The 144,179-nt window shown below is 42.0% G+C and overlaps 1 protein-coding gene across 1 annotated transcript; it reads right to left on the bottom strand.

Annotated features, from left to right (window-relative positions):
- Nucleotides 1-25,100: 25,100 nt before the first annotated feature.
- Nucleotides 25,101-107,406, bottom strand: LOC126456621 (transmembrane protease serine 9-like). Its single transcript, XM_050092365.1, has 4 exons — nt 107,122-107,406; nt 83,373-83,596; nt 53,575-53,740; nt 25,101-25,277 (listed from the first exon to the last, which is right to left on the bottom strand). The coding sequence occupies exons 1-4, from the start codon at nt 107,404-107,406 to the stop codon at nt 25,101-25,103; spliced, it is 852 nt and encodes a 283-aa protein (XP_049948322.1).
- Between the last annotated feature and the right edge of the window lie 36,773 nt (nt 107,407-144,179).

Consider the following 144,179-nt stretch of genomic DNA (forward strand, 5'->3'; position numbering starts at 1 on the left):
TTCACTGATAAAAAACACAAGTATCCCTACAACCTAACTAACAGAGCAGTTCAGAGTCTAATGCGCTGATGCAATTATAAATGTCCGAATTAAACGTTAAAAAGAATGCTCGCCATAATTTGATGAAAATATTTCATCAAACGCCACGCTAAATATTTGGTAGAATGTCTGTCCCGCGACGGCACGTGAAAATACGACAATACGCAAACTGAAGCTAGATAATGAAAATCATTCCAGAATTAACACTTCACATAAAATGTTTTCATGGTTCCGCGTATCTCTAGTAACTTAATACGGCACCCGAGGCTGTTTGTAGCAGATACACTGATGCGACGCGACTACCGACACAAATGGCGTGTCATTCAGCGTCTGGAGAGAACTGGGGCCTTGCTTCCTCGCGTAGCGTCCTTATATATAAAGCCGCGGTGCGGACGGCGAAAGGAACGCCTGATCTTTTCGGCTCTCTCGACTAGCCGCTGGGCTAGTAACGCACCACTTCAAGTTACATAATAATTTATAGCTTCTTTTGCTTATGGCCGATGAAGCTTTTAATTTAAACGTGCATTCAGCACGCAGGTAAGTATCGATAATAAAATTTTGACGTGGCTAAGTTAAATACTTTGGGCGAGAGAATTAATTAAATTACACTGCACGCAGTAGATGAGCTCTGAACTGCCCCTTTTGAGATCCGCTATCGCTATAATTTTATAGGTATTAAAAAGAAACTTTACACATCTTCATAATCATAGCGGACCTCCAACCTATTTAAATTTAAACATCCTAGCCTTATTTACTAGCCTACTTAATCTATCTTGCTTCCTTCAGTTTTGAGATGAAAACCACAAAATCATGAATTTCCACTAAAGTCTTAATTTGTGAAATCCAAAGTACTGTTATTATTAAATCATTATGAAAGATGAATCTAAATATAAATTTTGAAGTCTCTAGCTCTTTTCTGTTGCGCCAATGATTTTTTCAGAAAAACGCCCAAATTTCGAAAATGACTGAAGTTATCGAACTGATATTTAATACACATTAATTTAGTATTATTCCTGACATGCTAGAAAAGTTTTAGGTCATTTGCTTGATTTTTAAGGCATTGCGCAACATTTATGACGTCAGAGCTAGTTACAGCAGACTGGCTGGCACACAATGGAAACTGATGTGAATTTACTACAGCGTGAGTGGGCTGCTTCCCTACAACATGTGTACACGCAAGTGCAGGTAGTGACAGCGATCACAGCAAAGCATTTTGCAAACTATATGTAAAACGTTGGCTTCACTTACCTGTGTGTAAGCAGCATGGCAGGTCGCAGGGACTTATAACGATATGTTTACGTAATGCGTATACATAAACACACAGTTATAAATGTCCCCGTTCGTAGCCGCTAATTATAACAATATGTTTACTTTTGTGCTGTAACATATAACTATAATCAGCGGTGGAAACATATTTGCGAACGCCGACCGTGTGCGGCTGTTTCTTGTTGGATCGTCTGATCAGTCGGAAGTTGCATTGCGGAAGAGAGTAAATGCCTATTCAAAATATAATTATTTTTGGATAGCTCAACATGAATTTCCTAAGGGACCGTAGTTTATCATGTATTTACCAGTAGAATATGGCGCGGAGAAAATATTTCGCCGCATGCAACTTCTGTCCGATTTCGACGAAAGAATTCGTGACTGTGAACTCTCTATTTGGAAGAAACATAAAGAAAATTAAATAACTTCATGAAGGAGTGAGACATAGATTCTATATTAAATAAATAGTCCATACACCAGTTCCATTTAAGTCTGAATTTATGGCAATTAATAGACGAACTTACACTGCAATGAAGGATTTAACATGGATGCCGTTTTGACTGGCACTTCTCGTAATGAAAACAATTCCTTCGACGTTTTCACATACACGTCGCACAATAAATCTACTGCTAGGCACTTTTAGTATTACACATTTACTTTACACTAGAACAATATTATTTTTAACAATAATAATACGGCGGCAAGACATGCGCGTCCGACACACGTTACAGGAGACGAGAGAAGAAGAATGAGTAGCTGTTCATCGAGAATATCTCGTACATCAACAAAAAAAAAAGTGTAAAAAAGGTGTTGTTCTTCTGTACGTTTTTCGCGCCGCGGTTTTCAAAGTCAATAACTCACAGCATCTCTGACGGCGCTTCGACAATAAACAAGTTACGTCACAGGTCGTTCACCTTTTACATTCTCGCAACATTATCTGCTAACTGTAGCTGTTGCCGAGCGACTGCTCGATTAGTGAATGATTTAAAATGATAAGGCAATCACATAATGTTACAGACTGTCGTGTGAAATCCTCGAAACAGACGGTGGTATTTTCTACCTAAGTTTTCGATACGCCGATCGACGACGGAGAAAGGACACTAGACGTGTGTTTTCCGCGTGTTCTCATTCTAGCAGAGCACGAGTGACACACGTTAAACTTCATACGAGCATACACGAGCGCGTGTTGCACTGGACTAGTAACCGGCAACAGCGCGGAGCTGCTTGCAGTTGGACTCAACAATTAACATTTGAAACACAACCGACGCGCGCGCTGTGGAGGCGTGTCATTGACCTTAGAATGTTTTCCGTCTCACAACCACGCAAGAGACATTGCTAAAGCTATCACAGTGAAACTTGATTATGAACTTTATTTATTCTGTAAAAAGAGAAGTCTTAGCTTCAAAATTAATTTCCATTTAATCAGTCACGTCGGATATTTTGCGATGGATAGTTAAATAAAGACAAGGCATTACTGAGCACTGAAACGAACTGGAAGGGAAGGTTATCAATCCTGTCCAGAATCCTATAAAACCTTTACCTGTAAGTCTACATTATAGCACGAACCTAACACAGGTTTCTTTCTGTTTATTTGCATGGAAACGACATGACGCTTGATGCGAGACACTAGAGAGGCAACACGAGCGAACACAAAAAAGACGCTACCCAGGGTCGTGACCTCTCGGACGACGCTGCTCACCCAACGAGAGTAGACGTTGCAGACTCCGGTTAAGTGAGCGCGTGACAAATAAAAGTGTACAGTGTAGTTAGTGTCAAGTGAAACGTCCTGATTAACAACGACATTCTAAAAGAATCTAATGAAACGGATAAAAAACATTACGAGACCAAACAGGTCACAGACAATTTTAGAGGACTGTTTAAGTAATTATTTCAATGTATCTGTGTATGTTTGTCTACTGACATGTTTTGTTTTCTATATAGAGTATTATTCATTTATCTTTGTGTGTGTTAGACTTAAGATTGTTTTTTGTCGTATTTTGTTTCACAGTAACAGCAATTAAGATAACAGTGCAAGGACACCTTACAATGAACTGAGAGAAGTGCCAAAGTGCACAAAAGACACTGAAAGACTTTATTTGTTTTCATAACTGTACTGGAAGCATAAAATAACTAGATGACAAACTCATTCCAATTTTATGTTAGAACGAAAGTAAACAGATGATAAAACACAGTAATGTCTTGAAATTACATGTGAGTCCTGATGATCCTTCCGGAATCATCATGCCTCACATAGGAGGCATTGTGACATTACAGCCTTTATCACTGCGATTTTTAACATGTAAAAGTTTTTTTTCTGTATTCGCGTCAGTATGTGCGAACTTTTAACATATACCAATGAATGTTGTAACCAGATATCTTTGCCGCGCTCCTGAAAAGCGCAGAATATCACGATAGCTATAAACTGTTATACGCTGCTATCGATCAGTAAGAAAACGATGCACCTATGTTTCAAAATAACAATTGCCAATTTTTACTTCTGCAGGGAGCCGCGTCGCTGTCTAGCTGTTCTGTGAATGTGTTGCGAGTCGGACGCAGAAGTATTGTGCTCCATACTGATGTAATATCTCTTTATATTCTATGAATTATTCTGATACAATTCTACTCTTGAATGACGTTTACAAATTTTCTATCTTCATACTCGCAGAATCCATGCGCAAAATAGTTTCATACAACAGCTATGCCATGAGCGCATAAGTATTCTTTGTAGTACTCTCTCTGGTGGTTGTTAGAAAAAAAAAAAAAAAAAAAGGAAAGGGAGCTTCCGAGATTGTCTTCGTGCCGATTAGCCTGTGCTTGGTTGGGAAGAACTGTAATCTGATTATTGAGATTTATTACAGAAGATAACTGATATGAACTGTAAGATTAAATGGAAATATATATAGATGGCTCCTTCAAGTAAATGGTGTGTATTTTAAATTTGAGAATTAATGATATTTATCGATATATTGCGTAGTTGTTAATCAGAAGGGACTTCCGAAAGACTGGATACGAACCTGCACTTAATAATCCAAGAGCTCCATTGCTTCTTCGGAAGGTTAAACTTCATCAAAGCCAAATATCCGCTTGATCTGAGGTTTACCGACTGATTATACAACGCTCCCAAAATTACGAGGCATTTTATTTGTGCAGATTAGCAGACTGCCGCAAAGCACGAGCCCGCAGAGAAGAAGAATCATCGCCTGATTTCATTCTAACAAGTAAAATTTCAGAATCATTTTGAGTGACTGAGCTATGACTGTATTTCCTATCATGAATGATTGATTGCTCGAACGAATTGAGAGCTACATAATCACGTAGAAACGAAAAGATAGGAGGAGGAAAAATTACAGTGGCGCCAGTGTGACAGGACTTGTGACAGGACTCTCTTGGATTGTTATATAATATATGTATTTTTTGTTTCATGAAAACCAACGAAAACGAGAGGTAACTAATCTGAAGAGAGATTCGGTGCCCATAGTAAAAGATTGCTGATACCAAGAAACGATTTCAACTATTGGACAACACCGAGACTACAGAACAAGGTCAGAGAAATCTAATTTTTTTATCCTGTAGTTAAAATAGTTTGAAATCAATTTAGAAAGAATTTTTTTCCAGATAGTAGTTAGATTGTAGAACTGTATATTGTGTGATTTTCGTATCTGGACATCGAACTTTATACCATCTGTGAAGTAATTTGAAAGTTAAGTGTGTCTACGACAGTAAATTTGAAACTGTATTTAGTGACTGGAACCTGATATTGACAGTTATTTAATGGTATTGACTAGAGCGGCATTTAAAATGTCATTGAATCAGCAACAAGACGTGCAACAGCCTTCAGCTGTTTGCACAGAAGCAGAGGCCACGGATAGTAATTCTGAGACTGTTGTGGCTAGCGGTAGCAACATAAATAATCCCGCTGGTTCAGAAAACATTCATACAACAGCTGATCAGACTGTTGTTGACACATTAGTTGTTATTATGCAACAGTTGTCTCTATTAGCTGAAGGCCAAGCAGAGGTAATACGAGACTTATCCGTTATACAAAATGAATTCAAAAATCAACTAGCCGAAAATCAAACAGAATTACAAAATCAGTTAAGAGCAACCTTTACCGAATTAGATCAGAGATTAAATACCCAGACACAGGAAATAAAAGAACAGGCAGAAAAGACCGAACAGAATCTTATTGCTCGAATTGAGCAGGTCCGCCGACAATGCCAAGAAAACAATAGTAAATTAAAAGCGGAACTAACCGAATATGTATCCATCAAAATTGACACGATACAAAAACAAGTAGAACTGTTTCCTCAAGTAATACAAGCTCAAGAGGACATACAGTGTTCCGTATCTATGATACCAGAAATAACAGAATCCCAAGATAATTTAAAGAAGCAATTTGACGAAGTGAAGGAAAAACAGGAGACAGTGGAACATAGAATGAATGTACTTGCGGGAAAGTTTTCAGAAATGACATTAGAGCGGCAAAATTCTCCTTCGGAAACGATAGAAGAAACTGTGAAAGTAGCTTTACAGTCAATTTCAGAGAGTTCCGAGGATAATTTTTTTAACAAAGGGTTAAAGGAAGTTCGAGAACAACTTGGCGAAGAATTCTCGCGTTGGAAAGAAAATATCGAAAGATCGCTAAATCTCTCGCAGGAGGATTTAGAAACACCGAGAAGTAGGAAACAAAACTCTCAATCTGTGCGTGACATTCCGTCCACGTCAAGATCCGATGTAGACAGAACTGGAACGTCACAAGTAAGATTCGATATAACGGATAGCCACAGGGAAAAGTACGAACAGGATGATTTTTGGAATCGTAGTAGCGTTGAGGAGAAGATGATTAAACAGAGACAATTTCAAATCTTTAACCCCGACAAAAAGAATGTTCATCCTGTAGTCTTTATTCGAAGTTTCAATGGTCTATTTCCACGATCTTGGACAGAATGGCAAAAGATTAGTTTTGCATCTGGATATATACAAGGAACAGGAGCATTGTGGGCATCCGAACAAACATCTTCTTGTAACTGTTACAAAGAATTTGAGCAGGCTTTTCTAGCAAAATATTGGTCTGCTGGAATACAAGAAAGACTTAGGCAGGAAGTATTATATCCTGAGCCTTTCTCGTTTTCTAGAGGATCTCTAAAGAGATATTTTGAGAAATACATTAATAAATCTTTGTATTGGGATGTACCGATTCCTTTGCCGGATATACTTAGACTACTCAAGTCCAGACTACCCACCAGTATAAGGAATCAGCTGTTATATACAAATGATAAGGATATAGACTCATTTATGACAACGCTTGATCGTATTGATATAATTGAGGAGGACAATAAAAGGGCAAGAGAAATGTCATATCAAAGAAGAGCAATAGAAGCGAATCCGAGCTGCAACTCGAGTGGGAATGGCAGTAATGGTAGCAGTAACAATAATCATAACCAACTACACTCTCCGAGGAGACTTAGAAATGGACAAAATGCAAACAATAATTATTACCATAATGAAAACTTTAGTAATGGTGCAGCGAGGGGCTATTTTAGGAACAGTAGGAATTTTAATCGATATGATCCAATGTATGGCAACACAGGACAGTTGTACCAACACCAGCAAAACAACAACAATAATTACACGAATCAAGCAAGACAATATAGACCGAATTCACCACAACAACCAATAATCACTGAAGTAGCTGAAGAGATAAATACCAATCGGACCAATAATCAGTCAAACTAAACATGACCGCATCGTGCCCCGGAGGAGCGGTCAGGGGATCTGTTAGGGGCGAAACAGTAAAATTACAAATGTTAAGATATAATGATGGTGAGCTGTTGACTGAAGAGTTAACAAAGGATTTAATAACGTGTCATAATGACAGATCGAGTGTTCCGGTATCGGAAGTATGTGTTGAAATAGAGGAAGTTCCAACGAATGTGATATTGGACACCGCCGCTTCCGCCAATGTCATCTCAGGCGCTCTTTTTCGGAGAATTATTAGGAAGAAGAAGGTACCAATTTTGCCAGTACAGAACTGCAAAATCATCGGAGCTGTTGGAGCACGCTCTCCCAATGTCAAAATACAAACACAATTAGAGATGAAAATGGGAAATGTAGCAATAAAATGCACGTTCCTTGTAATGGAGAAGTTATTAGTGGACTGTATTCTTGGTATTGGGAGTATGCAGGAGTACGATTGTCAGATAGATTTTTTGGAAGGAATAGTTAAATTTAGATTAAATGGAGAAGAGATAGCACTGGATTTAAATAGAAAGGAAACGGTGCATGAGAAATATTGTCGCGGTGCCATAATTCAATTAATTGACGCTACAAACGGTCGTTGGAAGGAGCTTTCAAAGGATTTGATACAACAGGAGGACTTTAACCAAACAACAATGATAAAAGCTAGTGAATCAAATCAGCTTACCGGAGAACAAAGGCAGCAGCTTCATTATTTGTTAGAGGCATATGAAGAGATTTTTGATGAGAAACCAGGAATTATTAAAGGGTATATTTGTCACCTACAAGTGAAGCCACATCAGACTTACTGTTACACGCACTACCCGATCCCCTGGCGTTTAAAAGAATCTGTTCAAAGGGAGATAAATAGAATGTTAGAATGGAACTTGATTGAGCCATCAACTAATCCATATTGTTCTCCACTCTTAGTCGTCCCAAAACCTGGAGGTAACGTTAGATTAGTTCTGGATGCGAGAGAGATTAATAAAATAATAGTACCTGTAAGAACTCATCCGGAAAATATAGATGAATTAATTCAAAATTTCCAGGATGTTTCGTACTTAACTAGTGTTGATTTGAGAAGTTCGTACTGGCAGGTCCAAATGGATGAAGAATCTAGGAAATATACCGCATTTATCTATGCTGGGAGAAGTTACCAATTTAGAGTTGTCCCGTTCGGACTTAATGTTAGTGCCGGGATATTTATTTCAGCGTTGGATTATGTTCTTGGACCAGAATTGCGTAGTCGTATAACTGTGTTTGTTGACGACTTATTAATAGCCACGAAAACATGGGAAGAGCATTTGCATATTTTGGAAAGGATTTTTGCTGTTTTCAAGAAAACCGGAATTACAGTAAACTTACAAAAGTCTCAATTTGCTTTACCACAAATCAAGTTCTTAGGACATATGATAGATGCGAAAGGTATCCTGCCTACCGAGAAGAAGATAAGTGCAATTCGCAATTTTCCATCACCACGGAATAAAAGACAGCTGAAGGGATTTATAGGTATGGCATCGTTCTTCCGTCGTTTCATAAAGACTCAAGCCATGAATTCTGAGGCATTAAACCGGCTTCTACGGAAGGATGTGCCATGGCAATGGACTGAAGAATGTGAACTAGCTTTTCGAGACATTAAAGACCAACTCGTTAACGCATCCTTATTATATCACCCTGATATGAATTGTGAGTTCTGTCTGTCCACGGATTCATCGGATGTTGGATTAGGTGCTTGTCTCTTCCAAATAAGGAAAATAAAAGGGGTACCAACATTCTGTCCGATAGCATTTGCTAGTCGAGTGTTATCGCCCTGTGAAAGAGCTTATACGACCACAGAACTTGAAGCACTTGCGGTTATCTGGGCATTCAAGAAGTTTAACTATTATTTATATGGTTCGAAAACGATTGTGTATTGTGACCATCAATCACTAACCTTTTTGCAAACATGTAAATTATTACATCCTAGATTGTCACGTTGGACAATGACACTACAACAGTACCAATTTAAAATTATTCATGTTTCTGGCAAAGAAAATATTATTGCGGATGCGCTGTCAAGATCCCCAGAAGGTTTAACGCCGGAAATGGAATCAGTAAATACTTCGGATTTTCCAGTATTACTGTTGCAGGACAATATCTACAAGACTTATTATGTACATCTTTGTAGAGATATGGGAAATTTACAACGAAAAGACCGTCGATGGAAGAAGATAATTCAGCTAAAGGAACAACAAAATTCAAGGGCTAATTTAGATCATTATAAATTAGTAAATGGAGTATTATTCTTCAGACGTGGGAAGGACAACAATCCACGGTGGTGTGTATGTATCCCGAAGGAATATGAGGAAAAATTAATTTGGTTTACCCACTTATCATGGGGACATTTTGGTGTAATTAAATGTGCCAATAAAATAGGAGCATACTGTTATTTTCCGAATATTCGGAGAAAAGTGCACCAAACAATACAAAACTGTTTACTCTGTCAAAAGGCAAAACCGGATAATAGAGGTAGTAAGCATGTTCTGCATTCAATTATTCCACGAGAGCCAAGGGCGTTAATTTCGTGTGATATCTGCGGCCCTCTCCCACGATCAAGAGGAGGAGTAAAATTCATTGTTGGATTCTTTGACGTCTTTACAAAATATGTAAAACTATATCCATTAAAGTGTGCTACTGCCAGAGCTGTTGTAGTGAGATTGGTGCGTGACTATCTTCCGCATGTAGGTTTACCGAAATCCATAATTACAGATAATGCCAGAATTTTTACTGGATTTAAATGGAAGCAAACACTAACACAACTTGGTATTCAACAAATTTTGACATCATGTTACCATCCACAAGGTAGTCCAATAGAACGAGTTTTTCGAGAATTAAACCGATTTATGCGTACATACTGTCACAGTAAACAAACATCATGGGCTGATTATTTGTCAGAATTTGAACAAATATTTAATAATCTGACACATACCTCAACTAACTTTACTCCAACAGAGCTTATGTTTAGTCAGACTGAAAAGAACTTCTGGATAAACCATCTGCCAAAGTATGAAGACCAGAATTTAAAATGGGAGGAAAAGATTCGACTCGCACTTGTCAATTTAACTAAAAAGGCAATACAACGGAAATTGACATATGATAAACGGATTCACCGGATTCAGACGTTTCATCTTGGAGAAAAGGTTTTATTGAGGCGACACATCCATTCCTCGAAACTGATGAAGAACATAAAGAAATGGAATCTTATTTATACCGGACCATATGTTATTGTAAATATACCAAATCCTGCATCATACTTGTTGGCATATCCCGAATCGAAAAGGATAAAGGGATTATTCCCGCATAATGATATTAAGAAATTTAGTGAAGGATCGTAGATCTGTGATACCAAATATGGAGAAGAATTTAGTGTGGAATTTGACTATGAGTCGAATGTGTATATAAATATCAAGAAGTTAAGAGACAGTGAGACTACTCCTGTGCTAGGTTAAGAGACAGTGAGATTACTCCTGTGATAGGTTAAGAGACAGTGAGATTACTCCTGTGATAGGTTAAGGGACAGTGAGATTACTCCTGTGATAGTTTAGCAAAAAATTTTAAGATAGGTGGAAGAAATCGTTAATTACTAGTGTTTGTAAGTGTGGACTATGAGCAGAAGCCACAGTGATATACAATGAAAGTGCATCTACATTTCCTCAAGACACGGCACTTATGTGAGAATTGCGTGTGAAACTTGAACAGTGTGGGATATGTAGGTAAATACGCTGTGAGTATGATGTGCGCTGTTCGCGCAAGAAAACAAATGAACTGTGAAATGAAGCAACAGTCGATAATGTCACTGTTGCAAACAATTGAAGAAACTCTCTGGTTGCGCGAGAGAAAATTAGTATAACTTTTAGATTTTTCATTATGCCTTCTTTACCAGGAGAATTAATTTAAGAATTTTAATGAACATATTAAGAATAGCAGTTTGTGTGTTTCATATTATGGACATAATTGTTGAACTATGTTTCCATAAATGTTCATGAGAGGATGAAGAAGATTCTGCGAGTGGATGATTTGTTAAATGAACATACGTCATCATTAATGGTATTTATTTTCAAGTGGATCTATAAATCAATTAATTATAAGAACAATGAAATTCCTTTTGTGGAGTCAGTGTCATATGCCTATTTTTAAAATTTTTCATCAGGTGTAAACTTAAATTTTATCCATAATTTCGTGATTGAAAGCAAACCTCGGACAGATTCAATGCTCTACTTCCACCTGCACTATAACAAAACGAAGATTAGATTAAATTTTTTTTTTTGAGAGGAATACATTCGATATGAGCTACAACAAAATTTAAATGCCCACAGTCTATATGGCAATGTTTTGGACAATCAGCAGTTGTAATGCAAAACAACTTTGGTATTGAGGACTATAAAAAAAAAAAAAAAATCGCGATTGTCAGGACTGATGGATGTTCCAGTCTAGTACAGATGGAAGAATGTAGGGATCCACTCCGATTTTGAGTTCAACGATGAAATATGGACTTCGTTGCCTTAATCCACTCTCTTCCAGGGATTTATTCAGTCAGAACCTTTTCTTATTCCACTTTAAACCTGTTTCATGTTCACGTCCATGACCATCTGTTCCTGAGATCATCTTCCTGTTTCTACGGCACGTTACCAGCTTCTGTCCTGTACCATAAGCCATCGCCTGTCCTCCGTGCCGCGTCCACCAAACGCTGTACGTCGCCTACCTGGTGTCCGTACCCAGTGTTCCTGTTCCATCGACTTCACAACGAGATCGCCGGCTACATCGTCGAAAGAAGAATTTTGAAAATTTTTTTTTGAGCAATATTGTAAAATTTTTTTTGGCTATGAGGCACTTTTCCTTCGATCTAATCTATAGAGCTTCTATATATTTCAAAATTACTGGATTTAGGCTTTCCTATCTTCTTTAATACCTGAGCTGGGGTCTATTCTTCCGGGTTTTCCAGGGTTTCCCTGTGAAGGCCAGTTCCCAAATGGGTAGACCTTTTTCGTAATTACACCAATCTACATCTTCCCTGGTTATGTACTCGGGATGCGGGTATACCCCGGTACATTTAAAAGCTACAGCTTAGGTATTCTCGTAACTTATTGTCTTAACATGTTACCCATACTCTCTATAGTAAAATTCTACTAATTCAAAATATTCCTCTTTTGAATAAACAACCCAACAAATTTTTTCTGTTAGCTCGCAAAGTGTATTGTCATTAACTTTGCTCGCTGCGAGGGGCAATTGTAATATCTCTTTATATTCTATGAATTATTCTGATACAATTCTACTCTTGAATGACGTTTACAAATTTTCTATCTTCATACTCGCAGAATCCATGCGCAAAATAGTTTCATACAACAGCTATGCCATGAGCGCATAAGTATTCTTTGTAGTACTCTCTCTGGTGGTTGTTAGAAAAAAAAAAAAAAAAAAAAAAGGAAAGGGAGCTTCCGAGATTGTCTTCGTGCCGATTAGCCTGTGCTTGGTTGGGAAGAACTGTAATCTGATTATTGAGATTTATTACAGAAGATAACTGATATGAACTGTAAGATTAAATGGAAATATATATAGATGGCTCCTTCAAGTAAATGGTGTGTATTTTAAATTTGAGAATTAATGATATTTATCGATATATTGCGTAGTTGTTAATCAGAAGGGACTTCCGAAAGACTGGATACGAACCTGCACTTAATAATCCAAGAGCTCCATTGCTTCTTCGGAAGGTTAAACTTCATCAAAGCCAAATATCCGCTTGATCTGAGGTTTACCGACTGATTATACAACGCTCCCAAAATTACGAGGCATTTTATTTGTGCAGATTAGCAGACTGCCGCAAAGCACGAGCCCGCAGAGAAGAAGAATCATCGCCTGATTTCATTCTAACAAGTAAAATTTCAGAATCATTTTGAGTGACTGAGCTATGACTGTATTTCCTATCATGAATGATTGATTGCTCGAACGAATTGAGAGCTACAGAATTACGTAGAAACGAAAAGATAGGAGGAGGAAAAATTACACTGATATAATCATTTTATTGTAACTTTAAGAGTTTAAGTGATTAAAAAATATATGTAGCCACAAACAAGCGAGAGTGTATATCATGAAAATTCGCTCCACCGCCACAATGGGTGGCCATGTTAATGAAGTTTCCGTTTCATAATATAATACTTGAAGCCTTGAAGTTTATTTAATTTCAAAGAAAATCTCTCAACCTTATTTTCATTAATTATACTTGTGATAATCTTTCCTGTTTAAAAGATTTATGCAGCTTATGATCCAGCGTGTGTTCTGTCGGAACAGGAGGCTGTCGTGACGACATCGTTATAGTATTTATTCCAAGTTCTTTCAGTTCCGTTTATATGTTCGTACAAATCCAATTAGTTGGTCCCTTAGGTTTCTTTCATGTAACGTCCGTCTGTTTTCTCCGCGCGATCTTCCTCCGAAAAAAATTTCTGTTCATTTTTTTTTAGTAATTTTCGATATCGCGAATGAGAAAAGACAGCCGCCTCCTGCTCCGAACGGAACACCACGACTATTCTAACGTCGGAGAGTACCGCACGAATTTTCCGCTGAAAGGTAATAGAATTTCTTAAAGCTGGATCAATTACACATGTTGCTGCTGTTCTCCGACAAATCTGGTGTGATTAATAGTAATTTATTCTGTCACGACAAAAAGAACCAATTTTATTTTTACCAAAGCAACAAAGCTTTCAATTAAATTACTAAAAAAAAAAAAAAAAATCATACCAGAAGCTCAAGACACGTTTTGTGAAAAATCAGTTTAATTAACCTTGAATGATCCATTTTGAAACTGCATTGAGGAAAGATAACTGTTAAACCGCTTCGTAGTGCAGCGCATAGGGTAGGACAGTGCCAAATATAACATTCTTCTTGGCTTTCCTGGAAGTGCCCTACGTAGAATCGCTGAACAATATCATCGGTTGTCACATGCTAAACTCCTTATATCATTAACGCCTGTACGTCCTACTTCAAAGTTCCCGCAGCATTGCCACAATTTGCTGTCACTCTTGGCAGTTCGTTATGTGGTCTGCCCCCCTCCCCCCTTATCCCCCCTCGCCCCTCAACAACAAGAAATCGAATGACAGAGTGCACTTCGCACTTTGTGGGAGACACTACTGTTGTAGTCTTATGTTAAGTGCTCACTGTGCACCCACAAGTGAAAAGTACGACACAACACTATCTACAGGCTTACTAGATTCGCTGCTCAACACAGCTGCGCAAAGCTTCATAAGATTTTCATTGTGGTCTTTAATTTGGGTCCGATCTGCCCTTGAAAAAATAACAGCCCTTGTATAATGTAGAATGCCTACTTTGAGACCTTATCATCTCACTCAGATCTATCAATACTTTGGCATGTACTAGAAGCAAATTACATAGACAAAATAATTTTCTCATAATATCATCTGCTAACAGTGAAGTCCAGTTCTGTGCGATAAAAGCTGTGAAATTTTTAGATAGTTTGTATTTTTTTTTTTTGAGTTGTTCATAACATTACAGAAATAAATTCCTAATAATTTACTTATCCGTATAGTTAGTTGGATATTTACTGTGAACTTAGTCCTTCTTTTCCTTTAGGACAGATATTTTGATCCAGCTACGTCCAACGTCATATTCATCCTGTTATAATCTTGATGATGTTGAGCACATATTATGTAAGAAAGAGAAAGCATTATGCATCATGTTTTGTTCTTGTATAGAATTATGTACTGTTTTTTTTATTTAGATAATATCTGTGTCGGTGAGTGCTGAAACCGCCACAGACGATACTTATTAAATATCAAACAAAGATGAGAATATGTGACTACTATAAATAGTACAGAACGAACATTAATTTCTCTATCGTCTTCTTGGTGTTACGTGAGTAGGAAGAGCCTGTGACGTTATATTGTACGCTTGCGAAGCATTCTTTTGTCAAGATTGTGAGAGGGACGCCATTAGACATAGCTTGGGAAAGGTGTGTAATAACTTGATTTGTTTAAATGTTTTGAACAGAGTTACTTTGTGAAACCTTGCTTTATGATTTGTAATAAGCTTGCCTGGTATTTTATCACATACATTTAAGAAATTTTCAGTTATTTAAGTGTTATTCGTGGTGCAGAGCTGCGCTACGAACGAACGAGCCGCTGACGCGGCGCATTCAAACTACATTAAATGAAATCAATCATACCGCAAGGAAGCGGGCAGGTAATAGTGAAGTAAAATTATTTCTTTCAGCTTTCGGGATTGCAGAGCAGAGCAGCAGATTTTATGATGTGTTTTACAGGTTGACGCGGGCTGCTGATAATATATTATTAACAGTGCAAAAAGATAATTTACCTTCATAACATAAAAGAAATCTTGCTGTGCGTAGTTCTGGTCTGGCCAACCTTATAGTAAAAACATCTTTTTCTATGACGATAGTCTCATGTTCTCGTGTTAGTCGTGGTACTTATTGGTGTTCTACTGTTAACAAAAATCCACTGCAAAATTTTGATGTTGAACAATCATTGCGTACTGTAACATCAGTATTGATAACGAAGTAGTTTTCATTAACCTTTTCAATAACTATAAAGTAAGGAAGATATGTTGAACTTTATGGTGAGTTACAGTAACGAAAAAATATTCGTTTAATAGAAAGCCAGATCCAGATTAATAAGAACATAATATATTTTGTTTTGTTGAAAATTAATGATCCAAAGAAAGTCACAGCACAGCATCACTAAAAGGTATTTAGGGGCTCTTTTCGTAGCAACATATTTTATCTCATATATTAGTTGTTATGCGAGTAATAGTAAAACAAAGCAAATAATAATAGAGCCAGCGAAACACCGCAGCGGATACTATCTTTAATATGTTAAGAAAGGAGAAATTCCAATCTATACCGCATTCGGGCAATGAAGCAATTCACTGACGACAAACGATAGTTTATACTAAGGCCTGGATTCAAACCCAGGTCTCCTGCGTAATGGGCGGATGCGTTAACCATCTACGCCATTTGGCATAGTGTGAAACACAACTGCTCTGATTACCCACGCGTGCCTACTCCAATCCAAATTCCCCTTTGGCGCACACTGCTGAAGTTGTGACTGCTAGCCCCTTTTTCGTCTGTTTGCTTGTCGCATTATGCGAAGCCCCGCACGAGATAGAGCGAAGAGTGCTCTGTGGCTGGATTGAAGAGTTTTTAGCAAACAGAACACAGCATGTTGTTGTCAATGGAGAGACGTCTACAGACGTTAAAGTAACCTCTGGCGTGCCACAGGGGAGTGTTATGGGACCATTGCTTTTCACAATATATATAAATGACCTAGTAGATAGTGTCGGAAGTCCCATGCGGCTTTTCGCGGATGATGCTGTAGTATACAGAGAAGTTGCAGCATTAGAAAATTGTAGCGAAATGCAGGAAGATCTGCAGCGGATAGGCACTTGGTGCAGGGAGTGGCAACTGACCCTTAACATAGACAAATGTAATGTATTGCCAATACATAGAAAGAAGGATCCTTTATTGTATGATTATATGATAGTGGAACAAACACTGGTAGCAGTAACTTCTGTAAAATATCTGGGAGTATGCGTGCGGAACGATTTGAAGTGGAATGATCATATAAAATTAATTGTTGGTAAGGCGGGTACCAGGTTGAGATTCATTGGGAGAGTCCTTAGAAAATGTAGTCCATCAACAAAGGAGGTGGTTTACAAAACACTCGTTCGACCTACATCAGTGTGGGATCCGTACCAGATGGGTTTGACGGAGGAGATAGAGAAGATCCAAAGAAGAGCGGCGCGTTTCGTCAAGTGGCAGACTCTGCAAGAGAGGCGCTCTGCATCGCGGTGTAGCTTGCTCGCCAGGTTTCGAGAGGGTGCGTTTCTGGATGAGGTATCGAATATATTGCTTCCCCCTACTTATACCTCCCGAGGAGATCACGAATGTAAAATTAGAGAGATTAGAGCGCGCACGGAGGCGTTCTTCCCGCGAACCATACGCGACTGGAACAGGAAAGGGAGGTAATGACAATGGCACGTAAAGTGCCCTCCGCCACACACCGTTGGGTGGCTTGCGGAGAATAAATGTAGATGTAGATGTACTGAATGATCATATTAGACTGCCCGTGGCACATCTATCTACATAAGTGATGCCTGTTCTTTTAGATACTAAGTTTACTGAATACCACCTCAACTGTATTGTAGCAAAAATATTGTGTTACGACCGGTTTCGCTCTTTTAACATCTACAGGTTGCCTGTTGTTAAATAAAACAAGAAATAATCCTAAAGCAGTGGCATTGTGCCTGCAGCAAACTGCCCAAATATGGCCGTTTCATGTGAGAGGTAAACATGTAAACACAGTACTTGGCTCTGTAGAGTACGATAATCGTTTATGTAATCTCAGTCCTACAAGAAATGACAAAACCTTAAGTACAGAAGCCACACTAAAGAATAAATACGACTACACAATGAACCAAAACAGTTTAAAAGTAGATAGGATTAAAGATTAACAAAACAGTTACGCACAATAGCAAGGCAACAGGTGACAATGTACGACATGTCAAAAAATTTGGAAGTATTTGGCGTCCAGGTAATTTTGGCTCCTTAACTTGTTGATTCAGAGTTTCCTCGCACTATCTGTCACCTTTTTCGTCAGGGATGTCACATTTTCTTCATCATCAGAAAGACGTTAAGAGCGAGCCCACACGGCTGCTGGCGAAAGCACCTTACGCTGTCGCCTCCCATGCCTACAGGGCAAACAGCAACGAGTGTTCCTCTGCACTGGAACGCAGCTGGACCTCTAGGTATGCTAGGGTGTACATTTTTGCTGCCACCTCGCTGCTCGCTGCCTGCCGGCATATCATGACGATCATAAATCACATCAACTCGGTCCAGCCGGTCCATTTACCCTTCTTCACCGTTGTTTGCAACGCTGCTCACTACAATCTTCGCCAGAGGAGATGATTTCAAACTGGTTTCTGTTCTGCAATACGACCATCGTCATATATCCTGAAACCTGATTGCGATTGGCTGCATCAAGGTCACCCCAGCAGTGCCGTGTTTTACTGCTGTTCGTTGCGTTTGGTTTCTCGGGGCCTCCACGCAGACAGTTTTATTTGTTGCGAGTTGTGGAGCTAATTCGGTAAGGATAACTATGATTGACGATATTAAACAGACTCTTGTTTCAACCAATTTTACTGTCAGGACAAAAAACGCAGCTCCAGTTAGAACTGGTTCGTCACTTTAATCTTCTAAAGAAATACTGTCCATAAGAGCTATGCACGGTTCTTCACAAGTCGATGCAGGGTCGATTTAGAGCATATAATTATTTACATCATTTGATTGTACATTTCCGAGAACTACAAAAGCGTCTTAGCCAAACTTAGACATTGAAATATCTATAAAAGTAATTTTATTTTTTAGTACCTTTCGTTTTTCATCTAGAACTGGAAAGGGATTAAGAACAATGTTGCAAGCTTTCCGTCCATAGAATAGTCTCATTTTAGAATAATTTATTCTTCTAGTCCAAAATACGAAATGCACTTTCTACCAGTTGCAGGATGTGGCCATCAAATAATTTTTTGCCTTTTCAATGCAAAGTGTGACCCATTGTAAAAACATAGCACATGGCTGTCCAGTCTAACTGAACGTTGCCGAGGTATAAATCAGTATTTATTTGGATTTCCTAGATGTGGGTCTTTAAAATAAGACGAGGGACCGACAATAGACTGGAATTTACCACTAGTAATCCGTTTTTTTCTATCCTTCAGTGCTTGACACTGCGCTAAATCGAGCTAAATCCAGCAGCGTGGCTGCAGCATAGACGTATTCTTAAGCCCGTCTCACACCGAGTTAAGTTCTCCGCAGGTTTGCAAGATGGCACGCATGGCTCCAGGCAAGCAGGTAGGGGTAATGGCCACCTCGCACGGTGAACCTCTCACACGGTATATGATTCGAGGGGGAAGGTAGCTGACTGGCTACACCCCGTGAATAGCAAGGCACGTGAACCGGCCGAACTGCAGTTTTTCTCAAACGATTGTAAAGACACTATTCAGTAAAGAAATCGATTCTCGCACATCTTATAGCTTCATGGTGAACTGTCTATCATTTCGTTAATCGTCATATTTATTGTGATATTTTAGGATTAAGTAAACTACTGCAAGAATTTCGGGAAGTTTGCAGTGAAAAATAGAGGTTGCTATGAATTTACATTTGGTGCATGTTAACTCATATGTTGCTGTGTATCAAATATAGTGAACGAGAATTAATGTGGGCTTGGAACATTATATGTAACAAGACACACTTCATTTTGATACTGATAATGGGCATTTTCATAAACTATTGACATGTCTTTCCATCAGTTTCTGCTTTAAGATTCAGTCACAATTTCAACTGCATTAGAATATCAGTGACACGAATGTTTACAATATCTGCTATGTTTTAGCGAGAGAAGCAGATTTAAAAATGGTAACAAGGGAACTCAACGTATTACAGATCGCCACTCATAAAGCCCCTCTGGAGAAAATTAAAGGTAATAAGAAATCTGGCGAAAATAAATCTAGACATCCGCAGAAATTGTGATGGAATCCTGTACCCCAAAATGTGTTTAATAACGACTGACACTGCCCAAAAAATTTCATTTCTGTATCTCAATGATCTGAGAAGTATGAAAACATTTAAATTTGCAAGATCCACTCAACTGCCTATCAAGGTCTAAATAGATTACCAATGTCTCTGACAAACTGAAAGGTGTCTGAGGTGAAAAGTACAATCTCTCATTCCATGTAGGGATAAAAAAGAAAAAAAAATGGCATGCTGCGTACTGTTGTTTTCATATTTCTTAAATTATTGAGATACGGAAATAAAATCCGTTTCCCAGTTTCAAACCATATTATTCGCTGTTAAAAATACACTGGGAAATAGGATTTCGCTGAAATTTCAAGAGAAGTTACGATCACCTTTATTCTTCTTAGAGAAACGTTATAAGTGGCATGTTGTGAGTAATACGTCACATTCCCTTGTTACCGTGTCAAATCTGCTTCTTTCACCAAAACACAGCATATGTTGTAAATATCCTTGCCACTAATATCCTAATGCAGTTGAGATTGCGACAGAATCATAAAACAGCTACTGATGGGTAAACGTATCAACAGTTTATGAAAATATCCATTATCGGTATGAAAATAAAGTGAAATTTCCTCACATATATTGTTCCAAACCCACAGAAATTCTCGTTTCAAAAATTATTGATGGCGCTAAAATATTAAATCATTTAATTGAAAAAGCTGTAGTCACTTGAATATCGCTATAAATATGGAAGTCTCGCATATCAATTATATGACGAAATACTCTTTTCTTCGAGTACTAACAAATCCTGTATTCTTCGTCATTATATTATACATATGCAAACCACCACCTCACATGATCAGTCGGTCCTAGGGTGTTACAATATCGTTATTGTTAGCTGCTAATTACAGTAATTACGAGTGAGCTACAGTACAGTACTAACATTTGCCAAAATTTTGTTTCTGTGTCTGAAACCTTTTACGAGACACAAGGAATGTCGTAAACATTTTATTCTGGCTGTTTCGCTGGTGCGCGAGTTCGAGACGAAGCGCTTTGTATACGATCCATTTTCTGTAGGCTGTTAATAGATAGCAATAACTTTCAAAGTTGAAAAAAAAATTCAATATGTTATCTACGAGGGCTATTCTGAAAGTAAGGAACGATCGGTCGCGAAATGAAAACCACAGCGAAAATCCGATAAAGTTTTGCACAGGTGTGTTTGGCAGGGTCTCTAGTATTCCCGTCGATCGCGTTACGTGATTCCTTTTAGTTCTGAGCACACAGGGAGCACATAAAGTTATCTAGAACAGTAGTGTCTCCCATCAAGTAGGAGGGCCTCGTGAGAAATTTCGCCTGAAGCTATTCAGCCAACATTACATAACTGTCATGCGTTTTCTTCTTCAAGACAATTCTCAGCCGCATTCTGCAGAGGCAATGATGATGCTCCTGCATTGTTTTCAATTGGAAATGTTTGATAACCCACTGTACAGCCCATAAATGTTTTCTTCTGAGTTTCATCTCTGCTCACATGAACCGCTGTCTATGAGGACAACATTTTGGCACAGACAACGAGCTGTAGGCTAGCACAGAGCATTGGCGGAAAACACGGGCGGCTACCTCCTACAACGAAGGTATTGGAAAGTTGATGCAAGGCTACTACAAACGTCTAAGTCGGATCGGTGACTGTGGAGAAAAGTAGCTGGAAGTGGTAGCTAACTGTTGCAAATAAAACAGTTTTGATTTTCATTGTTGTTTCCATTTCGCGACCTATCGTTCCTTACTTTCCGAATAGCCCTCGGACATTTGATACGCTGCAACATATGAGCTAACATGAACCACACAAATTCGTAGCAATATCTATTTTTCACTGCGAAGTTTCTGATATCCGTGCAGTGGTTTACTTAATACTAAAAGATGACAATAAATATGACGATTAACAAAATGATAGGCAGTTCATCATGAAGCTAATGATTGAAGCTATAAGATGGACGAGTATCAAATATTTTTACGTAATAGTTTCTCTCCAGTCGTTTGAGAAAGTTCGCAGGTCGGACGGCGTGAGCGTGACAGTCTGCTGGGTCTCGAGGGTCAACTGGCGTTTTGTCAAAGTTTCCACCCTGTAGTACGTTTCCAAACCTGTTAACTCGCAGATGGGCGTGTAAGTACTAACGCAAATTGCATCTTCCACTGGAATCTGCTATTACGACGTCTTACTGATTAACAGTAGTACAGCAAAATTTAATTTAAGATCAGTACTCGATATAAATGGTATAACGGCTTGTTTATAGCATTTAGTATCTTCTGCTTAACAGTACTCATTACATGCTGTAAGTGGTGCCTTATGAAACTGATAATCATTTTAGCACGATTTTATTTTATTGTACGCCACTACAGCCGTAACAAATTATAAGTAGGCCCATGGACTTCCCATCATCTACATCTACATCTACATCCATACTTCGCAAGCCACCTGACGGTGTGTGGCGGAGGGTACCTTGAGTACCTCTATCGGTTCTCCTTACTATTCCAGTCTCGTATTGTTCGTGGAAAGTAGGATTGTCGGTATGCCTTTGTGTGGGCTCTAATCTCTCTGATTTTATCCTCATGGTCTCTTCGCGAGATATACGTGGGAGGGAGCAACATACTACTTGACTCTTCGGTGGAGGTATGTTCTCGAAACTTCAACAAAAGCCCGTACCGAGCTACTGAGCGTCTCTCCTGCAGAGTCTTCCACTGGAGTTTATCTATCATCTCGGTAACGCTTTCTCGATTACTAAATGATTCTGTAACGAAGCGCGCTGCTCTCCGTTGGATCTTTCTATCTCTTCTATCAACCCTATCTGGTACGGATCCCACACTGCTGAGCAATATTCAAGCAGTGGGTGAACAAGCGTACTGTAACTTACTTCCTTTGCTTTCGGATTGCATTTCCTTAGGATTCTTGCAATGAATCTCAGTCTGGCATCTTCTTTACCGACGATCAACTTTATATGAGCATTCCATTTTAAATCACTCCTAATGCGTACTCCCAGATAATTTATGGAAATAACTGCTTCCAGTTGCTGACCTGCTATATTGTAGCTAAGTGATAAGGGATCTTTCTTTCTATGTATTCGCAGCACATTACACTTGTCTACACTGAGATTCAATTGCCATTCCCTGCACCATGTGTTAATTCGCTGCAGATCCTCCTGCATTTCAGTACAATTTTCCATTGTTACAACCTCTCGATATACCACAGCATCATCCGCAAAAAGCCTGAGTGAACTTCTGATGTCATCATTGTAGGACTAATAACAGTAAGATTGCATAATAGCGGATTCCAGTAGATGATCCAGTTTTCGTTTGTGCGGACACGCCTAGTTACGAGTTAACAGGTGTAGAAACGTAGTTTGTCTGCTCATTTGAGCGAGCGCAGGAGTACCTTCGTGACTTACGCGCCGCGGCCTGTCTTTCTCGTGGGCCTCGCCCTGTAGGCTGTGAATTCAGTCGCCCAATAGGACTCCTGATTGGCCAGCACAGGTAGCATGCAGATAATCCGACTAAGTCTCTCAAGAAAAACAGCACCGGACCTAACAAAAGAAACATGCACAGGCTTCCTGCAGCAGCCGGTCAGCAGACAACAGAACCAGCAAGGGAGCCGTCACATTAGCCTAGAAGTAAGATGGCAGCAGATCTTACTCCGTGTCAGATAGACTGAAGTGTGCCATTGTTAAACCACTGCAGAAAAAAGGGGATACGTCTGATGTCCACAACTACCGCCCAATCTCCCCCTTCTGACTGCCTTATCCAAAATTCTTGAAAAAGTAATGTATTGTGGAGTAGCTTGACACCTTTGTAAAAATAAAGTTTTAACAAAATGTCAGTTTGGTTTCCAGAAGGGTTTTTCAGCGGAAAATGCTATATATACTTTCACTAATGAAATATTAAATGCTCTGAGTAACCCATTGGGATTTTTTGTGATCTATCAAAGGCTTTTGATTGTGTAAATCATGGAATACTTCTAGATAAACTCAAGTACTGTGGTATGAATGGGGCAGTGCTTAAATGGTTTAAATCGTACCTAACTGGGAGAGTGCAGAATGTTGAAATAAACAGTTCACATAATACCCAAAATACTGGTGATTTCTCAAACTGGGGAACAATCAAGAATGGGGGGCAGCAAGGTTCAGTCTTGGGTCCTCTGCTGTTCCTAATATACATTAATGACTTGCCATTCTATATTGACGAAGATGCAAGGCTGGTACTTTTTGCCGATGATACATGTATAGCTATCACACCAAACAGACAAGAATTAACTGGTGAAATTGTAAACGATGTTTTTCAGAAAATCATTAAATGGTTCTCTGCAAATGGGCTCACATTAAACTTTGACAAAACACAGTATATACAGTCCCACACAGTAAATGGAATGACACCATTAATAAATATAGACTTCGATCAAAAATCGGAAGCTAAGGTAGAATATTCAAAATTTCTAGGTGATGAGGGGTTGAACTGGAAAAAACACACTGAGGAACTGCTGAAACGATTGAGTTCAGCTACTTATGCTATTAGGGTCATTGCAAATTTTGGAGATATACATCTGAGTAAATTAGCTTACCACGCCTATTTTCTTTCTCTGCTTTCGTATGGCATCATATTCTGGGGTAACTCATCATTGAGTAAAAGAGTATTCATTGCACAAAAGCGTGTAATCAGAATAATTGCTGGAGTTCATCCAAGATCATCCTGCACACACTTATTTAAAGAGCTAGAGATCTTCACTGTAGCCTCACAATATATACATATTCACTTATGAAATTTGTTACCAACAATCCGAACGAATTCAAAAGTAATAGCAATGTACATGGCTACAAAACTATGAGAAAGGATGATCTTCACAACTCAAGGTTAAATCTAACTTTGGCTCAGAAGGGAGTAAATTATGCTGCCACAAAAGTCTTTGGTCACTTACCTAATAGCATCAAAAATCTGACAGATAGCCATACAGCACTTAAAAGGAAATTAAAAGAATTTCTGAATGGCAACTCCTTCTACTCATTAGATGAATTTTTGGATATAGTAAGTGGGTAATTTTCCCAAACCCACAAAGAAAATTAAAAATATTAAATGTCATGTAATATTTTGTGTAATGTAATATCTTGTAGAGACACCTTTTATTAACCTGACACGTTCCACATCATTAAGAAGTGTCGTATCCATGATCTATGGAACAAGTACTGATCTAATCTAATATAATCTCTGTGTGACGGCCTCTAGTCAGGTTAGTATCTAGTCACGTTATTTCTCGCAATGGGCAGCTCTACTGTCGAGTAATAAAGAGGCAGCAGCTATATATTTTTTGTCGAAACGCGCAGCGCAGAATCAGTTTAATAGATGTGAAAGTAGAGACTGTACACGTTTCCAAAATCACGATCGTTCAGGCACCAGCGTGACCCTAAAGGACGATGCGCGGCGGTGGTCGTCGGCGTGGTGCCGGCAAGCGCCGTCACCGCCAGGAGAGGGCGGCCGCCGCGAGCGTCCAGGCGCCGCAGAGCGCGGCCGCCGGCAGCACCGGAGGCGCCCCGGAGATGACCTGCAGCAGCCACGCCAGCTGCGTGTCGACGCGCGCGTACACGCCCGGCCTGCGGTCGGCGCACATCATGCACCACGACGCCACGCCCACCTGTCGCAGCGGACGGGCACAACCGTAACGTCTCAAAAAATGGTTCAAATGGCTCTGAGCACTGTGGGACTTAACATCTATGGTCATCGGTCCCCTAGAACTTAGGACTACTTAAACCTAACTAGCCTAAGGACATTACACAACACCCAGTCATCACGAGGCAGGGAAAATCCCTGACCCCGCCGGGAATCGAACCCGGGAACCCGGGCGCGGGAAGCGAGAACGCTACCGCACGACCACGAGCTGCGGACCATAACGTCTCACTACGACTGCAGCAGCTGAGGCGCAGTTTACACTTCACTTTGTAGGGCATCCACCATTGAATCTTCTAGATGTGAATTGGAAGCCACGTTTTACAACACACGAGACGGCAACCAGAAGTTACCGAAATTGGAGTATTACTAATGGTTTATACGGAGGTGACAAAAGTAATGAGATACTAATATGCACTTTAAAATAATTGAAAAGCTACGTTCGCTTCAATCGTCTATTAGATGACCGGTTTCAGCGCTCTGAAGGTGCCATCATCCGATCTGAAACGTGGATTAACATTTATAAAACCATATGGACATCATGGCATATGAGGCAGACCATCTGATAAAATCATTGTCACAACCAATAAAAATAATAAAAAACTGCTCTCGTGGTCGTTCTTTCCATAAAATATAAAACTGAAGTCACCAGATAAAACTACCACTGCTCGCCTAACACCGGTCGGAATCAAGCATGATTCATTTATGAACGCCTGTAAGCAGCTAATGCTATAGATTTCATTGTAATTTCATGATTGTGTGTTGTCTCAAGTAAGAGATGTCAAAGAGCACCTGGTGGCCTATACATCAAGGCAAATTAACTCAGCAGAGAATAATTACTCCACGATAGAAAAAGAAATGTTAAGCCTAATCTATGGGATCACCTACTTCTAGTGTTGTCTTCATAGAAAAAAGTCTCGAGTGATACGGATCACGCAGGATTGCATTGGTTTCTATGGTTTGCCGGTACCATCTAGTAGGTTGACATGATGTGCGGTAGAAGTGAACGAGTTTGAATTTAAGGTCGTACACAAATCAGGTAAAAAACGTTGAATGCAGACAGATGAAGTAGAAAAATAACACTGTTACAAATCAAAGGTGACGAATAGCAGACGGCACAGTAGGCAGATAGTGAATGTAAGCAGTTTAGTAAACAGTAACAGTTTTGTATACAGGATGGGTTTCTGTGAAGAGAAACTAAGTTGGTACTAAAGGTGGTGGTGCTTGCAAAGTCGAGAAACAGAGTGTTTGCAGTAAAAGGATGATCATGTGTTATCAGGTGATGGGGATGTAGTTCCATTAACAGGAGAATAGCAGAGAGATAATGGTGAAGATTAGGAAGTCGAACGTGGAGCAATATGTATGGAGTAACAAAGAGTGGGCACAAAGAGGTGATATGTGTCGGACAAGAGCACCACTGCAAAGGTTCTCTGAACCATTACCACCGTTTCAGTCGCTCAGTATTAATGTTTTAGGTCCTTTCAACAAAACAACTGCAGCGTATAAAAATGTACTCACGATTAAGTGTTGCAAGTGCTAGCAAACAGTTTGACACAGAAGTTCATGCCGCCTGAGACGATATTGACAGAACTGGGAACCAACTTTATGACGAATTTGTTCAAGCATTTGCGTAAGCACTTGCTGTGAAAAAACTGAGGCCAAGTCCTTTACACCCTCAAGATAATGGAAGAACAAAGTAGTGCACAGAAATAGAGGGCAGATGCTATGATGCTATGGGGACTCACAACGTTCCGATTAGAATGTTTATTTAAGGTATATCGTCTCAGTGTACAACGCAAAGCAGCACAGGAGTGCAGTATTGTCACCTTCTGAGGTTTTATGTGGTCATAAGATACCATCGCCATTCTACATGCTAAAAAACAAGTAGAGTAAAACAGGAGAACCTGTTAAACAGTTCATGAGAGTAATAAGGGAAATATGGAACAGGGTGATCAACACTAATACCAGGGTGCTAGAAATGCAAGAAGAAACACTGAGTCATACAGCAAGAATGCCGCAGTACAAGGATGGTCAATGGGTAATGTGATCGACTTCTTATTCGCCAAAGGGGAAGACGAAAAAAAGTTCCCCAAAGTATCAAGGGCATTATCTAATTGTGGAAACTATGTCATCTCTGAACATCAAGATTTAGCTGCTGATGTGGACGACAGTTCAAATGGTTCAAATGGCTCTGAGCACTATGGGACTTAACATCTATGGTCATCAGTCCCCTAGAACTTAGAACTACTTAAACCTAACTAACCTAAGGACAGCACACAACACCCAGTCATCACGAGGCAGAGAAAATCCCTGACCCCGCCGGGAATCGAACCCGGGAACCCGAGCGTGGGAAGTGAGAACGCTACCGCACGACCACGAGCTGCGGACTGGACGACAGTTGCACATATGGGACGTATGAAAGCATTTTGAGAGAGTCCGCAAGAAATTGCTCGATTTATGGATTTGTATTATAAGGGAAAAGTGAAGATGGGGTATAGGAGAGCGAGCGAGAAGTATTGGACGAACCAATAACGATTCATGGATTTGTAATATAAGGTAAAAGTGAAGATGGAGTATAGGAGAGCGATCGATAATTATTGGACGAACCAATGAGAATCAGCCCATACGTGTTGAGGCGTAGGAGATAACAGTAGCTTTACGTTTTGTGTTTGTTACGTACAAGGATAGCATGAGGTATAGGGTATGCGTTATGAACTGCTGCGGGGCAACATCGGCCTTTGAGGGGGGGGGGGGGGGGAGGGTAGTGGGTCTGCCTGTCCTCAGGTTAAGTACCTCAGAAGATAAAATGACGCAGGAAGCAGCCGAGCTGCTGATCGTCATTGGAGTAGAATTAAGGACCGATGGAGCAAAGGATTACATTTCATTGGATGAGGAATTCCGCCTCATGAGAGACAGCTTTGAAATTTGTTTTACCCAGAGAGGTTTTGGCACTTTTCTTTTTTGCTATCTTCCGTGGGTTACTTCATATCCTTTCTGAAAAACTGTTATTATATATTAACGTTTAGAGAAGACATTTGGTACAAAATATTTACCTTTGTGAATGAAGTGATTGCTGCCAAATAGTATACATATTTTGTTTATAGTTCACTGATGAGATATGTACCACTGGGCTTATGCACTGATACTGTTTATTACAGTATGTCTAAATTTCTTGTTTTATAGCTTACTGGGAAAAAGTGGTGGGTCTATGCTTTAATTCACATATCTTACATGAAGCTACTGAATGTTTATGTTGATGACTGTGGGTCTGCAGATAGCAATATATATATAATTACAATCGTATTGACCAACTAGGATCACGTTAACAACTTCAGTTCCTCTTCTTCCTTTGTTGTTGTTTCCTATTTTTCCAGTATTCCCTAATTTTCTTCCCATGAAGTCTTCCTTTCTTCTGTCCATGTTGTTCCCGAATTTTTATTTCTTCTGCTTTGAAAGCCTTCCAAATTTAGTATTTTGTTTTTAAAACGGTTTCTTTCTGCTATTTCTGCTTCTTTGATGTTGTTTCTTTCAAGATCTTTTCTTACTTCTGTGATCCATGCTATTGTCGATTTCTTCTTCCAGAAATATAGGAGTATTTGTTTTGTTAGGCTATTTCCATCCATTTGGTAGAGATGTCCAAAAAAGGTTAATTTTCGTTTGGCCATTACTTTAGATATCTTCTCAATATTTTTGTAGATCTCCTCATTACTTCTTATTTTCCAACCATCTGCAGTTTTCATTGCACCCATTATTTTTCTAGTAATCCTCCTTTCCAGTACGTCTAGTTTGTCCATCTTATAGTTCATCGTTAGGCATTCAGATCCATATAAACATTCTGGTCGTACCATTGTCGTGTAGTGTTTTAGTTTTGTTTTTCTAGCTATACATTTCTTGTTGTAAATATTTTTGGTCAAACCATATGGTCTTTCCATTTTGTTAATTCTTACATCTATTGCCGATTTATCTAGTCCATTCTGTTGGATAGTTTCTCCAAGATATTTAAATTTATTTACTCGCTCTATTTTACCTATTTGCGTTTCTATGTATTTTGGTGCATTTTTTATATCTCTCATGAATTTTGTTTTTTCGGCTGAAATTTTGAGACCAGTTCAGTTTGCTAATTTTTCCAGAATGTTTATTTGAGTAACTGCTTCTGTCAGGTTTTCTGAAAGTATTGCGAAATCATCCGCAAAAGCCTAGCAGTTTGCCTTAATTCCATTTCTTTTCCTTCCCAGAGTTACTGGTTTAATTTTGTGATTTTTTTAGCTCCAAATTCCAGATCCTTGCCATTATTTCTAGAACACAGTTAAACGGTAAAGGTGATAAACAATCACCTTGTCTAACACCAGTTTTTATTTTTATTTATTATACATGTCGGAACGAAAATGAGTATGTATCGCCTTATTTTGCACGTTACTTAAAGGTTTTGATGTTGTGGCGTTTGTCTCCTTTGTTTGTGGTGTGGTAACACCCTGATTTCTACCACTTTTGTCATTTCCTAGGCATTTTCTTCCATTTTTCAAACTCGCACAGTGTTTTCGTCGCTATTGCTTGTTGTTGTGGCTGTGTAGTAGTCATTTGTTTCGTGGCATGTTTGTCTGGGTGAGGCGCGCGGATATGAAGCGTTGTTGGCATTTATGGTGTTTGGTTTTGTGTGTGTGTGGGGGGGGGGGGGGAGGGAGGGATGGAGGGATGGGGAGAGAGAGAGGGAGAGAGAGAGAGAGAGAGACAGAGAGAGTGTGTGTGTGTGTGAGAGAGAGAGAGAGGGAGAGAGAGAGAGAGAGAGAGAGAGAGAGAGAGATAGAGATGTTTCTGTGGAAAGGCATCTAGAGTGAATGAGTTGTGCAGTGTGGAGAAGAGGGAAATTTATTTCTGAGGGCTGATCGTATGAAGTTTTGGTTTGAGTGTTATCTATATATTTCATCAGTTGTGGCAAAGAGGGTTTTATTGCACAGTGAAGTGTATTCGTTAAGTTCCTTCTTTCTATGGGCCACTGATTTTAGGATGTGACAATTTTCTTCTGTTGATAACTGTTGGTATACCCTGTTGCTAGCTTTAAGAATCTTTAAGACAGTTTCAGTGTTTCTTGGGTTGTAATAGCACACAATGACAGCCCAACAAACATTGAAACTGACTTAAAGTTTCTTAAAACAGCCCAACAAACATTGAAACTGACTTAAAGTTTCTTAAAACTAGTAACAGTCTGTACCAAAAATTATCTGCATTAACACAAGATGATTATAGGAGTATAATTCATTTTTCTTTCCAGTAGTAGGGAAACAGTCATGGTACCAATGTTGTTGCGTCCACAATATCCCATTAAGTAGGAGACGTTGAGGGGTCGCCAGGGTAAATGTGTAACGGTTCAAAGGACAAGAGCAGGTATGCTGAAATTGAAGAAGCAGAAGGAGCAACAGAAGTGTTACAGAGATGAGGTTACTGTTAATTCAAACAGTGAGAGAAAGTCAGAACTTCTGCGCAGTGAAGCTGTTGGGTCAGAAAAGAGAGAAGACAGTGATAAGGTTTGAGCCAGATGGAAGTGGATTATTGATAACCGGGACATTGTTTGTGTTAGTAGGGCCAACCTTCTGTCCACCTGCAACAACTTTGGGAGCAACCTATCTGAACATTTGATAGCCTCTGTTATGTTGGCCAGAGGAACATATGGAGGCATTACCAGGAGCGAATCTAGCTATGTTGAATCAGACTTTAGCAAATGGTTCAAATGGCTCTGAGCACTATGGGACTTAACATCAGAGGTCATCAGCCCCCTAGAACTTAGAACTACTTAAACCTAACTAACCTAAGGACATCACACACATCCATGCCCGAGGCACGATTCGAACCTGCGACCGTAGCGGTCGTGCGGTTCCAGACTGAAGTGCCTAGAACCGCTCGGCCACTGAGGCCGGCTAGACTTCAGCACCTAGTTAATTCAGTCTGTAGACTAACTCATTAACGAGCAAGATGGACGATTCTCCATGGAGACATTGATGCAGCATACGGATAAACACAGGGAGAAGCAGTACCAAAGAGAAACCACATTGAGCAAAATTACACCAGGTACTGTGGTGACATTTATTACGTAAAACTTAGCCCTTATTTACACTAAAAAGCAGCAAACCACGAGACAAAGTTCGGACCAAGCATTGTTCAAATCTCAGTGGTCTGGATTCCCAGAGCCTAGGAGGCAGTAGAGGAAACTGCAACAGCAAGATAAGCTAGAAGAAAGTGACGGGGCTTAGACGACGTACTGTTTAAGAGAAGGTAATGATGAAAATAATTTTGGGTAAAAGTGGACCAGAGCTAACTGGGGCAGTCGCCAGAGAATTTATCATTGTCGTTTGCGTAAAGGTAATCTAGTTTAAGGTGACCGACGGTACTGGGTCTTGTCACAGATGAGGGCAATATAGCACACCTACCACATCTGTTCATAAACACACAGAGTAAGAAGTAGATTGTAGCAGCACCAGCCACAGGCACGCGCAAATGTTACGCCTTACAAAATACAATAAAGTCCATTGCAACGTTGCAAGGCGAGCTTACTTGGTGATGTGGGGAAAAACAGCAGTAACTGAACAGAAGATGGCGGCAGCTTTTCCACAGTGGCTGCCTTGGATATGATTAGCGTACTTGCCAGAAGGCACCCAAGTAAGCACTGCCTGAAAAGTATGAATACCTTGCCATTTTGTGTTAAACTCTCTTGTGTTAGTATCGCAGCTGTACAATCACAGAACCCTCTCTTGCCTGGATGCATGCACTCATACTGTTGTGATGGTGTCATAAAGCCATTATATCCTCTCCCGAGGAAAGCCGAACCATAAGTGTTCTGACAGGTCCTTGAAATCCTGTACACGGGGGGGGGGGACCCAAAAGAACCCGGACTCCGATGGCGCTGCCACTCGTAGACGTAGTGCAGGGTTCTCACGCTAGATGGTGTTAGTAGAGATCTTCATGAAACAGCTGTGCTGACGGCGTCAGTGTAGAGCTGAACGTGCAAGTGTGGTATTGTGTTTCTCTGACTGTTGGCGGGTTACCTCTGCGAAGTCGTTATGGGAACTTTTAAGGAACAAAGAGTGTGTGTGGAATTTTGTTTCCTGCTTAAAAAAACTGCAACGGAGACACGCCAAATGCTTCAGGAAGCTCTCCAGGAGGACGCTATCAGCCGCACACAGGTTTTCGTGCGGTTTGGGCGCTTTAAACGTGGTGAAATGTGTGTTGAAGACCAAGCTCGTTCTGGATGCCCTTCACCATCGCGAAATGAGGAGGACATTGAAAAGGTCCACCAAAAGATCAAGGAGGATCGTCGCCAAACGATCGACCAAATTTCAGCAGAGACAGGAATCAGTTGGAGCTCGTGCCAGCGGATTTTGAGTGAGGATTTGCACATGAGACGTGTTGCTGCTAAATTTGTTCCGCGCCTTCTCATACAGGAGCAAAAAACCATCCGCTTGAATGTGTGTCATGACTTGAAAACAGAGATTGCACGTGATCCAAACTTCTTGAACAAAGTCATTACAGGGGATGGGAGTTGGTGTTACAGGTATGACCCAGAAACCCAGGAAGCGTCAAACCAGTGGAGGACTCCCAACTCTCCCAGACCAAAAAAAGCAAGGCAAGTGAGGTCAAATGTGAAGACGATGATCATTGTCTTTCTTTATGTTCGTGGGAATGTGCATCGGGAATTCGTACCCCCTGGCAAGACTGTTAACCAGCACTTTTACTTTGATGTTTTAAGGCGTCTGCGAGAGGATGTGAGGAGGAAACGCCCGGAACTTTGGCGATCAGGTGACTGGTTTCTGCATCACGACAACGCTCCAGCACACACGGCCTTACGAGTGACCCACTATTTGGCATCTCAGAGGTGGTCTGTCGTTCCTCAGGCTCCGTATTCGCCGGACCTAGCTCCGTGCAACTTTTTCCTATTTCCACGAATGAAAAAAACGCTAAAAGGGGAGCGTTATGACGATGTGGAGGCGGTAGAAACAGCTTCGTAAAGGGCACTGGACAATATCAAACTTGAAGAGTTCCAAACATGCTTCCAACAGTGTGAAAAGAGACTTGACAAGTGCATCGCATGTAATGGAGAGTATTTTGAAGGTGACTGAAGTAATTTTGTAAAAAGGTTCATCATTAAGTTTTTTATGACAACAGTCCGGTTCCTTTTGGGACCCCCCTCGTATTCATAATTGGACAGAGTTGACGTCCAAGGTGGCTCCATACTTGTTCAACTTTGTCAGAACTGGAGATTCTGTTGTCCACGGAAGTACCTGTACGCAACATCACTTTGTCGTAGAGACACGTGCCACGAACAGACGAGCACTGTCCCGCACCACGATACTGTCAGCTGAGAGGTAATATATGATGATGCAGGATTACTGTCTCACACCAGTGTGCCGTCAATTACCTCAATCACTACCAGTCATAACCTGAAGTCTTACCCTATCGCTCCCCACACCATGACATCAGGACTAACACCACTGCTCCTCTTCAAAACAGTAGAAGAATGGTATTTCTCCAGAGGTCGCCGCTATACTCTCTGATAATGGTCATCCGGGGTAGTGCAGAACCACGATTCATCATCACTGAACACAATGCGACGCCATACATCGTCAGTTTACTATTCTCAATCATGGCACCACTCCAAAAGCAGCCGTCGTGTTAAGGTGTCAACGGCGGACTCTTGCAGGGAATTGTATTACACTAGTCTGTCTGTGGCTGGCCTCCGACCAATGTTGGAGAATGATGCACAATGTTGCAGGGAGAGTATTACTTGCTCTCAGTTAGGCAGGCACAACTATGAAGGGGTTTTGGTGTAGTTGGTGCGCAATATCTATCCTTCTTTTTGGTAATCAGACGTGACCGACCGGAACCTTGAGAACAAGTAGGCCTACATTCACGTTTCAATTATCAGACCACTGTCACATCGGAATGCAGCACAGATGTGGATCTTCCACGATTTGACTTGCGGTGTGAATGAACACCCACAATGAAGTCCCTTTTTAACTCGCTCAAGTGACGCTAATGCCGTCTCACACGAGTATCCGGTATCCTTGTATCGCTCACAGTGATCGCTCAACATCTTACGCTCTTCACGTCCATTATACGTTGAGATGCCAAATTTCATGTGACGACTGTGCAGCGGAGACGGATGCTAGTGATTTTTGAGCGGACAAAGCCCTGTATACTTGGCCTACCACGGAGAGAAGTCGTCGAATAGACAGCGGAGGCTCGCCAGCCTCTTTATATTTATTTATTTATTTAACCTGATCAGATTAAGCCCATCAGGCCCTCTCTCACATCCGACCAGTGTTTCACACATGCAGCATTTCACACATCAGAGTTACATCATAAGAATATTTTAAATAAGAAAATTAGATTACTCTAGTGACAATATGAATAAAGAGTAATGACTAAGACCTAATAAAGTAAATGCGGCAGTATTTTTACAACAGGTGCTATACATACAAATTATGATAAAAGCAATAATAACAGTAAAAAAATCAAATAATAATGATAAACATGAGAAAAATTGCCAATAGTAACGAAGATTTGTGCAGATGTACATTAATATCTTGGTGTGTAAAGTAGGTGTTTACTAGTATAGCGAGTTTTGGGGAAGGGAGATTTAAGGAGGGGGAAAGAGGCAAGTAATAAAGTGAAGTGCATTCATGTACAGAGGAAGGCATTAGTGTTGCTTAAGTAGATACGTCATTACCTGTTTTTTGAAGCCGGACCCGTTTTTAAGTTCTCTAACATAACGAGAAGGTGACAGTGATGCAGTGGAACAGAGAGGATTTTATTATGATGAGAAAGTGTGTTTCTGTCATGTTGTTCCGACATAAGCGGTAAGGACGGGAGAGATATGAGGGACAGTGTACATTTATAAGGCAGTAGATAAGACAGTGTGTATGGAAATCTCTGCGTTTGTCTGCACGCAGCCAGGACAATTTTGCATATGCTGGTGAAATGTGATCAAAAAGTCGAACGTCACAGATATATCGGACGCAGGCATTCATGACCAGTTCCAGACGTCGCGAATTTTCCTGAGAGAGCCCTTGTAGGATAATATCGCTGTAGTCAATGATTGGGAGTATAAGCGTTTGTACTAATTTCTTTTTCAGATTGAAAGGGAAGAGTCTTTTTATATTTTTGTAGTACACGAAGAGATGCTGATGCTTTTTTGCACACTGCAGTTACGTGCTCTGTCCAATTTAGATTTTCATCTATTATTACTCCCAAACTCTTTGCTGAGGGAGAGAAGTTAATATTTGTTCCATTTAGGATAAGAGATGGTACCGATTCCCGATGTTTTGGGCTAATGGGCTTAGAGTGACCAACAAGTACCGCTTGGGTTTTAAATGGGTTTAGTTTTAGTCCTATGTCTTGTGCCCATTTTGATAGTCCATCGAGGTCACTATTGAAATTTTCAACAGCTTTCTTAAGATTGCTTGGTTTCGCTCTTAGATACAACTGAAGGTCATCAACATACATATGATATTTGCAATAGGTCAGAACCGATGACACATCATTGACATACAGAGAGAAGGCTAGCAACTGGACTCGTGCGATAATCCCCAGTTGACAGCCTCAAACCTGCATCCAGCATTATGAGGAACGAAGGCCTCGCTGATCCATAAACCTGACACCTCTATGAAAGCCCGAGTAGCACAAACGCCTTGTAAAGTTGAAGCAGGCGTGCTCTGCGGCTCCCCAAGACCTATGACTGACTCATTTAAGGACGTTAAAAACTTTGACACGTCTCAGTTTTAGTTTCTTAAGGTGTGACAGTCACATTAGCTTCTCATCAAAAGTGAAGCCCAGATAATCCATATTTTCCTTACGAATGAGAACAGTACACCTCCGTTAAAAACAGAGCAGGAGCTATTTAAATCGAGGCAAACAGTTTTTTTTGGAAAGATCATTTAAAATCTATGTTGTTAGATCATTGCTCCACCCGCTTGATCGTCAAATGTAATTGCCGAGTAATCGTTGCAGGGTTGGAGGACGCACAGAAAAAGAAGAAGTCGTCCACAGAGAATAAAAAATGACAATATACACGGACGGAGGAAAAATTTCAACACCGAAAAGTAATGAATGTAGAGTAACGAAATTTCGGGAATACATTAGTCTATGTAACATATTTAAGTGACTAACGTTTCCAAAATCACAGGTTAATGTAAGTACGAGATAAGCCACTTGCAAATGTGAAATGTTGGCACATAAATAACGGGTGTAACCACCAGAATGTTTGAGTACAAGCATGCAAAGTGCGTGCACTGTGTTGTACAAGTACTGGATGCCAGTTCCACGCCTGTTGCACTTTCTCGGTCAATACAGGGACGGCTAATGTTGTTTGTGATTACGCTGGAGTTCTCGTCCGATGATGCCCCATTTGTATTGGATTGGTGACAGATCTGGACATCGAGCAGCCTAAGGCAACATGTCGACATTCTGCAGAGCATGTTGGGCTACACCAGCGGTATGTGGGAGAGCTTTATCCTGTTGGAAACACCTCCTGATACGCTTCTCAAGAATGGTAGCAGAACAGGTCGCTTCACCAGACTGACGTATAAATTTGCAGTCAGGTTGTGTGATAGACAAGAGAGTGCTTCTGTTGTGATACAAAGTCATATCCCAGACCACACAGCTCCAGGTGTAGGTCAAATGTGTGTATCACGCAAACAGGTTGGTTGCAGGACCCTAACTGGCCTCCTTCTAACCAACATACGGCCACCAATGCCGCCGAGACAGAACCCGCTGAAACACGTATGTAACGCAGCAGCGATGGCGAGGCATTGTAGCATCTGTGACCAGAGAGTATGCGCTTGACCGCGCGAGTGTTGCGAGCGGTTCTCAGTGTGTTAGTCAGTCGTTGTCAGTAGCAGTCAGTCAGTCGTTGCGAGTCTGTAGCTCTGTCTAGTTGAGAGCAGTACTCAGTCTGTAGTCGTCATGCAGAGCGGTCGGTCAGTAGTAGCAGCCCAGTGCGGTTGTGTGATGTAGGCGGTCGGCAACACTGGTCAAGATGAGGAATAAGGTATACTGTTAATTAATATAATCATTAGATAATGAAAAATTTTATTTATTGTAATTATTCTCCAACAAGTCTCCCAATAATAACTTTTTATTTCAAAAGCATTTTCTCAAAAATTTAATTTTTTATTGAACTCAAGATTTCGTTGCACTTCCCATTTCATTCCACTTCTTTTGAAGAAAAATTTCACTAGAATCAAAAAAAAAAAAAAGGAGAATATTATTATTTGCAATGCAGTTCCTCCAAGCGGTGCGCAACAACAAGAGCAGATATGTGACATCGATTTATTCTGAGGTAAGACTTTAATTCTGATTGTTTTACACAGGGCCAAAGACCGATATTTCGGTTTAATTGAATTTTCTTGTCACTGAATGAACTTTAATTTTTTGAAGGAGTTATATTTGAGTCAGATTGCGAATTTCACGTTTTTGGTTGCCATTGTCAGCACATTTTTGTGGGCGAGGTTACACTTGGTTCCCATTTCTATTGAGTAATGTCTTTTCTTTCAAAATTGCGGTGGGGAGGTTACACTTGGCGACACCCAGTCCAGGATCGTATTTCGTTGAGAGTCTTTTGAGCGACAGTCAGATATCTGCTCTTATTTGCTTAGATATAATTAGGATTTGGCGCTACGCTTTTATTAACTTGTGACTTTCTTTCTACAGGTCAACGGCAATTCTTTGCTCTGTTGTATTTGTGTGTTACTTTTGCATTGTGCTTATTTGTTTTGTGAATAATTGTGACTATTGCAAAAATGCCGCGAAAGACTGTGAATAGTGTATCGCGAGGTATTATGAATGAAATTACCGACGCAAACAACTTTACCGATAGGACATGTGACACGCAGTGTAATGATGACAATCCTGCGTTCACTAACAATCAGTGTATTCCAACCACTAATGATGACTTTTATCTTAATGATGAACAAACGAACTCGGTTATGTCCTATGTTGATTTGACGACGATTGATGACGCGGGACGCTCTATTATTATAGCATTTTTGCAACAAATGTCTAAACAACTTAATGAAAAACTTGATGAACGGAACAAACAATTTCGCGAAATAATTAATGAAAGTTTCAAACTGACGAAAGAAAAACAAGACAACCTTAACGAACGGAACAGACAAGTTAGTGAACAGAATACAGCTGTTACCGTGCAATGCCAGGGCATTAAAGAACAATTACGTGTGAATACTAAGACTTGTGCTAATAACAGTAATGAAAAAGTTGGCACTGTTGCACAAGAATTAAGTAGTACACGTGTAGGCACAACAGAATCACATAAAGACGAGATTATTGCAGTCACCGAACAATGTTCAGTAAACGAAACACAGATACACGAAATTAATGCAATCACTGAACAATGCCCTAAAAACGCAGTACAGATTCGCGACGAAGTTAATTTAGAGTCAGTGGAAGTTTCACTCACTCCGAATACGGAAGTCAATAATAAAAGTGAACGACAGATCAACCAAATTGACGAAAGTGTTACAGTAACAGAGTTGAAAACTATTCCTGTCACCAATACGTCACAGAATCCGCCAGTTTGCGAACATTTGTCTGACTCACGCAGCGTGTATAATGTGAACAATTTACAGAGACTACGCGAATTAAAATCCGAAAAGCTACGCGATTTGAAATCCGAAAAGCTACGCAACTTGAAATCCGAAATGACACAGACGAACAGATTCACACACAAACCCGAACGTGTTTTTAAATTCAATGACGAGTACGTAGATTACGAGCAATTTGCATTTGTAAGAAAATCTAAGGAATTTAATAATGACAGCGTACAGGTACACGCTTTGCACTGTATACGACAATTTGTTTTTATGCTTTCACCGCTATTACCTGTAATGCAGAAGCTAGCTTTGAACCTGATGCGACAATTTGCTATTGCATTTTCATCAGCATTGCCTGTAATGAAGAAACAACAATTAGCATGCAGACAGCGATTTGCTTCTGGAATTTTACCGCTATTGCTTGCAACGCAAAAGCTAAAATTTATTTGCAGTGCGTAAAAGACCTCAGGGGATTCATTACGCTTTAATGAATATGTGCTGTAGCGAGCATAGGGCCCCGAGCTGTAGTAGTGCTGTTTCATCTTTAGTTTTCTGCACTGCTGCCTTCTCTTCTACTATCCTTTATATCTATCAAAACAGCTCTTTAACTATTGCTCTTTGTAGAATTAAGAAACTAGTAATGAAAACCCGATGTGACAAACTTTTACCGAATGTGACAATTTTCAGTAGGCACTCCAGAACCAGCGTAACTTTAATAACAGATAAAATCGTAATCATCAGTATGTGTAAAATTTTGAGCAATCGGAACCATATCTTTGTAACAATAGATGTTTTTCACCACAATAGCATGAAAGTTAACCGGTTAGCATACCTAACCAACAATGCAGTCTACAAGGTCAACCAAACTTTAATGTTCCGCCGCGTGCACGTATAGTACCAGATCCAACAAATAGTAACGCACGGCAGCAAAGAAATAACTACGTACAGACAACACACTATTTCAACTCGTATCGCAATGCGCCGTATAGAAATTACTATCATGACAGACGTAAAAAAAAAAAAATGATGAGCACAATTTTCAGCGTACATTTAATAACAGTCGATCTTATGAGCAGCAACAACATCAGCAACAACAAATAATCATGAATGAAACAGACAATAGGTGTCATCGATAGCGTAATACGTCAGTAAGAAATAACAGAACAGTTCATATAGTGGATATGCCACAACATTCTCCCGTAAACAATAGCACGTACGACAGATTTTAACCAGATACAGCACAGATTGCATATTACAGTAACGCAAACATTACTTTTGACACGCAGAATTTTGCTCACGAGAATGTTATTTGAAACATGCTTTGTTGAATGCACCACTATTATCGCACTCAGATCTTACTAGAAATTTTTCCATTGCCACTGACAGTTCCAACACCGCTTTAGGCGTACATATTTTCCAGGAAATTGAAGAAGATGGCTCTACAGTAATTAAAAACATCGCATTTGCAAGCCGCATTTTGTCATCTGCTGAGCGAAATTATTCCGTTACAGAATTGGAAACATTATGTGTTGTATGGGCTTTCACGAGATTTAGGCACTTTCTTTATGGCAGATATACCACTGTTTACACTGACCACAGAGCGATACAATTTTTACTTTCGGCCAAATTCACTCACGATAGATTAAGTAGATGGAAACTATATTTACAAGAATTTAATTTTACAATAGTTCACATTCCCGGCACGCAAAATGTTATAGCAGACGCGCTATCGCGTTCTCTGGGCAACAATCAGCAAGACGTAGCAACCAACTTCTGCAAAACAAATTTCAGTGTCATGTACATTCAGCAAGTTGCATTTGAAAACTTTATTTCATCGTCATTACAGGACATAGCGCAAGAACAAAATAAAGACAATGTCTGGAAAGAAATTAAACACCTTTGGCAAGATAGGAAAAATGTTACGATTAGGAACCACTACACTGTACGCAATGACATTCTGTTTCGCCGCTCTCATCCTGACAGCAACAATTGGTTATTATGCATTCCTGACGAACTGGTTAACAAACTAATTTGGTACACTCATTTAAGTTACGCACATTACGGAGCAAGAAAATGTTTTCTTATACTGAGACAGAACTGTTACTTTACCAACATGGAGAAACGTATACGACGAGTTTTAGCGTCTTGTAAAATTTGCCAGAAAGCTAAATCAGACACCACTTCACATATTCCTCCGTTATATCCCATTATACCTGTTAAATTAAGACACATGGCCGCAGTAGATATTTTGGTCCGATTCCGAGAACTAACAGAGGTTTTTGCTACATTTTTGTCGCCGTTGAGCTCACTTCAAAATTTGTTACTTTCACTCCGTTACGCAAAGCTACTGCTAAAACTGTTTCGAAAGCATTTGTAAAACATTTTCTATCTCATGTAGGGCATGTAATGAAAGTAATTTCTGATAATGGATCTCAATTTCGTAGTAGTGTATGGACACGCATGTTACGAGCCAGAAACATTTCTCCGATTTATATATCCAAGTACCACGCTTCTTCGAACCCTTGTGAAAGATTAATGAAGGAAATTGGTAAGCTGTGCCGAATATACTGCCACAAAAGACATATTGATTGGGATACACACATACTCTCATTCCAAGATGTAATTAATTCCATTCCAAATGAATCCACTATGCTATCTCCGACTGTTATACTGAAAAACGTTGAACCACCGAACAAAATTAAAGAATTAATAGAATTTCCCAAAAGTCGTCGCCTACGACACCATGAAATAATTGACATTGCGCTGAAGAACATCAAACGTGCCGCAGAGCGCCGGAGAAGACAGCAAAAACAGGTTTGTACACGCCGCGACTTTCACGTTGGACAGAAGATACTAGTACGTACACACTATTTATCCAGCAAATTAAAAGGTAAGTGCAGTAAATTTGAACTTCTATACGCAGGTCCATATCGGATTCGCAGTATCCCTCACCCCAATGTTGTACACGTCGAAACTTTGAGAACCAGAAAATCGAAAGGCAATCACCATATCTCAAACATTAAACCGTTTATTGAGTGAAACCACTGTATGATTCAACACACTATGATGCCATTTACTAATGCAATTAATTCACCTGACTAATTACTGATGATTATCGTATTTTTTCTTGGCAAGTGCCCGGCAAGGTAAGGTTAGCAGGTCGCTTTTCTTGTCGTCACACATCAGACCATGCATATTTTTCCAGATGAATTTACACATTTATGACTATTTCTGCAATTATATTTATGTGACTACTTATTGATGATTATCGTATTTTTTCTTGGCAAGTGCCCGGCAAGGTAAGGTTACCAGGTCGCTTTTCTTGTCGTTACACATCAGACCGTGCACATTTTCCATTTTTTTTGTGTGTATGATTGTACTCCAGTTTTGTTTGTATGGACTATGAAATAGTTAAGATATAACACACACCAGCCGACTTTGACATTTTTTTTTGCCTTATGACATCTCAACATCGTGACTGTTTCACATTTTTTTTGCTGCTGCATTGTATTATTCTGTGTACATTTTTGCATCTGAACACTGTCAACGTCTTTAACATATTACGTTTTCTGTCATGTTATGCTGTATGGTTAATTGTGTCACCATAAACCAGTCATTATTTAGTGGGTATATGATTTAAATGCAAGACATTAATCTCTGCTCATCAATTTCAGAAAGAAATGATGCATGTAAGAAATAAATTCAACAGAAATGGGAATTTCACCTACGGGATAAACGAAAGGAGATGCAATAACTTTATGAGGAAGAGTAAATGGATCAGGATTAACAAGCATTAACAAGACTATACTATACTCATCACAGAATAGCAGTCTTAACTAATTTTTTCTTTCAGAATACAAGGTGATTGATGCAGGCTGTCAGAGAGAACTACACATCTTAGTTTTAGTGATGAAATATGCTAGAGATAAGGAATAGTTATGTAATGAGTAATGAAGTGATTTTTTGCAGATGATAGTGAATACTGATGAATAATGATGAAGGAAATGGTATTATGAATAATGAAGTTTTTCTTTACAGGTGATGATAATGGTGAAGTTATGATGATATGGATAATGAAGTTTTTTTTTTTTTTTCTTTACAGATGAGGATAATGTTGAAGTAATGTATTTATGCTACGTAGTTATTTAAGTATTTGTTGCAGTTTGCTTTGACAGCAGGTGTTACATTGCATAGTAGGATGACTGAAAGTTTTGGAAAGGACAGCTATGGAATACATTTTTATACACACTTCACTGCCTGTTATTTCGAAGTTCACTACTTTTCAGCATAGTGTGCGTTTCCTCTTTCCGGTCAATAATCCATTTTGTATTTTTTTCAGGAGAAGCTTTTCATGATACTTGCTAAACCTGTTACTTATTATACCTGTTCTAGAACTTGCATTTTTTTTTGTATTTTACCCATTTGTGTTTATCATTTATAAATGTGATCACATGTACTGCCTTGTTACATAATCTTGCTACAGCTGACTCATGACGAATGACGTTACCTATCCTCATTTGCAGCAATAGGTCAAAAGCAAAAAGTATTATGCCTCAGCCATTAATTATCGATCCCAACGCAATGCATTGCTAACAAAAAAAAATGTATTACCAGTCCCACATAATGTCACTAGTTTATGATAATTCTGAATAATACTGATCAACTCTGGATAGCATGTCACTTGATTAATGACCTCTTAATGAGACTATATTAAAAATGATGCTTTGTCACTAGCTAACAACTGCCACTGTTTATTGTAATGTTACCACTTATAATGCCTGTGATTACTAATGATTTGCCTGTAATTAACTGATTTTAATAATGACTTTGTAATGGTCTGAATACTACTGAAGGAGGAACACTGTTTATTGTAATGTTACCACTTATAATGCTTGTGATTACTAATGATTTGACTGTAATTAACTGATTTTAATAATGCCTTTGTAATGATCTGAATACTACTGAATGAGGAACACTGTTTATTGTAATGAGTACTTGTAATGCCCATGATTATTAATGCTATGACTGTAATTAACTGATTTTTAATAATGACTTCGTAATAATCTGAATAATACTGAATGATGATTTTATTCAATACTTGCTGGCCACTGAGTGCCAATAATTAATGTCACTCCACGAATTGTTATTAATTATGCCATTGATTAGCTCTTGTTTCCAATGTTGATACTTTGTAATTTGAAATGAATGTGACTGTTTAATAATGCTTTGTAATTAGGAGAAGGCTAATAATTCTTAATATATTGGAATTTCAAATGATTAATTAACGATGCCATACTTTGTTGTTGGAAATGAATGTGACTGTTTCATAATGCTTTGTAATTAGGAAAAGACTAATGATTCTTAATAGATTGGAATGACACATAATTAATTAACTATGGTACTGTTTAATAATGCTTTGTAATTAATTAAGGCTAATAATTCTTACTATATTGAAATGACAAATGATTAATTAATTAACTGTAATTAGACAAATGATTAATTAACGACAAATGATTAATTAACTGTAATTAGACAAACGATTAATTAACGACAAATGATTAATTAACTGTAATTAGTCAAATGATTAATTAACTGTAATTAGACAAATGATTAATTAACGACAAATGATTAATTAACTGTAATTAGGAAAAGGCTAATGATTATTGGAATGACAAATGATTAATTAACTGTAATTAGGAGAAGGTTAATGATTCTTAATTATACTCTGTAACTGAAAAGAATGCGATTATTTCATAATGCTTTGTAACCAGGAAAAGAAGGCTACTGATTCTATGTACAACAATTAATGAACATTTTTCTGTAATACTACATACTTGGTACAGAAATGTTCAATAACTGGGCTATGAATGCCACAAACTACTAATTAAGTCTGTAATTGTCAATATTATGTGACTTGATGTCCTTCACCTCATAAGCTGACTACCCTGAATTATTGCAATGTCCATTTGTCCTGTCTATCCCAGTGATCATGGAGCACTATATTTGGTTTTGCACTAATTCTACGTTGGTGTGCCTTGTAAGAGTGTGGTGTTGACACGACATGCTGTCCACCACCATGAGCGATGAAGACATTATTATGGTCCCACTGTTTGGTGTACCTAATGTACTGCCAAAATGAAAACATGGAACATTACTACGACAGTTCAGTGTCTTGGCTACACTGATAAATTCTGATGGGAAAAGAACTTCAAGTTGTGTCACTTGGTGTTGTACTTCTGTGGAAAGATATGGACTTTCAGAGCAGCTGTGTGCAATCTAAAGTGCTACAACCATGATGCAATCCTTCCCTTTCCTATCCTGATTCTTGTCACATAAAGAAAAAATTTTTTGGTAACATCATTTATGTTCATAGGTTATACATTTTTCGATTCGCTGAACTCCAATGCGAATACACTTATGTCACTTGTCAATATAATATTTTTGCCAGTCTGTTCATTTGTTCTGAATATGCTAAAGAATTTTTTCAGTGCCTGTGCACTTTATTATCTGTCAAATAATTTGTATATACTTTTCTGATTTGCTACTATGTTTTGTACTCACATTTTGTCTTTGTCTGATATATTTTGTACTTAGTGCGTGTGCACAACATTTACTTTATGTACTACATCTAATTATTCTTGCCAGTCTGTTTATTTGTTCTGCATATGCTAAAGAATTTTTTCAGTGCCTGTGCACTTTATCTGTCAAAAAATTTGTACATACTTTTTTTCTGATTTGCTACTATGTTTAGTATTCACATTTTGTCTTTGTCTGATATATTTTGTACTTAGTGCGTGTGCACAACATTTAAATATTCTGTAAGTTGTAGAATTTTGTTAGTTAAAGAAAAATTTTGCCGCGCTTGGCAAGTCCAAATGACTCACCATCGCTGCCAAATTTTTGCCCCCCCAGTGGAGGGTTATGAAACACGTATGTAACGCAGCAGCGATGGCGAGGCATTGTAGCATCTGTGACCAGAGAGTATGCGCTTGACCGCGCGAGTGTTGCGAGCGGTTCTCAGTGTGTTAGTCAGTCAGTCGTTGTCAGTAGCAGTCAGTCAGTCGTTGCGAGTCTGTAGCTCTGTCTAGTTGAGAGCAGTACTCAGTCTGTAGTCGTCATGCAGAGCGGTCGGTCAGTAGTAGCAGCCCAGTGCGGTTGTGTGATGTAGGCGGTCGGCAACACTGGTCAAGATGAGGAATAAGGTATACTGTTAATTAATATAATCATTAGATAATGAAAAATTTTATTTATTGTAATTATTCTCCAACAAGTCTCCCAATAATAACTTTTTATTTCAAAAGCATTTTCTCAAAAATTTAATTTTTTATTGAACTCAAGATTTCGTTGCACTTCCCATTTCATTCCACTTCTTTTGAAGAAAAATTTCACTAGAATCAAAAAAAAAAAAAAAGGAGAATATTATTATTTGCAATGCAGTTCCTCCAAGCGGTGCGCAACAACAAGAGCAGATATGTGACATCGATTTATTCTGAGGTAAGACTTTAATTCTGATTGTTTTACACAGGGCCAAAGACCGATATTTCGGTTTAATTGAATTTTCTTGTCACTGAATGAACTTTAATTTTTTGAAGGAGTTATATTTGAGTCAGATTGCGAATTTCACGTTTTTGGTTGCCATTGTCAGCACAGTTTTGTGGGCGAGGTTACACTTGGTTCCCATTTCTATTGAGTAATGTCTTTTCTTTCAAAATTGCGGTGGGGAGGTTACACCGCTTTCGTCAGAAATCACAACAGACCTCCACCCTGTCCTCCAATGAGCTCTCGCTTGACAACTCTGCAGTCGCTAGTGGCGGTGGTGTGAGGTCAATGGAAAACACGATACACGGATTCTGGCTCGGAACTGACTTTGAAGTAACCGATTTGTAAAGTTAGTTTTACACTGTGGTGCCAATTGCCACTCAGGTTGCTGCTGCAGATGCATTACGATGCGCCAGAGTGATAAGCCCAACACAATGATCTTCCCAATTTTTCTTCTCGGTAACGCCACTTGGCCGTCCGAAACCCGGTCTTTTGCGACTGTACATACTCGCGACCACCAGCGCCAGCAATTACGTACAGTGGCTACATTCCTGCCCAGTCTTGTTGCAGTATCGCAGAACAAACATCCAACTTCTCATAGCCTTGTAACATAACCTCGTTCAAACTCAGTGAAGCTCACCCTTACAGTACAGCGTTACGCCGACGATACTCTACGTCCCTTTTTCCTGTCCTTCATGGAAAGCCATCCTGGGCTTACATTTCGGCAAGATAATGCCTTTCCGCAGACGGTGAGAGTGCTTGGCCTGCATGGTCGCTGGATCTCTCCCAAATGGAAAACGTTTGGAGCATTGGGGGCAGGGCGCTCCTATCACGTCAGGATTTAGAAGCTGTAACGCTCCAATTGAACAGAATTTGTCACTGTATCCCTCATGAGGACATCTAACTCAGTTAATCAGTGCCAAGATTACTTATGTTTCAGAGGTGGACAAACATATTAGCGACTTGCTCTTTCTGTAGGATGAATCACCCATTTTTTTTAAATTGTAAGAATATTTTTGTCTCTAGATGTACGCCGCATCTACCGATTTCCGTCCCATTCGGATAACTGTTTCGTGGTGCGCCGTTTTTTCTTTTTGTATGAGCGTGTGTTCTGTCAATGGTGCTGTTGAGACCCAGCTGAGAGAGCTCATTAGTAATGACTGACAGCTGCTTCTGCTCATGTGCCTACTGCCACGCAGCAATGTTATTCGACAGGGTGGTACTCCAGCTCCGACGGTTAAATCTGAGTACAAATGAATTTTAAAATATGCAGATGTCTCTTGTTACACCTATCAAGGTCACTTATCAGCAAAATTCGGCATTTGTGTACAAATGATGCTTGTAGATTAACGAATGTTGAGACTAGAGATGCACATAATGGTGAAGCAACAAAACCAGGCGAACAATAATGACCAACAGATTCACAACGCTCATAATTGAAGAATTGTTTGGTAGAAAGCTAAACATTTGTTTGAAACGATACAGTTTGACACTTTCAGTGCCTACAAAATCATGGCAAACAGACGATTCCAATTGACATTTGGGGTCTTGTGAAACACGCGGTGAGCAGTATTAGTTTGGGCTGACTACGTGAACACATCACAAGAACGAAGTGGAAAATATGTGCCTAAAAACCAGAGAAAATACTCCTGACGAATCTTAAGGGAGACACGATGTGCTGCACGCCACTGGTCAGAGCCCGATGGAGGCTCTTTGTGTCGCTATCGCCCTTTTGAGCCCAATCTGATTCGGTTATGGAGGAACGCAGGAATGTTCAGCGCTCACGCTCTGACCTCTCTCGTGTTATTCTTGTGATTTGCGTGCCGAATCCACTTTGAGCGCAGCACGTTGTTGAACAGTCATTCTCCAATATCGATTCTCTAAATCGACCAACGAGGGATTCACGATGACGAAGTTTACTTCCTTCCAAAAATGATCACTTAAGTATCTTTAGCTCCTGGGAGGGGCGTTTAATAAGAAAGGTAACATATTTTTTATTGAAATCAAATTGATCTGATTCAGGATTCCAGTACACTAAATTACTCCCCGCTTTGTCGGCTACAAAACCCTATTTTTCAGCACGATCTCCGTTCAGTGCAATGGCATTACGGCACGTTACTGAGAGGGGCTGTACGCCCGAGTCGTACGATTCGACGTCGGAGTCAACGCTTTGCTTCATCAAGAACCTCATCATTGTGCACGTACTGTTTCCTGCAGAATTGTTACTTTGTGCCAGGAAGTGTCCAGGCATCTCGGAGTGAGCCAAAGCAATGTTGTTTGAACATGGAGGAGATACAGAGAGACAGGAACTGTTGATGACATGCCTCGCTCAGGTCGCCCAAGGCCGCCCAAGGGCAGTGGATGATCGCTACCTACAGATTATGGTACAGAGGAACCCTGACAGCAATGGGTTAATCAGACGAGGTCGGAAGGTGCGAGATCCGGGATGTAGGAGGGCAATCCCAAATGCAAGGTATCCTATTTTCTTATAAGTACATAGACCTGTTTATTTCTACAATGGCTTACATCAGTTTACAGCTTGAACATTTAGCTATTTTTCGACTTAATCACCATTCCTGTCGATGCATTTTTGTAGACGCCGTGGCAGTTTTTGTATGCCCATGTCATACCAGCTCGCCGCCAAGCTGTTCGGAAAGTTATGAACTGGCGTGATTGTTGCTTGGTCTCAGTTGTAAACTGGTCTGCCCAGGTTTCGTCACCCGTGACAATTGCGTCCAGAAAGTTGTCCTGTTCGCCTGCAAGGCGGTCAAGAAATGCGCGGGAAGCATCAACTCATTGCCGCACGTGGTCCTCAGTCAGCATGCGTGGCACCCATCTTGTGCACACCTTCCGGTAGTTCAATGTTTCCGTTAAAATTCTGTGAGCGCTGCTTCGGGAAACCTCAGGAACCAACGTGCAGAGATGGTCCAGGGTGATCCGCCGATCTTCACGCATGCTTTGCTCAACCTTCAACACTGTCTCCTCAGAAATTGACGGTCTCCCGCTCCTTTGTTCGTCGTGAATTTCGGTCCGACCGGCTGCCAACTCTCTACACCACTTACGAACATTTCTGACATTTATGCACGACTCACCATACACTCCCGTCAACTAGCGATGGATTCCAATCGGCGCAGTGCCCTTTTCGTTGAAGACGGTCGTATAATGTGTAATAGGCAGACTTCTATCTAGATCATCATACAGGAATTCTCAACTGCATCAGGAACCACTGCAAGTGCTATGACAGTTAGGCAGGAGGTGAGAAAACTTGGATTTCATGGTCGAGCGGTTGCTCATAAGCCACACATCACGCCGGTAAATGCCAAACGACGGCTCGCTTGGTGTAAAGAGCGTAAACATTGAACGATTGATCAGTGGAAAGGCGGCCGGAGTGGCAGAGTGGTTCTAGGAGCTACAGTCTGCTACCGCGCGACCACTACGGTCGCAGGTTCGAATCCTGCCTCGGGCATGGATGTGTGTGGCGTCTTTAGGTTAGTTAGGTTTAAGTAGTTCTAAGTTCTAGGGGACTGTTGACCTCAGAAGTTAAGTCTAATAGTGCTCAGAGCCATTTGAACCATTTGAACAGTGGAAAAACGTTGTGTGGGGTGACGAATCACGGTACACAATGTGGCGATCCGATGGCAGGGTGTGGGTATGGCAGATGCCCGGTGAACGTCATCTGCCAACGTGTGTAGTGCCTGTAGTAAAATTCTGATGCGGTGCTGTTATGGTGTGGTTGTGTTTTTCACGGAGGAGGCTTACACCCCTTGTTGTTTTGCGTGGCACTATCACAGTACAGGCCTACATAGATGTTTTAAGCACCTTCCCGCTTCCCACTGTTGAAGAGCAATTCGGGGATGGCGACTGCATCTTTCAACACGATCGAGCACCTGTTCATAATGCACGGCCTGTGGCGGAGTGGTACACGACAATAACAGCCCTGTAATGGACTGGCCTGCACAGAGTCCTGACCTGAATCCTATAGTACACCTTCGGGATGTTTTGGAACACTGACTTCGTGTCAGGCCTCAGCGACCGAGATCGATACCTCTCCTCCATGCAGCACTCCGTGAAGAATGGGCTAACATTTCCCAAGAAACCTTCCAGTACCTGATTGAACGTATGCCTGCGAGAGAGGAAGCTGCCATCAAGGTTAAGGGTGGGCCAACACCATATTGAATTGCGGCATTACCGATGGTGGGCGGCACGAGCTTGTAAGTCATTTTCAGCCACGTGTCCGGATACTTTCGATCACATAGTGTGTAAATGTTGTTGTCATCCTTTGTTTGCAGCGAAACTGACAAATAAAATCAAATCCTGTTTCATAATTATGTAAATGTCGCAACTTTCCGCTAAAGCTGTTTCTACTAATTATACTGTAGGGTATAAATTGGTTATCGCATGTATTATAGAACGTAATCGTTACGTCACAAAATGTTTCCAATTTTTGTCTGTTGGCGTAGGCAGCCATGCATGACACTTTACAACCTTCTGTGTCTCCTTTATATACAATTTGTGTAATCTTCGCCATTATGACTATTGAGTGTGTACTACTTTGATGTTCAGTTGCATCTGTTAATTTCATTGTTGAAGAAAGATTTGACCCAGTTACATTAGTTGTAATTGACTTCATGCAGTGCAGACCGCCATCTGGCGGTAATTCTCAGCACTAGCTTCCCTTATACTCCAAATCCTGTAGTCAGTTACTCTGTGGCGGACAAAAATGGCGTTATACCACGAAGAGGCAAGATGTGGTATGTACCTGTTTTGTTCGTGCCATTCGTACTCTAAGATGTACATGCAACACGAACGCCACCCCCATAGCTGAGTGGTGAGCGCGACGGATCGCCTTCCTACGAGCCCGGGTTCGAATGCCGGCTGGGTCTGGGATTTTCTCCGCTCAGGGAGTCGGTTTTGTGCTGTCTTCCTCATCATTTCATTGCCATCCGGCGCGCAGGTCCCCCCCCCCACTGTGGAGTCGAATGTAATAAGACCTGCACCAAGGCGGCCGGACCTGCCCCGTAATGGGCCTTCCGGCCAATGACGCCAAACGCTCATTTCCGTTCCCATACCACGTGGTACAACACCTGGCATGCCATTGTAATGTTTCGACTTTCTTATGGTATATTTTCATTTAATATGTACTTATTAAAAGTAGTCATTGTTATATTTTTACTTTGGATTGAATCCGCCCAAATGAGCAGAATTTGACGAGAGTTTTGCTTTACAGCGTATTCTATAGTCATAATGTGACGGAGTGGTTTAAGTATTGTGTGATGCAACTACCAATGCCCAGTTTTATGGGTATCTAGTTTTTGTCACTGAGTTCTTGTTTATGTCCTACAACGCTTTTATTTGACCGTAAGTCCGCAATCTCCGCATATTTTCTTTTTATAAATCTGAAGATTGTAATATGTACTGCCGAAACTAGTCATCTAGTAATGGTGTTAACATAGCGATCTCGGCAAGTAAATTGGTCTGCACAAAAAAAAGCAACATTGCAAATTTATAGATCGCCTGCTTCACTGAACCACCGTGTCAGGTGACGATAACTTAGTTCTTGATTGATTAAATAATTTATACGTTATAGTAGAAACTTAAGATCATAGGAATTATCCAAAGTGATGAACGAATGTCTCAAAGCGTTGCTAGTTTACATATCTGTGTGTGTTTGTGGTGGAGGGGAAGTGAGTTATGTGGATGGATGGAGAGAGTTGTAAGGGTGCACGACGGCAAGGTCTTCAGCGCCCGCTCAGTAACAGATTGAGACGGGTGTCAAGAAAAGACTCAGAGCAGTAAGATAAAACAGAACGCAAAACTCAGGGAACAAGCTTGGAAAAATATGGGCCTACCCACACCGAAGCGTGGGACGAAGCATGCCGGCAGCAGTAAAACATGGACAACACAGGAAGAAAGTGGTAGAGGGAGCTAAAACAATATAACAGATGGAAGTGGCTGGCTGACCGCAAGGAAAAATGGAGGAACCAGCCACTGTGTAATACACTAAAACCTCCAGCCTAAAAGTTCAGGCCAGAGTCCAGACACATCACAAAACTTCAAAACGCTGGACACACACGTCTCATTATTAGCTAAAAAACAGGTCAGATCCCCATCAACTTGTGCTTCTGCCCTTGCATCACGGTATAAAATGCAGGCTGTTAAAATGTGGCGGACAGAGATGTGCACACCACAAGCATCACGAAACGGGGGATCCTCCCGCCGTAATAGAAAGCTATGTGTGAGAGGACAGTGCCAGATCCGAAGACGCGTGAAGGTCACTTCTTCCCGCCTGAGCAACCGGCAGGAGGAACTCGACGGCCGAGTTGTTGACTTCACCAAACGCAGTTTATTGGCCGTCACCGCCAGCCATTCTTCCTCCCACAACTTCATGCACTTCTCATGGAGTGCAGAAATGACAGACTGCAAGGGAATAGGACACTGGACCACATCCTGCTCTCGCCAGGCTTTCCTGGCAGCCCGATCGGCCTGTTCATTGCCCCACATTCCTACATGACCAGGCACCCAGCAGAAGGTCATCTCCTTACCCCGCCGTTGGAGCAAGTACAGTTGGTCATATATCAGCTGGACCATCTCCTCAGTTGGGTACAGATTCTGCAGTGATTGTAAGGCACTAAGAGAATAGGAGCAGAGGAGAAATCGATTGCCCCGAACACGATTCATCCAATCCAGTGCCTTCAGGATCGCGTGGAGCTCCGCTGCGAAAACGGTATATTCATCAGGGAGGCGAATCCGGGTAACATGATCAGGGAACACGACAGAACAGCCAAGGAAATTCTCCGGTTTGGAGCCATCAGTGTAAACGACGGTAAAACAGTGATGGGCATCTAAAATGTTAAAAAACTGAGATTGGAATGTAAAATCTGGTGAACTATCTTTCTTAAAATTAGTCAAATCTAAGATAAGTCTGGAGGAGCCAACGTGGAAGTCTGCTCCAACCGCGACGGAAAACATGAAGACCAGCCTCATCCATCGCAGGGAGGCAATCTTGTGCGCGAATCCTCGTTGCCGGTTATGAAATAGCCGTGTCAGAAGTGAGTTACTGTGTGATATGGAGTCGTGTGTATCGCAAAAATACCCACGAGAGAGACATTTTAGGAGACTCTGACTTACCTGCACATCATGGCATATGAGCGCCGAGCCAGTGTCCCCGCCACACAATATTTTGTCTTGGAACGAGCAGAGATGCACATGGCCGCGCAGCTGCCGTTGTAGTGACTGTGAGCAATTAGGCGTGTCCACGAGGCGCAGGTGCAGCTTCACCAGGGTCCTCGCCTTCCTGGCAACAGCCGACACGCCAATCCAGCACCAGCGTATAGTGTGAAATAAATACTACACTACTGGCCTTTAAAATTGCTACACCAAGAAGAAATGCAGATGATAAACGGGTATTCATTGGACAAATATACACTCCTGGAAATTGAAATAAGAACACCGTGAATTCATGGTCCCAGGAAGGGGAAACTTTATTGACACATTCCTGGTGTCAGATACATCACATGATCACACTGACAGAACCACAGGCACATAGACACAGGCAACAGAGCATGCACAATGTCGACACTAGTACAGTGTATATCCACCTTTCGCAGCAATGCAGGCTGCTATTCTCCCATGGAGACGATCGTAGAGATGCTGGATGTAGTCCTGTGGAACGGCTTGCCATGCCATTTCCACCTGGCGCCTCAGTTGGACCAGCGTTCGTGCTGGACGTGCAGACCGCGTGAGACGACGCTTCATCCAGTCCCAAACATGCTCAATGAGGGACAGATCCGGAGATCTTGCTGGCCAGGGTAGTTGACTTACACCTTCTAGAGCACGTTGGGCGGCACGGGATACATGCGGACGTGCATTGTCCTGTTGGAACAGCAAGTTCCCTTGCCGGTCTAGGAATGGTAGAACGATGGGTTCGATGACGGTTTGGATGTACCGTGCACTATTCAGTGTCCCCTCGACGATCACCAGTGGTGTACGGCCAGTGTAGGAGATCGCTCCCCACACCATGATGCTGGGTGTTGGCCCTGTGTGCCTCGGTCGTATGCAGTCCTGATTGTGGCGCTCACCTGCACGGCGCCAAACACGCATACGACCATCATTGGCACCAAGGCAGAAGCGACTCTCATCGCTGAAGACGACACGTCTCCATTCGTCCCTCCATTCACGCCTGTCGCGACACCACTGGAGGCGGGCTGCACGATGTTGGGGCGTGAGCGGAAGACGGCCTAACGGTGTGCGGGACTGTAGCCCAGCTTCATGGAGACGGTTGCGAATGGTCCTCGCCGATACCCCAGGAGCAACAGTGTCCCTAATTTGCTGGGAAGTGGCGGTGCGGTCCCCTACGGCACTGCGTAGGATCCTACGGTCTTGGCGTGCATCCGTGCGTCGCTGCGGTCCGGTCCCAGGTCGACGGGCACGTGCACCTTCCGCCGACCACTGGCGACAACATCGATGTACTGTGGAGACCTCACGCCCCACGTGTTGAGCAATTCGGCGGTACGTCCACCCGGCCTCCCGCATGCCCACTATACGCCCTCGCTCAAAGTCCGTCAACTGCACATACGGTTTACGTCCACGCTGTCGCGGCATGCTACCAGTGTTAAAGACTGCGATGGAGCTCCGTATGCCACGGCAAAGTGGCTGTCACTGCCGGCGGCGGTGCACAAATGCTGCGCAGCTAGCGCCATTCGACGGCCAACACCGCGGTTCCTGGTGTGTCCGCTGTGCCGTGCGTGTGATCATTGCTTGTACAGCCCTCTCGCAGTGTCCGGAGCAAGTATGGTGGGTCTGACACACCGGTGTCAATGTGTTCTTTTTTCCATTTCCAGGAGTGTATTATACTAGAACTGACATGTATTTACATTTTCAATTAATTTGTGTGCATAGATCCTGTGAAATCAGTTCCCAGAACAATCACTCCTGGCCGTAATAACGGCCTAGGTACGCCTGGGCATTGAGTCAAACAGAGCTTGGATGGCGTGTACAGGTACAGGAGCCCATGCGGCCTCAACACGATACTACAGTTCATCAAGAGTAGTGACTGGCGTATTGTGACAAGCCAGTTGCTCGGCGACCAATTGACCAGACGTTTTCAGTTGGTGAGCGATCTGGAGAATGTGCTGGCCAGGGCAGCAGTCGAACATTTTCTGTATCCAGAAAGGCCCGTACAGGACCTGCAACATGCGATCGTGCATTATCCTGCTGAAATGTAGGGTAGAGCCACGGGTCGTAACACATCTGAAGTGTAACATCCACTGTTCAAAGTGCCGTCAATGCGAACAAGAGGTGACCGAGACGTGTAACCAATGGCACCCCACGGGTGATACGCCAGTATGGCGATGACGAATAGAGGCTTCCAACGTGCGTTCACCGCGATGTCGCCAAACACGAATGCGACCATCATGATGCTGTAAACAGACCCTGGATTCATCCGAAAAAATAATTTTTTGCCATTCGTACACCCAGGCTCGTCGTTGAGTACACCATAACAGGTGCTCCTGTCTGTGATGCAGCGTCAAGAGTAACCGAAGCCATGGTCTCCGAGCTAACAGTCCATGCTGCTGCAAACTTCGTCGAACTGTTCGTGCAGATGGTTGTTGTCTTGCAAACGTCTCCATGTTCTGACTCAGGGATCGATACGTGGCTGCACGATCTGGTGCAGCCACGCGGATAAGATGCCTGTCATCTCGACTGCTAGTAATACGTGGCCGTCGGGATCCAGCACGGCGTTCCGTATTACCGTCCTGAACCGACCGATTCCATATTCTGCTAACAATCATTGGATATCGACCAACGCGAGCAGCAATGTCGCGATACGATAAACCGCAATCGCGATAGGCTACAATCCGACCTTTATCAAAGTCGGAAATGTGATGGTACGCATTTCTTCTCCTTACACGAGGCATCACAACAACGTTACACCAGGCAACGCCGGTATGTATGAGAAATCGATTGGAAACTTTCCTCATGACAGCACGTTGTAGGTGTCGCCACCAGCGCCAACCTTGTATGAATGCTCGGAAATGCCAATCATTTGTATATCACAGCATCTTCTTCCTGTCGGTTACATTTCGCGTCTGTAGCACGTCATCTTCGTGGTGTAGCCATTTTAATGGCCAGTAGTGTACTATATGCCTGCGTGGTGTCTTTTGTTTTGGACATGTTCAAGAGTACAGACGCCACCCAGAATCCGCAGCTGTGATATATTTTATGTAAAATGAAGCTGGAGAAGCGGAGAAAGGAAAGGGAGGAGATCGCTGCTGTCAGCTGCATCGGAACATTACGCGGAATCAGCGACGACGAGTGGTAGTGTGTAGTGGACCGGGTCCCGAACTCAGGATCTCGTGCTTACTAGGCACATGAGTTAACCACTGCTCCATCCCTGATACAGCACTTGCAGACTCCCTCGACACCTATCCGCAGTCCCTGTCTTTTGCTCCACGCTCGCTAGACTGAGATTGTCACAGGAGGTCGGACGTGTTTGGGCGGCTGCACTGAAGACGGTGGATCCAATGCTTAGCTAGGCAGATGCACAGATACGTCTGACCTACTGCTGGAAACACAGTGTAGCGAGAATGGAGGAAATGGACAGGGACTGCAGGTAGGTGGCGCTCGATGGGAATGTGAGTCAACTGTTAGGCATGCCGAGAAAGTCTGCGCAGGTGCGACTGCCGGCACGGTAGCTCAGCGTGTTGGGTGAAAGGGTTAGCAGCTCTCCGTAATAATAATAATAATAATAATAATAAAACTGAATCAACGGCTCAGCACTGAACTTGCACACTTGTCATGGGACATCCGCACCAAACAAATGCAACGAACAAAATCGAACAAAATGGGAACAATAAAAAAAAGATGGGAATGTGGGTCAACCGTTAGTCGTGCCTTGAAAGTCCCCGCAGGTGCGACAACACTGCATCCCGGATCGCGCAGTGGTTAACACACCAGCCTAGTAAGCGGGAGGTCCTGGGTTCGAATCCCGGTCTGGTACACATTTTCACTCTTCGCCGTTGATTCTGCGTAATTCCCCGACGTAGCTGACAGCAGTGATTCCTTCCCTTTCCTTTCCTTTCTCCCTCTCTACACCTTCAATTTGCATATAATGAAATAAATGTGCCAAGTCACGCCACAAAGGTACAACTGGTGGCTCACAAATTCTTATGATGCAATTCATAAGACAGGAAAGAACTCGTTGTATACCCTGTCCGAGGCGATCTTTATTAAGAAAATTCTTACAATATTGAAATATGTACTACACAATAAATTGCGTTATGGTATGAAACTATAATTTCACTGAACAAAAATGGTGAGTAAAACAGATTGAGACACAAAGTAATTACAGATATCCACTGCGAGTGGATATTGATTTAAATCAATGGGGATAGTTGAAAATTTGTGCTCGCCCAGGATTCGAATCCAGGTCTCCTGATTACTAGGCAGCTGCTCTGAACACTGAGCCTTCATCTATATCTACATCTAAGTGATTGCTCTGCTATTCACAATAAAGTGCCTCGCAGAGGGTTCAATGAACCACCTTCAAGCTGTCTCTCTATCGTTCCACTTTCGAAACGCACGCGGGAAAAACGAGCACTTAAATGTTTCAGTGCGAGCCCTGATTTCTCTTATTTTATCGTGATGATCATTTCTCCTCTCCCTATGTAGGTGCGTGCCAACAGAATCTTTTCGCAATCGGAGGAGAAAACTGGTGATTAAAATTTCATGAGAAGATCCCGTCGCAACGAAAAACCATGTTTCAATGACTCCCACTCCTATTCACGTATCATGTCTCTGACACTAGGGGAGCTATTTCGCGATAATACAAAACGAGCTGCCCTTCTTTCTACTTTTTCGATGTCATCCGTCAGCCCCACCTATGTTGGTGCCACACATCACAGCAATACTCCAGAATAGGGTGGACAAGGGTGGTGTAAGCATTCTTTTTAGTAGACCTGTTGCGCCTTCTAAGTGTTCTGCCAATGAATCGCAGTCTTTGGTTTGCTCTACCCACAATATTATATACGTGATCGTTCCAATTTCGGTTATTTGTAATTGTAATCACTAAATATTTAGTTGAATTTACAGCCTTCAGATTTGTGTGACTTATCGCTTAATCGAAATTTAGCTGACTTCTTGTATTACTCATGTGAATAACTTCCCACTTTTCCTTATTCAGGGTCAACTGCCTCTTTTCGCACCATACAGATATCTTATCTAAATCATTTTGCAAGTCGTTTTGATCATCTGATGACTTTACAATACCATAAATGACAGCATCATCTGCAAACAATCTAAGACGGCCATTCAGATTGTCTCCTATGTCGTTAATATAGATGAACAATAGAGGGCCTATAACACTTCCTTGGGGAACGCCGGCTATTACTTATGTTTTATTCCATGACTTTCCGTCTATTACTACGAACTGTGACCTTTCTGACAGGAAATCACGAATCCAGTCGCACAACTGAGGCGATGCTCCGTAGGCATGCAGTTTGGTTAGAAGACACTTGTGAGGAACGGTGTCGAAAGTCTTCTGGAAATCTAAAAATATGGAATGAATTTGACATCCCCTATCGATAGCACTTATTATTTCATGAGTATAAAGAGCTAGTTGTGTTTCACAAGAACGATATTTTCTGAAACCGTGCTATGTGTCAATAAATCGTATTCTACGAGGTACTTCATAGCGTTCTAATACAGTATATGTTCCAAAACCCTACTGCAAATCGACGTTAGTGGTATAGGCCTGTAGTTCAGCGAACCGCGGGACTGCTACAGTCGCAGGTTCGAATCCTGCCTCGGGCATGGATGTGTGTGATGTCCTTAGGTTCGTTAGGTTTAAGTAGTTCAAAGTTCTAGGGGACTGATGACCTAAGTTGTTAAGTCCCATAGTGCTCAGAGCCATTTTGTAGTTCAGCGGATTACTCCTACTTCCCTTTTTGGGTATTGGTGTGACCTGAGCAATTTTCCAGTCTTTAGGTACGGATCTTTCTGTGAGCGAGTGGTTGTATACAACTGCTAAATATGGGGCTAATTTCTCAGCATACTCTGAGGGGAACCTGACTGGTATACAATCTGGACCGGAGGCCTTGCCTTTATTAAGTGATTTAAGCTGCTTTGCTACACCGAGGATATCTACTTCTATGTTTCTCATCTTGGCAGTTGTTCTTGATTGGAATTCAGGAATGTTTACTTCGTCTTCTTTGGTGAAGGAGTTTCGGAAAACCGTGTTTAATAACTCTGCTTTAGTGGCACTGCCATCAGTGACTTCACCGTTGTTATCGCGCAGTGAAGGTATTGATTGCGTCTTGCCACTGGTGTGCTTTATGTATGACCAGATCTCTTTGGGTTTTCTGCCAGATTTCGAGACAGAATTCCGTTGTAGAAATTATTAAAAGTATTTCGCATTGAAGAACGCGCCATATTTCTAACTTCTGTAAATTCAGACACGGTGGTCATCGCAGCTGCACATACTATCGTCGAACACCTCCCGTCACACCCAAATTCTCAACTTACCCACACACTACTAATAAGACGCCACGTATATATGAATATTACCATCACAAGATTAACCATCTGCAAACTTTGTATGTATAAGAAAAGGATGCGTTCATAATTAAAGTTATTTGTTAGATATCTGCAAATATCTGATTAACCTTGTGCTAATAACAGAAATTTTCATGCATTCAATGAAAATAAATCTACCTGAACGATAATCATTGATGACAAGAGAAGAGTTGAGATAAAACCCACATTACTGATGACCAGCGTCGGCTCACAATAAAATGAAGCTTTATTTACATTTTTGCATGAACTGAACTGTATTTGGAATATATGATGGTGGGGGGGATATTTTTTCTCCGTAAGAAATTTAAAGGAGGTGCTAGCCATTTAGTGTAATTTCCTTACACAAAAGGAAAAGCTAAAACTAGCACTTTGCTCTCACAATAATAACTAAGATGGGGGCAGAAACTCGGAACCTATATCTGTAAAAGTAGATGCATTTACAGAGCAAGGAAAACACCAACTGAATAGGTTTATCACCAAGAACAGTTGTCCCAAATCATTAATTAGATAGACGCAGAATTCCTTTACTGAAGAAAATCATTTAACTCGTTACCACACCTTACTTTACTATCGAAGATATGGCGTATCAAACTAAATTTGGGACTGGGCTGAGGATTTATTTATCGCTAGGAAAGACACAGAACATTATCTTTGATGGAGCAAATGTAGAGGGGTCGTCAGATTTACACCAGGGAAGTGTGTTGGTGCCTTTGATATTAATGGTGCACACTCTACAAGTCGCCGCCAGTCTTGGCCGGACTGTTTGACTGATACTGCACAATTTTTCATACTTAAATTCCCGCAGAGGAAATACATTTCTTGGATATAACAATAAACGGAGATAGCCGTAAGCACACATTTTACACCTTCAGAAAGCCAACAGCCACAGACACAATCATACATGCCACGGTCAACGACACACGAAGTCAAAATTCTGTGGCCATGCGACGCATCCTACACAGAGTAAATAATATCCCACTCAGCAAAGAACACTATGGAAAAGAATTACGAACAACACAACTCATACCAATAAACAATGGTTATAACACCCATGTAGTACAAGGACACAAGCACAAAATCAGAACACAACTAAAGGGAAATGATAACAAGAAGAGAATACAAACACCACAGCAAACACAGCAACGCTGATGACATGACTAACAGGAAGAACATACAAACACAAATCAGCACAGAGAATAGCAAATACACTAAACAATTAGGGATTATACATTGCTTACAGAACAAGAACAACCTCAGTTACATTTACATACAATCCAATTAAATACCGAGGAGAAGGTATACATCAGTTATAAGGTCCTAGATGTTCATCAATGTATTTGAGAATGTGAAAGCAGGAGTTTCAAAAGTTGATATGAAGAACATACACTTTGTGATCAAAAGTACCCGGACACCTGGCTGAAAATGACTTACAAGTTCGTCGTGCCCTCCATCGGTAATGCTGGAATTCAATATGGTGTTGGCCCACGCTTAGTTTTGATGACAACTTCCACTCTCGCTGGCATACGTTCAATCAGGTACTGGAAGGTTTCTTGGGAAATGGCAGCCCATTCTTCACGCAGTGCTGCACTGAAGAGAGGTATCGATATCGATCGGTGAGGCCTGGCACGAAGAAGTCGGCGTTCCGAAACATCCCAAAGGTGTACTACAGGATTCAGGTCAGGACTCTCTGTAGGTCAGTCCACTACAGGGATGCTATTGTCGTGTAACCACTCCGCCACAGGACGTGCATTATGAACAGGAGCTCGATCATGTTGAAAGATGCAATCGCCATCCCTGAATTGCTCTTCAGCAGTGGGGAGGGAAGGAAGAAGGTGCCTAAAACATCAATGTAAGCGTGTGCCGTCATAGTGCCCCGCCAAACAACAAGGGGTGCAAGCCCCTTCCATGAAAAACACGACCACACCATAACACCACCGCCTCCGAATTTTACTGTTGGCACTATACAAGCTGGCAGATGACGTTCACCGGGCATTCGCCACATCCACACACTGCCATCAGATCGCCTCATTTTGTACCGTGATTCGTCCCTCCACACAACGTTTTTCCACTGTCCAATCGTCCAATGTTTACGCTACTTACACCAAGTGAGGCGTCGTTTGGCATTCACCGGCGTGATTTGTGGCTTATGAGCAGCCGCTCGACCATGAAACCCAAGTTTTCTCAACTCCCGCCTAACTTTCATAGTACTGGCAGTGGTTCCTTATGCAGTTTGGAATTCCTGCATGATGGTCTGGATAGATGTCTGCCTATTACACATTACGCCCCTCTTCAACTGTTGGCGGTCTCTGTCAGTCAACAGACGAGGTCGGTCTGTCTGCTTTTGTGCTGTACGTGTCCCTTCACGTTTCCACTTCACTATGACATCGGAAATAGTGGACCTAAGGATGTTTAGGAGTGTGGAAATCTCGCGTACAGACGTATGACACAAGTGACACTCAACCACCTGACCACATTCGAAAACCGTGAGTTCCGCATTTCGCCCCATTCTGCTCTCTCACATGTCTAATGACTACTGAGGTCACTGATATGGAGTACATGGCGGTAGGTGGCAGCACAATGCACCTAATATGAAAAACGTATATTTTGGGGGTGTCCGGATACTTTTGATGACTTAGTGTCTAATAAGCTGGAAGTATGGAAGTGGCCATTCTACCTATGCTGAACACCTGATGAAACGTGGACATAAACCATTCAACATGAAAACTTCATGAAAATTATTAAAGAGAACAATTTCAACAAAAAACTCTTTAAAATTTTGGAAGAGCTTTCACATACAAAGAGCCCATGCTATGAAAAAGAAAGTAATTAATCACTAAATTAATGTAAGCAGTAACTCATTGATCGCGTTAGCCACTAAAACAATAACAGCATTCTAAAACAGTACCAGACTAAATAAGTAATCAATTCCCCTCCGCTCCTCTCCCCACCCTCTCTCCCTCCCTCTCTCTCTCTCTCTCTCTCTCTCTCTCTCTCTCTCTCTCTCTCTCTCTCCCTCCCTCTCTCTCTCTCTCTCTCACACACACACACACACACAAACACGAACACGGAAGCACACAAACACACACACACACACACACACACACAAGGAAGAATAACACATTTACGCATAACTTCACATACGCACACTCTCAGAGAACCCCTTGAGTGCAAGGTTGCGAGTTCAGTCTTCATTAAGGCTTATTTGAAAGTGTTGTGTTAGCAGTTATGACAGGAAAAGTATTAGCTCCTAATGACTCACCATGTTTGTAAGAGGCGGACAGAAAATGAGTGTCCAGTAGGTGCAGAAATCAACCTTCTAAGGGATGCATGTATTTCACTTCGCAAAATGGACATCGCCGACATTCAAGAAACGCTCAAACATACCATTATATTGCACTATAAACACAGAAATAAAAATGGCGCGCCATAGCGATCACAGAGTTTCACACCATCGAGATCGAAGGTGAACTTCTTGGGAGTTACAAACCGTGCTGGACGCTCAGCTAAGTATCCACTCTTGCAGAACGCATACACAATTATATTGGTGTAAATGGGTCATGAGAACAGATGGAATGTGATGGCATGCGACCGGATGCGAAACAGTTTGTCGTGGAGCTTCTCGTGAAACTGGCTATTCTTTAAGGTGTAGCTGCAGATAATGCGATAATATGTTCTAAGTGGTATGAATTGCAATGTCACACACTTTTCAGGAGGAGGTACAGTTCGCTCTAAAAAGAGTATGATTTTTACACGCTGACCACTAATCAAGCAAAAACACGTTATTTTGACCAGCTATTGGCCAAAAGCAGTGTTCATTCCGTAGTAATAGTTCTCCTACGCCTAGTTTCCCATTCTTGCTTGCTTTGACGTAAATATTCATACGCTGTTTGCAAGATCACGCACACAAGAACGAATCGTTGGAGACAGACCACTTCCATCTTGTCGCGCACAATAAATAACTTTCTAACCAATTTACCACCCAGATTAACAATTGGCTTAATTATATACGAATGCGTTAAGTAATTGATGTTCAGGGTTCATTACATAACATTTATCGTTTTCAATGGATCCCTTGTAGAGCAGACTCTGCGACGTGAAAAGAGTCAAAAGTTTTTTTTTTTTTTTACTCAGATACATGGATATTGTACAAATCTAAGGCAGACAGAGTTATGAGCTATAATCCTTGTGAAGATATTCATCGATGGAGTAGAAGGAGTTAGCCAACAGGAAGTTCTTTAATTCACTCTGAAACCGACCTTTATCACTTACAAGACCTTTGATATGCTCTGGTAAGTTATTAAATATATGAGTACCCATGTATTTGACTCCTTTTTGTACTAATGTTAAGCTTTTATAGTCCTTATACAGATTGTTTTGGTTCTGGTATTATAATCATGTTTTGCACTATTTTGTGTAAAAAGAGACATGTTGGATTTGAGAAAGGACATCAATGAGTATGTGTACTGAGAAGTAGTAGTTAGAATACCAAATTTCTTAAAGGGGTCTCTGCATGATGATCTGGGACTGACACCAGATGTAATTCTAATGACTCATTTCTGAATTGTGAATTATTCCATAACTCATTAGTGAATGGAAGTAGGCCAAATAAACTAACTTCTTCATTTTTAAATCCCCTATTTCTACTATCAGGAGTGATGCAAATGTAGCTGAACTAAGGCGTTTCATTAAGTCTAGAGTGTGAGTTTTCCAATTTAGGTTGTGGTCAATTTGTAGCTCTAAAAATTTGACACTGTCTAGAGCTTTAATTTCATTGTTTGAGCACATTATACTTATAGGGTCAGGTATTCTTTGTGAGGTACCAAACTGTATGTACTGGGTCTTGTCAGGATTCAGTGGCAATCCATTCACTGTGAACCACCCTTTGATACTTACAAACATTTCATTGGCTGATTGCTCAGTGAGATCATGGGTACTGTTTTTATAGCAATACTTGTATCATCTGCAAATTAGACAAAATTTGCATTTTGTGGCACTGCATATGGAAGGTTATTAATATATAAGAGGAACAACAAGGGACCTAAAATAGAGCCCTGGGGCACCCCTTATCTGGTGGTTTCGTATTTTGAATGAGTATTGTTATGTGGTAAGCCTGATACAGGCACCACTGTTCTCTATTAAAAACATAGGATGAGAACCATGAGCCTGCTACTCCTGTTATCCCATAATATTTTAACTTCTGTATAAGGATATCATGCTTAACACAATCAAAAGCTTTATCCAGATCACAGAATATTCCAAGTGGAAATAACTTTTGATTTATTGATTCTGTAAAAGTGAATACAACTTGATCAGTTGACAATCCTTTCCGAAATCTTAACTGTTTGCGAATGAGAATATTTTTCTGTATTAAGTGTTTATAAAGTCTATTGTAGATAACCTTTTCAAACACTTCTGAAAATATTGCCAATAATGAAATGGGACAGAAGTTTTCCACTGATGATTTGTCTCTTTTTTATCTAATGGGTTGACAATTGCATATTTAAGCCTATCTGGAAAAGTACCACTGTGGACAGATTCATTACACAAGTAATTCAGTTTGTCACAAAGTTCTTACGAGCAACATTTAAATGTGGTAGAGCTGATTTCATCATAACCACTGGAACATTTGTTTTTGAGAGAGCTAATAATATTAGAAATCACTTTTGGTGTGGTAGGATATAGTTGAATATTGTTAAACTTGTGCAGAAATGCATTTTTTAATTATGTTAAGCTGTCTTCTGAGGAACTATGCAAACCTAAGTTGTCTGCTACCGAAAGAAAAAAGTTGTTGAAAGCGTCTGCAATTTTGGAGGTATCTCTGATCAACTCATTATTTACATTTAACATAATTTCCTCATATTCCTGATTAGTTTTCCTTGTTTCACTTTTTACTATGTTCCATATAGTTTTTATCTTGTTATTAGAGGCATTCACTTTTTTTGAAAATAAATAAATTCTGAGATTGTGATTACTTTGTTTAGAATTTTACAATATAATTTGTAATGTTATTTAGCTCTGTAGTCATCATTTTCCCTTGACATTAAGTACAGTCTTCTTTTTGTTTTGCAAGATCCTTTTATTCCATTTTTAATTGTAGGTTTTGAAACATTTAATCTATTTGCTGTAATTACTTTCTTAGGGCAGCAGTTTTCAGTGTGACCTATGAGTGTAGTAGAGAAACAGTTATATTTTTCATTTATCCTGGGTGAATTATATAGATCTTTCCATCCTGTACTCCTCAAACAGTTTTTATACCGTCAATTCCTGTTTCATTTATTATTCGAATAGTTTTCCACTTCCTGTTATTGGCTGAATCAGACCCCACTATATTAAATGCAAGCAACTGGGCATCATGATGTGAAAGGCCATTAAATATTGGATTTATACTAATATTTGCAAGTGTGGTAGTATCTATGAAAATGTTATCAATAGCAGTGCTGCTGGTACACCTAACCCTGGTTGGGAACTGTATTAAGGGAATGACATTATAATAAGTGGTAAGAGACTCTACTATGGATCTTGAGTAACTATCCTCCAGAAAATTTAAATTAAAATCTCCACTTAGCATGAGTTCATTATTTTTAGAAGTTAAGAAATTAAATACTGCATCAAGCTGTTTAGTGAACAGTTGGAAATTACCAGTTGGAGCCCTGTATATTGTGACTATAATTATTTTTCTTTTATGTGTTTCTACTTGTGTGGCACGTGCTTCAAGAGGCTAATCATTACAGTATTTAAGAATGTCAGTGGTTTTATAATTGTGACTCTATCTACTGTAAGTGGCAACTTTCTCCACCTCTTTTCTACAATACTTTGAAGCTAAGGTATACCCTTCCATATTAAGCATTTCAATTTCACTACCTAAATGATGTTCAGAAATACAAATAATATCAACAGGATTTGTAGACTGTAGCTCATCTAAACAGATCTGAAATTCATTAATTTTGTTTTTTAAACCTCTGATATTTTGATGTAGTAAATTTACTGTTTATTTTTTGACTTCACTAGTATTATGCTTAACATTTTCAGATACATTTTGGTCCAATAGTGAATGTGTAGATAATTTCCCCTTCATATCTCGATTGGTCGGAGCTGAAAACAAATTCATTACTGAACGATGGGATAAGTTTGTTTATCTCATCTACAAATTTTAGTGGGATTCCGCAACTTGCTGTGCGTCGTCAAGTTGACGCATTGTTCGAAATTTCGTTATCTTAAATCTTCAAATTGTATAGCTCTGCTTGAAGTTATCCAACCATTTACTGTTCGCTTGAAATTACTGTAATGTATGCCGCACTCAATTTGATGTGCATAACGTAGTAGGTCACTACCTTGCACATCCTGTAAATTGCATCGAGCGTCCTCGAAAAGCGCAAACACCAATTTTTGTAACAAGTGCGCTTTGTCCTCGCTTGAATATCCGCGGTTTTTATTATACACTACACAGTATTTTTTTTTATCTGGCACTTCTTTCTCACTCTATGAAATTCCTTGTGTTCCTTTCTGACGAAATGTCACCTTCAGTAACTGTTGTTGTACATACAATGCTAATTTTTCTTTGTTTATTGTTGCCATTGCTCACTTTCGTATCAACACTACTACCACTGTACCAGTTACTCTTCGACCAAGTAGTTCAACTACGTTCCATAGCCACTTGCTGAGTTCACCATTGGACGCCTACACTTCCGCCCCCTGTTGCCATTAGCAGCCAATACTGTGGGTTCATAGTGGACATCACGTGGGGGCGTCGAATGACGTAATCGTCATTGGCCTTTTGCAATCTTACGCTCAAGGGTTTCCTTGTGAGACAAAAACATACACAGAAAAATATGAACAAATATCAAACCACTTATACACAGCACACACAAGAGGCAAAAGATAAACACACAGTGGCAGTTGGTAACACTACAGACTGTAGACAAACGCGTTCAACACATGTGAAAAGTGCAAGTGAAGTGTTGTAATAAATGTGGGTAAAGCAAAAAGTCGAAAATTGCCCATCTTGATTACGGAGACCAAATAAACACGTCTCCAGGACAATAGAGATGCAGGCCACACACATCCCTTCATGATGATCATATTTCCCGACAGCAATAGCATTTCTTAGCAAGATAATGCGCCATGTCTCACAGCCAGGGTAGGTGGGGGGGGGACACGGAGTGGTTCGAGGAACACAATGGCGACTTCCAATTGATGTAGTGACCCTCCAACTTGTCAGATCTGAATTCGATCAAACACATCTGGGGGGTGATTGGACGTGGCGTCCTACCTCATCGCCCCTCCCCGGAATTTACGAGAATTAAGTGACTTGTGGGTGCAGATGTGGTGCCATTTCTCTCCAGCGACCTACCAAGGCGTCATTGCTTCTGTGCCACAGTGCGTCGCCGCTGTTTTCCGTGCCAAAGGACGACATATCTGTGATTAGGTAGATGGTCATAAAGTTCTGGCTGATCATTGTAGATGGGCCTACGATTTATATCACATAGTAGGGGAATGACACAAGGCATTATTCTTATTTCCTTTATGTTTCAGATCATAGCACACCGCAGAAACGACTGTAAATGAAAGTGGAGTGTAATGTTCGATACATACGTGCTGAGCAATGCCTGAAATGGTATACAGAGTGATAGCACTGAACACTGGACGATTGGAAATGAGTGCTTTAGAGTGGTGTACGCTACCTGCCATCAGTGAAGTACAGAAATGACGGTGTTACGGAATTGTAATGTTTTTCGTGGTCAGGGCTTGGTCTCATTATTTTACGTAAGAAGACACTAAATGCAGAAGGATATGAAGACGTTTGGTGGTATTGTGTATTACGTACTGTAAAGCAGCAGTTCGGAGAAAGTAAATGTTTTTATCAACTTGATAATGCATCCTATCAAAAAGTAGGACCTGTGAAACAATGGTGTGCGGACAATAACATTCCTGAAGTAGAGTGGCCCGCCTCGAGTGTCGACCTGAACGCGATGGAAGACTTCTGGAATGAGTTAGAATGCTGACTTCATGCCGGACCTGAGCGTCCGACATCCATAGTTTTGGCTATTGCGTAAGAACTGATTGTCATTTTCACAGAGACACTGAAATGTCTGATCGAAAGTCTGCCCAGCAGAAATCAAGATATCATAAAGGCAAAGGATGGCCACATCTCGAACTTACATTTTTACAGTATCACTTTTCTTTGCTAGGACAGTTGGTGCAACATAAACCAACCTAAAGCGGCATTATTGAAAAGAGGAGCATCGATTTTCACTAGAAAGTTTGCCATGGGTAGCAGAATGAATGTGGAGACATTCTAGCAGTCGAGAAACGTCTGTAAAAATGTTCATTCTGAAACAGTTTATGTAATTATTGGTTTTCATCGAATAGGATGCAGTGAGTTATGGGCTTCTACAGAAGAATTCGAAATATCATAGTCGGCACTAGTCCAAGTGCTCGGAATGAAATAAAAAAACACATACGGTTCCGATGACATTCTACAAGATAGTAGATGTATGGTGGGCCTACTGTGATTTTTGGGACATGAGGAACAGTAAGCGGTAATGGGGATTCCCCTCTCAATAATACAAATAAATGTTGACGCGGTTTGCTCTATGATTATGTCTTCTTTACAACGCAGAAGGTCTCCTATGTTTCTCTAGAGGCTTGCAGCTGGGGAAGAACCTGAACATGATAAATCTTAGAAAGTATCAACAGGTGTCTTCTTGTCTCTCGGAAAAATAACAAGTCTCCCAGTTTGCTTAGGTTTCTGTTTTCTCACAATTGATGGCAAACTGACGTTTTCTGGAATGTGACTGCACAATTCCTGCTGATTCAGCAAGGAGGTTTGTGCATGAAAGCAGTATCCATTTCTTGCACAGTTTATGTGGTTAAATGGTTGTTAATGTTCCTGCTGCCGATTTCCTAAATGAAACCAATCACAGCGTCTGTCACTTGACAGCTTGTTCGAAGGAAATGCAAAAACTTTACAACAAAAACAGAAAACACTGTCTTTATATTTCGAATACACAAACCATTAACGACACCTTCTTTTTACATTTGGTGAAGTGCTTATGTAAAAATGAGTTGAAAATTTTCTTCTATTGACATTCAAGGGATACTCAGAATTTACAGTGTTAGTGGGACCTTTCTGTACAACTTCATCTGTCATGGAGGATGTTAAGGTATTCGGCCAAATTCCTGTGTCCAAATTTGTTACTACTTCAAAATTGTTATTACTAGGCCTACGTGAATGTGGAATAACAGGAATTCCACACTCCACTGCTTCATGTTCACTTGTATCTAAAGCACCACATGATGAGAGTCTACTGTTAATGCCATCGACCTTAAAGCACACTGTAGTCTATTTGAAGTTGTTGGTCGAAGAAATTTTTCGATAGTGCCTTTTTGTCAGTTCAAATACTGTTCATGCTGTAGCTTTTTCTTGATCTTTTGAGCACACAGACTGCACACATAACACGTGAAACAGCGTGAACCGGAAAAGTATCGTACGTTTAAACTGCCGACAATGAACAAATCATATCTGTAGGAAACACCTGCTGACAGAAGATTGTAATGCTTGATGTTAGCCACAATAATGAATAGAAAGGGTGCGGAGACGCGCTCAGAAATAATAAATAGCGTACCTCGTAATTTATGCGTGAGCAATAGTCGTGTGTTGACAGTAAATAGTCATTGTCATAACTCATGGTTCCCTCGACGTCGGTGCAGGCATAATTATCTGAGGCGTACTTCAGTGGCCACAGTTGCGTCACAGTACGTATATAGTTGCATTATACTACATTAAAAGTAGTTTCAGAAACATCTTACTTATTTTTTCAATTTATCTGTAATAACAAAATTACGGGTGACAGTTTTCAAATTATGTTCTAACGTTTTCAGTAGGGCGCCTGGCAGGGCGGGAGCCTCTCCAGTTGCACCATTTGCACATGCCTAAGGCCGGCCATGTATTAACAAATAGAGAACACAGAAGAAGAAGATATTCTGTAAGCACGGGAGACTAGTTAAGAACTAGAATAGTGCTACTCGAGATATGCCTCTATTCTGAAGGATGTTTTCACACTCACTTTCGCGAAAAGTCGCAAAAACAAAAAGAACTAATCAGTCGCCGATGCCGAACAAGAACGCCTCAGGCGGCTGGTGCGCGAAATCTTTGACAGCTGTGAAGCGTGCTTTCGGACGTGATAGCGTCTTCTCTGGCCTGCTGAGATCAGATGGGTATTTGGTTATGTTTTTGTGGTAGAATTAACTTGGCATCAGCGTGCCACTGGAGGAGCATTCTTTCTGCCTTTAGTCAGAGCGTATCTGATTGACTCCTTTCTGTTTGGCATAGTGATGGAAGATTGAACTTTATTGCAAAGTATTTTGAATGGGAGATGTGTCTTGCGCCTGCACAGCGAGTGGAAGGGAGTGAAGCAAGGACGCACTGCTCTGCAGTTAGGTGGAGAGCCACAGTCCTTATGAACTCACTGTTTGGAGGTAGGGCTCGTCAAAAGACAAACTCAGTGTTTGGACCTCAACAGCTGTTAGGTGTTCAAATTTCTAAGAGTAACTGATTATGTGTTGGAATTTAGAAAGTTTTCAGTAGGCTGTACGTTGTCACGATTAGAGCCAAACATTTGTCGCTTGCATTGGTGGTACCGCAGACTTCGATGGGCGACCGACGGATGACGGAGACAGACTGTGGTAGCATCATATTTGCCCCCGCTGCTGGTGTGGAAGACGAGGAAGAGAACCGCAGCCGCACTGCGTCTGCTGTCAGCGTAACCAACAAGCGGGTCACAGTTAGAACAGCGCAGTTCGAAGCAATGAGTTCAGATTCGAAGAAACAGGAAGGGATTCATATCGGAGAAAGCTGGGATAACTTAACAGAAATGTGAATAAACTGGGGAACCGAGCTTATGCAAATGTTGCTGACCTTGCATGTTTCTCTTCTAAACCTTTCAGAACTAATTTGTCACTCATTTGATAAATTATTAAATTAGTGAAAACATGTGGCGAGGTGACAGAAGACAAGTAACTACACTTGCTTACTTCCATAACCCAAACAAAGTCTCTGCTGCACAAATTGTGAATGTGTCATTTTGCGTTTGTTTCTCTTGGTTATTAAGTTTGTACACTGAAGAGCCAAAGAAACTGGCGCACGTACCTAAATCGTGTATGGCTCCCGCGAGCACGCAGAAGTGGCGAAACATGACGTGAATGGACTCAACTTATGTCTGAAGTAGTGCTGGAGGGAATTGATACCATGAATTTTGCAGGGCTGTCCGTAAATCCGTAAGAGTACGAGGGGGATGAGATCTCTTCTGAACAGCACATTGAAAGGCACTCCTGATATGTTCCATACTGTTCATGTCTGGGGGGCTCAGTGACCAGCGGAAGTATTTAAGCTCAGAAGAGTGTTCCGGAGCCACTCTGTAGCAATGTCCTGCTGGAATTGGCCAAGTCCGTCGGAATGCGTAATGGACATGAACGGATGCAGGTGAGCAGACAGGATGCTTACGCACGTGTCACCTGTAAGAGTCGTATCTAGACGTATCATGGGTCCCATGTCCGCCCCGGTAGCTGAGTGGTCTGCGTGACAGACTGTCAATCTTAAGGGCCCGGGTTCGATTCCCGGCTGGGTCGGAAATTTTCTCCACCCAAGGACTGGGTGTTGTGTTGTCCTAATAATCATCATTTCATCACCATCGACGCGCAGGTCGCCGAAGTGGCGTCAAATCGAAAGACCTGCACCAGGCGAACGGTCTACCCGACGGGAGGCCCTAGCCACACGACATTTCCATTTCCATGGGTCCCATATCACTCCAGCTGCACACGCATGACACAATTCCAGAGCCTCCATCAGTTTGAGCAGTCCCCTGCTGACATGCAGCGTCCATGGATTCATGAGGTTGTCTCCATACCCGTACACGTCCATCCGCTCGATGCAATTTGAAACGAGAGTCTTCCGACCAGGCAACATGTTTCCAGTCATCAACAGTCCAATGTCGGTGTTGACGGGCCCAGGCGCGGCGTAAAGCTTTGTGTCGTGCAGTCATCAAGGGTATACGAGTGGGTCTTCGGCTCTCAGAACCCATATCGATGATGTGTCGCTGAATAGTTCGCATGCTGACGCTTACTGACGGCCCAGCACTGAAATCTACTTAAATTTGCGCAAAGGTTGCACTTCTGTCACGTTGAACGGTTCTCTTCAATCATCGTTGGTCCAGTTCTTGGAGGATCTTTTACGGCCGCAGTGATGTCGGAGATTTGATGTTCTACTGGATTTCAAATATTCACGGTATATGCGTGAAACGGTCTTACTGGAAAATCCCCCTTCATCGTTCTCTTGGAGTTGCTGTGTCCCATCAAATGGTTCAAATGGCTCTGAGCAGTCCCCTAGACTTAGATCTACTTAAACCTGACTAATCTAAGGACATCACACACACGCATGCCCGAGGCAGGATGCGAACCTGCGACCGTAGCAGCAGCGAGGTTGCAGACTGAGGCGCCTAGAACCACTTGGCCACAGCGGCCAGCAGATGAACATCGACAAAAGGTGAAGGAAGGTAATGGAATAAAGTCAGGAAATGGGACACTGAGAGAAGGAGAATGGTCTGCTATTTGGGAAACAAAATAACTGACCATGCCCGATGTTAATCGGATCTAAAATGCACAGTACCGCAAGCAAGAAAATCGTATTCGAAAAAAAGCAAAGTTGTTAACACTGACTATGAATTTAAGTGTTAGGTATTTATCTCGATTCCAACCTTGTAAGAAAGCGAAACGCTCATCAGGAACAGCTGGCAGAAATTTTAAAAATGAAGAACGGTGTTGAAAATTGGATTGGTAGATCGAGGTACTCTATCGAAACAGTGAGTATTTCGGAAAGCAGGGAAGAGTGTGAGGAAAGGATTGGCGAGGGAGACCCAGGCTTGATTTCAGAAAACAGGTTCAAACGGTTGTAGGTGGCAGTAGTTATGCAAAGAATAATAAGACAGACTAGCGTGGAGAGGTAGGTCAAACTAGTCTTCGGACTGAAGTTCACAATGAAGAAAACTTGTTTACAACATCTTTAGCAAGAGACACTTTCACATGAGTTTCTTAACGTTTTCTCCTGTTGACCCATAGGAAGATCAGCATTTTCTTACAAGGCATAACTACGTTTACCGCAACTGACATCTATATTTACGTCTACATCAACATCTACGTCAGCATTCTGGAAACGACCTGACAGTTTGTGGTGGAGGGTACTTCTGGTTCCACTGTTTGATACCCCCTTCCCCCGTTCTATTCGCGAGTGGCGTGGAGAATGACTGTCGGTAAAGTTCTATATTAGGTCTAGTTTCTCAAATTTGCTTGTTGTTGTCATTTCGCGTGCTGTGTGTGGGAGGAAATAAAACGTTGTATGAGTCATCGTGGAACCCTGAACGTACTCTCTCGGAATTTCAGTTGTCAACCCCTGCATGAGGCACAGCGCCTCTCCTGCGGCGTGTGCCGCCGGAGCTTGTTGAACATCTCTGTAACGCCGACCCTGCGATGACACACATTGCCCGTACTTTGTATCTTCTCTGCTTCTTCCATTAGTCCTTCTAGGAACAATTCTCAAGAATCGATCGAACAAGCGCCTTATAAGGCACTCCGTTAGTGGATGAATTTCATTTCCTTAAGATCCTTCCTCTGAATCTCAGCCTGGCATCTGCTTTTCCTACGATTTGTTTTATGTAGTCATTCCACTTAATGTCGCGGCGGATGCTTACCATTAAACACTTTACTGCAGCTACTGTTTCCTGCAATTTCTCGTCAATTGTGTAGTTGTACAGTAGTGGATTTCTTCTTCTACGTATACGCAACCGGTCACAAAAACTGACAACGGCCAAGAGAGAGAGAGGTGTGCAAACCACATGCTTCTCCGTATTCACATCCCGTGACACCTGTTGGCTGAGGATGACAGTGCGGTCGGTCGGTACCGTTGGGCTTTCCGAGGCCTGTTCTCACGGGGAGAGGGAGAGAGAGAGAGAGAGAGAGAGACAGAGAGAGAGAGGATGTATAAGCAATGCGGCAATATGTTACATTTATTATCGCTCAGGGTCAGCAATCAGTCCATGCACCATTAATCAATCCTTTACAGATCCTTTCCCAAATCGACCTCTTGTTTATCTGGAGACTGAGACTTCCTTCCACCTTTATGTTTAGTAGACCAAGTTTCCAGCACTCTATGCTGTAATGGCACCAACTGCTGTATCTGTAGGTTCAATGTCTATATTTGCGATAAATGTCCGCGGTGCATCAAATAGGAGAACATCGGCAATGTCGAAATTTTGCAAGTCCATGAGGTCTGTCACGACAGTTGTTCAGTAGAGGAGCACGGAAACCACATACGTTGTTTGGACAGAAAACTTTTTTCAGAACCTTATTTCCATGGCTATATAACCTTACGTATAGATAGCCCCTGTCAGAAAAATCATAATCATAGCCAGATTCCTCTCGTACCTAAGACCAGTATCCCGAGATCTGATCTGTGTATGATCCGACCATCGTGAGAAAACACAGCAATGTTCCACAATGGTGCCAACCGTTAGAATCCGCTGAAACTCTAGCCGACCCCATGACCTTTAAAGAGGCGTCTTAACATAGAAAACGCCTTCCTTGGCAAGGGTTGCTCATAGGCAGAATAAGAAATCTCGGAGGAACGACAGGAATACATACTTTCTATGCCCCAGTTGGAAGAGCTTGCCCACTGCTTTTTTTAGCAGCTGGCAGAACACCTATTTGTTTGTCGGAAGTCTGCTTAGAATAATGGTCTCCGAGGTAATAAAACTGAAGAGCGCTCCCGTATCGCCTCATCTCTCTAGTTCGGACATCATCACTGGCTGCAGTTAAATGGCCTGCCCGGAAGGCATCATCGGTTGTGCATTTCGCTACAGGCACTTGCCCTCTAGAATCTAATTAGAGTTCTGCTTCTCATTGCCTTGGACAGAGACGCTAAATGACGCCCGCGGCAAGGCGCCACCAACTTAACATGACGCGAGTAACTGTTTCGGACGGTGTGTTGCAGCTGCTTGCTGGGTCCTACAGGCCACTTTTGACATCGTTATATCGTAAGAAGACATTTCAAAATCCATCCGCCCCATTCTAGCCTTGACTGAACACTCATGAGTGTAATGACGCTCTGGTTTATCACCAAAACTTTAGGTTCTAGGCAGCCGGCCGGTGTGGCCGAGCTGTTCTAGGCGCTTCAGTCTGGAACCCCGTGACCGCTACGATCGCAGGTTCGAATCCTGCCTCGGGCATGGATGTGTGTGATGTGCTTAGGTCTGTTAGGTTTAAGTAGTTCTAAGTTCTAGGGGACTGATGACCTCAGATGTTAAGTCCCATAGTGCTCAGAGCCATTTGAACCATTTAAGTTCGACGTAAACGAAAAACTGACCACCTCTCTCAAGACACTACACTCTTAGTAATTTACTAACGATGTTTGTTTCTCTTTAAATGCGAGTGTTCTACCTCAAGTTGTCGGCAGTGATTTTTTTGCTGCAATCACATTTTGTGAAGGTCGATGTTGGCAATGTTGAAGATTCTGGTGCTAATGTATGAATATTTAAATCATAACCTTTTCCTTTCCTTGTTATAAGATCTGACCGCCTCCTTTGTCTCTTAGTTACTCATTGTGGACCCTCTTCAGGTAGGGACGAATTCTTTGTATCATATTCAAAATTATTCATGCAAATAATTACGTAAAGATCGTAACTTACAGTAGTTTAAAATTCTGTACAGAGTGCTTAAAATTTTGTGAATGGTTTGATTTTTTTACAGTATATTCAGTAGTATTTATCCAAATACTACTTGAGAGGTTAAACTAGCATTTTGTTAAAACATTTTACAACATAGCAAACAGTTTCTGAACTCTACAAATTTCGTTTATGCCGCATATTCAAAAGTATTGTACAAAAATTAAGTAAAGAGTGTAACTGCCGTTGTTTCAAAACATTTACAGTATGCTGAAAAGTATTCAAATGCTCTGATTTTCTTCACCATATTGAAAATAATTTAACCAAATTTTCACAAAGCCGCAATCGTGTACGTTGAAAATTATAGTTCTGTACCGTAGGTGGTTTAAGGTACAATGGACCCTCAAATTAATTATTTTATACATCTCATTTATTGTACAATCAATGTCACGTCTCCCATGAAAGGCATGAAGACGTCATCAAGACTGAACTTGCTGAATGAGCATTCTGATTACTTCGACAAGTCTCGTCTTTCTGACATCCAGTACATTAAACTCTCTTCTCGCCGTAATACGATACGCATGACACATTGCAAAACACGCATGGGCACTATTACTTGACTAATTTACAGCTCGAAGTCCGCTTGTCGATAACAGTAAACAGTGTTATTCTCCTGTAAAATACTCGCCTCTCAGCACTCATTCTACACCCACAAATTTGCTCATAATTTGGATGCGCAGCATACTGTGGAAAAGAACTGGCAAAGGTGGATGCAAAATTCTCACTTTATGATGTTTTCAGCGCTATAGTAGTTCAATAGTTTTTGATGTAACAGCATTAAATACAGATCACATTAAAGGTTCTCATGTTTTAACCCAAAACGCTTTAGAGAAGGGTCTCCTTTACTTTCCATGTTTATATCTGATGTATGAAATCAAAGTCAGACATGTTTTTGAGAAAGTGGGTTGCTGTAGAAACATCCGTCTGACAACAATAAATTGCAAAAATAAATTAAAAACCTTTTCTGGAATTGAAGTTAGTAAACTGGAAACTAGATTTCAGCGCAGAACATTTAGATCAAGTCACTGAGTCTAGACATCTCGATTTATTTCTATCTATCAACCATGGTTGGCATAATGCACGACAGCCCCTTGATATAATTATTTTTGACTTGTAAGGTTATGTCTAAAACGCCTGAAAATACATCAGCAACACAAGAAACACAACACAAGAAATGTAATGTTTGCAAAAGTGTCATAATATTATTTTGTACACCTCTTCACCACACTTTGAAATCAATAACTGATAAACTGGTGAACAGCTGGATGGGTAAACAGGTACACAGATGAATGTGTGAATGGTAAATGAAGAGCAGTTAGCAGTAAACCACACACATTACCCATAACCTATTATCCATTAAACATTTACTGTTTAGCCTGTCGGAATGGCCGAGTGGTTCTAGGCGCTACAGTCTGGAACCGCGTGACCGCTACGGTCGCAGGTTCGAATCCTGCCTCGGGCATGGATGTGTGTGATGTCCTTAGGTCAGTTAGGTTTAAGTAGTTCTAAGTTCTAGGTGACTGATGACCTCAGAAGTTAAGTCCCATAGTGCTCACAAGGGAACCATTTGAACCATTTTTGATTAGTAACTAACAATTAGATTTGAAAAATAAACCATTCGCACGTACGCAGGTGCTATTTTATGTACGTTGGGTAATGCTTTTGAATACGGCACAAAATTTCATAGCTCTCAGATATTGCTGAGCACCTATAAAGTACTTTAAAATTGTGCAAGTTCCACACCTTAAGCCATTTTTTGGTTAAACGTGAGGAAAGAAATAATGTTCAGAGCGTTCAGATATTTTTGGGCATCCTGTAAATACGAGGGTCAATTACGTTTTAATGACTACTATTTTTTCTCCGTAAACAAAGTATTTTGAAGCGAAAAATTTGAATTCAGCGCTATTCCGCAAAGCTTCAGCTCCTGTCCTCTGCAAAAGTAACTTTTTGTATCAAAAGATGCCAGTCCCTTGCAAAATGGCCGACACTGATGTTCGTATTTGACAGTGTTTTGTGATAACATTCTTGAATGCAGAATTTGAAACGTCCATTCGCATTCATGAGAGACTGAAAAATGTGTGTGGTAATGCAATAGTGGAGACCAGCAATTTCAGACAGTGGGTTCGTTGCTGTGACGAAGCGGACGAAGATAATCAAAGACACAGTCATTGGAATGGCATCACAGGAACTCATCGTAGCAGAGAACGTCCTAACTATGCTTTCGCAGGGAGAGTTATGGCTGCAGTATTGTGTGATGCAGAGGGTGTAATTATGATCTTTTTTTCTTTTTTTGCGGCATAGATGCACAGTACATTCTGTTCAGTACCTCAGTAGCCTCAAACAGCATAAAACATGTCCTCAGCGAGTTCTCCCAACAAGAGTTACTGCGGATGTTCTTCTTCTGTATGACAATGCAACACCAGACACCAGTCGGCACACCACTGAAGACATTGTTCAGACTGGTTGGGAAGACTTGCCTCATTCCCCATACAGCCCTAATTAGGCACCATCAGACTTCCATCTGTTGTGTCCGCTAAGAGAAGCTCATCGCGGGACGTGGCTTTCAGGTCGAATTTGCTGAGTCCGTGAAAATATCCATGTGTCAATGGCTTCGGAAGTAGGACCCTGTGTTTTACCACACTGGAATAGAAGCTGAGTCAAAACTATGGAAATGGAGATTATATGGCAAAGTCGTAAGTTAATCGTCAGTGTTGTGGTTTGGAATCTATATACTTGCATTTCAGATTCTTGCTACACACTTTGTAGAATATTTTGATTCAATAAGCTGAAAAAATCCAAAGAGTTCACATGCATATAAGCTACTTTTAAATATTGCAAGTTACACACTTGACGTCACTTTTTGGATAAATATGGCGCAAAAACAATACTTAGAGCATTCGGAAGCTTTAGATCAGCCCATAAAATACTTTCAAATTCCGAAAATTCACACATTACGTTATTTCTGGACACACACACACACACACACACACACACACACACACACACACACACATATATATATATATATATATATATATATATATATATATATATATATATTTTAAGCTCCGATCGGTCGCGAAACGGAAACGACTATGAAAATCCGATAAAGCTTTGCACAGATGTGTTGGGTAGTGTCTCTAGTATAACCCCAGTTAGCATCACGTCGCTCTTCTCATTTCTGAGCTCGCAGTGAGTGCGTAAAGATGTCTAGAAAATAGTGTCTGCCGCCAAGTACGAGGGCCTGGTGAGAAATTTCGCCTGAAGCTATGCAGCTAACATTACATAACTGTCGTGCTGTTTCTTCTTCAAGATAATTCTCAGCCGCATTCTGCAGGGGCAATGAAGATGCTCCTGCATCGTTTTCAAATGGAAATGTGAGATTACCCAAAATACAGTCCGCAATTGTCTCCCCCTGAGTTTCATCTCTGGTCACATGAACCGCTGTCTTTGAAGACAACATTTTGACACAGACAACGAGGTGTAGGCCAGCGTGGAGAATTGGCGGAAACCACTGGCGGCTGCCTTCTATGATGAGGCTATTGAAAAGTTGGTACAACGCTATGACAAAAGTCTAAGTCAGAACGGCGACTACGTAGAGAAGTAGCTGAAAGGTGTAGCTAATTGTTACAAGTAAAACATTTCTGATGTTCACTGTGGTTTCAATTTGGCAATCAATCGGAGCTTACTTTCTGAACAGGCCTCAAATCCAAAGAGTTCACATGCATATAAGCTACTTTTAAATATTGCAAGTTACACACTTGACGTCACTTTTTGGGTAAATATGGCGCAAAAATAATACTTAGAGCATTCGGAAGCTTTAGATCAGCCCATAAAATACTTTCAAATACCGAAAATTCACACATTACGTTATTTCTGGACACACACACACACACACACACACACACACACACACACACACACACACACACATATATATATATATATATATTTGTGTGTGTGTGTGTGTGTGTGTGTGTGTGTGCACGCGTATGTGTGCACACATCCACGCTCACGTGTAGGTGCGGGTGTGTAGGTTAGTTTTATCAAATATCTTTGAATTTCACTTGAAGGTTATTGAAGCACATACAGCTTTGATCAAGACAACATTTTTAGTCGTCGTTTCAATACTACCTGCCCATGCCTCTCTGCTTGGTTTCTGAATAGCTTTTAGTGACGGGTTGCAGAAATGGACAATCTTCTTGATTTATGCACATGACAAATTCATTTCCATCTAAAACTAGCTGACAAGCACGGCATTGCCAGTGTGTTCATTTTGCCAATTTTCTATTAAAAACAAAAACAAAAACTGAGTTGTGTTTGCAGAGTAATAGAGAAAAAAATTTCATTACCACATATTCGTGAAAACACCTCTGAAATTATATAACAATCATACAAAGAATGAAGCACGCTATACAAATGTTTAAATACAGTATCCAAATTAATAAACATAGTATGTAAAATATAAGTTGTCTGTAATGTTTATTTAACATATAACTAGATTATAAACAATATTTCTAGTCACAATTCCAGTTACTGTAGGCTGGACACAGCTGCTTCACGTGTCTACAACACTTTTTGTAAACTTCTCTACGGCAACGCCTCTAGCTCTGCAGAAGGCATTCGTTTCGCGTACAACCGCTTGAACTTAGCACTTGAAAGTTGTCAAAGTGCTGCCAGGTGTCACGGATTTCCTTAAGTTGACTCGGCTGTGGGAGTGTCTTAGTAGTAAAGAAAAAGGGTATCAAAATTACGTGCTTGATGCGGCATTTTTTCACGCATCTTAGTATTTATGAAATCAAATCTCTTGAATTATGTGTAGCACAATGATATATTTGTATAGGTACATGCAGCGACATCTGTTGAAACTCTCTGCGTTGCGTGTTACGAATAGAGCTAGCAGCAACCCCCACTGATTGTTGCCTGACTGTAAGGGATATGTGTGGCAAGTTTGATTGACATTGGTCCAATAGTTTAGCAGGAGATGTGGAACATACACACATACATACACATAGACATCCACTTTCATAATATGTTAAGAACAACATATCCATTTTTTTCTTGGTTTTATAACGTAATGCCGATCCCTGCTCCATTGTATAAGCCATTCCCATCACTCGACGAGGGTTTTATGTTTCCACCCTGAAAAAGGTACTAAGGCCAAGCCTGGAAGTCTAGGGTCGCCTTCCACTACATGCTTGCTTCATTATCCTAGTTAACTGTTATTCATATTGTTGTTGTTATCGTCAGTCCAGAGACGGGTTTGATACACCTCTCTCTGCTACTCTATACATCTGTCTTCCTCATCTCCGAGTAACTACTTCAACATCCTTCTGAATCTGCTTAGTGTCTACCTCTACGATTTTTACTCCCCACGATTCTCTCCAGCACTAAATTGATGATCCCTTGGTGCCTCAGAACGTGTCCTACGAACCTATCCCTTCTTTTAGTCAGGTTTTGCCACAATTTCCTCTTCTCCCCAATTCCATTCATTACCTCCTCATTAGTTACGTGATCTACCCATCTAATTTTCAACATTCTTGTGTAGCACCACATTTCGAAACCTTCTTTTCTCTTCGTGTCGAAACTATTTATCGTCCATGTTTAACTTCCATACATGGCTACGCTCCACACAAATACTTTCAGAAATGACTTCCTGACACTTAAATCCATACTCGATGTTAACAAATTTCAGTTTCTTGAGAAGCGCTTTCCCTGCCATAGCCAGTATACATTTTATGTCCTCTCTACTTCGACCATCATAAGTTATTTTGCTCCCAAAATAGCAAAACCTCATCTACTACTTTAAGTGTCTCATCTCCTAATCAAATTCCCTCAACATCACCTGACTTCATTAAGAACTGATAAAAGACTGAAATATAAGAGAATGAGAATTTAAACAGATTGTAGCCCCTGAGAATGTCATACATACCTGTATCGTGTAATAAATGTATGACACTTATTGTGGAACCCAGCTGTAGTATTACAATTAATGTAACACCCTTGCATCCCCTAACTTGATAAGAAACATTCGAAACTCCATTATTCTTTTTATTTATTTTACTATTTTCGTTTATCTACCCATATCTGTAGAAGATTGCTACACGACCCTTTCTGAGAAAACGACAGTCAAAGTTTTCGGAGTAATTTATATGACTATTGGGTCACGATAAGCTCAGTTGAACTGTTGCCATAGTCGCTAGCGTCTCGGGATTTCACTGCAGAGATGGGTAGATAAACGAAAAGAGTAAAATAAATGAAAACAATCATGGGGTTTCGAATACGGGTCACTCAAGTGAAATCATGCGACGCTAGCGACTATGGCAACAGTTCAATTATCAGTCCGAAAACATTGGCAGTCGTTTTCTCAGAAAGGGTCGAGTATCTGTGGATAAGCTGGCTCCTCTTCCACTGAGCGAAGTTTCTCAGAAATCGGGTTGTGGCACTTGCCGTGTTCTAGGACATAAGGCGTAGGACGGACACTGAGAGAGACATGGAATTTGATCGATGCTAAACTACCGAGAGATCAACAAGAAACTTCAAAATAGCTATTGCATGAGATTTGACAGAGGAGTTTGAACTGACTTGGGTGATTTTCCCTTTATCTTTCCCCAGCCAGCCACGGTGCAGTTGAGACTGTACAAGATCTCCCCGGGGATGATGTCATCGGGCAGCGGCACGTAGGAGACCCGACGGCTCAACACCAGCTTCGACTGCAGCCGGATCAGCCCCAGGTCGTAGTCGAGGGTCATCTCGATTTTGAACATGGGGTGTACCACGAACAGATCGGGCCACCCCCGCTGCCCCACCTGCACATAAAGTGGTGGGCAGTCGCACGTCTTACTTCTGCTCTCTCGAATCACATTACAGTGTATTACTTGTAAACTATTTCACTTACGTGGAATTGTGAAACTGGTATAAGGACTGCAGCAAATTTAATGCAAAAGTGGTCATAAGTGCTTCGTTCATTTTACACTGAGGGATGGACATGAGACAGCGATATTCACATATACAGATCATGGTAGTATCGCGTACCCAAGGTATAAGGCGGCAATACATTGACGGAGGTGTCGCTTGTACTCAGGTGAGTCATGTGAAAAGGCTTCCGTCGTGATCATGGCCTCACGATGAGAATTAACAGACACTGAATAGGGAATAGCAGTTGGAGCTAGACGCATGTGACATTCCACTTCGGAAATCATTCTCTCTCTCTCTCTCTCTCTCTCTCTCTCTCTCTCTCTCACACATCTTTCGCCATCTGTCCCTGTCTTGGGCTATTTCCTTCCATTCCCCTTCAATACCTAGGCTCCTCAAATCGGCCTTCACATTGTCCTCCCATCTACGCCTCGGTCTCCCCACAGGACGTTTTCCCTCTAGGTGCCCTACCAGTACTCTGCGCGCTACCCTGCCCTCATCCATTCGAGCTACGTGACCCGCCCATCGCAGCCTACGTGATTTAATAATACTTATTATGTCAGGGCTTGAATAGAGTTCTTAAACCTCTTCGTTATGCAGTTTTCGCCACTCTCCGCTAATGTCATCCTTTCTGCTCCGACAATTTTCCTCAAAATTTTGTTTTCAAATACTCGAAACGGCTTTTCCTTTTACACAGGGACAGTCCAAGCTCACACCCATACAGCATAACTGGTAGAATACTAGTTTTGTGTATTCTAATCTTTAAATTCCTAGATAATATCAGTGATGAAAGTAATCTATTCTGTGAGAAGTAGCACGCCTTTCCCACCCGTAATATCTTCTTCAGTTCAGATTCAGTCTCATTTCTCGAAGTGATGTCCACGCCTAGATACTTAAGTGTGTTCACTTTTTCAAACTGCATGTCTCCAACTCTTAACATTTCCCGATCTACTGCTGTTGGCATTCTAGTAGTAACCAGGTACTTAGTTTTGTCTTCACTTACCCTTAGACCTACATCTTCACTAGCCTTGATTAACGCATTTGAATTTGCTGTTACAGATTCTTTACTATCGCTAATGATGTTTAGATCATCTGCATACCCTAATATCTTAATATTTTCATTTAACTCCACACCCTCTGAATTATCTGGTGCCATTCGTACAATATACTCTAGGACTAAATTAAAAGGTAGTGGAGACAGGGCATCTCCCTGCTTAACTCCGTTCTTTATTAAAAATTCTTCTGTCTCCAATTTCCGCACGAGTACTCTACCTTTTCTGTTTTTCAAGCTCGCTTCTATAAGTCTAACATACTTCTTTGGTATTCCAAGTTCCAAAAGAATTCTTCGGAAGTCACTAGGGAATTCAATATTTCGAAATCTACAGCGTCAAGAGTTCGCCGAGAATACCAAATTTCACTGATTAGCTCTCACGGCGGAGAAGGCAGTGGCCGACTGCCTTCGTTCAACGACCGAGAGCCGTGGCGTTTGAGTAGAGTTGTCAGTGCGAACAGAAAATCAACACTGCGTAAAATAACCACAGAAATCAGTGTGGGTCGTATGACAAACGTATCCGTTAGGGCAGTGGGGCGAAGGCTGGCTTTAATGAGCAATGACAGCAGGCGACCGAGACGAGTGCCTTTCCTAACAACACGCCATCGCCTGCAGCGCCTCTGCTGGGCTCCTGACCATACTAACTGGTCCCTATAAAACTGGAAAACAAGTGGCCTGATCAGATGAGTCCCGATTTCAGCTGACAACAGTCGATGGTAGGGTTCCAGTGTAGCACAGAGCAAACGAAACGAGTTGTCAAGCGGCCACTGTGCAAGTCAGTGGTTGCTCTGCAAGGGTGTTGGCTGTGATTACGTGGAATGGGCTGGTCCTCTGGTCCAATTGAACCGATCATTGACGGGAAATGTTTATGTTTCAATGAATTCGAAAGTAAAGTTCTATGTACTGACTTGGCAGAAAATCCTAAGAAATTTTGGTCTTATGTCAAAACAGTAGGTGGATCAAAACAAAATGTCCAGACACTCTGTGACCAAAATGGTACTGAAACAGATATCTTTTTCCAAAGCTGTTTCACAGAGGAAGACTGCACTGTAGTTCCTTCCCTAACCTGTCGTACAGATGACAAAATGGTAGATATCGAAATAGACGGCAGAGGGATAGAGAAACAATTATAATCGCTCAAAAGAGAAAAGGCCGCTGGACCTGATGGGATACCAGTTCGATTTTACACAGAGTACGCGAAGGAACTTTCCCCCCTTCTTGCAGTTGTGTACCGTAGGTCTCTAGAAGAGCGTAGCGTTCCAAAGGATTGGAAAAGGGTGCAGGTCATCCCCGTTTTCAAGAAGGGACGTCGAACAGATGTGTAGAACTATAGACCTAATCTCTAATGTCGATCAGTTGTAGAATTTTGGAACACGTATTATGTTCGAGTATAATGACTTTTCTGGAGACTAGAAATCTACTCTGCAGGAATCAGCATGGGTTTCGAAAGAGACGGTCGTGTGAAACCCAGCTCGCGCTATTCGTCCACGAGGCTCAGGTGGCCATAGACACGGGTTCACAGGTAGATCCCGTGTTTCTTGACTTCCACAAGGCGTTCGATACAGTTCCCCACAGTCGTTAAATGAAGAAACTAAGAGCATATGGACTATCAGACCAATTGTGTGATTGGATTGAAGAGTTCCTAGATAACAGAACGCAGCATGTCATTCTCAATTGAGAGAAGTCTTCCGAAGTAAGAGTGATTTCAGGTGTACCGCAGGTGAGTGTCATAGGACCGTTGCTATTCACAATATACATAAATGACCTTGTGGATGACATCGGAATTTCACTGAGGCTTTTTGCAGATGATGCTGTGGTGTATCGAGAGGTTGTAACAATGGAAAATTGTACTGAAATGCAGGAGGATCTGCAGCGAATTGACGCATGGTGCAGGGAATGGCAATTGAATCTCAATGTAGACAAGTGTAATGTGCTGCGAATACATAGAACGATAGATCCCTTATCATTTAGCTACAAAATAGCAGGTCAGCAAGTGGAAGCAGTTAATTCCATAAATTATCTGGGAGTACGCATTAGGAGTGATTTAAAATGGAATGATCATATAAAGTTGATCGTCGGTAAAGCAGATGCCAGACTGAGATTCATTGGAAGAATCCTAAGGAAATGCAATACGAAAACAAAGGAAGTAGGTTACAGTACGCTTGTTCGCCCACTTCTTGAATACTGCTCAGCAGTGTGGGATCCGTACCAGATAGGGTTGATAGAAGGGTTAGAGAAGATCCAACGGAGAGCAGCTCGCTTCGTTACAGGATCATTTAGTAATCGCGAAAGCGGTACAGAGATGATAGATAAACTCCAGTGGAAGACTGCAAGAGAGACGCTCAGTAGCTCGGTACGGGCTTTTGTTGAAGTTTCGAGAACATACCTTCACCGAGGAGTCAAGCAGTATATTGCTCCCTCCTACGTATATCTCGCGAAGAGACCATGAGGATAAAATCAGAGAGATTAGAGCCCACACAGAAGCATACCGACGATCCTTCTTTCCACGAACAATACGAGACTGCAACATAAGGGAGAACCGATAGAGGTACTTAGGGTACCCTCCGCCACGCACCATCAGATGGCTTGCGGAGTATGGATGTAGATGTAGATGTTTCACTACTTGGAGACTATGTTCATCAATTCATCGACTTTATGTTTCCAAACAATGACGACATGTTTATGGATGACAATGTATCCGTGAGCCACAATTGTTAGCGATTGGTCTGGAGAATACTTTGGACAGTTAGGGGGAAAGATTTGGCCAACCACCGAATATCTATTGAACACAATCGATAGGTCAGCTCGTGCACAAAATCCTACACCGGGAACACTTCCGTAATTGTGGACAGCTATAGAAGAACCAGGCTCAGTATTTCTGCAGGGAACTTCACAGGGCCGGCCGTTGTAACCAAGCGGTTCTAGGCGCTTCAGTCCGGAATTGCGCTGCTGCTACGGTCACGGGTTCGAATCCTGCCTTGCGCATGGACGTGTGTGTTAGGTTTAAGTATTTCTAAGTCTAGGGGACTGATGATCTCAGATGTTAAGTCTCATAGTGCATAGAGCCATTTGAACAATTTTTGAACTTCCAAGGACTTGTTGCGTCCCTTGCGCGTCGAGCTTCTGTAGTACGCCAGGCAAAAGGAGGTCCTACACGATATGAAGTACCCCATGACTTTTGTCACCTCTGTGTATTTATGACAGTGGTTCAGATTCTCTGCACAGCCTGAGTACCGATCTGCTCAGTCGATACAAGTGCAGAGGGCGATCCTGGTAGTGACTGGGAGCTCCTGTATCAGACGTGTCACGGAGCCCCTCAGGGGAACAGTAGGCAAGGCGGCAGGGAGTACCATTGTGCACTCGGTGCGTTTGTAGGAAAGGTCTCGTCCTCTATATAGAGGACGCTTTTTGGCCGGCTGTCGAATGGGTAAGTGCAACCGGCTTCAATTCTTGTCTTACATCGTTAGGAATGACGCCTATAGCTAGAGTTTTCAGGGCCTTTTCTGCTCTTAAATACACTACTGGCCATTAAAATTGCTACACCAAGAAGAAATGCAGATGATAAAATGGTATTCATTGGACAGATATATTATACTAGAACTGATTTATGATTACATTTTCACGCAATTTGGGTGCACAGATCCTGAGAAATCAGTACCTAAAACAACCACCTCTGGCCGTAATAACAGCCTTGATACGCCTGGGAATTGAGTCAAACTGAGCTTGGAAGGATTGTACAGGTACAGCTGCCCATGCAGCTTCAACACGATACCACAGTTCATCAAGAGTAGTGACTGGCGTATGAGGCGAGCCAGTTGCTGGGCCGCCATTGACCAGACGTTTTCAATTGGTGAGAGATCTGGAGAATGTGCTGGCCAGGGCAGCAGTCGAACATTTTCGGTATCCAGAAAGACCCGTACAGGACCTGCAACATGCGGTCGTGCATTATCCCATTATCCTGCTGAAATGTAGGGTTTCATAGGGATCGAATGAAGGGTAGAGCCACGGGTCGTAACACATCTGAAATGTAACGTCCACTGCTCAAAGTGCCGTCAATGCGAACAAGAGGTGACCGAGACGTGTAACCACTGGCACCCCATACCGTCACGCCGCGTGATACACCAGTATGGCGATGACGAATACACGCTTCCGATGTGCGTCCATCGCGATGTCGCCAGACACGGATGCGATCATCATGATGCTGTAGACAGAACCTGGATTCATCCGAAAAAAATGATGTTTTGCTATTCGTGCATCCAGGTTCGTCGTTGAGTACATCTTCGCAGGCGCTCCTGTCTGTGATGCAGCGTCACGGGTAACCGCAGCCATGGTCTCCGAGCTGATAGTCCATGCTGCTGCAAACGTCTTCGAACTGTTCGTGCAGATGGTTGTTATCTTGACTCAGGGATGGAGACGTGGCTGCACGATCCGTTACAGCCATGCGGATAAGATGCCTGTCATCTCGACTACTAGTGATACGAGGCCGTTGGAATCCAGCACGGCGTTCCGTATTACCCTCCTGAACCCACCGATTCCTTATTCTGCTAACAGTCATTGGATCTCGACCAACGCGAATAGCAATGTGGCGATACGATAAACCGCAATCGCGATAGGCTACAATCCGACCTTTATCAAGGTCGGAAACGTGATGGTACGCATTTCTCCTCCTTACACGAGGCATTACAACAACGTTTCACCAGGCAACGCCGGTCAACTGCTGTTTGTGTATGAGAAATCGGTTGGAAACTCTCCTCATGTCAGCACGCTGTAGGTGTCGCCACCGGCGCCAACCTTGTGTGAATGCTCTGAAAAGCTAATCATTTGCATATCACAGCATCTTCTTCCTGTCGTTTGAATTTCGCGTCTGTAGCACGTCATCTTCGTGGTGTAGCAATTCTAATGGCCAGTAGTGTATGTGCTTTATTCAGTAATAGGACGCATTTCGCCTCGTTAATGAATTGGGTTGGTGCATACTATCGTAGCGTTTATCCATATGTTTGATAATAAACGCAACAGATACTCATAACAGAGACTATAGCCATCAATAATGTATTCTCCTTCAGTTTTACAACAGTCTGCCAACGGTGGTGTGACTTTTCGATAACATGATTGTAGAAATCACGTGGTTTTGACGTGCAGAACACGTCGAGTCATGTTCGGAGCGCGTTTTCATGCGGAAAGGAAGTTCCTTGAAGGTTATTCGATGGGGAGCGGAAAATATGTAAATCTGAGGGCACAACATCCGCTGACAAAGTGATTGTGAGGTGAATTCCAAACCTAACTCCCGTACAGCGCTATTACAAATGATTGAAGCGATTTCATAAATTCACTGTAGCTCCATTCATTGACATATGGTCACGACACACTACAGATACGTAGAAAAACTCATAAAGTTTTGTTCGGCTGAAGCCGCACTTCAGGTTTCTGCCGCCAGAGCGCTAGAGAGCGCAGTGAGACAAAATGGCGACACGAGCCGAGAAAGCGTATGTCGTGCTTGAAATGCACTCACATCAGTCAGTGGCCGTGCGGTTAAAGGCGCTGCAGTCTGGAACCGCAAGACTGCTACGGTCGCAGGTTCGAATCCTGCCTCGGGCATGGATGTGTGTGATGTCCTTAGGTTAGTTAGGTTTAAGTAGTTCTAAGTTATAGGGGACTGATGACCACAGCTGTTAAGTCCCACAGTGCTCAGAGCCATTTGAAGCAACTAATGACCTCAGCAGTTGAGTCCCATAGTGCTCAGAGCCATTTGAACCATTTGAACATCAGTCAGCCATAACAGTGCAACGACACTTCAGGACGAAGTTCAACAAAGATCCACCAACTGCTAACTCCATTCGGCGATGGTATGCGCAGTTTAAAGCTTCTGGATGCCTCTGTAAGGGGAAATCAACGGGTCGCCCTGCAGTGAGCGAAGAAACGGTTGAACGCGTGCGGGCAAGTTTCACGCGTAGCCCGCGGAAGTCGACGAATAAAGCAAGCAGGGATCTAAACGTACCACAGCCGACAGTTTGGAAAATCTTACGGAAAAGGCTAAAGCAGAAGCCTTACCGTTTACAACTGCTACAAGCCCTGACACCCGATGACAAAGTCAAACGCTTTGAATTTTCGGCAACAGCTCATGGAAGAGGATGTGTTCAGTTCGAAACTTCTTTTCAGTGATGAAGCAACATTTTTTCTTAATGGTGAAGTGAACAGACACAATGTGCAAATCTGGGCGGTAGAGAATCCTCACGCATTCGTGCAGCAAATTCGCAATTCGCCAAAAGTTAACGTGTTTTGAGCAATCTCACGGTTTAAAGTTTACGGCCCCTTTTTTTCTGCCACAACTGGAGACCGACAGCGCCGACTTCATCTTTCAACAGGATGGTGCTCCACGGCACTTCCATCATGATGTTCGGCATTTCTTAAACAGGAGATTGGAAAACCGATGGATCGGTCATGGTGGAGATCATGATCAGCAATTCATGTCATGGCCTCCGCGCTCTCCCGACTTAACCCAATGCGATTTCTTTCTGTGGGGTTATGTGAAAGATTCAGTGTTTAAACCTCCTCTACCAAGAAACGTGCCAGAACTGCGATCTCGCATCAACGATGCTTTCGAACTCATTGATGGGGACATGCTGCGCCGAGTGTGGGAGGAACTTGATTATCGGCTGGATGTCTGCCGAATCACTAAAGGGACACATATCGAACATTTGTGAATGCCTAAAAAAACTTTTTGAGTTTTTGTATGTGTGTGCAAGGCATTGTGAAAATATCTCAAATAATAAAGTAATTGTAGAGCTGTGAAATCGCTTCAATCATTTGTAATAACCCTGTATAGTGTTTTCTGTCAATCTAGCTGAATGAGGGCGGTCATTATTGTGCGGTAGCATCACTCCACATAGTCTTCGTAGTCGTTCTTGGACTGCGTCTGCAAGACGTCTAACTTGTTGACAATAGATGTCAGTAATGATGGTTACACCTCGGGGGAGCAACTTACAGTGGCTGCTTTGTTTGGACTCATCGTTCCCTTTGTAAGAGGTCCATTACTAAGAAATTTATTGCTAGCGCACTCGAGCAGATGTAACTTCGATGGATTTCTCACGCGCTGCCTGCGATATGTATGCTACAATAGAATCGCAGACAAGAGAGAAGTGTTGGCAGCAGTAGTGGTAGAAGCTGGCACTTGGGCGGTTGCGGAGGCGGGTGGTGGAGAGCGATGGCGGTGACTGAGCGAAGGTAAAACCAAAATTCACTATTTATAGCTGCGCGTATATGTAATTTGTAACAACCGATTTTGTACTATTGTTATATCAAGTCCCATGTAAATGTTTTTAAAAAGCCTTTCAATAGTAATCTTTCTGCCTGAGTGGCCGTGCGGTTCTAGGCGCTACAGTCCGGAACCGCGTGACCGCTACGGTCGCAGGTTCGAATCCTGCCTCGGGCATGGATGTGTGTGATGTCCTTAGGTTAGTTAGGTTTAAGTAGTCCTAAGTTCTAGGGGACTGATGACCACAGCAGTTAAGTCCGATAGTGCTCAGAGCCATTTGATCCAATAATCTTTCTTATAAAAATAACTTTAGACAATCATTCACCTGAATTTAAAGATTTTACTAATTTATACTATCCATGGTGATCCCGATTATCGTAAAGAAAAATCAGTTGTTTCTTTTTATACATGACAAATCTAGCGGCCAGCATTGCACTGAGCTGTGCCAGAAAAATTTCTTATAGGAGCAGATATATACGCGTTATCTGGCGACTTCACTGAGGTAAGAATTTTCAATTTATTCAGTATGGGTTTTCAGGGCCATGACGCAGCACTAATGAAAATGTGACTCATATATAACCTTTCAGTAATTAAGTGACTGTGAATTTAAACTGGTAAATTTCGGACTTTTTTTTAAAAAACATTTACATGGGACTTGATATTCAATAGTACAAAGTCAGTTCTTACAAACTATATATGCGCGCAGCTATAAATAGTGATATTTGGCTTTACCTTATACTACATCGCTCAGGCATCGCCATCGCTCTCCACGATCGGCCTCCGCAACCAGCCGACAGCCAGCTTCTACCACTACTGCTGCCAACACTGCTCTCTGGACTGCGCTTATACAGGGTGTTACAAAAAGGGACGGCCAAACTTTCAGGAAACATTCCTCACACACAATTAAAGAAAATATGTTATGTGGACATGTGTCCGGAAACGCTTACTTTCCACGTTAGAGCTCATTTTATTACTTCCCTTCAAATCACATTAATCATGGAATGGAAACACACAGCAACAGAACGTACCAGCGTGACTTCAAACACTTTGTTACAGGAAATGTTCAAAATGTCCTCCGTTAGCGAGGATACATGCATCCACCCTTCGTCGCATGGAATCCCTGTTGCGCTGATGCAGCCCTGGAGAATGGCGTGTTGTATCACATCCGTCCACAATACGAGCACGAAGAGTCTCTACATTTGGTACCGGGGATGCGTAGACAAGAGCTTTCAAATGCCCCCATATATGAAACTCAAAAGGGTTGAGGTCAGGAGAGCTTGGAGGCCATGGAATTGGTCCGCCTCTACCAATCCATTGGTCACCGAATCTGTCGTTGAGAAGCGTACGAACACTTCGACTGAAATGTACAGGAGCTCCATCGTGCATGAACCACATGTGTCATACTTGTAAAGGCACATGTTCTAGCAACACGGGTAGAGTATCCCGTATCAAATAATGATAACGTGCTCCATTGAGCGTAGGTGGAAGAACATGGGGCCCAATCAAGACACCATCAACAATGACTGCCCAAACGTTCACAGAAAATCTGTGTTCATGACGTGATTGCACAATTGCGTGCGGATTCTCGTCAGCCCAGACATGTTGATCGTGAAAGTTTACAATTTGATCACGTTGGAATGAAGCCTCATCCGTAAAGAGAACATTTGCACTGAAATGAGGATTGACACGTTGTCGGATGAACCATTCGCAGAAGGGTACCTGTGGAGGCCAATCAGCTGCTGATAGTGCCTGCACACGCTGCACATGGTACGGAAACAACTGGTTCTCCATACAGTGACGTGGTCAACGTTACCTTGTACAGCAGCAACTTGTCTGACGCTGGCATTAGGGTTATCGTCAACTGCACGAAGAATTGCCTCGTCCATTGCAGGTGTCCTCGTCGTTCTAGGTCTTCCCCAGTCGCGAGTCATAGGCTGGAATGTTCCGTGCTCCCTAAGGCGCCGACCAGTTGCTTCGAACGTCTTCCTGTCGGGACACCCTCGTTCTGGAAATCTGTCTCGATACAAACGCACCGCGCCACGGCTATTGCCCCGTGTTAATCCATACATCAAATGGGCATCTGCCAACTCCGCATTTGTAAACATTGCACTGACTGCTAAATCACGTTCGTGATGAACACTAACCTGTAGATGCTACGTACTGATGTGCTTGATGTTAGTACTGTAAAGCAATAAGTCGCATGTAAACACAAGCACCGAAGTCAACATTACCTTCCTTCAATTGGGCCAACTGGCGGTGAATCGAGGAAGTTCAGTACATACTGACGATACTAAAATGAGCTCTAACATGGAAATTAAGCGTTCCGGACACATGTCCACATAACATCTTTTCTTTATTTGTGTGTGAGGAATGTTTCCTGAAAGTTTGGCCGTACCTTATTGTAACACCCGGTATTGTAGCGCACATATCGCAGCAGCGGGTGAGCAGTCCATCAAGGTTACATCTGCTCGAGTGCGCTAGCAATAAATTTCTTAGTGATGGACCTCTTACACCTTCTTTTCCTTATGTGATCATAAACACATCATTTCTCGTTACCAATAACTATACGGGATAGGAATGGTTGGTGCTGCTCATGAGTCAGTTGAAGACGAGTAAGCAGACACACACACACACACACACACACACACACACACACACACACACACACACACACACACACACACACACACACACTGACCAACCAGAACGTTATGACCATCGAATTACTATCGGTATAAACCAGATGATAGTAGCGGCACCTGGCGAGGAGTAACTGCTAGTCAGACACACGAACTGTGCATGTAGTATCATTGTAGAATGGGGAAGGCGAGCGATGTATCTGAGTTTGACCGAAGGCAGACTGTAATGACCGGGACGCTCTGCGTAAGCATTTCGGAAATTGCACGACTTATACCTCATTACAGATTGGGACGTCGTAGGCTTGGAAGATTGATAAAACAGGCCAGGTGGCGAACTGTGACGGAACTAACACGAGACTCTAACGCTGGACACAGCACAATGGTGTTTGAAGACACAGTCCACCAACACTCCTATGGGCCTCTGCAGGCAACGATCCGTGCATGTTCCACTGTTAACATCACGACATCGGCAAGTGGGCTTGTGACCATTAGCACTGGACGTCGAGACAGTGGCACAGCGTTGCATGGTCCGATGAATCCCGATTCCATCTTCGTCATGCCTATTTAATGGGGCGAATCCGTTGTCTTCCAGGGGAATGGCACCTTTACGCCTGTACTGTGGGACGGGGACAAACTGTTTGTGGCTCTGTTATGCTCTGGGGAACATTCACGAGGGCATCCATAGGTCTAATGAAGCTCTTTCAAGGCACCTTAACGGAGAAGGAGTGTCCTACACTAGTTGCAGACCACGTACTCCCGTTCATGGGGATGATGTATCCCGTCGGCAGTGGGATTTTTCAACAAGATAATGCGCCATGTCACAAGGCTAGGAGCGTGATGGAATGGTTCGAGGAACACAGTTGCGAGCTCCAATAGATGGTATCAGAGGTCATCGCCCCCGTCCAGCGACCTACCAGGGTTCCATTGCCTTCACGCCACGATGCGTTGCCGCTGTCATCCGAGCAAAAGATGGACATAACGGCGGTTAAGTTTTGTTTAGAGAATGCAGCACCAATGCCCCCGGTTTTTTTTAACCTTCTCAAATGTTGCGCGATGGTGGAATGATCTGTTCATCACATTTGCCTGTTCTCGAGTACGCTGACGTGAATCATGGTGAGTTAATGTCCTTAACCAGTCTTCATCAAACCCCGGAAGTCATCCTGAACATGCAGTCACTGATGTCAACACGATCCTCCTTAAAACTAGAAAATCATCTTCTTGGAGTGCTCTATCCAGTGCCATTATACCTACACACGGCGCAAATTCCTCTGGCTGTCATTCCTCTACTTATCAAAAACAGAAGAATATGTCAGGGATACTTCGAATTCTCTACCTGGTACTCCATTTTATAGCACCAACAGTTCCACTCACTATATCAAAATGACAATAAACACAACAGATACACGTAACAGAGACTACAGTAATCAAATATATATTCTCCTTCAGTTTTACGACAGTCTGCCAGCGGCTGGGTGATTTTTCGATAACTCGACTGTAGAAATCACGTGTTTTTGAGGTGCAGAACATGTTGAGCCATGTTCTGAGCGCGAAAGTTCCTTGAACGTTATTCGATGGAGAGTGGAAAAGTTGAAAATCTGAGGGCACAACATCAGGTGAACAAGGTAATTGTGGAATGAACTCCAAACCCAATTTGTGGTTCACATAGCAACAGTGAAACACAAATAAAAAACTACTGTCGATGGATGAACCAATAACAACCGGAATACCAACATGCAAAACAAAAACGCCACGAACTTACTCAACAACTAACTTCCTTTTTGCTACACATATCAAATAACCAAGAAGAGATGTGTGTGATAGGAGAAGGCTGCTCTCGTAATTCAGTATTTTCCTTAACAAGGACTAAAGTCAGTGATGTTCGGTCTGTGTCCTTTGTCCGGAAGTGCTGCTAACACTTTCTGCCATGTTTCCATTCCTTCTTTCTCACAGCGTTCACCCGAGAGGTTTCCGAGTTGTACTGACAAGAAATCTAAAGGCAAATGACAGAAGTAAACTTACTGGAGTTAAAGTATACAGCGCAACCACAATTTGTGCATGTAAAAGAAAATATCGCTCAAATGCGTTCACTTACTTGAAGCGAATTAGATTCCTTTACACTTGGTACTACCACCGGCATGATTAACACATGTAAATGACGCAAACTGGCAAAAACATTTCCATCAGAAGCTAAGGGCTAGGGCAAATAACATTGCGAACATGGTCTTGAAGTTTGTGATGATATGACAGCTGTCACTTCTCCGTGATTAAAATAATTAGAATCGTGAATTCATGATATGATGGGATTGCGTTAATTCTTATTAATAAATACTAAATTTAACAGATCTACTGCGGGAAAGTGAGGACTTTGGGCGGAGAAAAACAAGATATAACGCAGCAACAGCAAATTCACGTAATAAAATATACAAAACGCAGAAACGCCAGTAACAGGAAATAGCGGAAAATGGACACAATAATCATAAATGATATCGCACTTCATCCATGAAAAAAATTCAAGAAATGTAACGAGATGTGGAATCGTCAACCAGATTTCACCCATATAGGTTAATTCTGGTTGCCAATTCCAAGGTTTTTTACTTCTTGCGTTTTTGCAGTAGGTGTGTACAGCCTTTTCTTGTAGGACTTCCATTTCTGGTACCGCTCTAATTGTCGATTCCGCGTTCCGTTATTTCTCGTGATTTTTATTACGTGTGGACTGCTGTTTCATTAAGGATTTAATTTTTAAACATCGCTCTTTGTACTGCTGCCAAAAACAAATCTTGGAATCGACAGCTAATATCCACCTATATAGGTCCGTTGTAATTGCCAATTCCCAGGTTTGCAGTTTTTGCAGGAGGTACGTACTATGTATGATTTCTTTTATAATTTTCCTTGTTATTGCCTCTCCCTGTGTTGTTTTAGAAAAATGGTTCAAATGGCTCTGAGCACTATGGGACTTAACTACTGAGGTCATCAGTCCCCTAGAACTAAGAACTACTTAAACCTAACTAACCTAAGGACGTCACACACATCCATGCCCGAGGCAGGATTCGAACCTGCGACCGCAGCGGTCTCGCGGTTCCAGACTGTAGCGCCTAGAACCGCTCGGCCACTCCGGCCGGCTGTGTTGTTTTAGATTCCTGTCTAATGCACCCTCAGAAATCGCGACACATTTGCAATAAGCAACATGATTTAATCAGTTGCCAAGACAACCTCAGCAGCATCTGGGAGTATAGCAAGACGAGGTGATATTTCGATTAAAGATAATAGTTTACACGAGTTGCTAAGACAACCACAGATAACATTTAGTAACAGCCCGATTACATCATTCAAGATGGAAACCACTATGCAGACCATTACGGTCAAAACAAACAAAAAACGTGCGAAATAATTCAGTCAGCTAATAAAATGTACGATAACACACTGTGCTGTGTGACAATATATTTATTGACTACCCGTTTCGATCACATACCGTCTTCACAGTGGAAAAATAACTATTGTGACAACTTCACATGTCATACACAATAGATATTTTTACACTATGAAGATGGTCTATGATCGAAACGATAGTGAGTAAATGTATTGTAAGACAGCACAGCTTGTTCTCACCCATTTCTACACGCATATCGATGCTGTTGATAGTCACCCTAAAAAATTTTAACTAAATGAAATTAACAGGTCAACAGTGGCAATGAGGGGGTTTTGCACAAGGACAAGCTAAAATGGTTAATTCTAAAAATGGTTATTTAAGGTGAGGTGATTGCAAAGCATCCAAAAAATTGAAAAATCACGCACACTGATTCCTATAGAGTAAACGGAACCAAAATCTACAGAGAACACAAAACTGGAATCGAATAATTTGCTTGACCTACATAGATCACATGAAGAGAGCGATAGCAGAGCAGAGTCTATGAAACACTGGCCCATGAGCTGATGGTTCACTATCCCGCACCAAACGTTTACACACCTTGGATACTGACGTTCCACCTGACGAAGCGAACGGGGCTTGTCAACAGATCAATATTGCACGTTCCGGCGGCGGCCAAGATTGATAAATGTGACTTCATCACTAAACATAATACATCTGGAGTATGCTGTCTTACGGCCATGTATGGAAGTTAACGAGATTCTCATAATAGTTTCCACGCACCTCTTCATGGAGATGTGACCGGGATGGGACCTATGTCGATGGAGGATGGTTTGGCTACTTGCCTACTTTATGCCACTTCCTCGTATGAACGAGTGGAAGCTAACGTGGGGATCAACTGCAACAGCAGCAAGAATATTAATTTCCTCCTCTTCTGTCGTCACTCTTCCTACATCTACATCTACATCTACATTTATACTCCACAAGCCACCCAACGGTGAGTGGCGCAGGGCACTTTACGTGCCACTGTCATTACCTCCCTTTCCTGTTCCAGTCGCGTATGGTTCGCGGGAAGAACGACTGCCGGAAAGCCTCCGTGCGCGCTCGAATCCTCGGGAGCTATAAGTAGGGGCAAGCAATATATTCGATACCTCATCCAGAAATGCACCCTCTCGAAACCTAAACAGCAAGCTACACCGCAATGCAGAGCGCCACTACTGCAGAGTTTGCCACCTGAGTTTGCTAAACATATCCGTAACGCTATCACGCTTACCAAATGACCCTGTGATGAAACGCGCCGCTCTTCTTTGGATCTTCGCTATCTCCTCTGTCAACCCGATCTGATACGGATCCCACACTGATGAGCAATACTCAAGTGTAGGGCGAACGAGTGTTCTGTAAGCCATCTCCTTTGTTGATGGACTACATTTTCTAAGGACTCTCCCAATGAATCTCAACGTGGCACTCGCCTTACCAACAATTAATTTTATATGATCATTCCACTTCAAATCGTTCCGTACGCATACTCCCAGATACACTACTGGCCATTAAAATTGCTACAACACGAAGATGACGTGCTACAGACGCGAAATTTAACTGACAGGGAGAAGATGCTGTGATATGCAAATGATTAGCTTTTCAGAGCATTCACACAGAGTTGGCGCCGGTGGCGACACCTACAACGTGCTGACACGAGGAAAGTTTCCAACTGATTTCTCATACCCAAACGGCAGTTGACCGCTGTTGGCTGGCGAAACGTTGTTGTGATGCCTCGTGTAAGGAGGAGAAATGCGTACCATCACGTTTCCGACTTTGATAACGGTCGGATTGTAGCTTATCACGATTGCGGTTTATCGTATCGCGACATTGCTGCTCGTGTTGGTCGAGATCCAATGACTGTTAGCAGAATATGGAATCGGTGGATTCAGGAGGGTAATACGGAATGCCGTGTTGGATCCTAACGGCCTCGTATCACTAGCAGTCGAGATGAGAGGCACCTTATCCGCATCACTGTTACGGATCGTGCAGCCACGTCTCGATCCCTTAGTCAACAGATGTGGACATTTGCAAGACAACAACCATCTGCACGAACAGTTCGACGATGTTTGCAGCAGCATGGACTATCAGCTCGGAGGCAATGGCTGTGGTTACCCTTGACGCTGCATCACAGACAGGAGTGCCTGCGATGGTGTACTCAACGACGAACCTGGGTGTACGAATGGCAAATCGTCATTTTTTCGGATGAATCCAGGTTCTGTTTACACCATCACCAAGGTCGCATTCGTGTTTGGCGACATCGCGGTCAACGCACATTGGAAGCGTGTATTCGTCATCGACATACTGGCGTATCACCCGGCATGATGGTATGAGGTGCCATTGGTTGCACGTCCCGGTCACCTCTTGTTCACATTGACGGCACTTTGAACAGTGGACGTTACATTTCAGATGTGTTAAGACCTGTGGCTCTACCCTTCATTCGATCCCTGCGAAACCCTATATTTCAGCAGGATAATGCACGACCGCATGTTGCAGGTCCTGTACGGGCCTTTCTGGATACAGAAAATGTTCGACTGCTGCCCTGGCCAGCACATTCTCCAGATCTCTCACCAATTGAAAACGTCTGGTCAATGGCGGCCCAGCAACTGGCTCGTCACAATATGCCAGTCACTACTCTTGATGAACTGTGGTATCGTGTTGAAGCAGCATGGACAGCTGTACCTGTACACGCCATCCAAGCTCTGTCTGACTCAATGCCCAGGCGTATCAAGGCCGTTATTACGGCCAGTGGTGATTGTTCTTGGTACTGATTTCTCAAGAACTGTGGACCCAAATTGCGTGAAAATGTAATCATATGTCCGTTCCAGTACAATGTATTTGTCCAATGAATACCCGTTAATCATCTGCATTTCTTCCTGGTGAATGCAATTTTAATGGCCAGTAGTGTATTTTACAGAAGTAACTGCTACTAGTGTTTGTTCCGCTATCATATAATCATACAATAAAGTATCCTCCTTTCTATGTATTCGCAACACATTACATTTGTCTATGTTAAGGGACAGTTGCCACTTCCCGCACCAAGTGGATATCCGCTGCAGATCTTCCTGCATTTCACTGCAATTTTGTAAAGATGTAACTTCTATGTATATTACAGCATCATCCGCGAAAAGCCGCATGGAACTTCCGACACTATCTACTAGGTCACTTATATATGTATATTGTGAAAAGCAATGGGCCCATTACACTCCTCTGTGGCACGCCAGAGGTTCCTTTAACGTCTGTAGACGTCTCTCCTTTGAGAACAACTTGCTGTGTTCTGTTTCCTGAAAACTTATCAATCCAGCCAAACAGCTGGTCTACTATTCCGTAGTCTCTTACTTTGTTTATCAGGCGAAAGTGCGGAACTGTATCGAACGCCTTCCGGAAGTCAAGGAAAATGACATATACCTGGGAGCCTGTATCTAATATTTTCTGGGTCTCGTGAACAAATAAAGCGAGTTGGGTCTCACACGATCGCTGTTTCCGGAATCCATGTTGACTCCTACAGAATAGATTCTGGGTTTCCCGAAATGACATGATACGCGAGCAAAAAACATGTTCTAAAATTCTACAACAGATCGATGTCAGAGATACAGGCCTATAGTTTTGCGCATCTGCTCGACGACCATTCTTGAAAACTGGAAGTACTCGTGCTCTTTTCCAATCATTTGGAACCTTCCGTTCCTCTAGAGACTTGCGGTACACGGCTGTTAGAAGGGAGGCAAATTCTTTCACGTATTGTATGTAGAATCGAATTGGTATCCCGTCAGGTCCAGTGGATTTTCCTTTGTTGAGTGATTTCAGTTGCTTTTCTATTCCTTGGACACTTATTTGATTTCAGCCAGCTTTTCGTTCGTGCGAGGATTTAGAGAAGGAACTGCAGTGCGGTCTTCCTCTGTGAAACAGTTTTGGAAAAAGGTGTTTAGTATTTCAGCTTTACGCGTGTCATCCTCTGTTTCAATGCCATTACTATCCCAGAGTGTCTGGATATGCTGTTTCGACCCACTTACTGATTTAACGTAAGACCAGAACTTCCTAGGGTTTTCTGTCAAGTCGGCACATACAATTTTACTTTCGAATTCACGGAACGCTTCACGCATAGCCCTCCTTACGCTAACTTTGACATCGTTTAGCTTCTGTTTGTCTGAGAGGTTTTGGCTGCGTTTAAATTTGCAGTGGAGCTCTCTTTGCTTTCGCAGTAGTTTCCTAACTTTGTTGTTGAACCACGGTGGATTTTTCCCGTCCCTCATAGTTTTACTCGGCACGTACCTGTGTAAAACGCATTTTACGGTTGCCTTGAACTTCCGTTATGTTGTCTAGGCACTACACTGCCACTTCAATGTAACTGGTTCAAGAGGCTGATAAATAATTGACGTGATGATAGAGTTCATTAGGATATCTCGCAGCATACACTGGACAAGCACGAACTGCATTCTTCCTACACCCTCCATACACCATGAGAATGTCGGCTTTTTCTGCACTGGTAAATCGCATAGCCCACTCACGAGCTACTGCTTCGACTGTCACACTCTGACTGAGCAGCAAATCGCAATGCACTCAAGGAACACACAGGCACGCTGTAAATAAACATGACAGCATAGTTCCTAGCAACTACGCAGGTTGAGTAGCAGAAACAAGTGTTGGTGTGGAAACCTTTTAAAATACGATATCTCGTAAACGACTCGCGCTAGAATCCTGCAAAAAACACCACTGACTTTCTAATTTACCCCACTTTTAGATAGCTGATGTAAGGCCTTGTTCCATTCAAAAGAGTGTAAGTTTGCACAAAAATACACTTTCTAAGTATTATTAAATGCTGTTTATTGGCTAACGATACGAGCCGCTGACTGCGTATCCATTCTGTGAAAACTGCACATCAATAGCACTTTCCATCGATCCGCAATATTTGCTGTGCAAGTTTTAGGTGATTCACCCTGTGTATCTGACACGAAAACAGCGATACCAAACATATCCCGCAAAACAACAACTTACTCAAAAAATAGCACACACAAACTCCTGCAAAGTAAACGGAAAGAAAATATATACAAAATGAGCTGGAACCGCACTAAAGACAAAACTCAATAGATCAAAAAGCGAGCGGAAATAAATAACGAAGGAATATCAAAGATTCGACCCCCTTCGACTAAACCATTACTACAAACAAAATCACAAAAAGGAACATGCTCCACGAGAGTGAGTCACCGGTAACAGCAACACGACCCCTATAAGAACAAACGATATTATAGACGTAGCACCTCAAAGACGTCACATGAAAAAAAAGCCAGATATTTTTAAAACACAAAACTAAAAACATCACTCACGACCATTTGAGCTATGCATTTGGGCTCCTACCTAAATCCACCCTCAACAAACTTGCCACTTAACCAAAACAATAATTGTAAGCTGCAACATGATAATAATCCCACCGGCAGCAATTCAACTTGTGCTCGTAAGTCACTGCCTAACTTTACCATCCGAAATCGTGTTAAATACGGAAAGAGTCATAGATTTGTGAGAAGAAAATATAATCGCTATTAGTTTCTCAATCGACAACTGAAGCCGGCCGCTGTGGCCGAGTGGTTCTAGGCGCTTCAGTCCGGAACCGCGCTGCTGCTACGGTCTCAGGTTCGAATCCTGCCTCGAGCATGGAAGTGTGTGATGTCATTCGGTTAGTTAGGTTTAAGTAGTTCTAAGTCTAGGGGACTGATGATCTCAGATGTTAAGTCCCATAGTGCTTAGAGCCATTTGAACCATTTGACAACTGAAGCTGTTCTCTCAGTTCCATCGAAACCACACTCTAAACATAATTATGTATATGGAATTTAGAGCATAGTTTTCAAACATCATGGATTACACCATTAACTAAAACATCCAGAGATAACTTTTAATAACAGGACGATTACATCCTTCGCAGCGTGAACGCAGCGTCACGGATCAAAGCAGAATGCTGGAATCGCACCTAACGCTAGACTCCAGCGTTAAATAAGAGGTCGCTTTCATCCCCTCTTTCGTGAACATCATTGGTCAGAGCTGTCGGGTGGAATCGGACACCAGAAGTTACCCCCACCTGTTGTCACCTTGGAATACGTAGAAGGACAGAACACTAGATTACCGTGGATGTTGAAGTAAATTTCCCGTTTCATGTTGACGTAAATGAATGGGGTGAAGACAACGCTCGAGAAACACCACAAACACATCACGGAACAACCTGTGGCCATGAACTACAACCTCAACACAGCACGTTGATCGCCTCATTAGACCACCTTATATCATTTGAACTGACATAAGAACGCGACTCTTCGGACGACACTATACTTATCCATTCTGGCATCGCCTACTTTGTGTTTTGTGTGGCCACTGAAGCCATACAGTTTTTATGTCCCTGTGAGCAACAGACTTTTGTTAAGAAGCGGACTCCAAATTTCCACTGTATGCGATGATCTTTGCAATGTTCGCTCGCAAACCGCTTGACGTGGTCCTGAACTGACAGTTGCAATTCCTGTGCGGTTTGAAATCGATTTTAACTGATAGTGCTTTAAACTCGTCTCCTTACGCTCTCGGTTAATATTGTATATTAGCATCGTATACGACCATTGTGCTTACACCGATGTCTGCGAGTGGTACACCATACGTAGGTGACACTTTGGATAGTTCGCCCTGTTCTTGTTGTTGCTGTTATAGTACTCAGTCCGAAGATTGGTTTGATGCAACTCTCTGTGCTACTCTATCCTATGTAAACCTGTTAATCTTTGAATAGCTACTGCAACTTACGCCTTTCTGAATCCGCTTACTTTATTCATCTCTTGGACGCCCTCTATAATTTTTACCCCCAAACTTCCCTCCAGCAGTACACTGGTGATCCCTTGATGTCGAGCCGGCCGTTGTGGCCGAGCGGTTCTAGGCGCTTTAGTCTGGAACCGCGCGACCGCTACGGTCGCATGTTCGAATCCTGCCTCGGGCATCGATGTGTGTGATGTCCTTAGGTTAGTTAGGTTTAAGTAGTTCTAAGTTCTAGGGTTCTGATGACCATATATGTCAAGTCCCATAGTGCTCAGAGCCATTTGAACCATTTTTGAGACGGAAGAGTTTACTTTCAATAAGATGGTGCTCCAGCCCACTACCAAAATCGTGTTAGGGCGTATCTCGACAAAAATCTACCAGGAGGACGGATAGGCCGTAGAGGTGCTGTGGAGTGTCCACCACGTTCCGCAGACCCAACTCCTCTGCACTTTTACCTTTGGGGAACACTAAAGGACGTCATTTATCGACGAAAGCCACGCACATTGGATTGATGTGCAAATATCCAACTGAACAAGTTGCAGTCAGTAGTTCGTGCTGCAGTTCGGCGGCATCGTTTGCGTGTGGATCTTAATGGTGACCATTTCGAACACCTACAGTAATATCTTTAAGTTGGACTTTAAACTATGCTTTCACCAAAAATGAGACAACTCCGTCAATTAGTTTGCAAGTTATGGACTTTTTAAACTGTGGATACAATTTTTGGATCCCTCTGTATTTCATTGACTAAAGTCTCGGTAATTTCCAAAAATGACTGCCTATCGAAGTTGGAGGGCTCCAACCGATACATATAGAAGATGCGATGGTAAATCGATTATGGAAGTCTCGTTACGCGCGTTACGAGTATGTTTGAAGGTGTCACTACAGAACGACAAAGGAAAAGCGTTAGAGAAGCACTTGCAAATTGAAAGGAGACGACTTACCTTAGGCGTGGTCGGTGTTATCGTCTTGTGACAGTCCGCGTGATGTATAAGCTGCAGGGACAATTCCTTTTTTCCCGTACCCAGGGTAAACTCTGCCAATATCGCGCAGTAATATCGGCAGTGTGTCGCACGCATCGACTTTTCCCTGCAAACGCAAGTTGTGAAAGTGTAGGTACTGGAACAAATACAGTTCTTCCCTCTGTCCTGGACGCCCTTCTCCTTTTTTATAGTAGACTTGACTGACTTCCATAGCTGTTCTATATTCTGGGTATGGACACAGGCGTCACCTGAAGACAGAAACTCCACAGAGTGGTTCACGAATTCGTGCTCGAACCCTTGAGCTTTGAGAGTCTGGTATGAGTGAAACCCGTCTGTGATGACTTTTGTTCGAGGCAGTATGAAGTGTTTTATGAGACCATTAAAGTCACCTTGTCTCGGGACAATACCCTCACAGTGAAACATTTGCGTGACTCTCTTTCTGTCCCACCAAAAACCCAAATATGATCTACTTCACTTTAAGAAGGTCGTCCTAACGGATTCTTTCGTCTAGCAATATGAGACTCGTTTCCTCCTACTGTTTTATTCAGTCCACCAATTGGCACACTGTCATTTGTCACTATCACGTAGCACACTTGTTGGCAAAACCCGAAGTAGTCACACACGGTATTTGCCGATAACTCAGTTTCTGATGCTGTGGCTTGCAACGTTTAATCTCGAATCCGGCACGACACAAGAATTACGCTCGTCTGAATCGATAATTTGGAGGACTCGAACCATGTATTTCTCCTGACGCTGGTTCGCTTTACGCAAAGTCCGCAATGAAATTGCAACGGAATTTCAGTGTCCACACTCCTCTTACGAAGTTTCACAGACTTCGCAGCAGCACAGTCAACACAGTCCCTCCTTTCCTCGTCCAGCAGAAGTCCATATTTCCGGCAAAAGGTCAAACATTTTTCTATGCTAGATAGGCATGGAATTAGAGTTTTGCATGTGAGGCATTCCGCAGAAGAATCGTGAGAAACAGCAGACATTACACTCGCTATCAAGAGAAACCGTGTCGATTTCCCAATGGAATCACAAACAATTACGGCGGGAATGTAACGTACACGAACTGAAGAAACAACGCAAAACTGATAAAAATGACGGTCACAAATAATGTATCACAACGCGCGCCACGAGACTTCCATAATCGATTTACTACCGCATCTTCGATATATATCGATTGGAGCCGCCCAACTTCGATTGGCAATCATTCTTGGAAATTACCAAACGCTACATGCTTACACACGAACCTAATGTTTCCGGCGAGCTTACGAGGCAAACGACGGGATACTAAACTGTTTGAGAAGTACGAACCTTTAAAGCGATTTGGTTAGTGAAGTTGGAAGAGCCCATGAGCACGAAGTAGTCGGCGGCGGGCAGAGGCTGTCCTTCCCTGTCGACGATGCACTGGGCGGCCGTCAGCAGCCAGCGGGTCGTGATCAGCGTCGCCGTGCACACGTGTCCCTCCGCGATCTTCTGCAGCGACGCCACGTACGGCTGGTCTTCGATCTCGACGAACCTCTGGCATCCACCAACCTCGCCGGGCTCTCCCTCCACCAGAGGCAGTGCGAGCGAAAGCAGCACCAACAGCCATCCCATCGTCGCTGCGTCACGACTGCTGCGCCGCGATTTCCGTGGTAACGCGTTTAACCGGTCAATAATGTAACAGACGTGTGGGCAAAGGTCGTGCGTGTACGTAGTGTTTCTTTTCGGTTTACAGGCGGACAACATAGATCTCAGTGTTTAACATTTTTTGCGGGCTCTCTAAGAGGTTCGCCCCTGAGCTCAGGCTGACGATTGCGAGTAAAGTAAGCTTCGTTTGGTTTATTTATTTATAATTGGATTATACAATGTCTTGAAAGGAGGATATAAGATGAACATCAACAAAATCAAAAGGAGGATAATGGAATGTAGTCAAATTAGGTCGGGTGATGCTGAGGGAATTAGATTAGGAAATGTGACACTTAAAGTAGTATAGGAGTTTTGCTATTTGGGGAGCAAAATAACTGATGATGGTCTAAAGTAGACAGGATATAAAATGTAGACTGGCAATGGCAAAGAGAGCGTTTCTGAAGAAGAGAAATTTGTTAACATCGGTCTATACAGGGGCGATGTTCTTCTGGACAATATTATAGAAATGGAAGAGGATGTAGATGAAGATGAAATGGGAGATACGATACTGCGTGAAGAGTTTGACAGAGCACTGAAAGACCTAAGTCGAAACAAGGACCCGGGAGTAGACAACATTCCATTAGAACTACTGATAGCCTTGGGAGAGCCAGTCCTGACAAAACTCTACCATCTGGTGAGCAAGATGTATGAGTCAGGCGAAATTCCCTCAGACTTCAAGAAGAATATAATAATTCCAACCTCAAAGGAAGCAGGTGTTGACAGACGTGAAAATTACCGAACTATCAGTTTAATAAATCACAGCTGCAATATACTAACGCGAATTCTTTACAGACGAATGGAAAAACTGGTAGAATCCGACCTCGGGGAAGATCAGTTTGCATTCCGAAGAAATGCTGGAATACGTGAGGCAATACTGACCCTACGACTTATCTTAGAAGAAAGATTAAGGAAAGGCAAACCTATGTTTCTAGCATTTGTAGACTTAGAGAAAGTTTTTGACAATGTTGACTGGAATATTCTCTTTCAAATTCTGAAGGTGGCAGGGGTAAAATACAGGGAGCGAAAGGCTATTTACAATTTGTACAGAAACCAGATGGCAGTTATAAAAGTCGAGGGGCATGAAAGGGAAGCAGTGGTTGGGAAGGGAGTGAGACAGGGTTGTAGCCTCTCCCCGATGCTATTCAATCTGTATATTGAGCAAGAAGTAAAGGAAACAAAAGTAAAGTTCGGAGTAGGTATTAAAACCCATGGAGAAGAAATAAAAACTTTGAGGTTCGCAGATGACCTTGTAATTCTGTCAGAGACAGCAAAGGACTTGGAACAGCAGTTGAACGGAATGTACAGTGTCTTGAAATGAGGGTATAAGATGAACATCAACAAAAGCAAAACGAGGATAATGGAATGTAGTCGTATTAAGTCGGGTGATGCTGAGGGAATTAGATTAGGAAATGAGACACTTAAAAGTAGTAAAAGAGTTTTACTATTTGGGGAGCAAAATAACTGATGATGGTCGAAGTAGAGAGGATATAAAATGTAGACTGGCAATGGCAAGGTAAGCCTTTCTGAAGAAGAGAAATTTGTTAACATCGAGTATAGATTTAAGTGTCAGGAAGTCGGTTCTGAAAGTATTTGTATGGAGCGTAGCCATGTATGGAAGTGAAACGTGGACGATAAATAGTTTGGACAAGAAGAGAATAGAAGCTTTTGAAATGTTGTGCTACAGAAGAATGCTGAAGATTAGATGGGTAGATAACATAACTAATGAGGAGGTACTGAATAGAATTGGAGAGAAGAGGAGTTTGTGACACAACTTGACAAGAAGTAGGTACCGCTTGGTAGGGAATGTTCTGAGGCATCAAGGGATCACAAATTTAGCATTAGAGGGCAGCGTGGATGGTAAAAATTGTAGAGGTAGACCAAGAGATGAGTACACTAAGCAGATTCAGAAGGATGTAGGTTGCAGTAAGTACTGGGAGATGAAGAAGCTTGCACAGGATGGAGTAGCATGGAGAGCTGCATCAAACCAGTCTCAGGACTGAAGACCACAACAACAACAACAACAATTGGATTATGTATAAGTCTGCTATTTAGAACCGATTCAGGAGGCATTTGTTATACAAACAGTCAGTTTTGGCCACCCAAGTAAAGGCAATTTGCTGCTGTGACGTCACATTTTGTTCAGCATGTCGAATTACATTTCTTGATAGTGTTACTGTTATACACTCCTGGAAATGGAAAAAAAGAACACATTGACACCGGTGTGTCAGACCCACCATACTTGCTCCGGACACTGCGAGAGGGCTGTACAAGCAATGATCACACGCACGGCACAGCGGACACACCAGGAACCGCGGTGTTGGCCGTCGAATGGCGCTAGCTGCGCAGCATCTGTGCACCGCCGCCGTCAGTGTCAGCCAGTTTGCCGTGGCATACGGAGCTCCATCGCAGTCTTTAACACTGGTAGCATGCCGCGACAGCGTGGACGTGAACCGTATGTGCAGCTGACGGACTTTGAGCGAGGGCGTATAGTGGGCATGCGGGAGGCCGGGTGGACGTACCGCCGAATTGCTCAACACGTGGGGCGTGAGGTCTCCACAGTACATCGATGTTGTCGCCAGTGGTCGGCGGAAGGTGCACGTGCCCGTCGACCTGGGACCGGACCGCAGCGACGCACGGATGCACGCCAAGACCGTAGGATCCTACGCAGTGCCGTAGGGGACCGCACCGCCACTTCCCAGCAAATTAGGGACACTGTTGCTCCTGGGGTATCGGCGAGGACCATTCGCAACTGTCTCCATGAAGCTGTGCTACGGTCCCGCACACCGTTAGGCCGTCTTCCGCTCACGCCCCAACATCGTGCAGCCCGCCTCCAGTGGTGTCGCGACAGGCGTGAATGGAGGGACGAATGGAGACGTGTCGTCTTCAGCGATGAGAGTCGCTTCTGCCTTGGTGCCAATGATGGTCGTATGCGTGTTTGGCGCCGTGCAGGTGAGCGCCACAATCAGGACTGCATACGACCGAGGCTCACAGGGCCAACACCCGGCATCATGGTGTGGGGAGCGATCTCCTACACTGGCCGTACACCACTGGTGATCGTCGAGGGGACACTGAATAGTGCACGGTACATCCAAACCGTCATCGAACCCATCGTTCTACCATTCCTAGACCGGCAAGGGAACTTGCTGTTCCAACAGGACAATGCACGTCCGCATGTATCCCGTGCCACCCAACGTGCTCTAGAAGGTGTAAGTCAACTACCCTGGCCAGCAAGATCTCCGGATCTGTCCCCCATTGAGCACGTTTGGGACTGGATGAAGCGTCGTCTCACGCGGTCTGCACGTCTAGCACGAACGCTGGTCCAACTGAGGCGCCAGGTGGAAATGGCATGGCAAGCCGTTCCACAGGACTACATCCAGCATCTCTACGATCGTCTCCATGGGAGAATAGCAGCCTGCATTGCTGCGAAAGGTGGATATACACTGTACTAGTGCCGACATTGTGCATGCTCTGTTGCCTGTGTCTATGTGCCTGTGGTTCTGTCAGTGTGATCATGTGATGTATCTGACCCCAGGAATGTGTCAATAAAGTTTCCCCTTCCTGGGACAATGAATTCACGGTGTTCTTATTTCAATTTCCAGGAGTGTATATTCGTTGGTTTCGAGAGAACTTGCGTTTTTAAGCCCTGGTGTGCATGACGAACAAAATACTGTACCTTATTTTTCAGAGGGAACTACAGTAATTAATGGACTTATCAGTCCACTTCTCTTTATGACAATTATTTCTCATTTTCCATTGTTTATCAGTACCCGATTCGTGTTCTTTCCAACAAGTAGATAAAGTTCTTGTGAATTAAACTTTTTGATATACTACTGATTCGTACATACACAGAGATGACTAAAGTCATGCGTTATCTCCAAATAGCCGGCTGCTTTGGCCGAGCGGTTCTAGGCGCGTTAATCCGGAACCGCGCTGCTGCTACGGTCGCAGGTTCGAATCCTGCCTCCGCCATGGAGGTGTGTGATATCCTTAGGTTATTTAGGTTTATGTAGTTCTCATTCTAGGGGACTGATGACCTCAGATGTTAAGTCCCATAGTGCTTGAAGCCATTTGAACCATTTGGACCATTTGAATCATCTCCAAATACCGTGTCGGGCTTCCATTTGTCCGACGAAGTGCAACAACATTACGTGGCATGCTCTCAACACCGTTGGAAGTCCCATGCAGAAATTTTGAGCCATACCGTCTCTACAGCGGCCATGTTTGTGAACGTTTTGTCGGTGCAGGATTTTTTGCACGAACTGACCGCCAGATTGCGTCCCACAAGTGTTCGATGGCTCATATCGCGTGAGCTGGGTGGCTCGCGTTGTCCAGAATGTTCTTCAAATAAATCGCAAACATCTGTGGCCCGGTCACGTAGCACATTGTTATCCACAAAAGTTCTACCATTGTTTGACAACATGAAGTCCATGAATGGTAGCAAATCGTCTCCAAGTAGCGGAAAGTAATCATTTCCGCTTCAGTTGGACCAGAGGAGTCGGACCATTCCAAATCAACACAGCCAACATCATTGCGGAGGCTTCACCACTTATCACAGTGTCTTGTTGACATCTTGTGTCTATGGCTTCGTTGGGTCTGGGCCACACTCGAACCTTGCCATAAACTCTCGCCAACTTAAATGGGGTCTCGTCTAACCAGACCACCTTGTGTACTCTATACTATCATCTATATATGTTCTCATCGCTCTCTTATGACCTGGGCCACCTCAGTGTACACTGGTACTGCAGAACTTAAGGATGAATGTAAGGTTCTCACGAAGTGTCGCAACCAGGTAACATAGCTTAATGAAAGTTGGACCATCAGAAATTCATCAGAAACAAGGACATCGTCAGGAGTGTCCCAGGGAAGTGTGATAATACCGCTGTTGTTCCCTATATACTTGAACTATTTGGGGGACAGGGTGGGCAACAATTTGCAGTTTCTTGCCGCTGATGCCATGGTGTACGGTGAAGTGTCGAATTTGAGTGACTGTAGCGAGATACAAGACGACTTAGACAAAATTTCCTGTTTGGGTGATGAATGGCAGCTAACTCTAAATGTGGAAAAATGTAAGTGAATGCGGATGAGTACGAAGATCAAACCTGTAATTTCCAGGCACAGTATTACTAGTGTCCCGCTTGACACAGTTGAGTAGCTTAAATATCTGGGCGTAACGTTGCAAAGCGAAATGAGATGGAACGAGCATGTCAGAACTGTGACAGGGAAGGTGAATCATCGACTTCGGTTTCTAGGAAAGAGTGGTTCACCAGTAAACTGGTCGCCATATAGGACGCTGGTTCGCCCAATTCTTGAGTACTGCTCGAGTGTTTGGTGTCCATACCACGTCGGATCGAAGGAAGACATGGAAGCTATTCCGAGGCGGGCTGCTAGATGTTTCACCAGTAGGTTCTATCAACACATAAGCGCTACGGAGATGCTACATTAACTCAATCGGGAATCCCTGGAGGGAAGGCGACGTCCTTTTCGAGAAAAATTATCGTTAAAATTTAAAGAACCGGCAACTGAAGCTAACTGCCGAACGATTTTCCTGCTGCCAACATACATTGCGCGTAAGGACCACAAAGATGTTGTTGTTGTGGTCTCCAGTCCTGAGACTGGTTTGATGCAACTCTCCATGCTCCTCTATCCTGTGCAAACTTCATCCCCCAGTACCTATTGGAACCTACGTCCGTCTGAATCTGCTTAGTGTATTCATCTCTTTGTGTCCCTCTAGGATTTTTACCCTCCATGCTGCCCTCCAACGCTAAATTTGTGATCCCTTGATGCCTCAGAACATGTCTTACCAACCGGTCCCTTCTTCTTGTCAAGTTGTGCCACAAACTCCTCTTCTCCCCAGTTCTCTTCAGTACCTCCTCATTAGTTACGTGATCTACCCATCTAATCTTCAGCATTCTTCTGTAGCACAACATTTCGAAATCTTCTCTTCTCTTCTTGTCCAAACTATTTATCGTCCACGTTTCACTTCCATACATGGCAACACTCCATATAAATACTTCCAGAAAAGACTTCCTGACACTTAAATCTATACTCGATGTTAACAAATTTCTCTTCTTCAGAAACGCTTTCCTTGCCATTGCCAGTCTACATTTTATATCTTCTCTACTTCGACCATCATCAGTTATTTTGCTCCCCAAATAGCATAAATCCTTTACTACTTTAAGTGTCTCATTTCCTAATCTAATTCCCTCAGCATCACCCGACTTAATTCGATTATATTCCATTATCCTCGTTTTGCTTTTGTTGATTTTCATCTTATATCCTCCTTCCAAGACACTCTCCATTCCGTTCAACTGCTCTTCAAGGTCCCTTGTTGTCTCTGACAGAATTACAATGTCATCTGCGAACCTCAAAGTTTTTATTTCTTCTCCATGGATTTTAATACCTACTCCGAATTTTTCTTTTGATTCCTTTACTGCTTGCTCAATATACAGATTGAATAACATCGGGGAGAGGCTACAACCCTGTCTCACTCCGTTCCCAACCACTGCTTCCCTTTCATGTCCCTCGACTCTTAGAACTGCCATCTGGTTTCTGTACAAATTGTAAATAGCCTTTCGCTCCCTGTATTTTACCCCTGCCACCGTTAGAATTTGAAAGAGAGTATTCCAGTCAACATTGTCAAAAGCTTTCTGTAAGTCTACAAATGCTAGAAACGTAGGTTTGCCTTTCATTAATCTTCCTTCTAAGATACGTTGCAGGGTCAGTATTGCCTCACGTGTTCCAACATTGCTACGGAATCCAAACTGATCTTCCCCGAGGTCAGCTTCTATCAGTTTTTCCAGTCGTCTGTAAAGAATTCGCGTTAGTATTTTGCAGATGTGACTTATTAAACTGATAGTTCGGTAATTTTCGCATCTGTCAGCACCTGCTTTCTTTGGGATTGGAATTATTATATTCTTCTTGAAGTCTGAGGGTATTTCGCCTGTCTCATACATCTTGCTCACCAGATGGTAAAGTTTTGTCAGGACTGGCTCTCCCAAGGCCGTCAATAGTTGTAATGGAATGTTGTCTACTCCCGGGGCCTTGTTTCGACTCACGTCTTTCAGTGCCCTGTCAAACTCTTCACGGAGTATCGTATCTCCCATTTCGGCTTCATCTACATTCTCTTCCATTTCCATAATATTGTCCTCAAGTACATCGCCCTTGTATAGACTCTCTATATACTCCTTCCACCTTTTCGATTCCCCTTCTTTGCTTAGAACTGGGTTTCCATCTGAGCTCTTGATATTCATACAAGTGGTTCTCTTTTCTCCAAAGGTCTCTTTAATTTTCCTGTAGGCAGTATCCATCTTACCCCTATTGAGATAAGCCTCTACATCCTTACATTTGTCCTCTAGCCATCCCTGCTTAGCCATTTTCACTTCCTGTCGATCTCATTTTTGAGACGTTTGTATTCCTTTTTGCCAGCTTCATTTAATGAATTTTTATATTTTCTCCTTTCATCAGTTAAATTCAATATTTCTTCTGTTACCCAAGGATTTCTACTAGCCCTCGTCTTTTTACCTACTTGATCCTCTGCTGCCTACACTACTTCATCCCTCAGAGCTACCCAATCTTCTTCTATTGCATTTCTTTCCCCCATTCCTGTCAATTGTTCCCCTATGCTCCCCCTGAAACTCTGTACAACCTCTGGTTTAGTCAGTTTATCCAGGTCCCATCTCCTTAAATTCCCACCTTCTTGCAGTTTCTTCAGTTTTAACCACAAAGACAAGATACCAGAAATTAGGGCTCATGCGAAGGCATATGGGCGGTCTTTTTTCCCTCCCTCTATTTGCGAGTAGAACAGGAAAGGAAATGGCTTGTAGCGGTACAGGGTACCCTTCGCGCGGCACCGTACCGTGGTTTGCGGTGTATCTATGTAGAAGTAGATGAAGACCGCATGTAGAATGAACAGCTGTATTATAGTTCAGGTGGTATCTGAAAGTAAGAAGCAGTGAGACGAACAGAAATTATACTTTAGTTCTAAGACAGTAATTACATTGTAGTCATTGCGATTCACTTTGGTCCTGTCGAGAACCAGTAGGGTGTGTCATTACTACAGACGGAAATGCACGCTCCGCATTTTACTTCTATCGTGCCCACAAGTTGGTTGGGAGTTCTTGTGATAGGGTTTTCTATTTCTCCAGCAGCGTAGCTTACAAGTGCTGGAGAGTCGCTGCACGGAGTGGCCGCGCAGTTTCAGGCGTCATGTCACGGACTGAGCGGCCCCTCCCGCTGGAGGTTCGAGTCCTCCCTCGGGCATAGATGTGTTTGTTGTTCTTAGCCTAAGTTAGTTTAAGTTAGTTTAAGAAGTGTTTAAGTCTAGGGACCGACGAGTTCAGGTGTTTGGTCTCTTAGGAATTCACACACGTTTGAACATTTTTTGCTGGATAGTCGTTGGTGCGTGTGGAGGTGCTGCAGTAGTCTCCCCTACGCTTTCAAGACGTGTTCGATGGGGTGTAATTCGGGTAACGGGCACTCCGGTCCATTCCTCGAATATCCTTTCGTTCCGAGAGCTCCTTCGCGTGCGCTTTTCGACCTCGCATTTTCATCCTTAAAAATGAAGTCGGGACTGGTGAACACCTAAAAGGTCGCACAAAGGGAAAAAGTACAGAGTCGCTTCCGCCTCGTAGAGTCGCTCCGAAACGACGATGTTCGATAATGATCGACGTCCCATCGTATGACGAGAATTAGCTACATGTGATGCACCCACGAAGCCGTCGAACATGATTGTTTTCCTGGTCTAGGTTTTATGATGTGAAGATGTATTTTACTGCGTGGGCCTACTGCTCTCCAAATCTTTGAAACGATGCACTCACCAGTCAGGGCTGTTGTGACAATGTACTCCGTTCCCATTTTCAGGCGTGAATCCGGCCCTAGCTCCATTTTTATCATGATAATGTGCAAACGCGTCGAACACAGCAAGTGGAGATGGTCTTAGAAAGACAGCACGTTTGTCCAGTGGAGTGGCCTGTCCATTCAACAGACTTAAAACCGATCGTGCAGGTGTGTGGAGAATTGGGTAGAAGCACTGCAGCATGTCCGTATGTACCAACGAACATGGAGCAGATGTTAACTGCACTGGTGGAGGAATGAAACGCCCTACCACAAACAACTCCTTACGGACCTTGTGAGCAACACCGGAGCACGTTTCAGAGCTTGCATTCCCGTCAGTGGTGATTACACACCCTTTTAAGAACCACCTCCCCCCGTTTTCTGTGTCGAGGGACCACAAGAAACATGCTATCTTATAGTTATAGTCTTCGAATAAACGTGTCGAATACTGTGGCAATTGCCCACTCAACGGAAACATAAACATCAACGAAAGGAATAAGTGAGACGTAACACTGCAAAAATAGAAGGACAGGAAAGAAACAGGGACCGACGGAATGAACGGTGAATTGTTTAAATACGTACGTCTTTCACCGAAGGAACGCATGCTACATCCCATTAACCTATGTTGGACTGAGGTGAAGGTACCTGAGGACCGGAATATTGTCAAAATTGTTTCCATATTCAAGAAAGGCAACAGGTGCGATCCGGATCGCTACAGAGGAATTAAATGGTTCAAATGGCTCTGAGCACTATGGGACTCAACTGCTGTGGTCATAAGTCCCCTAGAACTTAGAACTACTTAAACCTAACTAACCTAAGGACATCACACAACACCCAGCCATCACGAGGCAGAGAAAATCCCTGACCCCGCCGGGAATCGAACCCGGGAACCCGGGCGTGGGAAGCGAGAACGCTACCGCACGACCACGAGATGCGGGCACAGAGGAATTAGACATGATTCAAGAGAAATACAGATTTTAGTCGCGAGGCATACTGGCACTCACTGTTATGTTTCTACCTTGCGTGATAGCTCTGCCCCGACTACACTAGGCGCAACACCGACCCTGTCGGACCGACACTAGAGGGATCTTCTCGGTCTACGTGTACCCCATCTCGCTGCAAAACGTATCACGTATTGCTTGCACATCCGTCGCCGCTTCCACCAAGTGTGGCGCTATTCGGGTAATTCCTTCAAGGTGTTGGACTTTTCAGAAACGGCAGTGTATATGTTAATACGAGGTGCATTCAAGTTCTAAGGCCTCCGACTTTTTTTTCTAATTAACTACCCACCCGAAATCGATGAAACTGGCGTTACTTCACGACGTAATCGCCCTGGAGACGTACACATTTTTCACAACTCTGACCCCAATGATTCCATGGCAGCGGCGAAGGTTTCTTTAGGAGTCTGTTTTGACCACTGGAAAATCGCTGAGGCAACAGCAGCACGGCTGGTGAATATGCGGCCACGGAGCGTGTCTTTCATTGTTGGCAAAAGCCAAAAGTCACTAGGAGCCGGGTCAGGTGAGTAGGGAGCATGAGGAATCACTTCAAAGTTGTTATCACGAAGAAACTGTTGCGTAACGTTAGCTCGATGTGCGTGTGCGTTGTCTTGGTGAAACAGCACACTCACAGCCCTTCTCGGACGATTTTGTTCAAAATGGTTCAAATGGCTCTGAGCACTATGGGACTCAACTGCTGAGGTCATTAGTCCCCTAGAACTTAGAACTAGTTAAACCTAACTAACCTAAGGACATCACACACATCCAGGCCTGAGGTAGGATTCGAACCTGCGACCGTAGCGGTCTCGCAGTTCGAGACTGCAGCGCCAGAACCGCACGGCCACTTCGACCGGCAGACGTTTTTGTTGCAGTGCAGGAAGGAATTTGTTCTTCAAAACATTTTCGTAGGATGCACCTGTTACCGTAGTGCCCTTTGGAATGCAATGGGTAAGGATTACGCCCTCGCTGTCCCAGAACATGGACACCATCATTTTTTCAGCACTGGCGGTTACCCGAAATTTTTTTGGTGGCGGTGAATCTGTGTGCTTCCATTGAGCTGACTGGCGCTTTGTTTCTGGATTGAAAGATGACATCCATGTCTCATCCATTGTCATAACCGACGAAAAGAAAGTCCCATTCATGCTGTCGTTGCACGTCAACATTGCTTGGCAACATGCCACACGGGCAGCCATGTGATCGTCCGTCAGCATTCGTGGCACCCACCTGGATGACACTTTTCGCATTTTCAGGTCGTCATGCAGGATTGTGTTCACAGAACCCACAGAAATGCCAACTCTGGAGGCGATCTGTTCAACAGTCATTCGGCGATCCCCCAAAACAATACTCTCCACTTTCTCGATCATGTCGTCAGACCAGCTTGTAGGAGCCCGCGGTTGTTTCGGTTTGTTGTCACACGATGTTCTGCCTTCATTAAACTGTCGCACCCACGAACGCACTTTCGACACATCCATAACTCCATCACCACATGTCTCCTTCAACTGTCGATGAATTTCAATTGGTTTCACACCACGCAAATTCAGAAAACGAATGATTGCACGCTGTTCAAGTAAGGAAAACGTCACCATTTTAAGTATTTAAAACAGTTCTCATTCTCGCCGCTGGCGGTAAAATTCCATCTGCCGTATGGTGCTGCCATCTCTGGGACGTATTGATAATGAACGCGGCCTCATTTTAAAACAATGCGCATGTTTCTATCTCTTTCCAGTCCGGAGGCAAAAAAATCGGAGGCCTTAGAACTTGAATGCACCTCGTATTGAAGATCCAAAAGTATCTGTTCGAAGGACAGTTGAATATACGCGTTTGGAGAAACACCATGTTCTGGTGCGTGACGAAATCTGCAACTGACTGTTGCACATACTCGTCTGACAGGAGTCATCGAGCCTTCCAGACCTTTCTAAGGGATTAAAGGCGTGATAGTATCATGACGAGAGATCAGGGTTATAAGGCTCGTGTTAGAGTATCTCCATTTGAGTTGTAACTTCTGTGTTACTACATTTGCGATTTGGGGAGGTGCGTGTTGAATAGCTACCAGCACGGAATGTGGCACACCATTCTACAATGCTGGTTTCCGACAAATATACTGCCACATACCCTTTCTCCATTCTTCGGTGGATGTCTACCGGTGTTTTCTGTGGAGGTTTTTTACGATAGTCAAATAATTCTCTTTAGCGCAATTAGTAACTGTTATTTTCTTGATGAATATTCCTCAGCGAATATATGTATATATATATATATATATATATATATATATATATATAGATAGATATTAGCTGAGAAACTCGGCGTTGCCATTGTATTTATTTATTCGAATCATCTATTTGTCCATCTCTTCTTACCTACTTCTCTGTTCAATCCCTCCTTCCCACTCTCTCAATATCCTCTTCTCAATATCAGTCTCTCAATATCCTCTTCTTCCCTCTCTCTGTCAATATCCTTCTTCCCCTCTCTCTATACACTTTATTCTCCCTTCCCTCAGTACCTGCCCCGTTGGCTCATTATTCACCTCGCTTTCCTCCTCTCTCTATCCATGCCTGCCCTGTCGCTGTACATCACCTCCAGCCCTCCCTCTCTCTGTTTGCTACCACCTCTCCCTCTCTCCATCCACCTCCTCTGCCACCCATTTTCTGTCTATCTTTTCCTGGTCCTCAATCTGTCCATCTCCTCCACCTCCATCTCTGTCAATCTGCTCCTTCCCTCTTCATTCATCTACTCCTCCCTCCTCTAATTCCTGTTCCTCCTCTAATTACATGTCTTCCTCCCCTCTCATTGTAACTCTCCTCTGGTCCACCTCTATATCTCATCCTGCCCCTCGCCCAGTCCGTCTCCTCCCCTTTCCTGTCTGTGTCCATCTCCTCTCCTCTTTTTCTGTATCTCCCTTCCTCTTCCATTTCTCTGTCCATTTCCTTCTCCCACTCTGTCTATTCATCTCATCCTCCCCCATCTTTCTGCCTGTCTCTTTCACCCCTGTCTCTCTCCATCTCCTCCTCTTTTCTTTCTCTGTCCATTTTTCCTCTCCCCTCCTTCTGTCCATTTCCCCCTCCGCTCCCTCTGACCATCTGTTATTTTCCCTTCCTGTACCTGTCCTCTCCTTCAGCCTCTACATTATCACACTCACCAAAGCAGAAGGCTTTTGGTTCTTACCTCTACAGTATTTCTTTCCTCATTGTATCGAATATGTGTACGAAATTTGACTGAAATCTTTCCAGAGATTTCGGATGAACTTTTTATTGGGGGCTTTTCTAATACCTGCGTGGTTCTTACTTCTACAGTATTTATTTCCACATTGTAACTAACATGTGTACGAAATTTCATTGAAGTCTTTCCAGAGATTTTGGGTGAGCTTTTTACTGGAGGCTTTGCTCTTATATGCTCATGTCAGACGTATTTCATACGTATTTAACATATTTCACGTTTATGCCTATCGAATTTCGCCCTACAGTTTAGTTTGTATGCAACTTTATGCTTATGATGTCTATATCCTGAACTATGTGCTATGCAGTGATGTAATTCTGTAGGTATATTCAGTGTTATTATGCCTACAGCCTGCGAAATGTGTCGTGAATAGATTTAATATTAAAAAAGTAACAAATTAAAACATCGTCCATAATGCGGCAGTTTCTCATGTATGTCAGTGTTTATGAGGTAAATGTGTACCACAGAATGATATATTTTGCTATGTACATTCAGCGGCATATACTTATACAGTTTGCAAAACATGTTGAGAATAGAGTTGGTAGGAAATAAATAATAAATTATAACGTCATGCATGAGGTGGCAGTTTTTCACACGTCTCAACATTAACACGTCAGCATGGAAATACGAGTCCTACAATGATGTAAGTTTTGTGATGCATTCAGTGGTATATATGAATACTGTCTGCAACATGTATTGGGAATACAGTTCGTAGTAAAGAAGTAACAAATTAAAACGTCATGTTTCATGTGGCAGTTTTATTACATGAACAGTATAAGGTAATAAGTGACAAATTTTTCCTTCAATCGTTTTGTTGGCGTCGTGTCCGAGAAGAAGTTTCGTAAAGGATTGAAATAATGTGTAAAGTTTGTTGCACATTCCTGTGTCCTCTCATTCTCAAGTATATTGGATAACTGAAGTGTGGGTATTATACATGCATATGTGCATCGATTTTTATAATTTTTATGGCTGTGTGTGTGTGTGTGTGTGTGTGTGTGTGTGTGTGTGTGTGTGTGTGTATGTGTGTGTTGTGTGTGTGTGTGTCCTGGTCTAGATCAGAACTGTAAATCTGTGTTTTCGATATTCCACTTTATTTCTTTCCCACAAATAGTTAAAAAATTTCTTATTAAACCCATTTAAGATCTACACAGAAAAGTACATATATTCGAAACTAAGTATTTCTACTCGAACCTCCATTTGAGTTACATAGTTTCTGGTATCATAACCCGGTGTCGCTGAAAGCCCATCGGAGAGCAGACAACTGGATCTCAGCCGCTAAGCACATCTGTTAAGTCCATGAACCGTAATCTTTCCAACCGCGGCGCCACACATAATTCTGCAAGCCAATTACAGCTGCAAATCGACACAGAATGCAATGGTGTAGTGACCACGCAATCATCACGTTGTCACAACGCACCCTTGTTTATGGATCTCTATTTTCGCTTCATCGCAAGGTTACTGTCTCCAGATTGCTTGTCAGACTTGGCATTTCTGTAGTGCCCTCTCTGCTTGTCTGTTTCTTCATTGTTGTTTCGTTGTCGTTTCTGTTCCCATTCGGTGATCCGACATTGACGACTCCAGACTGGGCCGTTTCTCTTGGGTCGTCAGTCGAACGTTGGTTACAATAACTGGCGGCATGGTAAAAGGTTAGCAGTGTACAATGGAAGCGAATCTTGTGGAACTCTTGGAACAGCAACAGCGACTGCAGCAGCAAGTGCCACAGTAATTCGAACAGCGGTTGCATTAATGGCAATAACAGCATCAGGAAAACCAGTTGCTCCATCAAGAAACTCAGCTTCTGAGTGGTCAGCAGCAGTTTCAGGGGAACCCAAATGCAGGCAGTGGTCACTTCCAGGAGGAGAGCCGCCCAGAAGCGGATTCGCCATTCAACTTTGTCAGAGAAGGTTGGGACACTTATTTACAAACTTTGAATCATCATTTACTCTCCTTTCAGGTCACTGATAACAATGTCCAATGGTTACTCTTCCTGTATTTGTCTTCCCCTGAGACGTTTCTCTTACTCTAGAATTTGGCTGCTCTCCCGACTCCAGTCACCCTTAAATTCGAGGAAATGGGATCGTTACTTTCGAATTATTGTTTGCAAAGGTTCCATACGGTCACATTGCGACTAGAATTTCAACAATACGAAAAACAACCTGTTCAATAGTGACACTCCTGGGATGGGCTGCTGGCCTTTTTCAAAGGCAAAGTTTCCGATGTGAATTCGCTGATCTGGAGGCAGAACCCAAAATCTCATATACAGACTCTGCAATTCGAGTTATAGTTGTCCAATTAGCTCCCGGTCTTGAAGCACAAACATCAGTCACAAAACTGGACAATTCCTCTGTGTAACGTAGTTTGTGTTCAAACTGCCACTCTTTCCAAATAGCATAGGCGGCGAATGAACCCTTCACGGCTCGACCACAAGTAGCGATGGTCCAGACACCACAGCATGCCCAGGAAAGCAAAATACCCGTAAACCATTTCCAAGACAGCAGCATCTTGATCCTCCTACATCTGGTATATCAATGATTTTGAACAGCCAATTGTTGCTCGTGAATGTGTGCAATGGGGGCTTCCTTCACGCATAAACAATAATTTAGATTCCCCGCTACACATGAACAGAACTGACATTGCTTTGTTTGTTCTGGAATAGTACCTGAGCACCGAACGTAACTGGGGGTTCCAGCCTGAAACCTAATCGAAAGTACTTACATAAATGAAATGACATAACATCAGAGACCTCACTGGTCTCGTATGGATTTGATTTTATATGTATAGACTGAAGCAACAAGTGAAAAATTGTACCAAGGCCGGGTATCGAACCCGTGTCCCCTGTTTAACAGTCAGGTACATTAGCCACTAAGCCTCTTAGACACAGCAGTTAAGACAACTACACGGATTACCTGACATTCCTCTCTTCTCGATCCAAGTGCTCACTGCCGCCCTGATCTGGTTTAAAGATCCACTTACCCACGAATAGAATTGCCGAGACTCTCTGTGTTGTATAACAGCATCTTAGCTTCGAACGTAAAAGAAGACTAAGGCTGCAGGGAGAATTTAGGTCGAGGAGGGAGGCGTGACAGGGTAATCCGTGTAGTTGGGTGAACTACTGTGCCAAGGTGGCTTAGTGGCTAACGCACCCGCATAGTAACCAGGAAACCCAGGTTCGATTCCCGTCCTTGGTACAAATTGTCACTCACTGCTTCAGTCGATATACATAAAATAATATAGATACCTACTCTTTGACGCACTTTGAGCGACCTTAAACCGTGGTGACGTCACGCAGATTTTCCTTGAACACAAGACATGTCACAAGCTACACCCACTTTCTATGATGTCATCATACCTGCAAGGGGAAAAGGATTTGTCAACAGTAACCTGGCACACATTTTCGCCTGTTAAAATTCTGCCTTATCAGAAAATTAACACCTCTCTCCCACACATAAAAAACTATTAGATCTCCCAGTCACAGCCCAGCATTTTACCAGCCATTAAAACGGACCAGACGGTTAGTATGTAGCCCCAGTGTCATCATATTGCCCATGTTCAAAAGTTTTGTGTAAACTGGCGACATGTTCTGAAGTATCAAACATTTTAATTTTTTACTATGTTCAAAAGTACTTAAATGGTGTGAATTTTGCATAAATTGATGCAATGCGAGAAAATTATCCAAAAAACCTGAATTTTGTACCTTAGTAAACAATGTTATTCCTAAGGCTAAATTATCGATGTAATTTGTCAAAATCAGATCTTGGTTTAGCTTTGATTAATACCAAACTCAGTCAGACATCCAATACTAGAGTATTAATTTCATCCTGCAGTGCAAAATGTTTGTCTTCTTCTACTGATGATGATAAACTGTGTTGTCATACAATGGAAACTAAGTAACCGTTTGATGAAACGACATAGTGAACAGTAGTGATTCATATTGATATAGATACGATGGTGCAAGGAAACGGTTGTTGGTAGATCTCCTAAATTCATATGATCTAATGCAAACTGTGTTTCTTCCCGCTGTGGTGCAGGAGAACAGTTGCACAGCCATAGAAAATATTTTTATTCATTCTTCATTACTAGATGAACCTTCAGTTAGTAAAAGGATGAATGGCCTTCCAGACCATGATGCACAACTTTTAACACTAAAAGGCTTTTGTACTCAAACAAATGTCACATATAATTACAAACTATGTAGGAAAGTTAATCCAATAGCAATACAGAGTTCTTAGACCTCGTCAAGCAACAAGTGTGGCAGGATGTTTATAGTGCCAGTAAAATAGATGACAAATATAAAGGTTTCCTTAACAAATTTCTCACGCTCTTTCAGAGTTGCTTTCCATTAGAACATTCTAAACGGGGTACTAGAAGTAAAAGGCAGCCCGGATGGCTCACTAGAGGGATAAGGATTTCATGTAGACAAAAGCGGGAATTAGAGGGAATTATATCAAAATGTTAGAATTAGTCACAATCAAGCTGCAGTAGCCCATTACAAACAGTACTGTAAAGTGTTTTAAAATGTGATTAGGAAGGCAAAGAGTGTGTGGTATGAAAAAAGAATAGCTAATTCACAGGATAAAATTAAAACCATATGGTCAGTTGTGAAGGAAGTGTCTGGTCAGTAGCAGAAGGTCGACGATATAAAGTCAGTTCATAGTAATAATATTTCTGTTACTGATAAATCAGATATATGTATAGTACTTAACAATCGTTTTCTGTCCATTGCTGGTGAATTAAAGAAAAATTTAGGTTCTACAGGGAATCGTATAACTCTTTTGCAAAATACCTTTCCAAGATTGATGTCTGAAATACTCCTGTTTGATACAAACAATGTGGAGATTGAGCCAGTAATTAAATCACTGAAAACTAAGGACTCTCGTGGATATGATGGCGTGGCTAGCAGAATATTAAAGTACTGGGCTGCACATATTAGCCCTGTATTTAGCCATATTTGTAATTTTTGCTTTAGGAATGGTCAGTTTCCTGAACGATTAATGTACTTAGTAGTAAAGCCACTTTATAAAAAGGGAGAAAGGGATAATGTAGACAATTTTAGATCTATTTCTATGCCTCAGTGTTTGCTACAGCTATTGAAAAGGCTGTGCGTGTAAGGATAATTGATTATTTTATATCTCAAGATTTGCTATAAAATGTACACTTCGGGCTTAGAAGTTGTTTAACAACTGAAAATGCTGTATTCTCTTTCCTCTGTGAGGTACTGGATGGATTAAACAAAAGGTTTCGAACGCTAGGCATATTTTTTTATGTAACTAAGGCGTTTTATTGTGTTGATCACAAAATACTGTTCCAGAAGTTGGACCATTAAGGAATACGGGGAGTAGGTCACAGTTGGTGCACCTCTTACTTCAGCAACAGACAGCAAAAGTTTATCTTTCACAGTGCTAAGAATGACTGTGATGTGGGGTCTGAGTGGGGTACGGTCAAATGGGGGATGCTCCGGGAATCATTGTTGAGGTCACTCCTGTTTCTCATTTATATAAATGATATGCTCTCTAGTGTTACGGTTTACTATAAAATATTTCTGTTTGCTGATGACTCTAGCTTGGCAGTAAAGGATATTGTGTGCAACAATGGCTCAGTTTCAAATAGTGCAGTTCATGACATAAGTTCATGGCTTGTAGGAAATAAACGAAAGCTAAATCACAGTAAGAACCAGTTTTTACATTTTCAAACACACAATTCAACAAAACCTAGCGTTTTAATTTCACATAATGGGCGTATGATTAGTGAAACTGAACAGTTCAAATTTCTGGATGTTCGGATAGATAGTAAACTGTCTTGGAAAGACCACGTTCAGGATCTTATTGAAAGATGTAATGCTGCCATTTTTACCATTCGAATGGTATCTGAAGTGAGTGATCGTTCGACACGAAAATTACTCTACGTTGCTTATTTTCATTCGCTTATATCGTATGCTATTATATTTTGGGGTAACTCTTCCCATTCTAAAAGCGTATTTTTGGCTCAGAAACTTGTGGTTTGGGCATTAAGTGGTGTAAGTTCACGAAGCTCTTGTCGACCCCTGTTCATAAGTCTGGATATTTTGACACTGGTCTCTCAATATATATATTCCTTACTGTCATTTCTTTTTAACAATATTAGCTTATTCCCAAGAATAGGCAGCTTTCACTCAGTTAATTCTCGGCAGAAATCAAACCTACATTGAGACCGGACTTCCTTGACTCTTGTGCAGAAAAGTGTGAAGTTTACTGCTGCATCCATTTTCAAGAAGCTACCACTAGAATTTAAAAATCTTAGTAGTAATCCACACACTTTAAAATCGAAACTGAAGAGTCTCCTCATGGGTTACTCCTTCTTTTCTGTTCCTTGAAAAATTAAGCCGATTCTTGTTGTATTGTTGATTGCGTTTGCTTAAACTTATGGCTCGACTTTTTTCAGGTTCATAAACATTTTATTTTTATCTGTTATTTCTTTTGTGTTGTAATTACATGTACTGACACGTTCCATGACCTTGGAGATTTGCTCCTCAATTTGTACCTATGGAACGTGAAGTGTAAATAAATAAATAAATAACATGCAATGGTGTCTATACACGGTTATTACAAATGATTGAAGCGATTTCACAGCTCTACAATAACTTTATTATTTGGGATATTTTCACAATGCTTTGCACACACATACAAAAACTCAAAAAGTTTTTTTAGGCATTCACAAATGTTCGATATGTGCCCCTTTAGTGATTCGGCAGACATCAAGCCGATAGTTAAGTTCCTCCCACACTCGGCGCAGCATGTCCCCATCAACGAGTTCGATAGCATCGTTGATGCGAGCTCGCAGTTCTGGCACGTTTCTTGGTAGAGGAGGTTTAAACACTGAATCTTTCACATAACCCCACAGAAAGAAATCGCATGGGGTTAAGTCGGGAGAGCGTGGAGGCCATGACATGAATTGCTGATCATGATCTCCACCACGACCGATCCATCGGTTTTCCAATTTCCTGTTTAAGAAATGCCGAACATCATGATGGAAGTGTGGTGGAGCACCATCCTGTTGAAAGATGAAGTCGGCGCTGTCGGTCTCCAGTTGTGGCATGAGCCAATTTTCCAGCATGTCCAGATACACATGTCCTGTAACGTTTTTTTCGCAGAAGAAAAAGGGGCTGTAAACTTTAAACCGTGAGATTGCACAAAACACGTTAACTTTTGGTGAATTGCGAATTTGCTGCATGAATGCGTGAGGATTCTCTATCGCCCAGATTCGCACATTGTGTTCACTTCACCATTCACCACTTCATCACTGAAAACAAGTTTCGCATTGAACGCATCCTCTTCCATGAGCTGTTGCAACCGCGCCGAAAATTCAAAGCGTTTGACTTTGTCATCAGGTGACAGGGCTCGTAGCAATTGTAAACGGTAAGGCTTCTGCTTTAGCCTTTTCCGTAAGATTTTGCAAACTGTCGGCTGTGGTACGTTTAGCTCCCTTCCGCGGACTACGCGTGAAACCTGCCCGCACGCGTTCAACCGTTTCTTCGCTCACTGCAGGCCGACCCGTTCATTTCCCCTTACAGAGGCATCCAGAAGCTTTAAACTGCGCATACCATCGCCGAATGGAGTTAGCAGTTGGTGGATCTTTGTTGAAGTTCGTCCTGAAGTGTCGTTGCACTGTTATGACTGACTGATGTGAGTACATTTCAAGCACGACATACGCTTTCTCGGCTCCTGTCGCCATTTTGTCTCACTGCGCTCTCGAGCGCTCTGGCGGCAGAAACCTGAAGTGCGGCTTCAGCCGAACAAAACTTAATGAGTTTTTCTACGTATCTGTAGTGTGTCGTGACCATACGTCAATGCATGGAGCTACAGTGAATTTATGAAATCGCTTCAATCATTTGTAATATACTTTTAATTAAATTTAAAAGTCACCCAAACATTCCAGTGATTTCACACTAACGAATATTGTTTATTTTAAAGTTGTCATCTGTTGAAAATGTTGAACTGTGCTATCACATGATGAAAAATGAGTGACACTTTGATGAAATATCATCATGAACATTATTAATACATTTCTGTATTGTGCCAGGTGCGGCACTATTTCGACATAGGCCTTGAGATTGCTATCACTTTCTGTACTGGAACGCTGGTAAGTGCTGCTTTACTCTCAGGTCTTGAGGTGTTTATCCTGTTGTGTGCAGCACACTGTGGGCTTGGTGGCAAGACCGCGAGTTGAGAACAGGTTTGTTGATATATGGCTGTCTGCATGCACCATTGTTGTTGTGGACCTATGGAGCTGAGGAGGTTTGAGGCATGGTAACCTATGACTTATGGGTTTGCTGATAGGGTGTCTCTGTGGATGACTGTACGTTATCAGCTGTCAGTTGGCCTGCTAGATTTTGTATGTTACAATTAACGCTGTTGTTGTATTGGTTGGCCACAGAGGCAATTGCTCTTGATACTAAAAGAAGGTATGGTGGTTGGCTGTTTCAAATACTGAGCTATTTCAGATTAGTTTCTGAGACATTTCTTGTGACTTGTGGATGCTGTTTGTGTATGGGACTATTTTAAGGAGATTTTCCATTGCAATGGTGATGTGTGGAGCGAGTTGTCAGAATTTTGCTATAACATAGCGATGTCTAGAGCAATTTGTTACAGTTTTGCTGTAATATGTGATGAATAGGGCTATTTGTTCCAATTTTGCCTTAATGTGTTAAATTATGGTGCAATTTTTTGCAGTTTTGCTGTAAGATAACTATGTGTGTGTACAATTTATTACACTTTTGCTCTAAAATGACGATCTATGGTGGGGGAATTGTCATGTAGTCTTTATTGTGCAATAGCACAAGTTAGCATTATAAGTGAAATATAACCAACGCTTTGTATTGCTAGGCAAAGTTAATAGCATGGCATGAGTCGCTGTAATGTTTTGATGACTTTGAAATGTAATTGGAAGGGGTTGCTTGAAAGCACTGGAGCTGTCGTTTGTTACTTATCCTAATATGTGAAGTAGGGCCCTTAGGATAAAAGGGTGGAATAGATTGTTTGTGTTCAGGTTAAGTGTACAGCATTTGTCTGTTATTGAAACCATAAATAAGTAGCATCATGAAACTATGAATTTTAATTGTTCTGAAAAGCAGTCACACACTAAATTGATTTAAACTGTACAGAATACTTCCTTATCTAAATATTATACCAAAGGTGATAAAAAAGAAATAATGAGAAAATATTTATTAAAAATTTAGCAGCACACGTAGAATGATACAGCATAGTATAACAAGCCAGTTCAAACAGGTTCAGAACTATTCCGCCGAAATGAATCAAAAATTGACTATACGTACAATAATAACAAATTGAGAACAGTAAGAAGCTAAACATTATTAAGAACCATTAAGAAAGAAGCTTCCCTTTGCAGGATGTTTGGCATCTGGATACTTTCATTACATACACCTTGGTAATCGACTTCAGTCCACTGACACATACAAAGCACGAGGAATACCTCAGAAATTAATGGGAAACAACTCATCATTAAAAACACATAAGAACTCCACCTTCTATTAGTAACAAGAGTTATTGTTTGTACACGCAGCGAGCGTTAATCATAACAGACAAAATGTAGCAAGTCAATGGTCAACTCACAACAGAAACTCATTCACGGTCTGTACAGTTATACAGGGTGAGTCACCTAACGTTACCGCTGGATATATTTCGTAAACCACATCAAATACTGACGAACCGATTCCACAGACCGAACGTGAGGAGCGGGGCTAGTGTGATTGTTTAATACAAACCATACAAAAATGCACGGAAGTATTGTTTTTAACACAAACCTACGTTTTTTTAAATGGAACCACGTTAGTTTTGTTAGCACATCTGAACATATAAACAAATACGTAATCAGTGCCGTTTGTTGCATTGTAAAATGTTAATTACATCCGGAGATATTGTAACCTAAAGTTGACGCTTGAAACCTCCGACGTTCAGTTGCGTGTTGTAACAAACACGGGCCACGGTCCGCGAGCAGCATCTGCAGGGTCATGTTTACGATGACGACCGTGTTTACGAGTGTGGCTGTAGTGCATTAACAGGGAATGCGTTGCAGTTCTACCTGTTTACCGATGAAGCAGGTTTCACAAACCACGGGACAGTGAATCTACGGAACATGCATTACTGGTACGTGGACAATCCTCGCTGGCTCAGACAGGTAGAGCGACAGCGACCGTGGACTGTAAATGTATGGTGCGGAATCATTGGCGACCACCTCATTGGTCCTCACTTTATTGCAGGGCCCCAAACAGCTGCAACATACATCGCGTTTCTACAGAATGATCTGCCAACGTTGCTCGAAAATGTCCCACTGGAAACGCGTCGACGTATGTGGTATCAGCACCTGCACCTGCACATTCCGCAATTAACACTAGGGTGACCCTTGACAGGATGTTCGACGGGCGTTTCATAGGACGTGGAGGACGCATAAATTGGCCAGCCCGTTCTCCTGATCTTATACCTCTGGACTTCTTTCTGTGGGGTACGTTTAAGGAGAATGTGTACCGTGATGTGCCTACAACCCCAGAGGATATGAAACAACGTATTGTGGCAGCCTGCGGCGACATTACACCAGATGTACTGCGGCGTGTACGACATTCATTACGCCAGAGATTGCAATTGTGTGCAGCAAATGATGGCCACCACATTGAACATCTATTGGCCTGACATGTCGGGACACACTCTATTCCACTCCGTAATTGAAAACGGAAACCACGTGTGTACGTGTACCTCACCCCTCATTGTAATGTACATGTGCGTCAGTGGAAAAGACCAATAAAAAGGTGTTAGCATGTGGACGTAATGTGCTGTTCCAGTCTCTTCTGTACCTAAAGTCCATCACAGTTCCCTTTGGATCCCTACGTAATTCGATGCTCTCCGATACACACGATCGAACAGCGGAGGAGTGGTACTCAAGCGTCAAATTTAGGTTACAATATCTCCGGATGTAATTAACATTTTACAATGCAACAAACGGCACTGATTACGTATTTGTTTATATGTTCAGATGTGCTAACAAAACCAACGGGGTTCCATTTACAAAAACGTAGGTTTGTGTTAAAAAACATACTTCCGTGCATTTTTTTATGGTTTGTATTAACCAATTACACTAGCCCCTTCCTCACGTTCGGTCTGTGGAATTGATTCATCAGTATTTGATGTGGTTTACGAAATATATGCAGCGGTAATGTTAGGTGACTCACCCTGTATAGCAAACATAAACCACTGCTGGCCACCAGCTCAAGACGATCATTTATTTACACAGTATAGCGATACATTGCACATGGTAGTTGTAACATACCGCCAGAATGAATGTTACTTACCACGATCGAGAATGCACAAATGATAGCCATAATAATACACTGTGTGTCTGACATACGAGGGCAGTTCAATAAGTAATGCAACACTTTTTTTTTCTGAAACAAGGGTTGTTTTATTCAGCATTGAAATACACCAGGTTATTCCCCAATCTTTTAGCTACACAACACTATTTTTCAACGTAATCTCCATTCAATGCTACGGCCTTACGCCACCTTGAAATGAGGGCCTGTATGCCTGCACGGTACCATTCCACTGGTCGATGTCGGAGCCAACGTCGTACTGTATCAATAACTTCTTCATCATCCGCGTAGTGCCTCCCACGGATTGCGTCCTTCATTGGGCCAAACATATGGAAATCCGACGGTGCGAGATCGGGGCTGTAGGGTGCATGAGGAAGAACAGTCCACTGAAGTTTTGTGAGCTCCTCTCGGGTGCGAAGACTTGTGTGACGTCTTGTGTTGTCATGAAGAAGGAGAAGTTCGTTCAGATTTTTGTGCCTACGAACACGGTGAAGTTGTTTCTTCAATTTCTGAAGAGTAGCACAACACACTTCAGAGTTGATCGTTTGACCATGGGGAAGGACATCGAACAGAATAACCCCTTCAGCGTCCCAGAAGACTGTAACCATGACTTTACTGGCTGAGGGTATGGCTTTAAACTTTTTCTTGATAGGGGAGTAGGTGTGGTGCAACTCCATTGGTTGCCGTTTTGTTTCAGGTTCGAAGTGATGAACCCGTGTTTCATCGCCTGTAACAATCTTTGACAAGAAATTGTCACCCTCAGCCACATGACGAGCAAGCAATTCCGCACAGATGGTTCTCCTTTGCTCTTTATGGTGTTCGGTTAGACAATGAGGGACCCAGCGGGAACAAACCTTTGAATATCCCAACTGGTGAACAATTGTGACAGCACTACCAACAGAGATGTCAAGTTGAGCACAGAGTTGTTTGATGGTGATCCGTCGATCATCTCGAACGAGTGTGTTCGCACGCTCCGCCATTGCAGGAGTCACAGCTGTGCACGGCCGGCCCGCACGCGGGAGATCAGACAGTCTTGCTTGACCTTGCGGCGATGATGACACACGCTTTGCCCAACGACTCACCGTGCTTTTGTCCACTGCCAGATCACCGTAGACATTCTGCAAGCGCCTATGAATATCTGAGATGCCCTGGTTTTCCGCCAAAAGAAACTCGATCACTGCCCGTTGTTTGCAACGCACATCCGTTACAGACGCCATTTTAACAGCTCCGTACAGCGCTGCCACCTGTCGGAAGTCAATGAAACTATACGAGACGAAGCGGGAATATTTGAAAATATTCCACAAGAAATTTCCTGTTTTTTCAACCAAAATTGGCCGAGAAAAAAAATGTGTTGCATTACTTATTGAACTGCCCTCGTACATTGAACATAGATACATCTTTTTCATTCTGCAATGGAGTTTGCGCTAATATGAAACTTTCTGGCAGATTAAAACTTTGTTACAGACAGGGGATCAAACCTAAGACCTTCACATTTCGCAGGCACGTTGTAATCTCCCCACGGAAAATTACTCTCTACCACGCAATAATTAATAATGGTCAATCAAATCATCCACATTTATTCACTTTTGAAAAGTATCTGATCGGATTTTCTAGTAATATGTGCGCCGACAGCTCGTCGACGCCAAGGTATTTTTCTAGTACGTTTATTCTTTGGAATAACAGAGATACATATATGTATTCTCCATGGTTAATATAGACGGGTAAGGAGGACAGCTTCGGAAGTATCTGTTGGAAGATTGACGGGCTTCTAAAAGAGACATATTTGCTTTTCTTCTCGCTAAAGCGAGCTATTAACGTTTGTGCCACTAGCGGGTTATTTGAAGAGAGAGAAAGACTGTAAACGCAAATTAAGTAAGACTTGGAATCAACAGAAAACGGAACATGTAATGGAGATGAATTGAATATACAATTTTCCTCAGAAATAAGGTTTGTGACCCTTTTATTCTAGAGTGAATGACGAATGAGTTCTTTGTCTGAATCATTGACGATCGCCTTGGCCCTGTAATTAGTGGGGAAGTTTCAGCTGTGACGAAGAGAGCCTGCAGTCACCGAGTTTTTATAAAATCGTCCAAAAAGGCTTCGTCCACATCTGAAATTCTAAATCTGTCGTAAAATGAACGAATTGTTCAAACGATCGATTTTCCCAACTGAATGCAGAGCTTAACAATAATAACAAATGTAAAGATCTTTTCCAGCAAGCCAGCCGCTGAATATTAAGACGAAGGGCTCCACCAGAGATTCTATTGGGCTGATTTCACGTAAATGAAATATTATATTTAAAACTGTACATAGATAAAGGACAGAGAGAGAGAGAGAGAGCGAATGAAATTCGAGAAAATACTCAGAATCCTCCATTAGTATAACTGTTTGCCTGTCTTATCACGGATCAGCCTAAAGATAAAACAGGAGGCCCTAACTTTATTGTACCGATTTATGTGTGAAAGTGAAGGGGTAATAAAGGCGACAGATACACCTCTGTACAGACAAAACATTACACCAAGTTAGCGGCAAGCTGCATTCACATATATTCATCAGTCAGTAATATAGATATAAAGATATTCTCCCAATAACATTATATAATTCATTATAATGGCCAATCCGTGACAGGAGACGTTTTTGGACGTTGTTAAAATAATTTTGTTCTCTGTTCCATGTGAACTACGACGAGCCAACTTAACTGACGCTTGGAAAAGAGAGGAAATACTCGCAGTCAATTTAAGTGGATCTACAAATAAGGACATAAGACAACTCGCTGGGCGCAAAGAAAAGGCCAGATCTATAATTGTATTATTGAAGCTTACTAGTATAGATGAAGTATACGCTTTTCTGTTTAGTATAATTGGATATTTGAACATTGATTAATTGTGATCATGCTAGATGTAGTTTGATTGATCTGTTCTAGTTGCATTTATCTGTATAAGTACAGTAAGAAAGTAGCCACAGAAGTACTCTTGTGTGAAGGTAGATATATATGTATAGTGACAGTAGAACATTTATATGGTTTTAACTAGGGCAATGTTTAAGATGAGTCAAGCAGAGCAGAGCAGCACGCAACAGCCTTCAGCTGTTAGCACTGATAATAATGATGTAGTAAGAAGTGTTGTAGAACCGATCGCTACAGATAGCGCAATAGAACGCCCGGTAGACACGGCTGGAGATGTAACAGCAAGTACGCAACATGGATTAGATCCATTGGTAATTATCATGAGACAGATGCAGATGATAACCGAGAGCATGAATAATCTGAAAACTGACATTAATGCGAAATTCGCCTCAGTTACTGAAGGGCAAAATGATTTGAATACGAAATTAACCTCAGTTACTGAAGGGCAGGAAAATTTGAAAATCGACATTAACGCGAAGTTAGCCTCAGTTACGGAAGGGCAGGAAAATCTGAAAGCTGAGATTAAGCAGCAGTTACAAGACAGTTTTTCCGAATTAGAGCAGCGGATAGAGACGAAGACCAAGGAACTCAAAGATCAGGCCGAAGAGACGGAACGAAAATTAACTGCACAAATAGAATTGGTGAAAGCTCAATGTGAGGAATCTACTCACCGCGTACGTGTAGAAATGAAGGAGTATGTGGCTATTAAGATAGATACCGTACGGGAACAGGTGGAAATGGTTCTGCAATTAGTACAAAAGCAAGATGCCATGTCATGTGCAATTGCGCAACTTCCTGAATTGGCACGTACGCAGACTAACCTAAAGGAAAGTGTTGAGCATCTGACAGAACGTCAAGACGTTATAGACCACCAAATTAATGAATTAACGGGTAAATTATCCGAAAACACATTAGAAAACAAAAGGCTAATGTGTGAAAACGTTGAGCAAAATGTTAAAGCAGCATTCCAGAGTTTATCTGGCAAACAGGAAGAGAGTTTGTTTGCGAAAGGACTTGAGGAAGTGCGACAGCAGTTAGGTGCTGATTTAGAGCATTGGAAACAAACGATAGAAGAGTCGATGCGCGTTTCACAACAAGGCTCAGAACAAATGAATACAGGCCAGCAGCAGAAGTTGGCAGCGACTATAGAGCCAGTTACTGCACATTCGCATACGATACCGACTCGTGTAAGTAACTCAAACATTAAATTGCCACGAGCTAGTTGTTCGCGTGAAGTCTTAGCTAACGGAGATTACGAAAGCCTTTGCCATGCCGAAGAAAAAATGATAAAGCATCGGCAATTCCAGATTTTTAACACTGACAAAAGGGGGGTCCATCCAATTGTTTTTATTCGAAGTTTCAGAGGAGTGCTACCCAGAAATTGGTCGGAGTGGCAGAAGATCAGTTTCGTTACAGGATATATACAAGGTTCGGGGGCGATTTGGGCCTCGGACATGACTTCTGTTTGTTCGACATATGACGATTTTGAGAAGGCGTTTTTAGCAAAGTTCTGGTCAGAAGGGGTACAGGAACGCCTAAGGCAGGAGGTGCTCTACCCAGAGCCTTTCTCCTTTTCAAAAGGAAGCCTTAGGAAGTATTTTGAAAACTATATAAATAAAACTAGATACTGGGACAGACCTATGCCCTTGCCAGACATAATAAACGTACTTAAGGCAAGACTACCAACTAGCATCCGGAATCAATTAATTTACGGCAACGATAAAGACTTGGAGTCGTTCCTCACGACGTTAGACCATATAGATATTATCGAAGAGAACAACCAGAAAGCCCGTAATAACAGATTCCAATATAGGGAGATAGAACCTCCGCCAAATGGTAGGCAAGGGAATGCACAGAGATCGTTAAATAGTGGAGAAACACCTCAAAATCTCAATAGTAATAATGGCAATAGTCTTGCGAGGGGCTATCCAAGGAACAACAGGAATGGGAAAAGATACAATCCCGTGTGGGGGAACGAAAGGAATGTCAGACCTCAAGCCTGGAACAATAACAGTAATAGAAAGTGGAATCAACCGGGGGGAATGAACTCAAATAACCAACATCAGTGAGGACGGACATCTGCGAATCAACCGGTAATTACCGAAGTGACGGACGATGTCAACCACCAGGCGAATCAAAATCCAACAAACTTGTAAGGACCCATTCGTGCCCCGGAGGAGCGGTCAACAATTGGTTGAGGGGCAACAGGATATGTGTACCCATGCTAACGTATAATGATGGACGATTACTGGCAGATGAGTTATTAAGGGATACATATGCCATCTCTACGTTAAGCCGCACGAAACGTATTGTAGAACTTTCTATCCTGTTCCCTGTAGGTTAAAGGCTCAAGTTCAAAAAGAAATAGATCGCATGTTGAAATGGGGTTTGATCGAACCCTCTACAAGCCCATACTGCTCCCCATTGTTGGTCGTGCCAAAAGCAAATGGGACTGTGAGACTGGTACTCGACGCCAGAGAAGTAAATAAAATCATAATTCCAGTGAGAACACATCCGGAAAACATAGACGAACTTATACAACGGTTCCAGGATGTCCAATATTTGACGAGCATTGATTTGCGGAGTTCTTATTGGCAAGTCAAGCTGGATGAGTTATCAAGGAAATATACGGCTTTTATTTATTCCGGAAGAAGTTACCAATTTACTGTAGTTCCTTTCGGACTCAACATTAGTGCTGGAATCTTTATAGCAGCTCTAGATTATGCACTAGGACCAGAACTAAGAACCAGGATAACAGTGTTTGTTGATGATTTGCTTATAGCATCGAAGACTTGGGAGGAGCATATAACCTTACTGAGTCGGGTGTTGGACGTGTTCAAAACCATGGGAATAACTGCTAACCTACAGAAATCCCATTTTGCACTAAACAGAATCAAGTTCCAGGGGCATATAATTGACGCAAAGGGAATTTTACCAACCAAGGAGAAGCTAATTGCGATTAGTAAGTTTCCAACACCCAGAAATAGGAGGCAATTAAAAGGGTTTATGGGTGTTGCCTCATTTTTTAGAAGATTTATAACAAATCAGGCCATGAATGCAGCAGCTCTAAATAGTTTGCTGAAGAAGGATGTGCTCTGGCTCTGGACATTAGAGTGTCAAGAAGCATTCGAAGAGATAAAGAAGCAATTAGTAAATGCACCGCTTTTGTACTATCCGGACATGCTAGAAGAATTTTACTTGTTAACAGATTCGTCGAATGGAGCGTGCCTTTTCCAAGTACGCAAGATAAATGGACAACTTACCTTCTGTCTTATTGCGTTTGCTAGTCGTGTTTTGTCCAACTGTGAACGAACTTACACGACGACAGAATTAGAGGCTCTTGCGGTCGTCTGGGGATTTCAAAAATTTCATTATTATCTATATGGGTCAATGACTATCGTATATTGCGATCATCAATCATTAACGTTTCTACAAACGTGTAAACTGTTACACCCCAGACTGGCTAGATGGACTCTCGCTCTGCAACAATACCAATTTAAGATCGTACATGTCTCAGGGCAGCAAAACATTATTGCTGACGCTCTATCAAGGTCACCGCAGGGTTTAACCAAAGAGATTGAAGTAAATAATAACTCAGAATTCCCTGTATTGCTGCTGCAGGAAAATCCATTTAAGACGTACTACGTCAATTTGTATGCGCATATGGCCCAGTTACAGAAAAGAGATGCTCAATGGGGAAGTGTCATTCAAAGGTCACAACAGCAACCTTCGGATCAGATGGCAAATTATTACAAGCTGGTAAATGGCGTATTATTTTTCCGCTGTGGAAGGCCAAACAAAGTCCGTTGGTGTGTTTGTATACCTGAGGCGCAAATAGAGAAACTTGTATGGTTCACTCATTTAACCTGGGGACATTTCGGTGCGATAAAATGTGCAGACAAGATAAGTGGGTACTGTTATTTTCCCAACATAAAGCGCAGAGTGCATGAGGTCTTAAAGAGATACATAATCTGTCAAAAAACAAAGCCGGATTCAAAAGGGACTAAGCACCCATTATGCTCTATATTAGTCCAAGAACCAAAAGAATTAATTTCGTGCGATCTGTGTGGACCGTTACCTACTTCAAGAAGTGGTGTTAAATATGTGTTGGCATTTCTCGACGTGTGTACGAAATACGTAAAGCTATACCCGATAAAGGCGGCTACAGCCAAAGTAATTGTATTAAGATTGATAAGGGATTATCTTCCACATGTTGGTACACCTAAAGCGATCATAACAGACAATGCTAAAATATTCACGGGACTCCGATGGAAACAGACTTTGTCTCAAGTCGGTGTGAAACACATACTAACATCATTTTACCACTCACAAGGCAATTTGGTTGAGAGAATTTTTAGAGAATTCAATCGATTTATGAGGACGTATTGCCATAATAAGCAGACTGCGTGGGCAAATTATGTGGAAGAGTTTGAGCAGATATACAATAACATGCCCCACTCCTCAACTGGATATACACCTCGTGAATTGATGTTCGAAGCAAAAGAGGAAAACTTCTGGACTGACCATATGCCCAAAACTCAGGAAACTGAGATGCCTTGGGAAGAAAAAATAAGACAAGCCATCATAAATATGACGAAAAAGGCTGATCAGAGAAAACAACAATATGACAAATTAATCAAGAGGGTACAGACATACCATGTCGGAGAGAAGGTACTAGTCAAAAGACATACCAAATCATCCTTAACAAAGAAAAGTATAAAGAAATGGGAGTTACTATATACTGGCCCATACATTATCCTACAAATTCCGAATCCTGGGGCTTATCTGTTAGCATACCCGGGATCGAACAAAATAAAAGGGTTATTTTCCCATAACGACTTGAAAAAATTTAATGAAGATTAGAAGATAGGGAGGAATGGTGTTGCGAGTGACAGAGATGAACGCTCGTAAAAAAAACATAACAATAAACTGTGTGTGTAGTGTTAGAAAACTTTAAATTGAAATAATTAATGAGAGACATAGACTATAGAAATAGTGACTAACTATTACTATCGCGTGTTGCAAAGAAGATAGTGGAGATAGGCTTCACCTGTGTTTGGGTGAACATGGAACTTTAGCATTGCTAATGTCATCAAGATTTATAAAGGATCTAACTGACCTTCAAGAACAATGAAATGTTTCCCGTAAATGACGCTGAATAATCAAAAGAGGTTCCGAGTGAAGGTTCATATATAATTTCAAGTGCACGCTTAGATGTGTAAACGTGTGAAGGGATGTGTTGAGGCAGTGAATCATGAGTGACGGTTAGCGCCGCAAAGATAATTTCCCGCGCAAAACAGTTGACGTCGGCGCGAGAGTTAAAATCGATATAGACGACACAGATATGCTTTGTAAGAGACTCGCATCAAACGCGAGGGTAGACTGATTCATGTTGAACTTTAAAAAGAAAAGGTGTTATAATTAGAAGTTAAGAGTTTTTAATTTATTAATGAATGATTAAAGAAAGTAATATTCATAGAATTAGTAGTTATTTAATGGTTCGTGTTCGTTTGGGAATTTTGTTTGAAAAATTCATTTCCATGTATGTGCATGTATGAACGCCGTATGAATCAGAGAATAAATGAAAGAAGTGAATCCGCATTCCTCAATGCTAATAACTTTTACATTACAGCAATCAAGCGGAGAAATATATGTATTTAGAATAAAAAGTTTTTGAGTATAGATAAATTATATGACTTTTCAAGGAAATGATGGATTATGTCTTTGTATAAAATGAACTACACTTTCCATTATTCGATGATTTGAATCCAAAATCTATTGTAAGTTGCATGAATCCTTTAAATTACGAAGAACAAATCAGTGATAGAAAATGTGTCAGAACTTTTGGACTTATAAACACAAGTGGGGATGCAAAGTCAAAAAGAGTATTCAAACGAGAGTAAATATGATGATGCTTTTGGCAACATCATTAGTTAATGGCTAAATTCCTTGAAGTACGTCGTAACAAAAAGGATGCATGAAGCCATAAGGTTTTGCTTTCGAAAAGGAGAATCTTGGACGGTGCAACCTAACCAGTTCTCTTACAGGAAGAGTTTCCCTTTTGGTCATTGCTAATTCTTTTGGAATTAATGTTGCATGTGAATTCGAGTATCCCTGTCCCTTCTACTCTTCCCATTGTGGGCCGCGTAGAAGACCGACTACAAAGTGGGCCGCGTAGAAGACCGACTACAAATGTGGACGTCGGGGACATGCAAGACCCGGGGGAGTTTTAGCACCGCAAGATATTGTCCTAGGAACAAGATTGTAAAACGAAAATTCACGTTATTTACCGTAAAATGTTTTTTTTTTTTGCTAGAGGCACAAATCACTCTTCTCCAAATCGTGATATAAATTGATCCCTGTCTTTCCTTTAGAGATCTATTTCAAAATTTTTTTTTTCTTCTATAGGCTTTCCTATCTTCTATGTACCGTAGGCTGGGGGTCTAGGCTTAAGAGGTTTTCCAAGGTTTCCCTGCTTAAGAAAGTTCCCGAATGGGTAGACCCTGATAACAGTTTCATGAAAGATCATCTTCCTTGGTTGTGCACAGCAAACATAACACCTAGATGCACGTAAAAGCAATACAGCCGCGGTACCTGTCTCTTCATTTCTTCTGTTTTCAACATTTCTTTTCTTCGTCTGTCTTAAACATAATATTCTTTTTCAGTCGGAGGACTGACAATCATCACTTCCGGGTTATCCACACTAATTGATAGCTCGCGAAGTGTGTTCGGTAAATCAAAATCGAGCTCACAAACTTCGCTCGCTGCGAGGGGCATTGTAATCTCCCCACGGAAAATTACTCTCTACCACGCAATAATTAATAATGGTCAATCAAATCATCCACATTTATTCACTTTTGAAAAGTATCTGATCGGATTTTCTAGTAATATATGCGCCGACAGCTCGTCGACGCCAAGGTATTTTTCTAGTACGTTTATTCTTTGGAATAACAGAGATACATATATGTATTCTCCATGGTTAATATAGACGGGTAAGGAGGACAGCTTCGGAAGTATCTGTTGGAAGATTGACGGGCTTCTAAAAGAGACATATTTGCTTTTCTTCTCGCTAAAGCTAGCTATTAACGTTTGTGCCACTAGCGGGTTATTTGAAGAGAGAGAAAGACTGTAAACGCAAATTAAGTAAGACTTGGAATCAACAGAAAACGGAACATGTAATGGAGATGAATTGAATATACAATTTTCCTCAGAAATAAGGTTTGTGACCCTTTTATTCTAGAGTGAATGACGAATGAGTTCTTTGTCTGAATCATTGACGATCGCCTTGGCCCTGTAATTAGTGGGGAAGTTTCAGCTGTGACGAAGAGAGCCTGCAGTCACCGAGTTTTTATAAAATCGTCCAAAAAGGCTTCGTCCACATCTGAAATTCTAAATCTGTCGTAAAATGAACGAATTGTTCAAACGATCGATTTTCCCAACTGAATGCAGAGCTTAACAATAATAACAAATGTAAAGATCTTTTCCAGCAAGCCAGCCGCTGAATATTAAGACGAAGGGCTCCACCAGAGATTCTATTGGGCTGATTTCACGTAAATGAAATATTACATTTAAAACTGTACATAGATAAAGGACAGAGAGAGAGAGAGAGAGAACGAATGAAATTCGAGAAAATACTCAGAATCCTCCATTAGTATAACTGTTTGCCTGTCTTATCACGGATCAGCCTAAAGATAAAACAGGAGGCCCTAACTTTATTGTACCGATTTATGTGTGAAAGTGAAGGGGTAATAAAGGCGACAGATACACCTCTGTACAGACAAAACATTACACCAAGTTAGCGGCAAGCTGCATTCACATATATTCATCAGTCAGTAATATAGATATAAAGATATTCTCCCAATAACATTATATAATTCATTATAACGTGTTCTACCAACTGTGATGCCTGAGCCTGAATTTTGTGTTAAGTTGAGCATTTATATTAGAGCTGTGCTTGTTTTCTCGTTGTCACTGTCTTTCATGTAATTCATAATGCTCTCAGATTTGAACAGCAATTTTCAGTAACGTTAAAAATTGAAACTGAAAACTATTCGTTCATTATATAACTTTATACTACAAGTCCCATTTTATTGTACGCTCATCATCTTCCAACACAAGCCTCAGTATTGCAAATGAGTATTATTACTAGCGATCATTTTCTATTTTTTTGTTCATCTTTATTGCCTATGTACGTATATCTGTGTGGTTTCACGAGTGTCATTTTATGCATTTGCATGTTACCTTGAATTTGTACCAATTCAGATATGGATTAGCATCATGTGTTGGGAAAAGACGTGCTTCGTGGAGGGTCCGGCGTTGAGTTAGCAGGCAGCAGCCTGCCACAAACAACAAATTGGTGAAGTGTATTTATGAGGGGAAAGTTTTAATTCTGAAGCCAACATTCGTCATGTTATGGTTTTCTGAACGTTGATTGTGTATGTGGTAAATATTGGTGGTCATTTCAATCTGTGTGGGCATAATATTCCATTAATCCTCTGAAAAATTAAATACCTCCAAACGTACGCACATGAGATTTCAGGGTTCTTTCATTTTTGTTGCAGTAGCACACTCCTTTCTAGTTAGTTTCATTTTCAGAGGGGTTCTGTTTCGTCACAACTCCCAAGGTAGTCGGAAGCTAACTGCCTTCGTTGTGGACAACTTACGAGCGTATTCCGCTTGACCATCACTTTCAAACAACGGACACGTACCGCCACAAACATCTAAACTTACTGTGACTGCAGGAACATTTATCTATGCCATGAGCGCATGTAACATAAAAAAAGGAAATACGTGCAATAAGCAAATGTCATATTGTTTTCGAGTGGAAAAGTAATAATAAATCGATTGCACCCAATACAACATGTATCACGAGGAGTCAAATATATAATTTCTGTTCTTTAGCGCAGCACTAAATTTCATACTGAGAAGCTTATGAAGAACTTCCTTGCAGGAAGAGCATTAATGCTTAGCAATCTAATCCTCGATGTAAGATTTTTGTTTGTTCCATGTATCACATTGCTGTGCTGCTGCCCTTGAGATGGACCACAGTCCTGCCACCATCTACCTGACAGTTACCTTGGTGCACTTCACGCTTTGCATATTTGAACACACTACGGTGTCACAAAACTTTGTATCCGAAATTAGGGATGTACTGGGGCGCTATCTGCATAGTTTACTCTGTTTTCATATGGAACGTGGGCGAATGGCGCTATGTATCCTACACAGCAACGTTAAAGGCATTCAGTACGTGGCAACAAAGAATAAAATATCAGTATAAACTGCCTATAAAATAATTATTGTAAACAATATTCAGACTTGCCGCCGGATGATGTGCAGATACAGTTCAATTTACTTCAAATTACGTTTATGTGATACACATTCGTACAAAAGTTATCATTTA

This window comes from Schistocerca serialis, chromosome 2, assembly GCF_023864345.2.
Source record: "Schistocerca serialis cubense isolate TAMUIC-IGC-003099 chromosome 2, iqSchSeri2.2, whole genome shotgun sequence".
Classification (NCBI taxonomy): Eukaryota; Metazoa; Arthropoda; class Insecta; order Orthoptera; family Acrididae; genus Schistocerca; species Schistocerca serialis.

What these genes read in the sequence shown, in the direction of transcription:
- LOC126456621 (XM_050092365.1), bottom strand. Translation starts at nt 107,406, where the DNA reads ATGGGATGGCTGTTGGTGCTGCTTTCGCTCGCACTGCCTCTGGTGGAG. An exon ending in ATAAAGGGAAAATCACCCAA is followed by an intron (nt 53,741 to 83,372) that starts GTCAGTTCAAAC and finishes GGCTGTTGCCAG; the next exon opens with GAAGGCGAGGACCCTGGTGA. An exon ending in TCATATGCCATGATGTGCAG is followed by an intron (nt 25,278 to 53,574) that starts GTAAGTCAGAGT and finishes CCGCTGCGACAG; the next exon opens with GTGGGCGTGGCGTCGTGGTG.